Source organism: Hordeum vulgare, chromosome 2H, assembly GCF_904849725.1.
Source record: "Hordeum vulgare subsp. vulgare chromosome 2H, MorexV3_pseudomolecules_assembly, whole genome shotgun sequence".
Lineage (NCBI taxonomy): Eukaryota > Viridiplantae > Streptophyta > Magnoliopsida > Poales > Poaceae > Hordeum > Hordeum vulgare.
Genome location: NC_058519.1, coordinates 21,274,934 through 21,419,112, shown reverse-complemented (window position 1 = coordinate 21,419,112; position 144,179 = coordinate 21,274,934). Strand labels below are relative to the sequence as shown.

The 144,179-nt window shown below is 44.8% G+C and overlaps 2 protein-coding genes across 2 annotated transcripts; both read left to right on the top strand.

The window, feature by feature from the left end:
* Positions 1–19,692: 19,692 nt before the first annotated feature.
* LOC123424544 lies at positions 19,693–24,499 on the top strand. The gene is made up of 7 exons (XM_045108175.1): positions 19,693–20,005; positions 20,753–21,214; positions 21,396–22,543; positions 22,629–22,704; positions 22,796–23,148; positions 23,865–23,963; positions 24,050–24,499. The coding sequence occupies exons 2-7, from the start codon at positions 20,833–20,835 to the stop codon at positions 24,200–24,202; spliced, it is 2,211 nt and encodes a 736-aa protein (XP_044964110.1). The 5' UTR covers positions 19,693–20,005; positions 20,753–20,832; the 3' UTR covers positions 24,203–24,499.
* A 37,877-nt stretch (positions 24,500–62,376) lies between these two features.
* On the top strand, positions 62,377–128,653 carry LOC123425073. The gene is made up of 10 exons (XM_045108744.1): positions 62,377–62,719; positions 63,108–63,214; positions 69,734–69,897; positions 123,594–124,007; positions 125,009–125,562; positions 125,740–126,932; positions 127,013–127,088; positions 127,182–127,486; positions 128,030–128,128; positions 128,242–128,653. The coding sequence occupies exons 1-10, from the start codon at positions 62,377–62,379 to the stop codon at positions 128,392–128,394; spliced, it is 3,408 nt and encodes a 1,135-aa protein (XP_044964679.1). The 3' UTR covers positions 128,395–128,653.
* Positions 128,654–144,179: the final 15,526 nt, after the last annotated feature.

Here is a 144,179-nt window from a genome sequence, read left to right as displayed (position 1 = left end):
CCCTCATCGCAACGAGTAGCCCCGGCGAGTCGTCGGGGTCGCCGTCCTCGCGGAGGACGAACTGCTCCGGCGGCACCTCGTACTCTGCCGGGACTGCCGGGGCCGCCACCGGGGCCGCCGGAGGTGGGTGGGGGATCGTCGCCCGACGGCAACGCGGGACGCCCTCGCCACTGCCGCCTGCCGGCAACGCCTGATGATGTCGTTGTAGTTCTTGCCGTCCTAGAAGGCGTGCCGGCCGTGGGTGTTGTAGCGGCCGCCGGGGTGGACCCGAAGCTGCTCCGGCGTCGCGGGGTTGGTCAGCGTCGGGTAGCCGTCCTTGCAAATCCGCCAAGGTTTTGCAAGGCGGCAGCCCGGCGGGACGAGGAGGTCGAAGTTGAAAAGCTCCTGCGTCAGCGGCTTGTCGAGGCTTTGGGGCCAGTTGCTCTCCGGCGCGCCGCCGCTGTCGCCGCCGGAGCTGCTGCCGCCGGCATGGTCCATCGCCAGGTCGTCGAAGAACGGGGGAGGGAGGAAGACAGCTTCGGGGCGACGGGGATCTGCGGGGGAGAGAAGTAGAGCAGGGGAGCGACGGGTGTGCCGACGAGCCGCGGGACGACGGGTATATATAGCGCCGCGGCGGGAGGGGAGGCGACGGGGCAGCTGGTGGCCGACGTAACTCCCCCGGAGTGAATGCGCGTCGCCTCGGGAGCCGTCGAACCAACGGGCCAACGGCGAGGGCCTCGGGAACCGACGCGACTGGGTTCTGACGACGGGGCCGCCATTAATGGCGTCGCCTCGGGAGCCGTCGAACCAACGGGCTAACGGCGGCATCTGACGACGCTGACGCGGTGGTTAATGGCGGCGGCTTCGGGAACCGACGCGGACTGGCGACGCAGCGCGGGATTAATGGCGGCGGCGTCGGGAACCGACGTGAACTGACGACGCATCGCGGAATTAATGCCGTGGTCTCGGGAACCGACGGATTGACCGCGGTCAGACCGACGTGGCGACGCCACGTCACAGCGGGGTGGGACGCGTATACGGGGCTCCTGTACGTCGTTGTTTCGTCAGCTGGCGCCCGTCGGGCTGACGCGTGTACGTCGGGACGGGGGAAAAGACAATCCTGCCCTTTGTTACGAAGGGGTATCGTTTAGTCTCAGTTGTCCTTGTGTTTGGGGAGTTGTACCGAAGAAGAAGTGTTTGAAGTATTGGGCATCGACTCGAAGGCCTTATGGCTAAGCAATTCAAGCCCCTGGAATAAAATGCAAAATGAGACCTTAAATTTAAATGAACATCGTTTAAATAACGAGTTGCAGCTTCTAGTATGTTTATTTTTTCTTTATGCTTTTATTGTTACTCTTGAGTTCTTCGCTTTTTCCAGGAAAACTTTCGATCTATTGCAGTAAAACAAGATCTATAAATAATAAGGATTACATCCAGACTCGTAGACCATCTAGCGACGACTACAAACACTTAAGCGAGCTAAAGGTGCACCAGCATCATCACTCCTCCTCGTCACAGCCAGACAAAACTTGTTGTAGTAGACCGTTGAGAAGTCATCATGCTAACTGATAAGGCCCCATAGGACCAACACACCAGAACAATAACCGCCGTCAATGAAGAGAAGCGTAGATCAGAAGGATCCAACATGTAGACATACTGACGTAAACGAGTGAAGACCAGATCCATCAAAGAGAACCACCGACCAAATCATGTGAGATTCGGAAGACACACCTCCACACGCCCTCCGGAGGTGCTAGATGCACCACCGAGACAGGGCTAGACTGGGAGAATCTTATTCCATCTTGTCATCACTGCTTCGTCTTCTTGAACAAGACACAAGCTTAGCAGAACTCGAAGAAACATATAGAAATGGAGCCCTCACGCCAGCATGGGCAAAGGTCCACCGCACACCCATGGCTCTAAGGCCACAAGAGATAGAAACCCTAGCCGCATGATCGCTTGGAGGAGAGGCAAAGGGGTATGCCGCCTAGCTACTTCCGAGTTATGTATTGTAAGCTACAACTATGATTCATCAAGGAGTTGCAGATCTGGCTATGAATCGATGACGAATTTGAATTGTATTGCTATTGTAGTTGTTCCTTCCATCCATGCTCACAACTTACATAAATGGTCTAGCCAAGCATTTGTTCTTCCTCCCCGTCGCGACTGCAAAAACACTAACATGGCATTGATAGAGGATTGCAAGGCCCGATCGGTCGATTCATGGCCTGCAATCCATTTAGGACGTGAAGGCCAAACCAGTGGGCCTGGTTCTTGGCGCCTTATCCCCAAGCCAGAGAACGCGAAAACTTTTTCACACAGACTCAAAATCCAGCTTCAGGACCAACTTCGCTCCATTCGACAAGAACTTGAGCATCAGTATGATGATCCTATTGACAGACACGACGATGAAGAACCTTGATAGGAAAGTGCACATTAGCATGAAAGTGAAACACAAGGCTGAAAGAACGTGGATGTCGCGTAGAGGGGGGATGAATAGACGCTTTAAAATAATTAAGGTTTAGGCTTGAACAAATGCGGAATAAAACTAACGTTTAATATGTCAAGCACAAAACCCTCCAGCGGTACTACCGCTGGCTGCAGCGGTACTACCGCTGAGCCCATGGTAGCGCAAAGATACTACCGGGTCAACCACCGCCAAGAAAGTCTTCGCAAAAATGTCCGACGCAGTACAACCGTAAAGATTACGGTACTAAAAACTTGGAGTGGTACTACCGCTGGGACAGCGGTACTACCGCCAGCTCTAGCGGTATGTGACAGCCCGAGACCGACGCCCAGAAGATTCCTCCCTTTTATTTCCGTTTCCGTCGTGTGTTTAGTTTTATTCGTTGCATCGTCATGTAGTTTGCATCATCGCATCATGCATGACATCATGTCAACTATGTTTTGTCGGTGTTACTTGTTGCTCCATGTTGTTGCTTGTGAGTGCTTGTGAGTGTGGCGTTGTTCGTTGGCATGACAAGAGTGGGTGCAACAGAGCCGCTTCAAACCCTGTTGCACCGAGGATGTAAACCTTCTCTCCCCTCTCTTTTATTTGTTGTGCGGTTTGCTAAAGTTTCCGTTTTAACCCCGTCAAAAGATTCGTCTTCTTTTAAAACCCTTTTATTAAATGTGGGGGCAACCCTTAGGTTTTTATTTTATTTCTTCGTTCGTTTTATTTTAAAACCGTCCCATTTTATTTTCTCTTTTAAAAGGCTTTTATTTTATTCTTTAAATAAAGAGGTTTTATTTAATTCTTCAAAGGGGTTCGATTTTTCTTTTGTAAACGGGTTTTAATTTTATTTCTTCAAAAAGGTTTTATCTTATTTCTTTTAAAAATGCCCAACTATTTCTTATAGTTGGGAATATATCCTTTTTCAAAGAAATCAAAAGCTTTTATTTTATTTTATATCTTGTTAAAAGCCTTTTCATTTTGTTTGAGTCATCTGATTTTTTTTAAAAAGGGAAAAGAAAAACCCATTTAGAGGAGGCCCAGCCGGCCCAAGGCCAAACCAGGCCTCCAACCCTAGCGCCAGAAAGATCCAGGCTCGATCCCTCGTTCTCCTCCCGTCCAGCGCCGTCACCCCATCCTCCCCTCGTCCCAGCGCCTCCTCCCTCCCGTTCCCTAGCCCTCGCCCGATTCCCTCTCCTCCCTCTTCCTCGTCGTGCTCACTGCGTCCCGCCGGTGCTCGCCCGAGCCGCCAAGCTCCTCTCGCCGGAATCCCATGGCTCGCCTCCCGCCGCCGTGGCCACCTCCCTCGCCCTCTCTTCTCCCCTCTGCGCGCCGCCGCCCTCCTGCCCGAGCCGCCGTCCCCGCGCGCCTCCGGCAGCCCTGCGCTGCGCCCGCCGTGGACACCAGCCCCGGGCGCAGCAGCTCCCTGCGCTAGCTCGTCGCCGCGCCGCCTCCAGTCGCGCTCGACCCCGCCCGCGCGCCGCCCTGCACGCCGGTGGCCAGCCCCGCCGCGCGCAGCCCTGGTCGACGCCCTGGTTCCTAGCCGTCCGTCGTCGCGCCCGCCTCACCGCCTCCCCGGGGTGCCTCGCCATGCGCCGCCTGCAGGCCTCCGTCGGTGCCGCCATGGCCTGCTCCCCGACGGTCCCCGCCTCCCTGCTCCCCGATGGTCGTCGCGCCGGCCATTCCCTCCAGGACCCCGACCTCCTCCTCTCGGATCCTCCCGGCCGGCCCGAGGCCCCTGTGTCGCCATGTTGCTGTTGTTGCCTGCCTATAGCCGCTGTTGTTGCTAGCCATGTCCGTTGTTGTGCCCGTCGCCCTTGCTGTGCCGGTTGCATGTTGCTGCTGCTGTGTATGCTGCTGCTGCACCATGCTGTTTGCTGCTGCTATTTGCCGCTGCGATGCGTTTGCCGCCGTTGCCGAATTAGCTGCCGGTGCCAGTCGCTGTAGCTGCCTGAAGCTGATGCCGTTGTCGCTGCAGCTAGCTATTGAGGTTGCTATTGTGTTGCTATTGCTTGCTGCTGCCCTAGCCATTGTTGTTGCTCTTGCTGTCGTGGTTGTGCCTGCAGGTTGAAGTTGTCGTCGAGATGTTGAGGCTCACAGTAGCTTGATGTTGCCGCGATGTTGTTGCTGCGTTGCTTAGCCGCTGTAGGTTGTGTTGTTGTTGTTGGCCATAGCTGCTGCCGATGCTAGGTGTAGTTGTTGCTGCCTTGCTTGCTTTGCTAAAAGCTAGTTGATGTAGTTGCGGCAGGCTGGTGCTTGCCACTGATGCCGAGGTTGCCTGCATGCTGTGCTGCCTTGTTGTGCCTTGCATGCTGCTTGCTAGTGTGCTTGCTGTAGTTGCTTTGCTTTGCTGCTTGCTTGCTGCTAGTTGTAGTTGATAAGCTAGGTTGTTGGTTGCTTGTTGTAGATGCTTGATGTAGCTTGTGCTAGTTAGCTGCTAGCGCTGCTTGCTGATGGCCTGCACATTGTTGTCGTTGCTATGTTGCTTGCGTGTTGCCGTCGCCGACGTTCGATGCTTGTGCTGTCGCCTGCCGTCGCCGCGTGCACCAACCCCCCCTCCATGGAATCGACAAGATCGCCGTGCACAACCACGTCCTCGACGACCCCGGAAGCGAGTTCGACTTCCTAGACGTCGCCAAAGACCCGTATCGACTACCGTCGTCGAAGACCATGAACCGACGCTGAAGACCGTGTACCACGACGCCGAGCGAACGACTACCGTCAACGAGACCATGTACGACTACTTCCACGACCTCCACGACGTCCGCTTCGACCGAACCGCTCTGATGTGCACGCTCCGAAGGTATACCGATGAGACGTGTCGTGTAACGAATGTATGTGTTGTTTGAGTTGAATGCATGTATGCACCGTATGTATGCACCGTATGTTTGACCGTTGCACGTTGACCCTCTATGTTGTGCCCGACACATGGGAACCCGGTATACGGGATCAACCCATCTTAATTTACCGTTCCCGCACGCGCTCCCTATTCGTGGATTCAATATCTCGACAAGTTGTCGGGATAGGAACGTTGCCGTGGCATCGTTCCGTTTTGCCGCCATGATTTCCTCTCGCTCGCCATGGCGATGCATGCTTATTTTCCCTCCTTGTCGTGATGTGATGAACTTGCATGCATGAGGCATTCATGGCATATATATTCTTGTGTTGCATGTCACTTATGCCGTAGCTCCGATCTTTGTTTCGCGTGTACCCGACTAGGATGACACGTAGGATCAACACTTCACCCCTTGCCTTGTTAACAACATTTAATATTGCCGTGTAAATAATCGGGAATGAATTAAATAATTAAACGTGGGGTCTCGTCGATATGCAACCCGTTGCATATCGAGCTTCATTTAATGTGTAGTGTTTGCGTGTGGTGTTTTGCCATGCCATCCCTTGCATCATTGAACTGATCATGCATCATAGTAGGTTATGCATCATGTTGTGCGTCGTGTGGTGAATATTTCTGTTGATGTTTGTTTCCGGTTTGCCCGTCTCGATAGAGTTCCGCAAGCGTGTTGGAATGTGAGGACCCGTTCGACTACGTTGGTTCGCCGACTTCTCCGAGTTGTTCTTCTTCCAAGCGAGATCTCAGGCAAGATGACCATTTCCCGATATACCATTACTATCATTGTCATGCTAGTTATTTCGATGCTATCGATTATGTCTCGTTGCCTACCACATGTTAAATTCCAGCCTCTCAACAATGCCATGGTTACCTTCAACGTGTTCGACCTAGCAAACCACTGATTGGCTATGTTACTGCTTGCTTAACCTTGTTGTTAGCGTTGCTAGTTGCAGGTGCAGATGCTGCCATGTGATAACATGGGTTCCTTGTCATATCACCATACTTAAATGCTATTTAATTTAATGCACCTATATACTTGGTAAAAGGTGGAAGGCTTGGCCTTTCTAGCCTGGTGTTTTGTTCCACCTTTGCCCCTTAGTTTCGGCTACCGGTGTTATGTTCCATAAATGAGCGCTCCTAACACGATCGGGGTTGTTATGGGGACCCCTTGATAATTCGTTTTAGATTAAAGCTGGTCTGGCAAGGCCCAACTTTGGTACTACATTTGCCTAATAACTAATGAACTGCATAGGGAGTAATTAACCCGAGGATAATTTAATCAACCCCCGGGCCAGTGCTCCTCATGAGTGTTGGTCCCACCTGAGCGATGTCCGGCGCCCCTCTGGTCACCCGGAGGTTTAGCGATCCCGATGTCTAGCTCATCCGTCGTGTCCTGAGAACGAGGTACGCGACTCTTATCGGGATCGTCGACACGTCGGGCGGCCTTGCTGGATTAGTTTTACCTTTGACGAGATATCTTGTGCATCGAAATTCCGGTGACGTTTTGGGTAATCTCAGAGTTGAGGTTTTCCACTAGGGAATCCGACGAGATCGCGAGCTTAGTGATTGAGGATTTCTATGCGGCTTGTGGTAATTTGTGATGGACTAGTTGGAGCACCCCTGCAGGGTTAAATCTTTCGGAAAGCCGTGCCCGCGGTTATGTGGCAACGTGGAAGCTTTGTTTAACACTGGTTCTAGATAACTTGAAGTTAACTTAATTAAAATATGCCAACTGTGTGCGTAACCGTGACTGTCTCTGTCGTGAGTTCCTTCTCCGATCGAGGACACGCTGGGGTTATGTCTGACGTAGGTAGGTGTTCAGGGTCATTCATTTGATCATCAGTAGTTCACGTCCGTTATGCGTAGATCTTCCCCCTCTTATTTCTTGTACTCGTAAGTTTAGCCACCAAATATATGCTTAGCCGCTGCTGTAACCTGACCACCTAACCATGCCTCACCCATTAAGCTTTGCTAGTCTTGATACCTTTGGAAATGAGATTGATGAGTCCCTTGTGGCTCACAGATTACTACAACACCAGTTGCAGGTACAGGAAAAGGTTACTTGACGCGAGCGCGTTGATTGTTCATTTGGAGTTGCTTCTTCTTCTTCTTCATCAATCTAGGATGGGTTCCAGGCCGGCAGCCTGGGATAGCAAGGATGGACGTCGTTCTTATTTTTCTCGTTTGTTTTCGTCCGGTGTCGGACCCTGCTCTTACTCTTGATGTTTATGTAATGTACTGATGTGACTCTGATGTAGCTTGTGGCGAGTGTAAGCCAATTCTTTATATCTCTTCTTTTCAGTACATGTACTTGTAACGATATCCATTCTTGCAACATAATGAGATGCGCTTCTATCCTTGACGAGGCCCTCGTGCCAAATTGAGGATAGGGTCACATCTTGGGCGTGACAAGTTGGTATCACAGCAGTACAGACCTAGGAGTCCCCTTGATTGATCGAACTTGACCGAGTCAAGTCTAGTGAAAAACTACGTTGAGTCTAGTTATATATCGAAGGGTAGGATTCTTTTTTCTCCTCTTCTATGCTCTGGTGAGGAATCTTGACGTAATAATTTATTCTACTCCTCTTCCCACTCAAAAAAAAATTTAGGATCACGCGGATATTTTTGAGGTCTATATGATGCCGATGTGACGGAGTTCTGTCTTGGTGCCTCCTATCTACTCTAAGTCTCAGGGGAGTTGAGCTCTAGGGGATTCTCGAGCACATCGTTATCATTCAGATTGCTTAGTATCTAAGAACGAAGGATGTTCGCAATTGCTTCAATACTAGTAGTGGCAAGATAACCCCGATGTCCCCAGTACTGGTGCAGATTATTCGGGAGTACTGCCATACTTTGTATCGTTGTGATCACGAGGGTCTGTTGTAGATGAAGATCCGAGATTCTGGTCGTGTGTTGACGGATGTGATATAGGTGACGGGTTACTATAGGAGTTGTGTGATATTACTCCTTGTATCCGTGTACCAGATTGCATGACCAGAAATTTCGGGAATTCTTAGGTGGGAATTCAAGTAGTTACTTATAGGACATTCTTCCAACAAATGCATGATGTTAGGTTGGGGTTCGACATCTAGTGGATTCGTTTGTTGACGGTCGACTTACAGCGGTACACGTTGTGTCTTAAAGAGTCCTTGTAGCTTGCTACGACTCGGGGACGCTTTGTATGTCGGGTGCACTGCCTTGCACTTGATGGCTACTATAAAATCGAGCCAGTGCGATCCTGTCCATGAAAATATCGCACGAAATCTTTCTCATGAGTTTGTTCCGGCTTGTTTCATAAGCCTCATCCTTTGTTTTGTTGAATATGGTAATTCAAGTTGCTTCGATGTCAAGTGGCGATTTAAGATCTTTTCTAATCTGTGTTCTCATATTTTTATGTGAATGCAAATTCTTTGCTCAATCAGATCGTCTTATCAATTCTTTTCAACCGGAGTCGTCATGTTAATTCTTTTCCAACCGGTGTGTTTCTCTTCAAGTGAATTCCATCCTCTCCTATTTTGCAAGATCATTCTCTCATTTTATTACGGAGTTCATCTCATCTGTCCCAAGTTGTCTTGTTTTTCCCGCCCTCCCACCCTTTTTCTTCGGTGATTGGTTTTCATCCAAGTGCATTCATTTCATTGTGCTTCCGCTATCTGTTCTTTTCTCTCTTACCCGGTGATTCATTGTGAAGATTCTCAGGAGATTGTGTTCATACCTATTCAGTCGTGTTATCTTTTCCGGTGTATTCAATTCAGTTATCCGTGGTCATCATATCCTTTTCAACCATTAAATTCTTTCCGATGTTGGAAACTCTTTCAGCCTATCTTGTTTATTCATTCCTCTCTTTTCTATCCGGAGTGTTGAAGATATCTCGGAAGTTTCGTGTTTTCAATCCTTCAGTTACTTCGAGGTGCTAACCTCATCTAGTTTTCTTGTACCGGTGCAATATCTCTCGTTCTAGCAATCTTTTTAACGGTGGTTTCTTTGAGTGGGCCCATAACCCATAGGTTTTTCCCACGATCTTATATGTCTCTTCTAATTTTCTGGAGATCTCTAAATCTTTTCAACTATGACGTAAGTATGATTTTCATCAGTCATATCCCTTCTTCAAGATCTATTTCAATTAATTCATTCTTTGGTTCAACCTTTCATTCTTCATTATTCCGGAGTGTCTCATTATTCTTGGTGTTGTTCCTCGTCATCATTCTCAACTTGCAAATTCGAAGGAGTGTTTCTCTCAGTCTTGTTCCATTCTTGTGAAGATCGTCATTTCAGCTTCGTGGCATTATCTTATTTGCTCCAATCATGAGTAATCCCTTTCTTGCGATCCGGTGCATTTCTGAGTTGTTTTCATTCTCGATCCTCCGAAGGCCATCATCCAGAAGATTCTTCGTTCTCAGCTTTCAGCTTTCATCCTCAATTCTTCTCAATTGTTGTCTCTTCGTTCGTCTCTCGATTATCCGGTGCCTTGTTCAAGTTTTTTTTCTCTTGTGGCTTATGATCCCTTCATTCTCTTGTTTCTCCATTAATTCGTGGTGTTCCCTTTCAATTATGAATTCTTACCGGTGCTTCCTTCAATTATGCTTCAAATGGTGCTTATCTCTCTGTCTCTTCAAGATCATTTCAAGAAGAATAAGTTGTATGCTAAATCCGTTGATTGTCGTCAATTTAACTTGATGAAGGATTAGCTTAACATAATTCTTATTCTTGTTCTTCCTTCTTCCAAGAGATTTAAATTCTTCTTCCGGAGTGGCATGATATCAATTCCTTTTCTGAAGTGTTCTTATCTTTTCTTTTCCGGAGTTCCAAGTTTTATCAATTATCTCTTTGTGAAGCTTCATCTAAACCCTGGCAAGGTCATAATCTTATCCTTTCTACCTTGATATCTTTGCATCATTCATTCGTATACGGAGGTCCTTCTTGGTGGTTCATCAAGGTTTCAATCCATTCTTAAGTGTTCTTCAAGATTCTTGTTGAAGAACCTCAAGTATCCTTTCCCTTGCATTTATATGTGCAATTATTCTTCCTTTATCCTTTGAGGTGGTATTATAGCATTCTTGTTAGTGTAGGAGTTTTGAAAAGATTTCCTTTCAAGAATGAGATAATTAAACCCACCATTCTATGCTCATGAGATATTTTCAACCCATGATTTCTTCATTGAGCTATCTTGGTTTGGAATTCACCTAAAGCCTTGCCTAGGGATTGTGCTATCATGGTGCTTGTCATTAATCCAAGTTCTCGATGCATCCTCTTGGTGTAAGAAGTTTTGATATCTTCGCTTTCAACCATACTTGTTTCTTTTAGTGGGTGGTTGTCACCTCATAAATGTTGAGATGATTTTCGTAAGCCCACTAATATCTTGTTCTTTTTGTTGTTGGTTTTCCAACCACTACGTCAATTCTCTATCCGGAGGCTCTTCTATTCTATTGTGTTGATAGTTGGCATTCTTTCTTGATTCTCTTCTTCCGCTTGAGCTAGTTCCTATTCTATTGTTCTGGAGGCATCTCATTGTTGCTCTTTTGGGTCTATTATGTTGTTCTATCAAGATCATGGTGTTCACTTGCTCTATTTAGTTGTTTGATATGAATATTGTCTATTTTTCCCATCTTATCGAATTTTTTGTCCCATTTTCCTACCGAAGTGCTGCCGAAATTTTCCATGAATTCTTCCCTCTTTCTCATTTCATTCCTCATCGCCTTGCAACTTTCAAGGATCATTGGTTTCACTCGTTTGTCAAAGAAGCGACTAAGTTTTTACCTCTTGTTCTTCCTCATCCTCATCCCCTTTCATTCTTGGATCTCGGGGCGAGATCCTCTTGTAGTGTAGGAGAGTTGTGACAGCCCGAGACCGACGCCCAGAAGATTCCCCCCTTTTATTTCCGTTTCCGTCGTGTGTTTAGTTTTATTCGTTGCATCGTCATGTAGTTTGCATCATCGCATCATGCATGGCATCATGTCAACTGTGTTTTGTCGGTGTTACTTGTTGCTCCGTGTTGTTGCTTGTGAGTGCTTGTGAGTGTGGCGTTGTTCGTTGGCATGACAAGAGTGGGTGCAACAGAGCCGCTTCAAACCCTGTTGCACCGAGGATGTAAACCTTCTCTCCCCTCTCTTTTATTTGTTGTGCGGTTTGCTAAAGTTTCCGTTTTAACCCCGTTAAAAGATTCGTCTTCTTTTAAAACCCTTTTATTAAATGTGGGGGCAACCCTTAGGTTTTTATTTTATTTCTCCGTTCGTTTTATTTTAAAACCGTCCCATTTTATTTTCTCTTTTAAAAGACTTTTATTTTATTCTTTAAATAAAGAGGTTTTATTTAATTCTTCAAAGGGGTTCGATTTTTTTTTTGTAAACGGGTTTTAATTTTATTTCTTCAAAAAGGTTTTATCTTATTTCTTTTAAAAATGCCCAACTATTTCTTATAGTTGGGAATATATTCTTTTTCAAAGAAATCAAAAGCTTTTATTTTATTTTATATCTTGTTAAAAGCCTTTTCACTTTGTTTGAGTCATCTGATTTTTTTTAAAAAGGGAAAAGAAAAACCCATTTAGAGGAGGCCCAGCCGGCCCAAGGCCAAACCAGGCCTCCAACCCTAGCGCCAGGGAGAGCCAGGCTCGATCCCTCGTTCTCCTCCCGTCCAGCGCCGTCACCCCATCCTCCCCTCGTCCCAGCGCCTCCTCCCTCCCGTTCCCTAGCCCTCGCCCGATTCCCTCTCCTCCCTCTTCCTCGCCATGCTCACTGCGTCCCGCCGGTGCTCGCCCGAGCCGCCAAGCTCCTCTCGCCGGAGTCCCATGGCTCACCTCCCGCCGCCGTGGCCACCTCCCTCGCCCTCTCTTCTCCCCTCTGCGCGTTGCCGCCCTCCTGCCCGAGCCGCCGTCCCCGCGCGCCTTCGGCAGCCCTGCACTGCGCCCGCCGTGGACACCAGCCCCGAGCGCAGCAGCTCCCTGCCTAGCTCGTCGCCGCGCCGCCTCCAATCGCGCTCGACCCCGCCCGCGCGCCGCCCTGCACGCCGGTGGCCAGCCCCGCCGCGCACAGCCCCGGTCGACGCCCTAGTTCCTAGCCGTCCGTCGCCGCGCCCGCCTCGCCGCCTCCCCGGGGTGCCTCGCCATGCGCCGCCTGCAGGCCTCCGTCGGCGCTGCCATGGCCTGCTCCCCGACGGTCCCCGCCTCCCTGCTCCCCGGTGGTCTCCGCGCCAGCCATTCCCTCCAGGACCCCGGCCTCCTCCTCTCGGATCCTCCCGGGCGGCCCGAGGCCCCTGTGTCGCCATGTTGCTGTTGCTGCCTGCCTATAGCCGCTGCTGTTGCTAGCCATGTCCGTTGTTGTGCCCGTCGCCCTTGTTGTGCCGGTTGCATGCTGTTGCTGCTGTGTATGCTGCTGTTGCACCATGCTGTTTGCTGCTGTTGTTTGCCGCTGCGATGCGTTTGCCGCCGTTGCCGAATTAACTGCCGGTGCCGGTCGTTGTAGTTGCCTGAAGCTGATGCCGCTGTCGCTGCAGCTAGCTATTAAGGTTGCTGTTGTGTTGCTATTGCTTGCTGCTGCCCTAGCCACTGATGTTGCTCTTGCTGTCGTGGCTGTGCCTGCAGGTTGATCTTGTCGTCGAGATGTTGAGGCTCACAGTAGCTTGCTGTTGCCGCGATGTTGTTGCTGCGTTGCTTAGCCGCTGTAGGTTGTGTTGTTGTTGTGGGCCATAGCTGCTGCCGATGCTAGGTGTAGTTGCTGCTGCCGATGCTAGCTGTAGTTGCTGCTGCCTTGCTTGCTTTGCTAAAAGCTAGTTGATGTAGTTGCGGCAGGCTGGTGCTTGCCGCTGATGCCGAGGTTGCCTGCATGCTGTGCTGCCTTTCTGTGCCTTGCATGCTGCTTGCTAGTGTGCTTGATGTAGTTGCTTTGCTTTGCTGCTTGCTTGCTGCTAGCTGTAGTTGATAAGCTAGGTTGTTAGTTGCTTGTTGTAGATGCTTGATGTAGCTTGTGCTAGTTAGCTACTAGTGCTGCTTGCTGATGGCCTGCATATTGTTGTCGTTGCTATGTTGCTTGCATGTTGCCGTCGCCGACGTTCGATGCTTGTGCTGTCGCCTGCCGTCGCCGCGTGCACCAACCCCCCCTCCATGGAATCGACAAGATTGCCGTGCACAACCACGTCCTCGACGACCCCGGAAGCGAGTTCGACTTCCTCGACGTCGCCGAAGACCCGTGATCGACTACCGTCGCCGAAGACCATGAACCGACGCCGAAGACCGTGTACCACGACGTCGAGCGAACGACTAACGTCGACGAGACCGTGTACGACTACTTCCATGACCTCCACGACGTCCGCTTCGACCGAACCGCTCCGATGTGCACGCTCCGAAGGTATACCGATGAGACGTGTCGTGTAACGAATGTATGTGTTGTTTGAGTTGAATGCATGTATGCACCGTATGTTTGACCGTTGCACGTTGACCCTCTATGTTGTGCCCAACACATGGGAACCCGGTATACGGGATCACCCCATCTTAATTTACCGTTCCCGCACGCTCTCCCTATTCGTGGCTTCGATATCTCGACGAGTTGTCGGGATAGGAACGTTGACGTGGCATCGTTTCCGTTTTGCCGCCATGATTTCCTCTCGCTCGCCATGGCGATACATGCTTATTTTCCCTCCTTGTCTTGATGTGATGAACTTGCATGCATGAGGCATTCATGACATATATATTCTTGTGTTGCATGTCTCTTGTGCCGTAGCTCCGATCTTTGTTTCGCGTGTACCCGACTAGGATGACACGTAGGATCAACACTTCACCCCTTGCCTTGTTAACAACATTTAATATTGTCGTGTAAATAATCGGGAGTGAATTAAATAATTAAACGTGGAGTCTCGTCGATATGCAACCCGTTGCATATCGAGCTTCATTTAATGTGTAGTGTTTGCGTGAGGTGTTTTGCCATGCCATCCCTTGCATCATTGAACTGATCATGCATCATAGTAGGTTATGCATCATGTTGTGCATCGTGTGGTGAATATTTGTGTTGATGTTTGTTTCCGGTTTGCCCGTCTCGATAGAGTTCCGCAAGCGTGTCGGAATGTGAGGACCCGTTCGACTACGTTGGTTCGCCGACTTTTCCGAGTTGTTCTTCTTCCAAGCGGGATCTCAGGCAAGATGACCATTTCCCGAGATACCATTACTATCATTGCCATGCTAGTTATTTCGATGCTATCGATTATGTCTCGTTGCCTACCACATGTTAAATTCCAGCCTCTCAACAATGCCATGATTACCTTCAACCTGTTCGACCTAGCAAACCACTAATTGGCTATGTTACTGCTTGCTTAACCTTGTTGTTAGCGTTGCTAGTTGCAGGTGCAGATGCTGCCGTGTGATAACATGGGTTCCTTGTCATATCACCATACTTAAATTCTATTTAATTTAATGCACCTATATACTTGGTAAAAGGTGGAAGGCTCGGCCTTTCTATCCTGGTGTTTTGTTCCACCTTTGCCCCCTTAGTTTCGGCTACCGGTGTTATGTTCCATAAATGAGCGCTCCTAACACGACCGGGGTTGTTATGGGGATCCCCTTGATAATTCGTTTTAGATTAAAGCTGGTCTGGCAAGGCCCAACTTTGGTACTACATTTGCCTAATAACTAATGAACTGCATAGGGAGTAATTAACCCGAGGATAATTTGATCAACCCCCGGGCCAGTGCTCCTCATGAGTGTTGGTCCCACCTGAGCGATGTCCGGCGCCCCTCTGGTCACCCGGAGGTTTAGCGATCCCGACGTCTAGCTCATCCATCGTGTCCTGAGAACGAGGTACGCGACTCCTATCGGGATCGTCGACACGTCGGGCGGCCTTGCTGGATTAGTTTTACCTTTGACGGGATATCTTGTGCATCGGAATTCCGGTGACGTTTTGGGTAATCTCAGAGTTGAGGTTTTCCATTAGGGAATCCGACGAGATCGCGAGCTTCGTGATTGAGGATTTATATGCGGCTTGTGGTAATTTGTGATGGACTAGTTGGAGCACCCCTGTAGGGTTAAATCTTTCGGAAAGTCGTGCCCGCTGTTATGTGGCAACGTGGAAGCTTTGTTTAACACCGGTTCTAGATAACTTGAAGTTAACTTAATTAAAATATGCCAACTGTGTGCGTAACCGTGACTGTCTCTGTCGTGAGTTCCTTCTCCGATCGAGGACACGGTGGGGTTATGTCTGACGTAGGTAGGTGTTCAGGGTCATTCATTTGATCATCAGTAGTTCACGTCCGTTATGCGTAGATCTTCCCCCTCTTATTTCTTGTACTCGTAAGTTTAGCCACCAAATATATGCTTAGCCGCCGCTGTAACCTCACCACCTAACCATGCCTCACCCATTAAGCTTTGCTAGTCTTGATACCTTTGGAAATGAGATTGCTGAGTCCCCTGTGGCTCACAGATTACTACAACACCAGTTGCAGGTGCAGGAAAAGGTTACTTGACGCGAGCGCGTTGATTTTTCATTTGGAGTTGCTTCTTCTTCTTCTTCTTCATCAATCTAGGATGGGTTCCAGGCCGGCAGCCTGGGATAGCAAGGATGGACGTCGTTTTTATTTTTCTCGTTTGTTTTCGTCCGTAGTCGGACCCTGCTCTTACTCTTGATGTTTATGTAATGTACTGATGTGACTCTGATGTAGCTTGCGGCGAGTGTAAGCCAATTATTTATATCTCTTCTTTTCAGTACATGTACTTGTAACGATATCCATTCTTGCAACACAACGAGATGCGCTTCTATCCCTGACGAGGCCCTCGTGCCAAATTGAGGATAGGGTCGCATCTTGGGCGTGACACGGTACTACCGCTAGGGCCAGCGGTACTACCGCCAACTCTAGCGGTACTACCGCTAGGTCCAGCGGTACTACTTCTCGCCACTGAAACATCCATAACTTTCGCATACGAGCTCCGAATCGAGCAAACCCAAACTTGTTGGATTCAGGACGACAAGAGCTATCCAAACAGCGATATGAAAATGCCAATGATATAGAGATGCGAGTCCTCTATGAATGAAGAACCGGCAAAAACTCCAACATCGAAAACATCATAGTAGATGCATATGGCAGATATGAAAATGCCAATGATATAGAGATGTGAGTCATCTATGAATGAAGAACCGGCAAAAACTCCAACATCGAAAACATCATAGTAGATGCATATGGACTCCATTTTTTATGAACTCGAGCTTGTCACGAAGATGACCATAAGCTCTAAAACTCACAAAGAGAAACACCAAATAAGAACCAAGAAGTATGATGCAAGGATGCAAATGGTTTGAGCTCTCAACGAACAATACGATCAAGCTACTCACTTGAGAGCCCCCCTTGATAGTACAACAATCTATCCTAAACAGAAAACCTATCAAGGGCAAACCTATACCTTGCACCTCGTCCTCTTGAGCTAGATGATGATGATCTTGGCTTCCTCAAGATGGACCACCTTTCTTGATTGCGTTGGCTTGATGAAGACTAGTTGATTGCTCCCCCATACTCACTATGGGTGAGCCACTCTTCAGCATATCTTCACAAGACCATTGCCACCACAATGGACGACAAGCTTCAAGCATGATATCTTCGTGCTGATCCACTTGAATTTGCACATCGCAATCTTGATGACGATCACAGCTTGACGTCATACTTCATGGGTTGTATGAGATCTTCCCTTTGACGCAAGTCCATGGAAACACACCTAACCCCCACATAGAACTCTCACGAAGACCATGGGTTAGTACACAAACACGTAATGGACAATGCTTACCATACCATGGGATCACTTGATCCCTCTCGGTACATCTTGTACGCTTTGTGTGTTGATCATCTTGATTTACTCTTTGTCTGAGATCTTGATCAACCATGTGTCTCTATGACCATTTTTTGGATAATACCTTGGATACCATATTGGTCATCATATAAACTCCTTGAACCCAACAGATGGACTTCAAGAAGTGCCTATGGACAAATCCTATAAATGTAACTTAAGACAACCATTAGTCCATAGGAATTGTCATCAATTATCAAAACCACATATGGAGATATATGCTCTAACAAAGGCAACCTCGTAGTCACCTGATGTGGTTGAGGCACGAATTGGCTCAACTGAGGTACGTGAAACACCAGATGGATACAAACTGGAAACCCAAGCTCAAGCTTGTATGGGACCTAACCAATCTTTTGAAGAATATATAGGATTTGAACGCCAGCTTATGATGAGCACAATGAATAACCGAAGATTGAACAAATGCTTGTAGCTTTAAGAAAACCATATCCCCTTCTAGAAAACTATCTTCGTTCCCTTCTAGTTTGCATGAATAACCACCATGTCGTCCATCCATTGTTGTATATCAACATGTGCAACTGAATCTAAAGCCGAGAATTGTGAGATGCAAAAATATCTTATGACATGGCAATAAATAATTTTAGAAGGTGGTTTCCACATGAGAAAAAGCCATTAGCAAGAATAACTTCAGTTGAGTGGATTTTGACACTAACGATTTGGCTATACCATAGAAGACGGTACGCCTTGGAAATCGCTAAACCAATCTTTGATGGTTATTGATCTTGTCGCATGCACAAACATCCTGAACAACGAGGCAAGAGCTGTCATAGTGCACTTCGAATTGTTAATATGAATTAAGTAAAAGATAATGATGGGCTTTCCGAGAGAAGATTTGAACAATGCGATAGTTTTACACATCTCGTTGATGTGAATTATAGTAAAAGCTAAAGAAATTTCTGAACAAAAACCCATGTAAAGAAACTCACAAATGGTAGACAATATAGAGGCTTGGGACAAGCAGGTCCGTAGTAGTAAAAGGAAATAATCGATCTTAACTTTGTCGCCTGAGCTGGCCCATCCGATTTGACGCGTATGTTAATTTGGGTTCTCAGATATTGTATGATGTGCTTGTAAGATTTTTTTTCCCTGAGCTTCGCCTCTGCATCTCGTATCTTGATATGTTGCTTGTACAACTCTCTATTATTTTTGCATAAAATAAAAAATCTTGTTGTATTTCTTTTCTGAGCAACACAATAGTAATATATATATATATAAATAGAGATCACATGCAAAACTTAAGTGGACTTTGGTCACATCCAATGTGCCAATGCACGCATCATTCTCCCCTTTACCGAAAACAAAGCCACCCGATGTTGCTTCTGAAAAATAGGCCAGCCAAGAAGAGTACTCCCTTGCATTTAGATCACTAGGTGATCCAAACGTTTTTATATTAGCTTACGGAAGGAGTAGAAGACAATGTGTATGCATGGTATATGACTAGTAAAGGATTGACATGTGGAGTCGGTTTTCATACATAGGTGGCGGCGGTTCGGTCCCGCCTGAAATCACGTGTCGCTAATACTCGAAACTATATATGTGTGCGTTTATTAAAACTGCATATGCTAAAGTAATATTGGTCACACTAAATAATGGTTACCATTTTCAAATTAAAACATGTTCTTAGATTTAAAAAAGTCCATGGATTTTTGGAAAGTTTACAAAACTGAAAAATGTTCATATATTTGAATAAAAATCACAAATTGGAAAGTTTCACGAATTTTAAAATGTTCATGAATTTGATGATGTCCATAGATTTCCAAAAAATCACGGATTTGAAAAGGTTCAAGAATTTGAAAAACAAATATTGAACTTGAAAAAAGAAGATCACGAATTCGTTCACAACTTTTTTTTTAAAAACCATGAATTTGGGAAATGTTCACAAATTTTAGAAAAAAAGAGTTTGATAAAAAATCACGAATTTGAGAAAACACTTATTTTTAAAAACGTCAACAAGTTTGAAAAAATTTCATATATTTTCGGGAAAAGCTTCACTAATTATTTATCCTATGCAGAAAAGTATTTCCATAGTTTTAAGAAAGTGTTTTGTATGATACCGAAATATATTTCAACGTGTATATGAAGATGTTTTACAATTATACGATTTTTTAAAACTAGTATTTGAAAAAGGTATTTTAATATGTTAAACATATACAGTATACATTTATTTTTGATGTATATGAAAAATTACAAGGCGCATAAAAAAGTGGACATGGAAAGACGTATTTTAAAAGTATGAATCATGTATTTATAAAAAAATATTGAGCATGTATTGAAAAATGCGGATATATACAAACATTATGTACAATGCATATCTAAAATGTAGACATGTCTCGAAAAAAAAACAGGGAAAAAGAAAAACAAAACCGTATGAAAAAAAAGTGAAAAAAACCAATTAATTTAAAAGCTGAGAAAAAGTAAAGATAAAAGTAAAACCAATTAAGAAAAAAAAAAGAGAGAGAACCCGGGGCAAAACGAAATGCAAAACCGCTCCGTCCGTTAATGGGCCGGCCCACAAGCGGGCGCTCTCCTCGTCGTCTTCCTCTAGGTCTCGGTCGTGGACCATCTGTTCCGAAAAAAACCCAGTCGAAGCGCCGCCACAGAATTTTGCTCCCCCCTTCCTTCCCGCCAACCAACACCAAATTTTCCCTCGCTCCGCCTCCCTCCGCGCCAATCCAAAGCGATCTCCTCCTCCCGCGCACTGCAAATATCTTGAGCCGGGAAGCAGATTAGGGATCCTGTTCCGGTGCCGAGATCTCTGCTCGCCGCCGCCGCCGCTCCCTCCGTCCTTCTTCACTCCCTCCCTCCTCAAGGCCAGCGCCTCGCCGGACGGAGCGAGCGGTCGCCCTCTTCGAGTTCGACGCCGACCGTACGGCCGCGGGTTCTTCGGGTTCAGGTACCTGCCTGCAGGGTCCAGATCTGTGTTTATTTTTCGGATCCCAAGATGATGAAATGATTTGTAGCACCAGTAGATCTGTGTGTGGGTTGTGGTGAATCTGCCACTGCTGGGGCTCTGGTGAAGTTGCAGTTTTTCTGAGCTAGTACCATTCTAGGCCGGTGGGTGGGTTATAGACTAACACTAACTGCGGGCTCTGGAGGTGGCAGTTCTTAGCACAGAGCCAGGGCTTGTTGAGGAATTCGTGATTCTTTCCCACTACTTGTACAGTATAATACTCCATCTGTACCTAAATAATTGTAGAAGTACAATTATTTAGGTACAGAGGGAGTATAACAAATTCGAGGTCTTTCCCTCTTGACGACCGCAGGGGTGCGATTTTTGCCAGTAAAAGGCTGCAACTTTGTCCATCTCTATACAAATTTTCTGTTCGATGTTCTCAATTCATCTCCCCCACTGGAAGCACAGTTTATTAGTACGTACGTACAAGATTTTACCTGTATGTTCTGTCTTTTTTTATGTTGTGTCAAGTCCTTTTCTTCTTCTTCTTCTGCTCTCTTATGAAGAATACAAATGCTAATAGCGATGTTCTCAAACATCTTGTGATTATTCAGTTATAAAAGATGCTTGCACGGATATCATAACGTGGTGTCTGTTTCTGAAAGATGACTTCAGTTCTAGTGAAGATATTGATGCTTATATGCAACATTTACTTGATTATGACACCTGTTTTTTTAATGTCTACAGGGGTCCTTTTGACCTTCACTTCTCTAATTAGATTTTGCTACAAATAAGGCACTCTATCTGTAGACTGTCATTTAGCCACGATGTCTGTAGATTTCGCTCACATATTAGTTTCGAGTCTCAGAAGATCTGCAAGATGCAAGAACACCCATGTAATATACAATGATGATTATGAAGAAGATGATTACGAAGAAGATTTTGGGGATGAAAGATCAGATGAGGAAGTTGATCTTGATGAGCCTCTTATTGCTTTGAAACAGAAGAAAGAAAAGAAATCCCTTCGTAAAGCAAAAAGAAAGACAGGTGCATCATCTTCTCCACATGCTACAATCCTTGATACATCACCAAAGAGAGATGGAATCACTCCTGTACATACTTTCCAATTCGAGTCAACACTGCATCACTCAACGACAGAGAAGCTTGAAAGAAGAGCTGTAGATCAAGAGCATTCGAGAATTGCTATTGGTGAGTATTGTTAGCCAAACAAAATGCAATTCTTATATTCCAGTTCTTTGTTATCTCAATATTGAAGATCAATCTGCACGGCTTCTATCTTTCAGCTAATACTTTTTTCTTGAAGTAAACCTTTCTGGGGATTCTTTTTTCGTAAACATTGATAAATATTGGTTTTCTTCTGCACTTGCAGAACATGCTGAAGAAAGAGCTGGGGAGGACATCTGCTGTGCTGAAATGGAAAATGCAGTATTTCGCACCCGTGACCCTATATCTGTTGTGCTGCATCAGTTTCCCATAGAAGATAATGGATGTGGACAGCAGCCTGGTTTCATCACCCCACCAACTGAACCAGATGTTTCTGACGCCAAAGCGCATTTGCATTACAGTGTGGAACAAAAAAAGATGGATAACAATTTTTCTTCACTAGATCCCATTGATGAAGTGGGCAACCATCAGAAATATTTAGACGATACAATTAATTCAGATGTGAATAAGTCTTCTGTTGGGAATGAACTTTTGATGTCTTCTGTTAATCGTTCTCGTGATGATCATACAGATAACAACGCATTCAGGTATCCAGAAGTTATTGAAGCCAACACACCAGAAAGGATAAAAACTATGGAAGAGTCTTCTCATATTGATGATTTTAACACAGATATGAGGTGCACATCGGTGGTCATGCAACCTGATTCATGTGGAAGCACAGACAGGATTTACACTGAACATGAGGATGTTGGGAAGATGCCGGTGGAGGGTCAATTAGATTCACTAGCCTGCCATGGTGTGAAAACAAAGGATATATCACTGCATATGAATGTTGAGCAAGCAGCCCGAGGCTACAATTTTGCTTTTGATAAGTCTCTTGATTTGGCTCATACTGCCAATTTTGACACTCAAGATGGGCGGCTAGAAAATATAGTTTATGGTGCTCTGAATAATAATGTGCAGCGGAAGTGTTCTGCAACAAAAACTTCTGTTGGAGTTCCAGATACTATTGTGGTTCTGAGCTCACCAACTGCAGCAAATGTTTCACATGATGGTCAGTTAAGTGGTACAATGAATGTTGACATTTGTAGATCTGTTAATGATCAAGAATCCAGAGAAGCATATGTTGTTCAACAAGAGTTAGCCCAGGCTTGTGTTAACATGGGCAAAACTGGATGTGCAATATCAGATAGCTCCTCTAATCCTGAAGAAATACAAGAAATTTCTGCTGGATCTTCAATTTCAACTCCAACCTGCCTGGGAACTGATGGGCAAACTAGGGCGTCTGATTTTTTCATTGACGAAGGATCAATTTCAGATCATACTCCAAAAAAGCTGTTGTCCCAGAGAAAGGTCTGCAGAGCTCTTTCAATCAAGTATCAAAGAATAGTTGTGAACAAGTTTCTCATCTTTTAAACTATCCTTTTATTTTCTTCAGATTATGTCACCAACTTCTCAGGAGGAGTTTTGCAACGCTTTGGCTGGTATCGATTTGTGTGGAGTCCAAAGGCTTGGTAAGCAATCTATGGTATCTGTAGTGTTTTTAGCAGAGTACTTAATTATTATATTATTTCTTACTGTTCATGTTACCATTGCCGATTTCAGAGAGAAAGATTAATCTTGAAGATTGTGATGCAAGTAGTCAAGCATTACCACAGACAACAAACAAGCAAGGCCGATCTATTTTAATCACAGACAGGAAACTTAAGAGCAGAGCTTCTGTCTCCTTTGCAAGCAAAGGAGTTGCCAAGTCAACAGAATCCCCATCTCTTCAGCTGACAAGTTCGTCTGTTCTTTTGGACACTGAGAAAGCTGTTGAGTTTTCACAAAGGCAGATGCATGATATAGAGAGCATTGCAGCAAATCTTATCAGGAGCTTGAAGCACATGAGAAGTTTAGTGGACGAAAAATTGTCATCGGAAGCACATTCTTTGCTTCCCAATTTTAACACTGCTGAGGTAAGACATTATTAAATATTACAGATACCTGTGAACTCATTTGATTTTACTGCTGTGCAACCGATTGATGATACTACAAAATAACACAAAAATTGCTGTTTGATGAAGTTACACCATATATTGGCTTTGGAGAACAAAAAGATGTATTTAAGATTTGTCTTCTGCATTCCTCTGTTTTTTCCCTGTCAGCTGCTTCTATTTATAATACTCCCTCTGTCCCAAAATAACTGTCTCAACTTTGTACTAACTCTAGTACAAAATTGTACTAAGCGTAAGACACTTATTTTGGGACGGAGGGAGTAGTACATAATATAAGGCTAAAGCTCCTTCCGTTACTAATAATTTGATGCTATGATATGTACGAAGTTAGTTTCTTGTTGTACAGCAGAATTAATATTGATTTACATTTGTGGTTCTCATGTAAACCATCTGTTGGGACTGAAAAGATCACATGCCTTATCAATTATTGCTGTAGTTCTAGTTAATATCTGTTTTCTTCTGTCTGTGCATTAATTAGCGCAAGTCTACCTTTTTCCCTCTGAATTAGGTCGGACTTGTTTAGCTTCTCAGGGCTTAAGATATTGTAAGATCATGAATCACCTATGAATTAAGTACTATATGAACTGTTTGAAGTTCACAGCTGCTTGGCAAGTTGATGAGGCCCAACTTTAATCTTGTCAGATATTTGACTGATATCTTATGATTATCATTCACAGATGAGAGCAGCATCCGAGGATGCATTAAAGGTGGAGAGAACTACAAGGAAATGGTTGACAATAATGAACAAAGATTGCAACCGTTTTTGTAAAATATTGGTTGGTATCTCTGCTTTTAAGATTGTTTAATAGTATTGAAGTGTTTTCTTTACTCTCAGCTTACATTGTTAAAATCCTACTGACAGACACTAGAGGGAAAGAAGGCTGTTTCGCATCCAGAAGTGCCGAGGAAACGTAGGAAGATATCGTTCGCTGATGAAGCTGGAGGAACGCTCTGCTATGTTAATGTGTTTAGTGATGTACAGACCTCTCCTTCTACATGTGAGGGTGAGTTATAAACATTATTTGGGCTGATTGCATCAGGCAATTTGGTCATAATAAGTTGATTTTTGATAATGAAGAATCAAACAAGATGGCCCTGTTTTTTATTTATTTTTCAAAAGAGAGATAGATGGTCCTAGTCGGGAACTAAGTAACAGGGGAGTGCTTCCCTCATTGTGTATACTTTTTTTTTTCTCTCCTCATTGGAGTGCTAGAGCCTAGAGTCCATGTGAATTGGTTTCCGAAACTGTTCCATCAAAACTCCAGTTGTTGTACTTTGTGAACAAGAATCAACTTACTGTGATTTGATTGTACAATTGATTGTTTAGCCATGGCACTATGTTTTAGCCATGTTCTCTGTTTTAGCCATGACACTTGTTTGTGGATTCCTTTGTTTTTGATCAAGCAATTAGAGGGGAGAATGAAAAAGCTGTAGCTGGTGTGCAGTTCACTATTTGTTTGCTGTAACACAGTGGGTCAATTGTTCATCATTCAAAGAGTGGTTTCGCCGTTTTGGGCTGAAAGTAGAAATACCGGTTGCTTAGACCGTAACTTTGTTTCTTGTGTATTTTATTTCTAAGAGTATTGTCTTGGCTAGTTCGTCGAATTCAAAAGGCACTTTGTAGAGTTGTTGGTCCAAATTGTGACCGCTGGTGGTTAGAGGGAAAATATGAGTTATGGCTAATTAAATAGAGTTAATTAATTCTTAACAATATTGATGATGGTAACTAAGTGTGCAGGGGTACTATTCATCACCCATGTAAATGTAAAAGAAACCAGGCGAACCAAGTTATATTTCATATTTAATATAAAAACAATCACATGGGTGAATATGTGTAACAGTTTTCCTAATTCTGAGCCGATTGAGATTTTTGTGAAGTCCCAATCAACTTTGAAAATTGATACTTTAGTTTGGTAAAAAAGTGAAACTTCCTTTTTTTAGAAATGTACATGAAAAATTACAGGTTACAATGTTCACTGAATTGAAATTGGATTCTCTTTTCTGGGTTGATTTGAACTTAAGAAAACCATTATTCGCAAAAACTAGATGTAAGAAAACCACAATCAACCTCAACATAAACAAATTCTATGTGTAGCCGCTAGAGGAGACCCAACGAGAGGAGCAAACACACTATGGTTCCATCACCGTTGTCGCCTGCTCCGGCGATGGCAGGAGGGAGGGGAACCATGAAAGCTTGTTATCGAGTGTGCTAAATAGTCTAGGTATCTTAGTTAGAATCTGGTTGTTCATGACGTTAGCTCTGGTGGTGGCGAAGGCGGGACGAGAAAGTTTCCTAGGCGACGCGGTGAGGAAGGAAAACCATGAAAGCTTGTTTCCATGAGCGCTCAATAGTCTAGGTGTCTTGGTTGGAATTTTGGTTGTCCATGACTTCTGCTCTAGTGGTGGCGAAGGCAAGACGGAGAAGTTTCTTCCAAATCTCCCACTGAGCACTCATTCTCTTGGTTATCGGTGTTGGATCTGGCAGGTGGTGTGTGTTGTGTCGGGTCGTTCGGATCTGGGCAGGGGCTTCCCATGTCCTCGTGTTGGTATTGTGGTAATGTGGTCTTCTTCCTCCCTTTTGTGGTGGTGGTGCTGCACATAGCTATAGTGGCATCGGTGGCGGAAAGCCATCCCTTGGGGACTGGTGTTATGATCTCTGACCTTTTGCGGCAGTGACAAGCTTGTGGCTTCTTTTCCTCCTCATGGGTGTCCCCCTGTCGCAACGGCATTCTCTCTGCCATTGTTGCAAAGCTGGCGGAAGTTTTGTTCAAAAAATTGAAATGTTCAATTTTTTGCTCTTGTCCCTCTTTGGTGCAACGAGGGTTCTCTTTGCAGGTGTTGCAAACCTGAAGGAAGTTTTGCTGAGGAAATTTCAAAGTTCAAAATTCTCTTTTTGAATGTTTATAATTTCAAAGAATTTAAAAATCCCTTAAGTTTCCAGTCTTGAAACTAGGAAATGATTTTACGAGATTGGAAACTATAATGTGTGAAGTGCCAAAAATAGAAAGTTATGGAAAATCGGAAGTGCCAAAAATGAAAGTTTCTAAAGCAGAGCAAATCGGTCCTATGAGGGGCCAAAGGGCGCCCACTACTTCAATCAACGGTAGCTACAAGGTGGAAGGCAACGCTTCTCAATCAAAATATTTGGTCACATCTGATCCAGCTGCATGCTTAGATCAAATTAATCCATAAAGTTATATGAGACATATTGAATTGAGAGTAATGTGAAAGAGCTTGGCATTCTAAAGTAGCAAAAATCTCATGTAGAAAAATACTGGTGCTACTTTAAAGACCAACAATTGTAAACATAGTAGGTGAATGTTTGGCTATGCTAGTGCCAGTTAGCTTTCATACTGAAGACTATTGCTCCGACATGCACTTGATAAGAAATTGTTGTTATTCCTCGCTGGTTTTTATCCTAACAATCTTTCTAAGTTCCTTGACTTGACTAGTATTTACGGATATCTCATTTGTTTATATGTAAAATGGGTCAACACCTCTCACACCAGGACCTACATGCAAGACCAAATGATCTATGTACCTGTTACAGATGCATCGTCATCAACGAATTCAACGATAATATGCAACATAATATACTTGAGCAATACAAAGAGAAAGAGTTAGCAAATAGAAGGAAACAACATATAATAAACATAATTTTCAAAGTTCGTCGTACCCAAACTAACCAATTAACTTGCGCTGCTCAAGTTGATCAGGATAGTTTACATCACAAAGTTTCAAAGTTTTATCGATTACATCAAGTACAAATTCAAGAGACACATCATCATCGTCATCGTCAATCACGGGAAGTTCCATTCGTCTAGATCCGGGAGGATGCACCCTAGCTTCACGAAAGGTGTCATGTCTACACGTTGTAGGCCTATGCGAGCTCAGACGTTATCCCGCGATATAGGGCCGCTGTGGAACATCCCCTTCTCTTTGATGACGCCTTTCATGATGACCGTCACAATGCCCTGCTGGATGCGATAGAAGTCATTCCTCAGTTTATGATCTGGTTCGGCTCCTAAGGCTTCGGCCCGTTATCGAATATGAGCATTTGATTTAGAGTTCATGCAAAGTTCTTGGCAATCTCTTCCAAACTCCATCATGTGATGGATGCCCTAGAATCCATCGTTCTTACTTGTTGTCGGTTGCTGGACGCACCTGCCCTTCCTTTGTTTCTTGTTGTGGATGTAGCCACCCCTCATGCCGAAGTCATGGAGAGCATGATCCAGAACATCCATTATGTATGTGTAGTCTTTCTTCTGTGTGTTTTTGGACAAGTCCAAATACACAACATGGGAGAATCGCGGGAAAAGAACGATAACAACACGCCCCTTGATAACCCACAAGTGTAGGGGATCGTTTGTAACCTTTTTCTATAAGTAAGAGTGTCAAACCCAACGAGGAGCTAAAGATATAATTAATATTCTCTCAACTTCTATCGACCACCGATACAACTCTACGCACGGTAAAACATACTTTACCTAGAACAAGTATGAAACTACTTTGCGTGATGAAAACTAGAAGTACTTAGTAATTGTCATAGATAGTTTTGCAAGAAAATAAAGAACAACTAAATAAAAGTTAGGGATTGTTTAGATAAATATTAATTAAGTTAGTTGTTTAGTAGAAAGCTTTTTGTAACACAGGAGAAAGAATTGTCCTTAGGAAATCAATAACTACACCGGTAATCATTATTGCGGTTTTATATGAGAGAGATGCCACTCCTAGCATGTCATCCCTTACTTGGAATTATATGAACTTATGATTGGAACTATTAGCAAGCATCCACAACTACTAACATTCATCAAGTAAAACCTAACTATAGCATTAAGATATATTGGTCCCCTTTCTATCCCATATGAATCGATTTCTATGTTAGGAAGAAGCTTCTGTCACTCTCGCCCTCCAATGCATAGTCCTATCAACATACAGCTACACCTATGGTGTGGTCCAAGCGCGCTCTCATATGCTGGGCACCAAAGGACAACAAAAAAATAAAACATACAACTCAAACCAATCACGATCATCAATCAACCCATAGGACAAAAGAAATCTACTCAAACATCGTAGGATAGCCACACATCATTGGATAATAATATATAGCATTAAGCACCACGTTTATGTAGAGATTATAGCAGGGGGAAGAGGTTTTACACTATTGCATAGAGAGGGAGAGAGTTGGTGGTGACGGCAGCGAAGTTGTTGGTGTAGATCATCGTCACGATGGTTGTACCGGCGACATTCCGACGCCACCGGGAGAGAGGGGGGAGAGCGCCCTCCTTCTTCTTCTTCCTTGGTCTCCCCATGGTCCGTGGCCGCCATGGATCCGGGGGGGGGGCAGGAGCCCTCCGAGATTGGATCTCTCTCTGTGTGTGTGTGTGTGTGTGTGTGTTTCTCTTCTATTTTCGCGTCTGTTTTCTGGCTCTTCACCATTTATTAAGTAATTGGAGATCTCTAACTCCCATTCGGATGCAATTTGAAGAGGATTTTTATCCAAAAATTATCTTTCTTGCCGCGAATGAAGGGCCTCAAGCGACATATGGGGCAGTCCCAAACTATGAGGGTGCGGCCACCCCCCAGTCGCACGCTATTGGCTTGGTACCACCTCGGGCACCGTCTTGCCTTGATTCCGACTCTCAAAAATTACATATTTTCCAAAATAAATCTCCATAAATTTTATCGCATTTGGACTTCGTCTGATGTGGATATTTTGTGAAACAGAAAACATGCAATAAACAGGAATTGACATTGGGCACTCGATCAAGATGTTAGTCCCAAGAGTAATATAAAATTTAACCAAAAATATATGAAATTTGTAAAATATTGACATGAAAAAATCAAATATTATAGATACGATAACCGTTCCCTTGTCCTTATTCATTATCCTAAAGTCTTTGATGTACTGCTCCCAGATTCATGTTCCATGTTGCTAATGCTCAAGAAAAACTCATACATGTTGTAGGGATTCGCTACCGCGATGTGCGGGACTTGCTCTCTTCTCATGATGTAGATCATATGTAGGGCAAAAAGGCGGACGACCGTAAAACCGAGCCACCTCTAGAGAAACGTCTGAAAGATGTGATCAAACCAGAGAAGAACAGATTCGCGGGGCCTCTCTGCATGCATCAAAATCATACAAAAAATTGGCATGACCTTTCCTAAAAATAGGACATATCGAGTTTGTCTAAAATTTACCGAAATGGAAATAAATTGACATTTCGGCAAATTGTAGGCAACTCATGTCACATACATCTTGATAAATACACATAGGCAAGTTATGTCATGCAAAATTCGTTCATATCACACAATTTGGTTAAATCGCACACACACATATATTTCCATTCTTGAAAAATACTATTTTTTACTCACCTACCCATCTCGAGAGAGTGTGAGCATGGTGATGAGGTCGGTGTCGCTAGATAGGGATCGAGAGTGGACAAGATGGCTTACTTCATTAATTAGGGGAGGTAGATAGGTTACTTCACTAAATGATTAGGTCTACTTGGGGAGAAGATGACTCGAACTAGTGAGAGGGAGAGCGAGCAAGCTAGCTAGCGAGACAAAGTCAAGGGAGGAGAAGCAAGTGATGGAGAAGATATACGTATAGTAATATTTTTGATATTTTATAACTTTTATATACTTTTGATAATATTTTATATTATTTTTGGGGCTAACTTACTTATCAAGTGTCCACTGTCAGTTCATTTTTTTTTATGTTTTTTGTTTTGCAGAAAATCCATATCAAACAAGTTCAAACGCGATAAAAGTTTAGGAGATTTTTAAAAAAAAATTATGAATTTTGGGAATAAGAATCAACTCAATATGGTGCCCACAATCCAACATGGCGCGGCCAGGGGTGGTGGCCGCGCCCTGATAGCTTGTGGCCATCTTGTAAGTCACTTGAGGCCCTTCTTTTTCAGAAATAAAGATAATTTCCTTATGAAAATCCCCTCAAAAGTTCAGCCCAATCGGAGTTAAGGATCTCCGGATTTTTAAGAAACGGTGAAGGAGTCAGAAAACAGTCGCCAAAACAGAAAAGAAAGAGAGAGAGATCCAATCTCGGAGGGGTTGTTGCCCTTCGGTAGCCACCGCGGCCATGGACTAGAGGAGAAACTCTCCTCCCATCTAGGGGGAGATCAAGCAAAAAGAAGAAGGAGGGGGCTCTATCCCCCTCTCTCCCGGTGGCGCCGGAGTGTCGCCGGGGCAACCATCATGACGGCGATCGACAACAACAACTTCGCCGCGGTCCCCACCAATTCTCCCCCCTCTACGCAAGAGTGTAAAACCTCTATTCCCCACTGTAATATCTACTTAAACATGGTTCTTAATGCTAGATATTATTATCCAATGACGTGTGGCTATCCTATGATGTTTGAGTAGATCATTTTTGTCCTATGGGATGATTGATGATCGTGATTGGTTTGAGTTGTATGTTTTATATTGGTGTTGTCCTATGGTGCCTTCGTTGCCACCCACATGTGGGGGATTCCGATTGTAGGGTATTATAATATGTTTATGATTCGCTTATAGTGGGCGGCCAGAGTGACATAAGCTTACACCCGAGTAAGGGGGTTGCTTACGTATGTGAGTAAAGATGACTTGATGTGTTAATCCTATGGTTGGGCTTACCTTCATGATTTCTAGTAGTTGCGGATGCTTGCTAGAGGTCCAATCATAAGTGCATATGATCCAAGTACGGAAAGTATGTTAGTTCATGCCTCTCCCTCATATAAAACTATAATAATGATTACCAATCTAGTTATTGATTGCTTAGGGGCAAATATTTCTTGTGTGTTACAAACACTTTCTACTAAACAACTAACTTAATTAATATTTATCTAAAACAACACCTAACTTTTATTTACTTGTTCTCTATATTCTTGCAAAACTACCTACTAAGTACTTCTAGTTTCCTCCCCGCAAATAGTTTCATACTTCTTCTGGGTAAAGTAAGCGTTAGCGTGCGTATTGTTGGGGAACGTTGCATAGGAAACAAAAAAAATTCCTACGCACACATAAGATCTATCCATGGTGATGACCATCTACGAGAGGAGAGATCAGATCCACATACCCTTGTAGATCGCTAAGCGGGAAGCATTAAGAAATGCAGTTGATTTAGTCGAACGTCTTCATGATCCAATCACGACCCGTCCCAGGAACTCCATCCTGATATAGCGCCGAACGGACAACACCTCCACGTTCAGCACACGTACAGCTCAATGACGATCTCCACCTTCTTAATCTAGCAAGAGGGGCAGAGAGGTAGATGAGTTCTTCGGCAGCACGACAGCATGGTGGTGGTGGTAGTGGTGAACTAATCCAGCAGGGCTTCACCAAGCTATGCCAGACTAATCTAGACGAAGGACACGATCTATGGAGGAGAGGGCAGCACGTAGCTATTTTTTGGTGTAGTTGTTGGAAATATGCCCTAGAGACAATAATAAAATGGTTATTATCATATTTCCTTGTTCATGATAATAGTCTATTGTTCATGCTATAATTGTATTAACAGGAAACAGTAATACATGTGCAAATAAATAGATCACAATGTGTCCCTAGCAAGCCTCTAGTTGGCTAGCTCGTTAGTCAATAGATGATCATGGTTTCCTGGTCATGGACATTAGATGTCATTGATAACGGGATCACATCATTGGGAGAATGATGTGATGGACAAGACCCAATCCTAAGCATAGCACTAGATCGTATTGTTCGTATGCTAAAGCTTTTCTAATGTCAAGTGTCTTTTCCTTCGACCGTGAGATTGTGCAACTCCCGGATACCGTAGGAGTGCTTTGGGTGTATCAAACGTCACAACGTAACTAGGTGACTATAAAGGTGCACTACGGGTATCTCTAAAAGTGTCTGTTGGGTTGGTACGAATCGAGATCGGGATTTGTCACTCCGTGTGACGGAGAGGTATCTCTGGGCCCACTCGGTAGAACATCATCATGAGCTCAATGTGACTAAGGAGTTAGTCACACGATGACGTGCTACAAAACGAGTAAAGAGACTTACCGGTAACGAGATTGAACAAGGTATGGGTATACCGACGATCGAATCTCGGGCAAGTTCTATACCGACAGACAAAGGGAATCGTATACGGGATTGATTGAATCCTTGACATCGTGGTTCCTCCGATGAGATCATCGTGGAGCAAGTGGGAGCCACCATGGGTATCCAGACCCCGCTGATGGTTATTGGCCGGAGAGGTGTCTCGGTCATGTCTGCGTGTCTCCCGAACCCGTAGGGTCTACACACATAAGGTTCGATGACGCTAGGGTTATAGGGAATTGTTATACGAGGTTACCGAAAGTTGTTCGGAGTCCCGGATGAGATCCCGGACGTCACGAGGAGCTCCGGAATGGTCCGGAGGTAAATATTGATATATACGACGGATGGTTTCGGACACCGGAAGTGTTTCGGGCATCACCGGTAACGTACCGGGACCACCGGGACCACCGGAGGTGGCCCCGGGGGTCCACCAAAGGGGGGCAACAACCCCGGGAGGTAAGATGGGCCAAGTGGGGGAGGGAACCAGCCCCTAGGTGGGCTGGTGCGCCTCCCCACTCAGCCCAATGCGCAGGGGAGAGGGAAGGGGGGCAAACCCTAAGCCAGGTGGACCTAAGGCCCACCAGGGGTTTGCACCACCCCTCCTCCCTTCCCTGGCCGCCGCCCCCTCTCTCATCTGGGGCTGCCGCACCCCTTGGGGGTGGGAACCCTAAGGGCTGCGCCCCCTCCCCCTCCCCCTATATATAGTTGAGGTTTCGGGGCTGTTTTGCACACGGTTTCCTCTCTCTCGGCGCAGCCTTGCCCTTCTTCCTCCTCCTCTCTGTCGGTGCTTGGCGAAGCCCTGCCGGGACACGTCGTCTCTCCATCGACACCACGCCGTCGTGCTGCTGGAGTTCTTCCCCAACCTGTCCCTCCTCCTTGCTGGATCAAGGTGCGGGAGACGTCACCGGGCTGCACGTGTGTTGAACGCGGAGGTGCCGTAGTTCGGCACTAGATCGGAATCACACCGCGATCTGAATTGCCGCGAGTACGACTCCATCAACCGCGTTCTAGTAGCACTTCCACTTAGCGATCTTCAAAGGTATGAAGATGCTCTTACCCCTCTCTCGTTGCTGGTCTCTCCATAGGAAGATCTGAATATGCGTAGGAATTTTTTTGAATTTATGCTACATTACGTAACAGTGGCATCCGAGCCAGAGTTTCTATGCGTAGATTCTATGCACGAGTAGAACACAAAAGTTGTGGGCGATGATTTTTAAATTTGCTTGCCGCTACTAGTATTATTCTTTTCCGGCGGTATTGTGGGATGAAGCGGCCCGGACCGACTTTACACGTACGCTTACGTGAGACTGGTTCCACCGACAGACATGCACACCATGCATAAAGGTGGCTAGCGGGTGTCTGTCTCTCCTACTCTAGTCGGATTGGATTTGATGAAAATGGTCCTTATGAAGGGTAAATAGCTTTGGCATATCATCGTTGTGGCTGTCACGTAGGTAAGAAGGCGTTCTTGCTAGAAACCCAAATCAGCCACGTAAAACTTGCAACAACAATTAGAGGACGTCTAACTTGTTTTTGCAGGGTTTGACATATGATGTGATATGGCCAAAGTTGTGATGTTGCATGTATGATGTATGAGATGATCATGTTATTGTAATAGGTTTCACGACTTGCAAGTCAATGAGTATGACAACCGGCAGGAGCCATAGGAGTTGTCTTAGTTTATTGTATGAGATGCAACGCCATGTGCTTACTACTTTTACTTCATTGCTAACGGTTAGCGATAGTAGTAGTGATAGTAGTAGTTGGCGTGACGACTTGGAGACACGATGATGGAGATCATGGTGTCACGCTGGTGACGATGATGATCATGCGATGCCTGAAGATGGAGATCGAAAGGGCAAAGATGATAATGGCTATATCATGTCACTATATGATTGCATTGTGATGTTTATCATGTTTTTCATCTTATTGCTTAGAACGACGGTAGCATAATAAGATGATCCCTCTTAAAATTTCGAGAACGTATTCCCCTAAGTGTGCACCGTTGCGAAGGTTCGTTGTCTCGAAGCACCACGTGATGATCGGGTGTGATAGATTCTAACGTTCGCATACAACGGGTGTAAGCCAGATTTACACACGCGAAACACCTAGGTTGACTCGACGAGCTTAGCATGTACAGACATGACCTCAAATACAAGAGACCGAAAGGTCTAACATGAGTCGTATGGTTGAATACGATCAACATGAAGTTGCTCACCATGGTGACTAGTCCGTCTCACGTGATGATCGGACACAGGTTAGTCAACATGGATCATGTATCACTTAGATGACTAGAGGGATGTCGATTTAAGTGGGAGTTCATACTTAATATGATTAAATGAACTTAATTGTCATGAACTTAGTCTAAAAGGTTTTTCTTTATAAATATTGTAGATGGCCAACGTCAACCTCAATTTCAACGCATTCCTAGAGAAAAACAAGCTGAAAGATGATGGTAGCAACTATGCGGACTAGGTTCGCAACTTGAAGCTCATCCTTGAAGCAGCTAAAAAGGCTTATGTCCTTGATGCGCTGCTAGGTGACCCTCCCGCTCCCGCAGCAGCCCAAGACATTCTGAACGTTTGGCAAACGCGGAGTGATGACTACTCTCTGGTTAGGTGTGGCATGTTATTGTTGGAAATATGCCCTAGAGGCAATAATAATTAGTTATTATTATATTTCTTTGTTCATGATAATCATTTATTATCCGTGCTATAATTGTATTGATTGGAAACACAATACTTGTGTGGATACATAGACAAACCACTGTCCCTAGTAAGCCTCTAGTTGACTAGCTCGTTGATCAAAGATGGTCAAGGTTTCCTGGCCATAGGCAAGTGTTGTTACTTGATAACGGGATCACATCATTAGGAGAATCATGTGATGGACTAGACCCAAACTAATAGACATAACATGTTGATCGTGTCATTTTGTTGCTATTGTTTTCTGCGTGTCAAGTATTTATTCCTATGACCATGAGATCATATAACTCACTGACACCGAATGAATGCTTTGTGTGTATGAAATGTCGCAACGTAACTGGGTGACTATAAAGATGCTCTACAGGTATCTCCGAAGGTGTTCGTTGAGTTAGTATGGATCGAGACTGGGATTTGTCACTCTGTGTGACGGAGAGGTATCTCGGGACCCACTCGGTAATACAACATCACACACAAGTCTTGCAAGCAATGTGACTTAGTGTATAAACGAGATTGAAATAGGTATGCGGATACTGACGATCGAATCTCGGGCAAGTAACATACCGAAGGACAAAGGGAATGACATACGGGATTATATGAACCCTTGGCACTGAGGTTCAAACGATAAGATCTTTGTAGAATATGTAGGATCCAATATGGGCATCCAGGTCCCGCTATTGGATATTGACCGAGGAGTCACTCGGGTCATGTCTACATAGTTCTCGAACCCGCAGGGTGTGCACACTTAAGGTTCGTCGTTCTTTTATGCGTATTTGAGTTATATGGTTGGTTATCGAATGTTGTTCGGAGTCCCGGATGAGATCACGGACGTCACGAGGGTTTCCGGAATGGTCCGGAAACGAAGATTGATATATAGGATGACCTCATTTGATTACCGGAAGGTTTTCGGAGTTACCGGGAATGACGAATGGGTTCCGAATGTTCACCGGGGGGGGGGGGGGGGGGCAGCCCACCCCGGGGAAGCCCATAGGCCTTGGGGCTGGAGCACCAGCCCTTGGTGGGCTGGTGGGACAGCCCAAGAAGGCCCTATGCGCCATAGATAGAAAATCAAAGAGAAAAGAAAAAAAAGAGGTGGGAAGGGAGAGAAGGACTCCACCTTCCAATCCTAGTTGGACTAGGATTGGAGGAGGACTCCTCCTCCCCTTGGTGGCGCAGCCCTTGGGTCTCCTTGAGCCTCAAGGCAAGCCTCCCCACCCCTCCTCCTATATATATGGAGCTATTAGGGCTGATTTGAGACAACTTTTGCCACGGCAGCCCGACCACATACCTCCACGGTTTTCCTCTAGATCGCGTTTCTGCGGAGCTCGGGCGGAGCCCTGCTGAGATTAGATCCCCACCAACCTCCGGAGCGCCGTCACGCTGCCGGAGAACTCATCTACCTCTCCGTCTCTCTTGCTGGATCAAGAAGGCCGAGATCATCGTCGAGCTGTACGTGTGCTGAACGCGGAGGTGCCGTCCGTTCGGCACTAGATCGGAGCGGATCGTGGGACGGATCGCGGGACGGTTCGTGGGACGGTTCGCGGGGCGGATCGAGGGACGTGAGGACGTTCCACTACATCAACCGCATTTCTTAACGCTTCTGCTGTGCGATCTACAAGGGTACGTAGATCGGAAATCCCCTCTCGTAGATGGACATCACCATGATAGGTCTTCGTGCGCGTAGGAAATTTTTTGTTTCCCATGCGACGTTCCCCAACAGTGGCATCATGAGCTAGGTTCATGCGTAGATGTCTTCTCGAGTAGAACACAAAAGTTTTTTGTGGGCAGTGATGTGCGTTTTGCTGCCCTCCTTAGTCTTTTCTTGATTCCGCGGTATTGTTGGATCGAAGCGGCTTGGACCGACATTACTCGTACGCTTACGAGAGACGGGTTTCATCGCTACGAGTAACTCCGTTGCTCAAAGATGACCGGCGAGTGTCGGTTTCTCCAACTTTAGTTGAATCGGATTTGACCGAGGAGGTCCTTGGATGAGGTTAAATAGGAATTCATATATCTCCGTTGTGGTGTTTGCGTAAGTAAGATGCGATCCTACTAGATACCCATGGTCACCACGTAAAACATGCAACAACAATTAGAGGACGTCTAACTTGTTTTTGCAGGGTATGCTTGTGATGTGATATGGCCAACGATGTGATGTGATATATATTGGATGTATGAGATGATCATGTTGTAATAGTTAATATCGACTTGCACGTCGATGGTACGGCAACCGACAGGAGCCATAGGGTTGTCTTTAAACTAACGTTTGTGCTTGCAGATGCGTTTACTATATTGCTAGGACGTAGCTTTAGTAGTAATAGCATGAGTAGCATGAAAACCCCGATGGCGACACGTTGATGGAGATCATGGTGTGACGCCGGTGACAAGAAGATCGTGCCGGTGCTTTGGTGATGGAGATCAAGAAGCACATGATGATGGCCATATCATGTCACTTATGAATTGCATGTGATGTTAATCCTTTACGCACCTTATCTTGCTTAGAACGACGGTAGCATTATGAGGTGATCTCTCACTAAAAATTCAAGACAAAATTGTGTTCTCCCCGATTGTGCACCGTTGCGACAGTTCTTCGTTTCGAGCCACCACGTGATGATCGGGTGTGATAGACTCAATGTTCACATACAACGGGTGCAAAACAGTTGCACACGCGGAACACTCGGGTTAAGCTTGACGAGCCTAGCATGTGCAGACATGGCCTCGGAACACATGAGACCGAAATGTCGAGCATGAATCGTATAGTTGATATGATTAGCATAGAGATGCTTACCACTGAAACTATTCTCGACTCACGTGATGATCGGACTTGAGATAGTGGATTTGGATCATGTACCACTCAAATGACTGGAGAGATGTACTTTTTGAGTGGGAGTTCTTAAGTAATATGATTAATTGAACTAATTGTCATGAACATAGTCTAATGGTCTTTGCAAATTACGATGTAGCTTGCGCTATAGCTCTACTGTTTTTATATGTTCCTAGAGAAAATTTAGTTGAAAGTTGATAGTAGCAAACTTTGCAGACTGAGTCTGTAAAACCGAGGATTGTCCTCGTTGCTGCGCAGAAGGCTTATGTCCTTAATGCACCACTCGGTGTGCTGCACCTCGAGCGTCGTCTGTAGATGTTGTGAACATCCGACATACACGTTTCTGATGTCTACACGATAGTTCAGTACAAAATACTTAATGGCTTAGAAGCAAGGCGCCGAAGATGTTTTGAAACGTCACGGAACATAAGAGATGTTCTAAAGAGATGAAATTGTGATTTCATGCTTGTGCCCTTGTTAAGAGGTACGAGACCTCCGACAAGATTCTTTGTCCATGAAGTAAAGGAGAAAAACTCAATCGTTGAGCGTGTGCTCAGATTATCTGAGTACAACAATTGCTTGAATCAAGTGGGAGTTGATCTTCCAGATAAGATAGTGATGGTTCTCCAAAGTCACTGCAACCAAGCTGTGGGAGCTTCATGATGAACTATAACATATCAAGGATAGATACAATGATCCTTGAGCGATTCGCGATGTTTGACACTGCGAAAGTAGAAATCAAGAAGGAGCATCAATAGTTGATGGTTAGTAAAACCACTAAGTTTCGAGAAAGGCAAGGGCTAGAAGGGATACTTCGTGAAACGGCAAAGCAGTTGCTGCACTAATGAAGAGACCCCAGATTAAACCCAAGCCCGGGACTAAGTGCTTCTGTTATGAGGGGAACGGTCACTGAGGCGGAGCAACTCTAGATACTTGGTAGATGAGAAGGCTGGCAAAAATCGAAAGAAGTATATTTGATATACATAATGTTGATGTGTACTTTACTAGTACTCCTAGTAGCATGAGGGTATTGGATACCGGTTCGGTTGCTAAGTGATTAATAACACGAAATGAAAGCTACGGCATAAATGGAGACTAGCTAAAGGCGAGGTGACGATACGTGTTGGAAGTGTTTCCAAGGTTGATATGATCAAACGTCACACACTCCCTCTACCATCGGGATTGGTGTTAAACCTAAATAATTGTTATTTGGTGCTTGCGTTAAGCATGAACATGATTGGATCATGTTTATTGCAATACGATTGTTCATTTAAAGAGAATAATGGTTACTCTATTTGCTTGAATAATCACCTTCAATGGTTTATTGAATCTCGATCGTAGTGTTACACATGTTCATGATATTGGTGCCAAAAGATACGAGGTAATGATGATAGTACCACTTACTTGTGGCACTGCCGCTTGAGTCATGTTGGTATAAATTGCATGAAGAGGCTCCATGCTGATGGATCTTTATACTCACTTGATTTTGAATCACTAGTGACATGCAAATCATACCACATGAGCAAGGCCTTGTTTTCATTGAGATGAAACAAGATAGTAACTTGTTGGAAGTGATACATTTTGATGTATGCAGTCCAATGGGTGCGGAGGCACGCAGTGGATATCATTATGTTCTTACTTCAATGATGATTTGAGTAGATACAAGAGTATTTACTTAATGAATCACAAGTCTGAAATATTGAAAAGTTCAATTCTGTTTCGGAGTGAAGTTCGTCGTAACAAGAGGATAAACTGTTTATGATGTGATCATAGAAATGAATATCTGAGTTACGAGTTTTGGTACGCAGTTAAGACAATGTGGAAATTGTTTCACAGTTCATGCCACCTGGAACATCATAGTGTGATGATGTGTCTGAACGTCATAGCCGCGCACTATTTGGTATGGTGCATGCTATGATGTCTCTTATCGAATTACCACTATCGTTTATGGGTTATGCATTAGAGACAACCGCATTCACTTTAAATAGGGCACCCCGTATTTCCGTTGAGATGACACAGTATAGACTGAGGTTTAGAGAAATCTAAACTGTCGTTTCTTGAAAGTTTGGGGCTTCGACACTTATGTGAAAAAGTTTCAGTCTGATAAGCTCAAATCCAAAGCGGATAAATGCATCTTCATAGGATATCCAAAACAGTTGGGTACATCTCCTATCTCATATCCGAAAGCAAAGTGTTTGTTTCTAGAAACGGATCCTTTCTCGAGGAAAGGTTTCTCTCGAAAGAATTGAGTGGGAGGGTGGTAGAACTTGATGAGGTTATTGAACCATCACTTCAACCAGTGTGTAGCAGGGCGCAGGAAGTTGTTCCTGTGGCGCCTACACTAATTGAAGTGAAAGCTGATGATGGTGATCATCGAGCATCGGATCAAGTTACTACAAACCTCGTAGGTTGACAAGGTCGCGTACTACTGCAGAGTGGTACGGTAACCCTGTCTTGGAGGTCATGTTGTTGAGCAACAGTGAACCTACGAGTTATGGAAAAAGCAATGGTGGGCCCGGATTCCGACAAATGGCTGGAAGCCATGAAATCCGAGAGAGGATCCATGTATGAAAACAAAGTGTAGACTTTGGAAGAACTACTTGATGGTCATAGGACTATTGAGTAAAGATGGATCTTTAAAAGGAAGACAGACGATGATGGTGATAAGTCACTATTAAGAAAAGCTCGACTTGTCGCAAAGATGTTTCTGACAAGATCAAACAGTTGACTATGATGAGACTTTCTCACTCGTAGCGATGCTAAAAGTATGTTAGAATTATGTTAGTAGTTGCTGCATTATTTATGAAATATTGCACATAGGATGTCAAAACATTGTTTCCTCGACGGTTTCCTTGAGCAAACATTGTATGTGATACAACCAGGAGGTTTTGTCGATCCTAAAGATACTAGCAAGTATGCAAGCTCCAGCGATCCTTCAATGGACTGGTGCAAGCATCTTGGAGTTGGAATATACACTTTGATGAGATGATCAAAGATTTTGGGTTTGTACAAGGTTTATGAGAAACTTTTATTTCCAAAGAAGTGAGTGGGAGCACTATAGAATTTCTGATAAGTATATGTAGTTGAATATTGTGGATCAGAAGTAATGTAGAATTTCTGTAAAGCATACAAGGTTGTTTGAAAGGAGTTTTCGAAGGAATACCTGGATTGTGCTACTTGAACGTTGAGCATCAAAGATCTATGGAGATAGATCGAAAGCGCTTAATATAAGTTTCAACAAGATGCATGCCTTGACAAGTTTTTGAAGGAGTTCAAATAGATCAGCAAAGAAGGAGTTCTTGGTTGCGTTGTGAGGTGTGAATTTGAGTAAGACTCAAAACCCGACCCCGGCAGAATAAAGAGAATAGACGAAGGTCGTCTTCTATGCCTTGGCCGTAGAATCTGAAGTATGCCATGCTGGGTACCGCACCTGATGTGTGCCTTGACTCAAAGTCTGTTGAGAGGTACAGAGAGTATTTCCGACTAGCAGCGGTCAAAAATTATCCTTAGTAACTGATGGACTAAGGAATTTTTCTTGATTATGGAGGTGGTTAAAGAGTTCGTCGTAAAGGGTTACGTCGATGCAAGCTTTGACACTAATCCGAATAACTATGAGTAGTGAAACAGATTCGTATAGTAAAGTAGATATTTGGAGTATTTCCGAATAGCACATAGTAGCAGCATCTATAAGATGACATAAAGATTTGTAAAGAACACACGGATCTGAAAGTTTCAGAACCGTTGACTAAAACCTCTCTCACGAGCAAGACGTCATCAGACCCCAGAACTATATGGGTGTTGGATTCGTTCAAATCACATGGTGATGTGAACTAGAATATTGACTCTAGTGCAAGTGGGAGACTATTGGAAATATGCCCTAGAGGCAATAATAGTTAGTTATTATTATATTTCTTTGTTCATGACAATCGTTTATTATCCATGCTATAATTGTATTGATTGGAAACACAATACTTGTGTGGATACATAGACAAAACACTGTCCCTAGTAAGCCTCTAGTTGACTAGCTCGTTGATCAAAGATGGTCAAGGTTTCCTGGCCATAGGCAAGTGTTGTTACTTGATAACTGGATCACATCATTAGGAGAATCATGTGATGGACTAGACCCAAACTAATAGACGTAGCATGTTGATCGTGTCATTTTGTTGCTACTGTTTTCTGTGTGTCAAGTATTTATTCCTATGACCATGAGATCATATAACTCACTAACACCGGAGGAATGCTTTGTGTGTATGAAACATCGCAACATAACTGGGTGACTATAAATATGCTCTACAGGTATCTTCGAAGGTGTTCTTTGAGTTAGTATGGATCGAGACTGGGATTTGTCACTCCGTGTGACGGAGAGGTATCTCAGGGCCCACTCGGCAATACAACATCACACACAAGCCTTGCAAGCAATGTGACTTAGTGTAAGTTGCGGGATCTTGTATTACGAAATGAGTAAAGAGACTTGCCGGTAAACGAGATTGAAATAGGTATGCGGATACTGACGATCGAATCTCGGGCAAGTAACATACCGAAGGACAAAGGGAATGACATACAGGATTATATGAATCCTTGGCACTGAGGTTCAAACGATAAGATCTTCGTAGAATATGTAGGATCCAATATGGGCATCCAGGTCCCGCTATTGGATATTGACCGAGGAGTCACTCGGGTCATGTCTACATAGTTCTCGAACCCGCAGGGTGTGCACACTTAAGGTTCGACGTTCTTTTATGCGTATTTGAGTTATATGGTTGGTTACCGAATGTTGTTCGGAGTCCCGGATGAGATCACGGACGTCACGAGGGTTTCTGGAATGGTCCGGAAATGAAGATTGATATATAGGATGACCTCATTTGATTACCGGAAGGTTTTCGGAGTTACCGGGAATGTACCGGGAATGACGAATGGGTTCTGAATGTTCACCGGGGGGGGGGGGAAGCCCACCCCGGGGAAGCCCATAGGCCTTGGGGGTGGCGCACCAGCCCTTGGTGGGCTGGTGGGACAGCCCAAGAAGGCCCTATGCGCCATAGATAGAAAATCAAAGAGAAAAGAAAAAAAAGAAGTGGGAAGGGAGAGAAGGACTCCACCTTCCAATCCTAGTTGGACTAGGATTGGAGGAGGACTCCTCCTCCCCTTGGTGGCGCAGCCCTTGGGGCTCCTTGAACCTCAAGGCAAGCCTCCCCACCCCTCCTCCTATATATATGGAGCTATTAGGGCTGATTTGAGACAACTTTTGCCACGACAGCCCGACCACATACCTCCACGGTTTTCCTCTAGATCGCGTTTCTGCGGAGCTCGGGCGGAGCCCTGCTGAGATTAGACCCCCACCAACCTCCGGAGCGCCGTCACGCTGCCGGATAACTCATCTACCTCTCCGTCTCTCTTGCTGGATCAAGAAGGCCGAGATCATCGTCGAGCTGTACGTGTGCTGAACGCGGAGGTGCCGTCCGTTCGGCACTAGATCGGAGCGGATAGTGGGACGGATCGCGGGATGGTTCGTGGGACGGTTCGCGGGGTGGATCGAGGGACGTGAGGACGTTCCACTACATCAACCGCGTTCTCTAACGCTTCTGCTCTATAGTCTACAAGGGTACGTAGATCACTCATCCCCTCTCGTAGATGGACATCACCATGATAGGTCTTCGTGCGCGTAGGAAAATTTTTGTTTCCCATGCGACGTTCCCCAACAGTTATACAGTTTAGAAACGGGGCTCCAAAGGCGTTTTGAGCAACATGGAGCATATGAGATGTTCCAAGAGCTGAAGCTAGTTTTTCAAGCTCATGCCCGTGTCGACAGATATGAAGTCTCCGACAAGTTCTTTAGCTGTAACATGGAGGAGAACAGTTCTGTCAGAGAGCACATACTCAAAATGTCTGGGTTACACGGTTGTCTGACTTCACTTCGAGTCGAACTTCCGGATGATGCTATAATTGACAGAGTCCTCCAGTCTCTCCCACCAAGCTACAAAGGTTTTGTGCATAACTACAACATGCAAGGGATGGAGAAGACCATTCCCGAGTTGTACTCGATGCTCAAGTCTGCAGAAGCAGAAATCAAGAAAGAGCATCAAGTGTTGATGGTCAACAAGACTACTAGTTTCAAGAAGGGCAAGGGTAAGAAGAACTTCAAGAAAGACGGCAAAGCTGTTGCCGCGCCCGGTAAGCCAGATGCCGGGAAGAAGAAAAAGAATGGACCCAAGCCTGAGACTGAGTGCTTCTATTGCAAGGGAAAGGGTCACTGGAAGCGGAACTGCCCCAAATACTTAGCGGACAAGAAGGCCGACATCGTTAAAGGTATATGTGATATACATGTTATTGATGTGTACCTTACCAGTGCTCCTAGTAGCTCCTGGGTATTTGATACCGGTGCTGATGCTCACATTTGCAACTCAAAACAGGAACTGCGGAATAAGCGGAGACTGGCCAAGGACGAGGTGACGATGCGCGTCGGGAATGGTTCAAAGGTCGATGTGATTGCCATCGGCACGCTACCTCTACATCTACCGTCGGGATTAGTCTTAAACCTTAATAATTGTTATTTAGTACCAGCTTTAAGCATGAACTTTGTGTCAGGGTCTTTCTTAATGCGAGACGGCTACTCATTTAAGTCAGAGAATAATGGTTGTTCTATTTATATGAGTGATATGTTTTATGGTCATGCTCCGCTGGTGAATGGTTTATTCTTGATGAATCTCGATCGTGATGTTACACATATTCATAGTGTCAGTACCAAAAGATGTAAAGTTGATAATGATAGTCCCACATACTTGTGGCACTGCCGCCTTGGTCATATCGGCGTTAAGCGCATGAAGAAGCTCCATACTGATGGACTATTAGAGTCTCTTGACTTTGAATCATTTGACACATGCGAACCGTGCCTCATGGGCAAGATGACTAAGACTCCATTCTCAGGAATAATGGAAAGAGCAACGACTTATTGGAAATAATACATACTGATGTGTGTGGTCCAATGAACGTTGAAGCTCGCGGTGGCTATCGTTATGTTCTCACTCTCACCGATGATTTGAGTAGGTATGGGTATATCTACTTGATGAAGCACAAATCTGAGACATTTGAAAAGTTCAAGGAATTTCAGAGTGAGGTCGAGAATCAACGTGACAGAAAAATTAAGTGTCTAGGATCTGATCATGGAGGAGAATATTTGAGTCACGAGTTTGGCACACACCTAAGGAAGTGTGGAATCGTTTCACAACTGACGCCGCCTGGCACACCGCAACGCAACAGAGTGTCTGAACGTCGTAATCACACTTTATTAGATATGGTACGATCTATGATGTCTCTTACCGACCTACCGCTATCATTTTGGGGATACGCATTGGAAACTGCAGCATTCACTTTAAATAGGGCACCGTCTAAATCCGTTGAGACGACACCATATGAACTATGGTTTGGCAAGAAACCTAAGTTGTCGTTTCTTAAAGTTTGGGGCTGCGATGCTTATGTGAAGAAACTTCAACCAGAAAAGCTCGAACCCAAAGCGGAGAAATGCGTATTCATAGGATACCCTAAGGAAACTATTGGGTCTACCTTCTATCTTAGATCCGAAGGTAAAACCTTTGTTGCCATGAATGGATCCTTTCTAGAGAAAGAGCTTCTCTCGAAAGAAGTAAGTGGGAGGAAGGTAGAACTTGATGAGGTAATTACACCCCCTCTCGAACAGGATAGTAGCGCAGCGCGGGAAGTTGTTCCAGTGGCGCATGCACCAACTGAAGAGGAAGTTAATGATAATGATCATGAAGCTTCGGATCAAGTTACTACTGAACCGCGAAGGTCGACGAGGGCACGCTCCGCACCAGAGTGGTATGGCAACCCTGTGATGGAAATCATGTTGTTAGACAACGATGAACCTTCGAACTATGAAGAAGTGATGGCGGGCCGGGATTCCAACAAATGGCTTGAAGCTATGAAATCCGAGATAGGATCCATGTATGAGAACAAAGTATGGACTTTGGTGGACTTACCCGATGACCGGCGAGCCATAGAAAATAAATGGATCGTCAAGAAGTAGACTGATGCAGACGGTAATGTAACCGTTTATAAAGCTCGACTTGTCGCAAAGGGTTTTCGACAAATTCAAGGAGTTGACTACGAAGAGACTTTCTCTCCCGTAGCGAAGCTGAAATCAGTCCGAATCATGTTAGCAATTGCCGCCTTTTATGATTATGAAATTTGGCAAATGGACGTCAAAACAGCGTTCCTTAACGGGAACCTTAAGGAAGAGTTGTATATGATGCAACCAGAAGGTTTTGTCGACCCTAAGGGTGCTAACAAAGTATGCAAGCTCCAGCGCTCCATTTATGGGCTGGTGCAAGCATCTCGGAGTTGGAACATTCGCTTTAATGAGGTGATTAAAGCGTTTGGGTTCATACAGGTTTACGGAGAAGCCTGTCTGTACTAGAAAGTGAGTGGGAGCTCTGTAGCTTTCCTCATACTGTATGTGGATGACATATTATTGATGGGGAACAATACAGAAACGTTGGAGAGCATAAAGGCCTATTTGAACAAGAGTTTTTCAATGAAGGACCTTGGAGAAGCTGCATACATATTAGGCATCAAGATCTATAGAGATAGATCGAGACGCCTCATAGGTCTTTCGCAAAGCACATACCTTGACAAGATATTGAAGAAGTTCAATATGGAAAACTCAAAGAAAGGGTTCTTGCCAGTTTTGCAAGGTATGAGATTGAGTAAGACTCGGTCGCCGACCACGGCAGCAGATAGAGAGAAGATGAGTTTTGTCCCCTACGCTTGAGCCGTAGGCTCTCTTATGTATGCCATGCTGTGTACCAGACCTGATATAAACCTTGCCATAAGTTTGTTAGGGCGGTACCAAAGTGATCCCTTTATGGAACACTGGACAGCGGTCAAGAATATCCTTAAGTACCTAAAAAGGACTAAGGAAATGTTTCTCGTTTATGGAGGTGACTGTAGTGCCCCAGATGTAAACCTTGCCGTATTTGGAACCTATTGTATGTGGGTCCACCTTGTCAGTGATTTGATGTTTTCAATTGTGCCATGACTTCATGTGATGTCCTTTGTATCTTTCCCTTCCTTGCATGCATGCATGTCATATCATCTCTTCCATTCATCTTTAAGTCTTTGTGTTTGCAAAGGTGGTAGTGGTGATGTGGGTTCTTGTGAGTTCTTGTGATGTGCTTGCATTTGTGTTGTGGTGAGAGTGGAAGTGGTGTTGTGGTGTTGGAACTTTGCAAAATCCTTTGACTACAAACCCCTCTCTTTATTTATTTCCCTAGTAAAATATTTACTTGCCCCATCCCTGATTCAAAATGTCCATGATTTAGATTGTTTTGTGGTGGATGTGAAGAGGTGTTTTTGCTGTTTTGTAACTTAGTTTTAAAAGTGCAAATATTTACAAAACAGACCCAACAAATTCTATTTTGTAAATATTTAATTGCTCCAAATATTTCTTTTCTATTTTATTCAAATAGGTCATAATTCCTTATGACCAGGGGCATTTTTGTTTTGTTTTTAACCCCAACAGAATTGCCATTTGTTTTAAATCCTTTTCTGTGTTTGTTTAAATTAATAAAAAAACCTCAGGGCCCCCTCCTCTATCTGTCGCCAGTGGCACTGCCTTCCGCACGGCCCAGCCCATTTCCCCCCTCGCTCACACGCGCGACGCTTTTTCCTCCTCCCTTCCCAGCGAGGCAGGTGGCCCCACCTGTCATCCTCTCATTTCCCTCCCCTCTGCTCCACCGAGAGGAGCGAGAGCACATGGCCTACGGGACGCCCTCGCCTCCTCCTCTCACGCTATATAGTTCCTTGGCGTCCGTGCAGACACGCTAGGGTTCCTCCCCGCCGCCGCTCCGTCCAGATCTCGACCCCCCTCCCTCTCTCTCGTCGCAGCAAGGTGAGAGTCGCTCGGATCCGCCATGGTCGATGGGTGAAGGTCGTCGTCGCCGTCGTTCTGCTACCTCTACCTCCTCTTCAATGGCACCAACAGCTCGAGGACGCCTCCCGGAGCCTGTTCCCGGCGCTGGATCGACCTCCCCCGCGCTGCATCCACTAATTCCCGATGGCGCTTCCCCTCCGACGAGAAGCTTCGCCGACGGCCATCTTCCTCTACTTCCTCTACGAGCCGCCCCCTCCTCGACTCGTGCACGAGGTAGTGCACCTCCTCCCTCCTCCTTGTCCCAGACCGGGCATCGTTGCGGTGGAATCGAAGCGCGCATGGTCTCTGTCACCGGAGCCACCGCTCGCCGTCGTCACGCCGTTGTAGAGTCCCTCGGGAGTAGTTAGGGTGTGAAATGAGCTCGTGCGTGTGTGGGCTTCCTCCCCTCCATGAGCCGTTGGCCGATTTAGCTTGTGTCGCCGGCGTTGAGGCTCCCCTGTTCCGGCAAGTCGACGGCAACAGTGATAGCAGTAGGGTGTTTTTCTTCAGAGTTACAGCCCCTGTTAGTTCAGTAATCGTTTCGTAGCCTAGTGGTGTGGGGTGTTGTCGCCTGTGGTGAGAGCGCGGGTTTGATCCCCCTCGGCGCTATTTTTGTTTCCGTTTTCGTCGGCACAGTAGCAACAACAGAGGCAGCTTATCCTGGTTGGGTGTCCCTCTCTGTCAAGCGAACCCAGAGCAACGCAGTGGTGTTGGCCGTGGCAACACAGCAGGGGCACAGGGGTTCGATCCCCAGGGTGCCCCCTTTTTCTTTTATCTTCCTATTTTTTCCCTTTTGCTCTTTTTCTTGTTGGTTGTTTGTGCATTTAACTTTAGATGGCAGCTAGCATGTTGTTATTTTTTTCCCTTGCTGTTATAATTGTGCTAGGTGATGTGGTGTGTGTATGGGTGCTTGTGAGAGGTGTGTGTGTAAGTAGATGTGTGTGTGTGCTCTAGAGGGAGTGCATGTAGGTGCATATGCTGGTATAATCTTGAGCTTGCAAGCATAGCATTTTGTTGTGTGTGATGCACTAGAGTTTCATGTGAAAATGTATCTTATGAGGGTTATGATGTGTGTATGTTTGCCATGTGATGCAAGCTATGTTTAGCATGTGTAGGTATGTGTGTTGATCTAGAGCATGATGTGCTTGTGGGTGATGTGGAGTAGATGTGTGTGTGAGAAGCATTCCACCTTTGCAAGCAAGCTGTGCACCTTCACATGACCATATGTGAGAGGGCATGGTATGTTGTTTGTGTTGATAGCTTGGTAGTATAGGTTATGAAGTTGATGTGCATGACACAAACATGGGGTTCAAACCCCCATGTCACTTTGTCATTGTGCACATGAGCTCAACCATGTAGTTGTTGATATAGTGGAACTACATGAAATGGCCATCATCACGTGCTTCTTGATCTCCATCACCAAAGCACCGGCACGATTTTCTTGTCACCGGCGTCACACCATGATCTCCATCAACGTGTCACCATCGGGGTTGTCGTGCTACTCATGCTATTACTACTAAAGCTACGTCCTAGCAAAATAGTAAACGCATCTGCAAGCACAAACCTTAAGTGTGCAGACCCTGCGGGTTCGAGAACTATGTAGACATGACCCGAGAGACTCCTCGGTCAATATCCAATAGCGGGACCTGGATGCCCATATTGGATCCTACATATTCTACGAAGATCTTATCGTTTGAACCTCAGTGCCAAGGATTCATATAATCCCGTATGTCATTCCCTTTGTCCTTCGGTATGTTACTTGCCCGAGATTCGATCGTCAGTATCCGCATACCTATTTCAATCTCGTTTACCGGCAAGTCTCTTTACTCGTTCCGTAATACAAGATCCCGCAACTTACACTAAGTTACATTGCTTGCAAGACTTGTGTGTGATGTTGTATTACCGAGTAGGCCCCGAGATACCTCTCCGTCACACGGAGTGACAAATCCCAGTCTCTATCCATACTAACTCAACGAACACCTTCGGAGATACCTGTAGAGCATCTTTATAGTCACCCAGTTACGTTGCGACGTTTGATACACACAAAGCATTCCTCCGGTGTCCGTGAGTTATATGATCTCATGGTCATAGGAACAAATACTTGACACGCAGAAAACAGTAGCAACAAAATGACACGATCAACATGCTACGTCTATTAGTTTGGGTCTAGTCCATCACATGATTCTCCTAATGATGTGATCCCGTTATCAAGTGACAACACTTGCCTATGGCCAGGAAATCTTGACCATCTTTGATCAACGAGCTAGTCAACTAGAGGCTTACTAGGGACAGTGTTTTGTCTATGTATCCACACAAGTATTGTGTTTCCAATCAATACAATTATAGCACGGATAATAAACGATTATCATGAACTAAGAAATATAATAATAACTAATTTATTATTGCCTCTAGGGCATATTTCCAACAGTCTCCCACCTGCACTAGAGTCAATAATCTAGTTCACATCACCATGTGATTCAACCGAATCCAACACCCATATAGTTATGGGGTCTGATCACGTCTTGCTCGTGAGAGAGGTTTTAGTCAACGGTTCTGAAACTTTCAGATCCGTGCGTTCTTTACAAATCTTTATGTCATCTTGTAGATGCTGCTACTACGTGCTATTCGGAAATGCTCCAAATATCTACTCTACTATACGAATCCGTTTCACTACTCATAGTTATTCGGATTAGTGTCAAAGCTTGCATTGACATAACCCTTTACGACAAACTCTTTAACCACCTCCATAATCGAGAAAAATTCCTTAGTCCATTAGTTACTAAGGATAAATTTCGACCGCTGCTAGTGATTCAATCATGGATCACTCTCTGTACCTCTCAACATACTTTGAGTCAAGGCACACATCAGGTGCGGTACACATCATGGCATACTTTAGATTCTACGGCTAAGGCATAGAAGACGACCTTCGTCTATTCTCTTTATTCTGCCGTGGTCGGGTTTTGAGTCTTACTCAAATTCACACCTCACAACGCAACCAAGAACTCCTTCTTTGCTGATCTATTTTGAACTCTTTCAAAAACTTGTCAAGGCATGCATCTTGTTGAAACTTCTATTAAGCGCTTTCGATCCATCTCCATAGATCTTTGATGCTCAACGTTCAAGTAGCGTAATCCATGTACTCCTTTGAAAACTTCTTTCAAACAACCTTGTATGCTTTACAGAAATTCTACATTACTTCTGATCCACAATATGTCAACCACATATACCTATCAGAAATTCTATAGTGCTCCCACTCACTTCTTTGGAAATACAAGTTTCTCATAAACCTTGTACAAACCCAAAATGTTTGATCATCTCATCAAAGTGTATATTCCAACTCCGAGATGCTTGCACCAGTCCATTGAAGGATCACTGGAGCTTGCGTACTTGCTAGTATCTTTAGGATCGACAACACCTTCTGGTTGTATCACATACAATGTTTGCTCAAGGAAACCGTTGAGAAAACAATGTTTTGACATCCTACGTGCAATATTTCATAAATAATGCATCAACAACTAACATAATTCTAACAGACCTTTAGCATCGCTACGAGTGAGAAAGTCTCATCATAGTCAACTGTTTGATCTTGTCGAAAACATCTTTGCGACAAGTCGAGCTTTTCTTAATAGTGACTTATCACCATCATCGTCTGTCTTCTTTTAAAGATCCATTTTTACTCAATAGTCCTATGACCATCAAGTAGTTCTACCAAAGTCTACACTTTGTTTTCACACATGGATCCTCTCTCGGATTTCATGGCTTCCAGCCATTTGTCGGAATCTGGGCCCACCATCGCTTTCTCCATAACTCGTAGGTTCACTGTTGCTCAACAACATGACCTCCAAGACAGGGTTACCGTACTACTCTGCAGCAGTACGCGACCTTGTCAACCTACGAGGTTTGTAGTAACTTGATTCGAAGCTCAATGATCATCATCATCAGCTTCCACTTCAATTGCTGTAGGCGCCACATGAACAACTTCCTGCGCCCTGCTACACACTGGTTGAAGTGATGGTTCAATAACCTCATCAAGTTCTACTACCCTCCCACTCAATTCTTTCGAGAGAAACCTTTCCTCGAGAAAGGATCCGTTTCTAGAAACAAACACCTTGCTTTCGGATCTCAGATAGGAGATGTACCCAACTATTTTGGATACCCTATGAAGAAGCATTTATCCGCTTTGGGTTCGAGTTTATCAGACTGAAACTTTTTCACATAAGTGTCGAAACCCCAAACTTTCAAGAAACGACAGTTTAGATTTCTCTAAACCTTAGTCTATACTGTGTCATCTCAACGGAAATACGCGGTGCCCTATTTAAAGTGAGTGCGGTTGTCTTTAATGCATAACCCATAAACGATAGTGGTAATTCAATAAGAGACATCATAGTATGCACCATACCAAATAGTGCGTGGCTATGACATTCAGACACATCATCACACTATGATGTTCCAGGTGGCATGAACTGTGAAACAACTTCCACATTGTCTTAACTGCGTACCAAAACTCGTAACTCAGATATTCATTTCTATGATCATATCGTAGACAGTTTATCCTCTTGTTACGACGAACTCCACTCTGAAACGGATTTGAACTTTTCAACATTTCAGACTTGTGATTCATTAAGTAAATACTCCTGTATCTACTCAAATCGTCAGTGAAGTAAGAACATAATGATATCCACTGCGTGCCTCAGTACCCATTGGACTGCATACATCAAAATGTATCACCTCCAACAAGTTACTATCTTATTTCATCTCAATGAAAACAAGACCTTGCTCATGTGGTATGATTTGCATGTCACTAGTGATTCGAAATCAGGTGAGTACAAAGATCCATCAGCATGGAGCCTCTTCATGCAATTTATACTAACATGACTCAAGCGGCAGTGCCACAAGTAAGTGGTACTATCATCATTAACTCGTATCCTTTTGGCACCAATATTATGAACATGTGTAACACTACGATCGAGATTCAATAAACCATTGAAGGTGATTATTCAAGAAAATAGAGTAACCATTATTCTCTTTAAATGAATAATCGTATTGCAATAAACACGATCCAATCATGTTCATGCTTAACGCAAGCACCAAATAACAATTATTTAGGTTTAACACCAATCCCGATGGTAGAGGGAGCGTGCGACGTTTGATCATATCAACCTTGGAAATACTTCAAACACGTATCGTCACCTCGCCTTTAGCTAGTCTCCGTTTATGCCGTAGCTTTCATTTCGTGTTACTAATCACTTAGCAACCGAACCGGTATCCAATACCCTCATGCTACCAGGAGTACTAGTAAAGTACACATCAACATCATGTATATCTAATATACTTCTCTTGACTTTTGCCAGCCTTCTTATCTACCAAGTATCTAGAGTTGCTCCGCCTCAGTGACTGTTCCCCTCATTACAGAAGCACTTAGTCTCGGGTTTGGGTTTAATCTTGGGTCTCTTCATTAGTGCAGCAACTGTTTTGCCGTTTCACGAAGTATCCCTTCTAGCCCTTGCCTTTCTTGAAACTTAGTGGTTTTACAAACCATCAACTATTGATGCTCCTTCTTGATTTCTACTTTCGTAGTGTCAAACATCGCGAATCGCTCAAGGATCATTGTATGTATCCTTGATATGTTATAGTTCATCACGAAGCTCTCACAGCTTGGTGGCAGTGACTTTGGAGAACTATCACTATCTCATCTGGAAGATTAACTCCCACTTGATTCAAGCGATTGTCGTACTCAGACAATCTGAGCACACGCTCAACGATTGAGCCTTTCTCCTTTACTTTGTGGACAAAGAATCTTGTCGGAGGTCTCGTACCTCTTAACAAGGGCACAAGCATGAAATCACAATTTCATCTCTTTAGAACATCACTTATGTTCCGTGACGTTTTATAACGTTTTCGGCACCTTGCTTCTAAGCCATTAAGTATTTTGCACTGAACTATCGTGTAGTCATCAGAAACGTGTATGTCGGATGTTCATAGCATCCACAGACGACGCTCGAGGTGCAGCACACCGAATGGTGCATTAAGGACATAATCCTTCTGCGCAGCAACGAGGACAATCCTCGGTTTTATAGACCCAGTCTGCAAAGTTTTGCTACTATCAATTTTCAACTAAATTATCTCTAGGAACATATAAAAACAGTAGAGCTATAGCGCAAGCTACATCGTAATTCGCAAAGACCATTAGACTATGTTCATGATAATTAGTTCAATTAATCATATTACTTAAGAACTCCCACTCAAAAAGTACATCTCTCTAGTCATTTGAGTGGTACATGATCCAAATCCACTATCTCAAGTCCGATCATCACGTGAGTCGAGAATAGTTTCAGTGGTAAGCATATGTATGCTAATCATATCAACTATATGATTCATGCTCGACCTTTCGGTCTCATGTGTTCCGAGGCCATGTCTGCACATGCTAGGCTCGTCAAGCTTAACCCGAGTGTTCCGCGTGCGCAACTGTTTTGCACCCGTTGTATGTGAACGTTGAATCTATCACACCCGATCATCACGTGGTGTCTCGAAACGACGAACTGTAGCAACGATGCACAGTCGGGGAGAACACAATTTCGTCTTGAAATTTTAGTGAGAGATCACCTCATAATGCTACCGTCGTTCTAAGCAAAATAAGTTGCATAAAAGGATTAACATCACATGCAATTCATAAGTGACATGATATGGCCATCATCACGTGCTTCTTGATCTCCATCACCAAAGCACAGGCACGATTTTCTTGTCACCGGCATCACACCATGATCTCCATCATCATGATCTCCATCAACGTGTCGCCATCGGGGTTGTCGTGCTACTCATGCTATTACTACTAAAGCTACGTCCTAGCAAAATAGTAAACGCATCTGCAAGCACAAATGTTAGTTATAAAGACAACCCTATGGCTCCTGCCGGTTGCCGTACCATCGACGTGCAAGTCGATATTAACTATTACAACATGATCATCTCATACATCCAATATATCACATCACATCGTTGGCCATATCACATCACAAGCATACCCTGCAAAAACAAGTTAGAAGTCCTCTAATTTTGTTGTTTGCATGTTTTACGTGGTGACCAGGGGTATCTAGTAGGATCGCATCTTACTTACGCAAACACCACAACGGAGATATATGAGTTGCTATTTAACCTCATCCAAGTACCTCCTCGGTCAAATCCGATTCAACTAAAGTTGGAGAAACCGACACTTGCCAGTCATCTTTGAGCAACGGAGTTACTCGTAACGATGAAACCAGTCTCTCGTAAGCGTACGAGTAATGTCGGTCCAAGCCGCTTTAATCCAACAATACCGCGGAATCAAGAAAAGACTAAGGAGGGCAGAAAAACGCACATCACCGCCCACAAAAACTTTTGTGTTCTACTCGAGAAGACATCTACGCATGAACCTAGCTCATGATGCCACTATTGGGGAACGTCGCATGGGAAACAAAAAATTTCCTACGCGCACGAAGACCTATCATGGTGATGTCCATCTACGAGAGGGGATGAGTGATCTACGTACCCTTGTAGACCGTACAGCAGAAGCGTTAGAGAACGCGGTTGATGTAGTGGAACGTCCTCACGTCCCTCGATCCGCCCCGCGAACAATCCCGCGATCAGTCCCACGATCTAGTACCGAACGGACGGCACCTCCGCGTTCAGCACACGTACAGCTCGACGATGATCTCGGCCTTCTTGATCCAGCAAGAGAGACGGAGAGGTAGAAGAGTTCTCCGGCAGCGTGACAGCGCTCCGGAGGTTGGTGATGACCTTGTCTCAGCAGGGCTCCGCCCGAGCTCCGCAGAAACGCGATCTAGAGGAAAAACCGTGGAGGTATGTGGTCGGGCTGCCGTGGAAAAGTCGTCTCAAATCAGCCCTAAAACCTCCGTATATATAGGTGGGAGGGAGGGGACCTTGCCTTGGGGCTGAAGGAGCCCCAAGGGGGTCGGCCGAGTCCAAGGGGGGAGGACTCCCCCCCCAAACCGAGTTGGACTTGGTTTGGTGGGAGGGAGTCCCCCTTCCTTCCCACCTCCTCCTTTTTTTTCCTTTCCTCTTGATTTTCTTCTCCTTGGCGCATAGAGCCCTTTTGGGCTGTCCCACCAGCCCACTAAGGGCTGGTGTGCCACCCTCAAGGCCTATGGGCTTCCCCGGGGTGGTTTGCCCCCCCCCCCCCTGGTGAACTCCCGGAACCCATTCGTCATTCCCGGTACATTCCCGGTAACTCCGAAAACCTTCCGGTAATCAAATGAGGTCATCCTATATACCAATCTTCGTTTCCGGACTATTCCGGAAACCCTCGTGACGTCCGTGATCTCATCCGGAACTCCGAACAACATTCGGTAACCAACCATATAACTCAAATACGCATAAAACAACGTCGAACCTTAAGTGTGCAGACCCTGCGGGTTCGAGAACTATGTAGACATGACCCGAGAGACTCCTTGGTCAATATCCAATAGCGGGACCTGGATGCCCATATTGGATCCTACATATTCTACGAAGATCTTATCGTTTGAACCTCAGTGCCAAGGATTCATATAATCCCGTATGTCATTCCCTTTGTCCTTCGGTATGTTACTTGCCCGAGATTCGATCGTCAGTATCCGCATACCTATTTCAATCTCGTTTACCGGCAAGTCTCTTTACTCGTTCCGTAATACAAGATCCCACAACTTACACTAAGTTACATTGCTTGCAAGACTTGTGTGTGATGTTGTATTACCGAGTAGGCCCCGAGATACCTCTCCGTCACACGGAGTGACAAATCCCAGTCTCGATCCATACTAACTCAACGAACTTCGGAGATACCTGTAGAGCATCTTTATAGTCACCCAGTTACGTTGCGACGTTTGATACACACAAAGCATTCCTCCGGTGTCCGTGAGTTATATGATCTCATGGTCATAGGAACAAATACTTGACACGCAGAAAACAGTAGCAACAAAATGACACGATCAACATGCTACGTCTATTAGTTTGGGTCTAGTCCATCACATGATTCTCCTAATGATGTGATCCCGTTATCAAGTGACAACACTTGCCTATGGCCAGGAAATCTTGACCATCTTTGATCAACGAGCTAGTCAACTAGAGGCTTACTAGGGACAGTGTTTTGTCTATGTATCCACACAAGTATTGTGTTTCCAATCAATACAATTATAGCATGCATAATAAACGATTATCATGAACTAAGAAATATAATAATAACTAATTTATTATTGCCTCTAGGGCATATTTCCAACAGGAACTACATGAAATGATGCCCTATTCACTAGGCATGATTTGGAGTAGTTTCCTCTTCCTTAATTTGTGGTCACTTGTTCCAAGTAAGTGCCCACATATTATATATGATTTCGGGGTAGAATCTCCTAAGGAATCCAGTGGTGAAGTTAGTTTTGCCATTAGGATACTTTATGGAGTTGGCATATTCAGATTTTTTGCAAGTTTGCTCATTGTTTCCATGGAATAGGTGGAGCCCAAGGGCATGAGCTTTTGTGTGGTAGTAGTAGGGGTTTTGCTCTACACCATAGTGGTGTCATTTATCACTTGGTGTTACTTGTGTGCAAGCTATGCCTAGACAAAGTGGGCATGTGGCTGAAAATTCCAGCTTAGTGAAATCTGGAATTTCACCTAGTCTAGGAATCTGGAAACATTTTCTTCTCCTGTAGATGAGGTTATGCTGGTCATTGTGTTGTGATCTAGCCTTAGTTCAGTTCTAGGAATTTGGACATGATATGTTTGTGAAGCTCCCTGTCAAATTTCATCTCATTTGGAGTCCTGTAGGTTATGTTTTGCTTGCTGTGAAAAAGCTTCAGAACAAAGACAGAAAGTCAGGTGCATGAATTTTCACTAAGTCCCTGAGATCTGATGGTTTTGGGAAAGTTTGCAGCCTTGTGTCTTCTTGTGTTTAATTCCTTTTGGTGTGATTCTTGCTGGTGCTTGTAGTATTCTTGGTTGGCTACAGCCACATATATTATTTTTCATATTTGGAGGGCTGTAGCTATGTTGCATGTAGCTCACAAAGAGCTAAGATGCAGATTATGGCAGATTGTGTAGTATAGTCATTTTGATGATTGTGGGTGCTTAGTTGATGTTGTGGTGTTCTTCCTTGCTCCAATCCATTCATGTTAGGTTGTTATATGTCTTGGCAACCTGGGAATACCAGATTTGTGCCATTGGAATGTGTGGTGTTGTTTTTGACACGTAGGGCTTTATATCTTGTTTCGTTGATTCCCGTTGATCTGTAGCTCCGATTGTAATGTTCTTTATATGGTCTTGCATCGCTTTCACGAGACGCATATTATCATGTCATTCTCATGCATGTCAAAATAGCTTAGTGTACAGTTTTGTCCAGAAACTTGAAGTAGCTTCTCTTGCTCGTGCTAGTGATAGAAATAGTGATGCATGCTCATTTTTCATCTCATGCATCATGTGCTTGTTGCATCTTGAGGTGCTGTTGTTCATTGGATGTTATTCTTATGTTGGGTAGCACCGGGACCGGAGAACGAGTACGTGGATTCGGGAGAGTACGTGCAGGACGAACAAGAACCATTCCAAGCTGAGGATATCACACGCAGGATGATATGACCTTGATTCCATCTCTAGACTTGTTATGCTAGTTTGCGTTTCCATGTCATATTGCTCGCTGCCTACCACTGAATTAAATTGCCTCTTGATATGCCACGAACCCAAACACTGATCCCTTCCTAGCAAAACTTGTATGACTAAGTAGGCTTTGCTCAGCTACTAATGTTAGCGTTGCTAGATGCAGGTGCTTTGACTCATGTGAGAACATGAGCTTGATATCATTATCTTAAATGTTGTTATTTAATTAATGCACCTATATACTTGGTAAATGACGGAAGGCCTAGCCTTTTGCCGGGTGCTTTGTTCCGTTATTGCCGCCTTAGTTACCGGCTACTGGTGTTTGATTCCATAATAATCGCTCCTAACACGTTCGGGGTTGTTATGGGGACCCCCTCGATAAATCGCGTAGCGCTAAGGCTTGTCCGGCAGGACCCAACATTGGTTTTAATCTGCTAATCACATAATAATCTGCATAGGGAATAGCTACCCCGAGGAATTTAATCAACAACCCGGGTCAGTGCTCCTCATGAGTGTTGGTCCCACCTGAGCGATGTCCGGGGCCCCACTGGTCACCCAGAGGTTTAGCCATCCTGACGTCTAGCTCATCTGTCGTGTCTTGAGACTGAGATACGCGGCTCTTATAAGGGTCGTCGACACGACGGGAGGTCCTGCTAGCCTTGCCTTACCTTAGCGGTATATCTTGCGTATAGGAATCCCAGTGAAGCTTTGGTTTCCCCCAGAGTTGAGGTTTTCCTCTAAGGAATCAGACGAGATCACGAGATTCGTGAAAGAGGATGACTTTGCGGCCTGTGAACGTTTGTGATGGACTAGTTGGAGCACCCCTGCAGGGTATAATCTTTCAGAAAGCCGTGCCCGCGGTTATATGACAACTTGGAATATTTTGTTAACATCCGGTATTAGATAACTCAAACATAAGCTAATAAAATTTGCCAACTGTATGCGTAACCGTGACCGTCCCCTCGAAGATCTCTCTTTGATCGGGACACGGTGGGGTTATGAATGACGTAGGTAGGTGTTCTGGATCACTTAACGATCAAGTAATCACGACCGCTAGTGTAGTCCACCTTCATAAATGCTTTACGTAAGTTAGCCACTAAATCAAGCTTAGGATGCTGCAAGCTTAAACATTTCACCTTATCCTACCTAATAACTTGACTAGTTCTGGCACCAAGGTCTTAGATTGCCGAGTCCTCGTGGCTCACGGATTCCTCCAAAACTCCCAACAGGTACAGGTGCCCCAGAGACAGATGATCCCAACGACACTCAACTGGCGTGGCAGTACAACGAGGAGACAGACCGCCTTTACGTGAACTATCCAGAAGATTGAGGCGTGGTCGTGATCGTGGACCTGCAGGCAGGGTAGCATAGCATTTCTATGTTTTGCAGTCCGTAGCGGAACTATCTTGATTGTATATGTGATGTACTCTGAGATATTTATGAGAAGACAATTGAATCCCGAATTGTCTCCCTTTATTATTATTTGTGCTGTGTTACCTGTTTGCGAAACGCTTAGATGCGCTTCTTTCCTATTCGGGGCCTCGATTCCCAGATCGGAAAGGACCGCATCTTGGTCGTTACAAGTTGGTAATCAGAGCCTTACGACCATAGGAGCCTTTGTGTGATCGTACTTGGCCGAGTCGAGTCTAGAAAATGTTTTGAGTCTTAGTTATATCGGAGAGTAGGGTTCTTTTTTCTCCTCTACTATGCTATGGTGAGGTTCCTGTCTTAGGAAATCCTTAACTCTACTCCTTTTCTCGCTCAATTTTTTTAGGATCACGCGGGTATTTGTGAAATCTATATGATTTCGATGTGACAGAATCCTGTCCTGGTGCCTCCTATCTGCTCTAAGTATCAGGGGAGTTGAGCTCTGGGGGATTCTTGCGCACATCGCCATCATTCAGATTTCTGAGTATCTAAGAACGGAGGGTGTTCATTATTGCTTCAATACTGGTAGTGGTGAGATAACCCCGATGTCCCCAGTACTGGTGTAGATTGTTCGGGGGTATTACCACACTTGGTATCGTTGTGATCACGAGGATCTGTTGTAGATGAAGGTCTGAGATGCTGGTTGTGTGTTGAAGGATGTGATACAGGTGACGGGTTAGTTTAGGAGTTGTGTGAAATACTCCTTGTATCTGTCTACCAGATTGCATGACCAGTTATTTCGGGAATTCATAGGTGGGATATCTAGTAGTATCTTATAGGACTATCTTCCTACAGACGCTTGATTGAGGTTTGGGAAATCTCGGTCATATGTTTGTTCCGAGCAGTTCCAGCTCACACTTGTTTGCAGTGGTCCTTATCGGAATTTTGTCGTCCGTCACTTTGAGGATACATTCTTGCTATGTTGTTCGAGTGCAATGCTAAATTCTGTTCAGATATTCTGTCTTTTGATTCGGCAATATCTTCAATTATTCTGTGGACTAATATGTTGTCCGTCTTCAGGATGGCTCCACCGACTCGTCAGACCCCAGGGCGTGAGGATATGCCGCCCCCACCACCTCCTCCTCCTCCGCCGCCGTCGCCTCCTCCTGCAGAGGCCTGGCAGGCGATGATGGCAGCTACTAATGCAAACACTCAGATGATGTTACAGTTGATCCAGGAGAGAGCCAATCAACAGCAGGGCAATTTCCAGCAGGGTGGCAATCACTTCGCCAATCTGAGTCAGTTCCTGTCAAACCAGCCTAAGACGTTCACTTCTTGCGACCAGCCATTTGATGCAGAAGATTGGATCCGTGATATGAACAAACATTTCGAGTGTAGAAATGTGCGTCCGGAGGACTATGTCAAGTTTGCAACGTTTCAGTTGAAGGGACAGGCTTCTATATGGTGGCAGCAGCTCAAGGACTCCAGAGGCGACAGGGTGATGTCTTGGGACGAGTTTTGTCCTGACTTCAAGTCCCACTACATCCCTTCCAGTTTTGTAGAGGAGATGCGTGAGAAGTTCACGCGTTTGAAGCACGGCAGCAATTCTGTGTACAAGTACAATGTCGAGTTCCACGAGCTGGCCCGTTACGCGCTGCAGGATGTCCCAGATCAGAAGAGCAAGACCTATCAGTTCAGGGGTGGCTTGAAGGAAGACTCGCAGTTAGCTCTTGCATTGCACGATCCTAAGGAGTTTGACAAGTTCTACAACCTAGCTCTCAGAGCAGAGGCAGCCTTGCTCAGGGTGGAAAATTCCAAGAAGTGCTTCAGAGATTCCAGCTCTTCCTCGACTCAGGTGGTTCAGAAGCAACAAAGGTTTTGGGTTTCTCCTCCTCCTCCTCGGCACTCACAGCAGGTGAAGCACTGTGATAGCCCGAGACCGACGCCCCAGAATATTCCCCCTTTATTCCGTTTTCGACGTGTGGCTATTTTATTTTGTTGGTTGCATCATCATTTAGTTTGCATCGTCGCATCATGCATGGCATCTTGCATCGTCTGTCGCGTGTGGTATTTTGAGTGTGTGTGCTTCGAGTGCTCACCGAGTCTTAGTGCGATAGGAACTCCCCTCCTCTCCCTCTTATTTCGTTTTTGTGGTTTTGCTAAAGTCTTCGTTTAAACCCCTATTTAAAAGGGTTCGTCTTCTTTTTAATAAAAGGTCCATTTATTAAATGCGGGGGCAGCCCTTGGATTTTCTTTAATTTTCTCCTTTGGTTTTATTTTAAAACCGTCTCGTTTACTTTTCTCTTTTAAAGGGCTTTAATTTTATTCTTTAAATAAAAGAGGTTTTATTTTATTCTACAAAAGGGTTTTAATTTCTAATTCTTTAAAAGGTTTTAGTTTTTATTCGTTTAAAAATGCCAATCTATTTTTAACGTTGGGTATATTTCTTTAAAAGGAGTAAAAGGCATTTTCTTCATTTTGTTAAAACCCTATTTTTCTTCCTTTATGTTTCTTCTCTGTTTTTTTATTTAAAGGAAAAAACCCAAGAGAGGAGGAGCCTGCCAGGCCACTTGGCCCAAGTGCCCCCTCGGCCTTCCCAGGCCAAGGCCCAGCCAGTCCCCTTCCTGACCTAGCCCGAGCGCTGCGCCTCTTCCTCGTCTCCCTCGCGTCGTCAACTTCCTCGTCCTCCCCTCGTTCCCCTCCAGCGCCATGCCATGCGCGCCGCCTGCCTGCTGCGCCGCCTGCCTCGGCGCCTGCTCCACCCCATTGTGCTCCCGCGCCGGAGCCTCCCCTCGACCTCGCCCTTCCCCACGTCAGCGCATGTCAAGCTCGACCTCGCCTCGCTGCTCGCCGGCGCCGCCCCGCCGTGGTCGCCATCGCCCGTTCCTCGGCGCGTCCGCCTCCGCGTGTTCCCCGCGCGCCGCCTCTTCCCGCCGGCCGCCTCTTCTGCCCAGGTCTCCCCGTGCCCCTGCTGCAGCTCGCTAGCCGCTGCAGTTCCGGCCAGCACCCGCAGAACGTTGGAGCTCGTCGTCGTTGCCTGCTGCTACTGCCGCCTGTGTTGCTGCTGTCGCTTGCTTGTAGATGATGTTGCTGTTGTTGCCTTGCTGCTGCTAGCTAGCTAGCTGGAGCCGTTTTGCTACTGCCGAGGCATGCGTGTTGCTTCGCTTTGCTGTGCTTCCCTGCGTGGGATGCTGCTGCCATGCATGCTTGGCCGATGCATGCTGTTGCGTTGCCTTGCCGTTTTGCTGTTGCTGCGCGTGTTGTTGTTGTCGCGTCTTGCTGCCGGATGAAGTTGGTCGCTTAGCTGCTAGCCGCTGGATGCTGTTGATGTTAGTGCTAGATGTAGCTTGCCTAGCTGTGTTGCTGTTGCTGCTGCTAGACTGCTAGGTTGCTTGCTTGCCGTGCTTAGTGCGTTGCTGCTTGCTCTTGTTCCTGCTGCCTGTAGTCGCAGCTGCATGTGCCGAGCTCGCCTGCCGGCGTTTTGCTGTTGTGTTGAATGCCGGCGCCGCATGCTTCATCCCCGCCTGCCGAGAGTCATCGACAAATTCGCGAGTACATGACATCCTCGACGACCCCGGAAACGAGTTCGACTTCCTCGACGTCGCCGAAGACCCGTGTTCGACTACCGTCGCCGAAGACCATGAACCAACGCCGAAGACCCGAGAACCACGACGTCGAGCGAACGACTACCGTCAACGAGACCGGTACCACGACTTCCACGACGTCCACGACGACCGTTGTTCCCCTTCACTGCACCGATCCGCTTCGAATCGCACGCTTCGAAGGTATACCGATGAGACGTGTTGTGTATCGTGTACAAGTGATGTATGAATGTATGTATGTTTGCATCGTATGTTGCCTGTTGCACGTTGTTCCTCTTATGTTGTGCCCGACACATGGGAACCCGATAAACGGGATCACCCCATCTTTATTTAGCATTCCCGCACACGCTCCCTATACGTTGGCACGATATCTCGACGAGTTATCGGGATAGAAACGTTGCCGTGGCTTCGTTTCCGTCTTGCCGCCATGGTTCCCTCTCGCTCGCCGTGGCGACATATGCTTCTTTCTCTTCTTGCACGTGATGTTGAACTTGCATGCATGTCGCATTCATGGCATGTTATCTTGTGTTGCATGTTTCTTGTGACGTAGCTCCGATCTATGCTCCGCGTGTTAGCCGTCTAGGATGCCATGTAAAATCATCATTTCACCCCTTGCCATGTTAAACAACATTAAACATTAACGTGTTATTAATTGGGAGTGAATTAAATAATTAATCGTGTAGTTTCGTCGATATGTAACCCGTTGCATATCGAGCTTCACTTAATGTGTAGTGTTTGTGTGAGGTGAATTGCCATGCCATGGCTTGCATCTTTGAACTGATCATGCATCATAGTAGGTTGTGCGTCATGTTGTGCATCGTGTGGTGAATACCTGTGCTGATGTTTGTTTCTGGTTTGCTTCGTCTCCATAGAGTTCCGCAAACGTGTCGGAATGTGAGGACCCGTTCGACTACGTTGGTTCGCCGACTTCATGGAGTCATTCTTCTTCCAAGCGGGATCTCAGGCAAGATGACCATTTCCCCAGATACCATTACTATCATTGCCATGCTAGTTTTACCGCTTCTATCGTTTATGTCTCGTTGCCTAACACATGTTAAATATCAAGCTCTCAACAATGCCATGATTACCTTCAACCTGTTCGACCTAGCAAACCACTGATTCGCTAAGTTACCGCTTGCTTAACCATGTTGTTAGCGTTGCTAGTTGCAGGTGCAGATGCTTCCATGTGATAACATGGGTTCCTTGTCATATCACCCTATTAAAAGCTATTTAATTTAATGCACCTATATACTTGGTAAAAGGTGGAAGGCTCGGCCTTTCTAGCCTGGTGTTTTGTTCCACCTTTGCCCCCTTAGTTTCGGCTACCGGTGTTATGTTCCATAAACGAGCGCTCCTAACACGATCGGGGTTGTTATGGGGACCCCCTTGATAATTCGTTTTAGATTAAAGCTGGTCTGGCAGGGCCCAACTTTGGTACTACATTTGCCTAATAACTAATGAACTGCATGTGGAGTAATTAACCCGAGGAAATTTAATCAACCCCCGGGCCAGTGCTCCTCATGAGTGTTGGCCCCACCTGAGCGATGTCCGGCGCCCCTCTGGTCACCCGGAGGTTTAGCGATCCCGGCGTCTAGCTCATCCGTCGTGTCCTGAGAACGAGGTACGCGACTCCTATCGGGATCGTCGACACGTCGGGCGGCCTTGCTGGATTAGTTTTACCTTTGACGGAATATCTTGTGCATAGGGATTCCGGTGATGCTTTGGGTAATCTCAGAGTTGAGGTTTTCCACTAGGGAATCCGACGAGATTGCGAGCTTCATGATTGAGGATTTCTATGCGCCTTGTGGTAATTTGTGATGGACTAGTTGGAGCATCCCTGCAGGGTTAAATCTTTTTGGAAAGCCGTGCCCGTGGTTATGTGGCAATGTGGAAGCTTTGTTTAGCACTGGTTCTAGATAACTTGAAGTTAATTAATTAAAATATGCCAACTGTGTGCGTAACCGTGACTGTCTCTTTCGTGAGTTCCTTCTCCGATCGAGGACACGGTGGGGTTATGTCTGGCGTAGGTAGGTGTTGAGGATCATTCATTTGATCATCAGTAGTTCACGTCCGCTATGCGTAGATCTTCCCCCTCTTATTTCTTGTACTCGTAAGATTAGCCACCAAATATATGCTTAGCCACTGCTGCAACCTCACCACTTAACCATGCCTTACCTATTAAGCTTTGCTAGTCTTGATACCGGCAGCCAGCAGATGTCACTTGTCACAAATGTGGGCAGAAGGGTCACTATGCCAACAAATGTACTTCTCAGCTCCGTCTGCCGCCTCCTCCTCCAGGCAAGCCTCCAAGCAACGCTCTTGTCAAATTCAACCCCAGATCAGCTCGAGTCAACATGGTGAATGCAGCTGAAGCAGACAACTCCTGTGATGTGATCATGGGTAACCTCCTCATCAATGATATTCCTGCTAAAGTGTTATTTGATTCTGGTGCTTCACATTCGTTCCTCTCCATTCCATTTGCATCCAAGCATAATGTTCCTGTTGAAGAGCTTCCTAGTCCGTTGTCAGTAGTTTCTCCAGGCAAGTTCATGCATGCTAGTACTCGTGCTCCCGATGTTTCTATCAAGTTGGGCAATTATTCCTTTCTGGCATCTCCGTATGTCTTGGGCAAGTCCGACATTAACTTGATTCTTGGTATGGACTGGTTGGCCATGAACAAGGCGTCAATTGATTGTGAAGCCAAAGAAGTCAAGCTTACCTTCCGAGGATGTGAATATATTCGCGACGCGCGATGATACAATCCGTCTGTTCTCCTTGAATGAAAAGGGTGAGATCAAACCTATTGAGCAAGTCCCAGTAGTCTGCGAATATCAAGATGTGTTTCCTGAAGAGCTGCCAGGCATGCCTCTGCACCGTGAAGTTGAGTTTTTCATTGAGCTTGAGCCAGGCACAGAGCCAGTGTGCAAACGGCCGTACAAGCTGGGTCCAGAAGAATTGAAGGAACTTAAGAGGCAACTCGATGAGCAGGAGCGTTTGGGTTTGATCAGACCGAGCTCGTCTCCGTGGGGTTGTGGTGTTCTGTTTGTCAAGAAGAAGGATGGATCGGACCGGCTGTGTGTCGATTACCGCCCATTGAACAATAAGACAATCAAGAACAAATATCCACTTCCGAACATAACTGAGTTGTTCGAACAGTTGAAAGGTGCTAAAGTATTCTCCAAGCTTGATCTCAGAATGGGCTATCATCAAATTCGCATTCGCGAGGAAGACATTCTGAAGACGGCATTCAGGACTAGTTTTGGCTTGTATGAGTATACGGTCATGTCTTTTGGTCTGGCTAATGCTCCTCCGACATTTTGTCGATTGATGAACTATATTTTCTCCCCATACAAGAATGAATTTGTCTTGCTCTATCTCGACGACATTCTGGTCTTTTCTCAGAGTGAGGAAGAACACGAGAAACATCTCAGATTGGTGCTTGATAAACTGAGAGAGTACAAGTTGTATGCCAAGTTTTCCAAGTGCGAGTTCTGGCTGAAAGAAGTGGTTTATCTTGGGCATATTATCTCTGCCGAGGGCATTAAGGTTGATCCGTCCAAGGTTCAAGCCATTGTTGAATGGGAGCCTCCGCAGAATGTGAAGCAGCTTCGAAGCTTTCTCGGGCTTCCTGGATATTGCAGAAGGTTCGTTGAGAACTTCTCCAAGATCGCCAAGCCACTCTCTAGTCTTCTTCAGAAGGGTGTTAAGTATGTTTGGTCTCCAGAGTGTCAAGTGGCTTTCGATACACTCAAAGAGAAGCTTATCTCCACTCCGGTCTTGTCTCCTCCGGATGATTCCAAACCGTACTAGGTCTTTTGTGATGCTTCTCTCCAGGGTCTTGGTGCAGTCTTGATGCAAGATAGGAAGGTGGTTGCTTATACCTCTAGGCAGTTGAAGCCTGCGGAGAAGAACTATCATGTGCACGATCTCGAGCTAGCAGCTGTTGTACACGCCTTGATGACTTGGAGACATCTTTTGTTGGAACGTAAGGTTGAAGTTTTCACCGATCACAAGAGTCTCAAGTACATCTTCACTCAGCCTAACTTGAATCTTCGGCAAACACGTTGGGTGGAAATGCTCCAGGATTTTAATCCGAGTGTTGAGTACACGCCAGGCAAGGCAAATGTTGTGGCAGATGCATTGAGCAGGAAGGCATATTGCAACAGTCTGATTCTGCAACCTCTCCAGCCGGGTCTTTGTGAGTCTTTCCGGAAGCTCAATATTCAGCTAGTACCTCAGGGTTTTCTTGCGAACCTTCAGATCTCTCCTACCTTGGAAGATCAGGTCAGAGTAGCTCAGCTTCTTGATGCTATGGTGAAGAAGGTCAAGATTGGCGTGGGAAAGAGTCTCCCCAAGTATAAGTGCTTCACTGTTGATGCGAGGGACACATTGTTTTTCGAGGATCGCCTTGTCGTCCCGAAAGGTGATCTCAGGAAGGTGATCATGGAAGAAGCTCATAACTCTGTGCTCTCTATTCATCCTGGAAGCTCCAAAATGTACCATGACTTGAAGCAGACTTTCTGGTGGACTCGTATGAAACATGAGATTGCTCAATTCGTAAGCGAGTGTGATGTATGTCGAAGGGTGAAAGCAGAACATCAACGCCCAGCGGGTCTCTTGCAGCCTTTGCCGATTCTCGAGTGGAAGTTTGATCACATTGAGATGGATTTTGTCACCGGGTTTCCGAAGTCCAAGAAGGGCAATGATGCCATCTTCGTCGTCATCGACCAGTTGAGTAAAGTGGCTCATTTTCTTCCAGTCAAGGAGTCTATTTCAGTAGCTCAACTGGCAGAGTTGTACACCTCCAGGATTGTCTCTTTGCACGGCGTGCCTATGATGATCTCGTCAGATCGTGGAAGTATCTTCACTTCCAAGTTCTGGGACTCCTTCCAGTCTTCTATGGGCACGAAGATCCGCTTCAGCACAGCGTTCCATCCTCAGACTAGTGGTCAAGTGGAGAGAGTGAATCAAGTTCTTGAGGATATGCTGAGAGCCTGTGTTATCTCTTTTGGCATGAAGTGGGAAGATTGTCTGCCTTTCGCGGAGTTCTCGTATAACAACAGTTATCAAGCTAGTTCTGGCAAGGCTCCATTTGAAATTCTCTATGGCAAGAAGTGTCGTACTCCGCTCAACTGGTCCGAGACCGGCGAGCGTCAGATCCTTGGGAATGATATGATAGAAGAAGCTGAGGAGATGTGTCGGATCATTCGAGACAACCTCAGATCAGCTCAGTCCCGTCAGAAGAGCTACTACGATAGCAAGCACCGTGACATGTCTTATGAGCTTGATGACTTTGTCTATCTCAAGGTGTCGCCTATGAAGGGTATGCAGCGCTTTGGCATCAAAGGCAAGCTCGCGCCTCGATTCGTTGGTCCGTTCAGAGTGGTTGGCAAGAGGGGCGACCTTGCGTACCAGCTCGACCTTCCGTCAACCTTTGCAAATGTCCATGATGTGTTCCATGTTTCTCAGCTTCGGAGGTGTTTCAAGACCCTCGATCGCACTGTGCATCTTCAAGATATCGACCTTCAGCGTGACCTTTCTTATCGTGAGCATCCAGTTGCGGTTCTCGAGGTGACTGAGCGCAAGACCCGTAACAAGACTGTCAAATTTCTCAAAGTGCAGTGGTCTCACCATTCCGATAAAGAGGCTACATGGGAACGCGAGGATCACCTCCGTTCCGAATTTCCCGATTTCTTTCAGTCTTAGATCTCGAGGGCGTGATCTTCTTTGTAGTGTGGGAGAGTTTGTAGTGCCCCAGATGTAAACCTTGCCATATTTGGAACCTATTGCATGTGGGTCCACCTTGTCAGTGATTTGATGTTTTCAATTGTGCCATGACTTCATGTGATGTCCTTTGTATATTTCCCTTCCTAGCATGCATGCATGTCATATCATCTCTCCCATTCATCTTTAAGTCTTTATGTTTGCAAAGGTGGTAGTGGTGATGTGGGTTCTTGTGAGTTCTTGTGATGTGCTTGCATTTTTGTTTTATTTTTAACCCCAACAGAATTGCCATTTGTTTTAAATCCTTTTCTGTGTTTGTTTAAATTAATAAAAAACCCTCAGGGCCCCCTCCTCTATCTGTCGCCAGTGGCACTGCCTTCCGCACGGCCCAGCCCATTTCTCCCCTCGCTCACGCGTGCGGTGCTTCTTCCTCCTCCCTTTCCAGCGAGGCAGGTGGCCCCACCTGTCATCCTCTCATTTCCCTCCCCTCTGCTCCACCGAGAGGAGCGAGAGCACATGGCCGACGGCACGCCCTCGCCTCCTCCTCTCGCGCTATATAGTTCCTTGGCGTCCGTGCAGACACGCTAGGGTTCCTCCCCGCCGCCGCTCCGTCCAGATCTCGACCCCCCCCCTCCCTCTCTCTCGTCGCATCAAGGTGAGAGTCGCTCGGATCCGCCATGGCCAACGGGTGAAGGTCGTCGTCGCTGTCATTCTACTACCCCTACCTCCTCTTCGATGGCACCAGCAGCTCGAGGACGCCTCCAGGAGCATGTTCCCGACGCTGGATCGACCTCCCCCGCGTTGCATCCACTACTTCCCGGCGGCGCTTCCCCTCCGACGAGAAGCTTCGCCGACGGCCTTCTTCCACTACTTCCTCTACGAGACGCCCCTCCTCGACTCGTGCGCGAGGTAGTGCACCTCCTCGCTCCTCCCTGTCCCAGATCGGGCATCGTTGCGGTGGAATCGAAGCGCGCATGGTCTCTGTCACCGGAGCCGCCGCTCGCTGTCGTCACGCCGTTGTAGAGTCCCTCGGGAGTAGTTAGGGTGTGAAATGAGCTCGCGCGTGTGTGGGCTTCCTCCCCTCCATGAGCCGTTGGCCAATTTAGCTTGTGTCGCCGGCGTTGAGGCTCCCCTGTTCCGGCAAGTCGACGGCAACAGTGATAGCAGTAGGGTGTTTTTCTTCAGAGTTACAGCCCCTGTTAGTTCAGTAATCGTTTCGTAGCCTAGTGGTGTGGGGTGTTGTCGCCTGTGGTGAGGGCGCGGGTTTGATCCCCCCTCGGCGCTATTTTTGTTTCCGTTTTCGTCGGCACAGTAGCAACAGCAGAGGCAGCTTATCCTGGTTGGGTGTCCCTCTCTGTCAAGCGAACCCAGAGCAGCGCAGTGGTGTTGGCCGTGGCAACACAGCAGGGGCATAGGGGTTCGATCCCCAGGGTGCCCCCTTTTTCTTTTATCTTCCTATTTTTTTCCCTTTTGCTCTTTTTCTTGTTGGTTGTTTGTGCATTTAACTTTAGATGGCAGCTATCATGTTGTTATTTTTTTTTCCTTGCTGTTATAATTGTGCTAGGTGATGTGGTGTGTATGGGTGCTTGTGAGAGGTGTGTGTGTAAGTAGATGTGTGTGTGTGCTCTAGAGGGAGTGCATGTAGGTGCATATTCTAGTATAATCTTGAGCTTGCAAGCATAGCATTTTGTTGTGTGTGATGCACTAGAGTTTCATGTGAAAATGTATCTTATGAGGGTTATGATGTGTGTATGTTTGCCATGTGATGCAAGCTATGTTTAGCATGTGTAGGTATGTGTGTTGATCTAGAGCATGATGTGCTTGTGGGTGATGTGGAGTAGATGTGTGTGTGAGAAGCATTCCACCTTTGCAAGCAAGCTTTGCACCTTCACATGACCATATGTGAGAGGGCATGGTATGTTGTTTGTGTGAATAGCTTGGTAGTAGAGGTTATGAAGTTGATGTGCATGACACATACATGGGGTTCAAACCCCCATGTCACTTTGTCATTGTGCACATGAGCTCAACCATGTAGTTGTTGATATAGTGGAACTACATGAAATGATGCCCTATTCACTAGGCATGATTTGGAGTAGTTTCCTCTTCCTTAATTTGTGGTCACTTGTTCCAAGTAAGTGCCCACATATTATATATGATTTCGGGGTAGAATCTCCTAAGGAATCCAGTGGTGAAGTTAGTTTTTCCATTAGGATACTTTATGGAGTTGACATATTCAGATTTTTTGCAAGTTTGCTCTTTGTTTCCATGGAATAGGTGGAGCCCAAGGGCATGAGCTTTTGTATGGTAGTAGTAGGGGTTTTGCTCTACACCATAGTGGTTTCATTTATCACTTGGTGTTACTTGTGTGCAAGCTATGCCTAGACAAAGTGGGCATGTGGCTGAAAATTCCAGCTTAGTGAAATCTGGAATTTCACTAAGTCTAGGAATCTGGAAACATTTTCTTCTCCTCTAGATGAGGTTGTGCTGGTCATTGTGTTGTGATCTAGCCTTAGTTCAGTGATAGGAATTTGGACATGATATGTTTGTGAAGCTCCCTATCAAATTTCATCTCATTTGGAGTCCTGTAGGTTATGTTTTGCTTGCTGTGAAAAAGCTTCAGAACAAAGACAGAAAGTCAGGTGCATGAATTTTCACTAAGTCCCTGAGATCTGATGGTTTTGGGAAAGTTTGCAGCCTTGTGTCTTTTGTGTTTAATTCCTTTTGGTGTGATTCTTGCTGGTGCTTGTAGTATTCTTGGTTGGCTACAGCCACATATATTATTTGTCATATTTGGAGGGTTGTAGCTATGTTGCATGTAACTCACAAAGAGCTAAGATGCAGATTATGGCAGATTGTGTAGTATAGTCATTTTGATGATTGTGGGTGCTTAGTTGATGTTGTGGTGTTCTTCCTTGCTCCAATCCATTCATGTTAGGTTGTTATATGTCTTGGCAACCTGGGAATACCAGATTTGTGCCATTGGAGTGTGTGGTGTTGTTTTTGACACGTAGGGCTTCATATCTTGTTTCGTTGATTCCCGTTGATCTGTAGCTCCGACTGTAATGTTCTTTATATGGTCTTGCATCGTTTTCACGAGACCCATATTATCATGTCATTCTCATGCATGTCAAAATAGCTTAGTGTACAGTTCTGTCCAGAAACTTGAAGTAGCTTCTCTTGCTTGTGCTAGTGATAGAAATAGTGATGCATGCTCATTTTTCATCTCATGCATCATATGCTTGTTGCATCTTGAGGTGCGGTTGTTCATTGGATTTTATTCTTATGTTGGGTAGCACCGGGATCGGAGAATGAGTACGTGGATTCGGGAGAGTACGTGCAGGACGAACAAGAACCATTCCAAGCTGAGGATATCACACGCAAGATGATATGACCTTGATTCCATCTCTAGACTTGTTATGCTAGTTTGTGTTTCCATGTCATATTGCTCGCTGCCTACCACTGAATTAAATTGCCACTTGATATACCATGAACCCAAACACTGATCCCTTCCTAGCAAAACTTGTACGGCTAAGTAGGCTTTGCTCAGCCACTAATGTTAGCGTTGCTAGATGCAGGTGCTTTGACTCATGTCAGAACATGAGATTGATACCATTATCTTAAATGCTGTTATTTAATTAATGCACCTATATACTTGGTAAATGATGGAAGGCCTAGCCTTTTGCCGGGTGCTTTGTTCCGTTATTGCCGCCTTAGTTACCGGCTACCGGTGTTTGATTCCATAATGATCGCTCCTAACACGTTCGGGGTTGTTATGGGGACCCCCTCGATAAATCGCGTAGCGCTAAGGCTTGTCCGGCAGGACCCAACATTGGTTTTAATATGCTAATCACATAATAATCTGCATAGGGAATAGCTACCCCGAGGAATTTAATCAACAACCCGGGCCAGTGCTCCTCATGAGTGTTGGTCCCACCTGAGCGATGTCCGGGGCCCCACTGGTCACCCAGAGGTTTAGCCATCCCGACGTCTAGCTCATCCGTCGTGTCCTGAGAATGAGATACGTGGCTCTTATCAGGGTCGTCGACACGATGGGAGGTCCTTCTAGCCTTGCCTTACCTTAGCGGTATATCTTGCGTATAGGTATCCCAGTGAAGCTTTGGTTTCCCCCAGGGTTGAGTTTTTCTCTAAGGAATCCGACGATATCACGAGATTCGTGAAAGAGGATGACTTTGCGGCCTGTGAACGTTTGTGGTGGACTAGTTGGAGCACCCCTGCAGGGTTTAATCTTTCGGAAAGCCGTGCCCGGGGTTATGTGGCAACTTGGAATATTTTGTTAACATCCGGTATTAGATAACTCAAACATAAGCTAATAAAAATTTCCAACTGTGTGCGTAACCGTGACTGTCCCCTCGAAGATCTCTCTTCGATCGGGAACACGGTGGGGTTATGAATGTCGTAGGTAGGTGTTCTGGATCACTTAGTGATCAAGTAATCACGACTCCTAGTGTAGTCCACCTTCATAAATGCTTTGCGTAAGTTAGCCACTAAATCAAGCTTAGGATGTTGCAAGCTTAAACACTTCACCTTATCCTACCTAATAACTTGACTAGTTCTGGCACCAAGGTCTTAGATTGCTGAGTCCTCGTGGCTCACGGATTCCTCCAAAACTCCCAACAGGTACAGGTGCCCTAGAGACAGATGATCCCGACGGCACTCAGCTGGCGTGGCAGTACGATGAGGAGACAAACCGCCTTTATGTGAACTATCCAGAAGATTGAGGCGTGGTCGTGATCGTGGGCCTGCAGGCAGGGTAGCATAGCATTTCTATGTTTTGCAGTCCGTAGCGGAACTACCTTGATTGTATATGTGATGTACTCTGAGATATTTATGAGAAGACAATTGAATCCCGGATTGTCTCCCTTTATTATTATTTGTGTTGTGTTACCTGTTTGTGAAACGCTTAGATGCGCTTCTTTCCTATTCGGGGCCTCGATCCCCAGATCGGAAAGGACCGCATCTTGGTCGTTACAGTGACAAAGAGCTCGTCGTAAAGGGTTACGCTGATGCTAGCTTCGACACAGATCCGGATGACTCTAAGTCACAGACTGGATACGTATATGTGTTGAATGGTGGGGCAGTGAGCTGGTGCAGCAGCAAGCAAGAAGTCGTGGCAGCATCTACATGTGAAGCGGAGTACATAGCTGCTTCAGAAGCAGCTCATGAAGGAATTTGGATGAAGGAGCTCATCACCGACCTTGTAGTGGTTCCAAGCGCGTCGGGTCCAATGACACTCTTCTGCGATAACACTGGGGCCATTGCCATAGCCAAGGAGCCCAGGTTTCACGGGAAGACGAAGCACATCAAACCCCGCTACAACTCCATCCAGGACCATGTCCAGAGTGGAGTAATAGATATTTGTAAAGTACACACGGATCTGAATATTGCAGACCCGTTGACTAAACCTCCTCCACGAGCAAAACATGATCAACACCATAATGCTATGGGTGTTCGATACATCACAATGTAACTAGATTATTGACTCTAGTGCAAGTGGGAGACTGTTAGAAATATGCCCTAGAGGAAATAATAAAATGGTTATTATCATATTTCCTTGTTCATGATAATAGTCTATTGTTCATGCTATAATTGTATTAACAGGAAACAGTAATACATGTGTGAATAAATAGATCACAATGTGTCCCTAGCAAGCCTCTAGTTGGCTAGCTCGTTAGTCAATAGATGATCATGGTTTCCTGGTCATAGACATTAGATGTCATTGATAACGGGATCACATCATTGGGAGAATGATGTGATGGACAAGACCCAATCCTAAGCATAGCACTAGATCGTATTGTTCGTATGCTAAAGCTTTTCTAATGTCAAGTGTCTTTTCCTTCGACCGTGAGATTGTGCAACTCCTAGATACCGTAGGAGTGCTTTGGGTGTATCAAACATCACAACGTAACTGGGTGACTATAAAGGTGCACTACGGGTATCTCTGAAAGTGTCTGTTGGGTTGGTACGAATCAAGATCGGGATTTTTCACTCCGTGTGACGAAGAGGTATCTCTAGGCCCACTCGGTAGAACATCATCATGAGCTCAATCTGACTAAGGAGTTAGTCACACGATGACGTGCTATGGAACGAGTAAAGAGACTTACCGGTAACGAGATTGAACAAGGTATGGGTATACCGACGATCGAATCTCGGGCAAGTTCTATACCGACAGACAAAGGGAATTGTATAAGGGATTGATTGAATCCTTGACATCATGGTTCATCCGATGAGATCATCGTGGAGAAAGTGGGAGCCACCATGGGTATCCAGACCCCGCTGATGGTTATTGGCCGGAGAGGTGTCTCGGTCATGTCTGCCTGTCTCCCGAACCCGTAGAGTCTACACACTTAAGGTTCGATGACGCTAGGGTTATAAGGAATTGTTATACGAGGTTACTGAAAGTTGTTCGGAGTCCCGGATGAGATCCCGGACATCACGAGGAGCTCCGGAATGGTCCGGAGGTAAAGATTGATATATAGGACGGATGGTTTCGGACACCGGAAGTGTTTCGGGCATCACCGGTAATGTACCGGGACCACCGGAGGTGGCCTCGGGTGTTGGGGATATTAATTGTTAATCACCCACTCTAGTTGGGCCGAGTTATCAATCAGGCGATTCACCCAAACAATTATTTGGGCTTTGTCCTGGCCGGATCAAGGTCGTATCACGGTTTATGATTTCTGGATGGTCTCCAAGCTTTGAAGGACGGCGACTTGGAGACCACAGGGATCACGATTTGTAGGAAGGAAAGTATCCTTGTAAACCCTAGGGGTTCGACCTGTATATAAAGGCGAGTCCTAGGGGAGGAGAGGGCAGGTTAGAAACCATCGAGTGCTAGGTTCGGCGAGTTACGCCCTCCTTGTAATCGAAACCACATCAATACAAACCAAAGCAGGACGTCGGCTTTTACCTCCTCACGAGGGGCCGAACGTGGGTAAATCGCCGTGTGTCTCCCGCTTAACCCCTTTGAGTCGCCACCAAAGGTGCGATGGCTCCAGTACTAAGTCCTTTCACGAGGACATCTGCCGTGACAAAACCACGACAGTTGGCGCCCACCGTGGGGCCTACGCACGGTGGAGTTGAGTTCTCAAAGGGAGCCCTACCAGGGTTTGGGAGTTACGCAATGGGGCTCATGACTCGGAGCCGTCGCGGGAAAACCTACATCGACAACCAGCGATGGGGACCTGAAGCAGATTCGATTGAATCTGGTTACAGGGTCCCCTTCGGCAAGATCAACATCTTCATCGGCATGATCGGATCATCCGTGCCTGAGCCGGACATCTCCACCGACATAGTCGAGCCGGCCAGGTACGTCCGCCCAGTAATAACACCACATTTGACTCGCCCGGTCTTTGTGGGGTTCACGCAGGGATCGGAGGAGCCAGAGCGCTCGGCGACTCAGGAAACTACACCGTTCAACTCTGATGACGAATCATCCATGGGCGACTCAGATTCAATCCGGTCTGTGCATGGGGATTGTCTTGGGGGCTTGTCGCTGGCCATGGACCCCGAAGTCCTTGACCGAACCCGCCGCCAGATCGCCATCTACATGGCAGGGGCGACTCAACCCACACAAAACCCTACCGGAGGCGATGGAACCGGCGAGACGTCCAGGAGCCCGGCCGCAGTCCTGGTGGATTTAGCGGCGGAGATCACAAGGTTGATGGCGACTCCCCTCACACCAGAAAACCAGGAGGAGATAAACACAGAACTGGCAAAACTCAGAGAGGCAGTGGCGAAGGCTCATCGGGATGCCGAGATAGAGTCCGCCAGGATCGAGACTCGGCAAGCTCGAATTACAGCCGAAAGGATGCGTTTAAGCATTGACAACTGGCGGCTCGAGAGACAGCAGCGCGCATCTGACGTCGTCCATCAGCGAAGACACCAGGGCCGCCCGCCCCATGATCTCAACCCGACCCGCCTGTTCGACACTCCACGAACCCCTGGGGCGGGAGCTGCCCCGGGGGGAGGACCGGGCCACCCGCCTAACCCGCCGGCTCAGCCAGCCGAGGATCGCATTCCCTGATTCCGGATGCCTCAAGGCCACTTTTCCAACCCGGTGGACAACGTTCTTGCCGCAACTCGCCATCTGGAGTCTCTTCCGATTCACGGCAACACCCCTGCCGAGATAGAAGCAAGGAACGCCATCGAGATGTTGAAGACGGCGGTGGTTCAAAACGCCCAGTTCTCACATAGCCTCGAAAGGTTGCATTCCACCCCCCAGGCAAGTTACACCAGGAGCCGGCCAGAGGACCAGCCAGCCGTAAACAGCGGGCCGCGACACGTCCCACAGGACAACCCGCCTGAACAGAACCCGTCGGGTCGGGATCTCCCGAACACCCAAAACGCCCCGGCCCCCCTCGTCGGGGGCGGAGGGCGAGTAGGAGTACCATGCTTGGCCCTCGCCCTTTGTAACGAAAGGATTCCCAAAGACTTTAAGGGACCAAGAAAGGTGCCTAATTACACCCCGGACCTTGAGCCGGCGTCGTGGATCGAGAGTTATGAAATGGCCATGGACATGCTCGATGTGAACGGCGGTTTGTGCCAGATACTTCACGATGATGCTCGAGGGGTCATCACGTACTTGGTTGAAAAACTTACCTCCCAACTCCATCCAGACCTGTGCCGAGTTAAAAGAGTGTTTCATCAAAAACTTCCGAGGAACTTGCAAACGTCCGATGACGATCGTCGATCTACAGCACTGTGTTCAGTGCCCGGATGAGTCGGCTCACCATTGGTCACGGCGGGTTGCAGAAATTATCCATTCGTCAGATGGCATTACGGCGGCTCAAGTTGTGCTGATCCTTGAGCAAAATTGCCATTACGAACCCTTGGTGCAAAAACTGGGGCGACTCAAGCGAAAGATCCAAGACATGGGAGAGCTGCTGGACAACCTCACTAGGTACGCTGAGGCTGATGACACCAAAGATCCTGGTGAGGACGGTAAGGCTAATTCGCCCAAGAAGGGCGAGTCATCCAAAAATCATACCCGGTTCCAGGGACGTAACCGCCATAATCAAGGGACCAATGGCAAGCGAAGACCGCAAGAAGAGCCCTCGGACTTAGTCGCCAATACCAACGCCAACAACGGCAAGAAGAAAAATAGGGGGTTTAGCGGGAAGAGGCCGCGTAACTATGAAGAGCTACTCAAAGGCCCTTGCCCGCACCATGCCACGGCAGACGGTTCGGCGACTCACTCCTGGGAAAACTGCTTCGTAATGCGGGAGTTTCGGGCGGAAGCGATCAAGAAGAGTCAAAACGATGACCCGGACCAGCGCCAGGAGCAATTCGCCGCACCCAACCAACGACAGAACCCTTTCGGCGGCTTTCCCGAACAGGGGGCTCAGGGAGGCCCACAGCCAGGCAGTGGCCAATACCCGGTGCACCACCAGCGGCGGTATTACCCGCCAGGAGCCTTTCAGCAGCCACCCCCACAGGGGGCTCCGCAGGGTTAGGACGATAATGGAGGCTTCCGCAGCAACCCCAAACAGTTAAGTAATGGGCAGTATCATGTTTTCACCACCAATGCTTGCAGGCGCGATAAGAAGGTGAGTCACCGAGCGTACAGTGTATCTGAACCGGCGCTTCCCAGATACCTCCATTGGTCTGAGCAAACCATAACATGGAGCAGGGAGGATCACCCGCCGAGAGTTGACAACCCAGGCGATTTGGCGTTGGTCGTGGCTCCCCAAGTTGGGGGTTACACCCTATCCAAAGTGCTAATGGATGGTGGCAGCAGCATCAATATCTTAAATTTTGACACTTTCCAAAGGATGAACCTATTGGAAAGGACCTGATGCCTTCAACCACGGTTTTCCACAGAATCGTCCGCGGCAAGTCGGCTTATCCCATAGGCCGGGTCAGGCTCACAGTGGCGTTTGGAACTGCGCAAAATTACAGGTCGAAGTCACTGATTTTCGAAGTGGTCAAATTAAAAAGCCCCTACCATGCGTTGTTTGGGCGGCCGGCTTACGCCCGCTTCATGGCTCGCCCGTGCTATGTTTACCTCAAGCTCAAAATGCCTGGTCCCAAAGGACCTATCACGGTTGATGGAGATAGAAGGATTGCAAAGGAATGTGAAGAAGGGGACGCGGCTTATGCGGAAGTCGCCTGTGCTGCGGAAGAGCTCAAACACCATCGAGCCAATGTTGACCCGGCGGACATGTCACCCCTAAAGAAGCCAACTACAGATTCTGAGTCACCCCTCAAGTTCAAGCCAACGGACGACACTAAGACAATCGATTTCGTGCCTGGCGATTCATCCAAACAGTTCACCATCGGGACGGGTCTGGACCCCAAATAGGAAAGCGCGCTCATCGAATTCATCCGTGAGAATCGGGACATCTTCGCATGGAAACCTTTTGACATGTCTGGTGTGCCGAGAGAATTCGTTTAGCACCATCTTAATGTTGACCCTAAGAGCAAACCCATCCAGCAGTACCTTCGCAGATTTAACGAGGAGCGACGCAAGGCGATTGGGGAAGAGGTTGCCCGTCTTTTAGCCGCCAGATTCATCGTGGAAGTTTTTCACCCCAAATGGCTGGCTAACCCAGTTTTGGTACTCAAGAAGAATGGTACTTTTCGTATGTGCATTGACTACACAGACCTCAACAGAGCTTGTCCAAAATATCCCTTCGCTCTTCCCCGCATCGACCAGATCATTGACTCAGTGGCGGGATGCGAACGATTGTGCTTTTTGGACGCCTACTCAGGATATCACCAAATCAAGATGGCCGTGGAGGATCAAGAGAAAACAGCCTTTATAACCCCCTTCAGGGCTTTCTGTTATGTGTCCATGCCCTTTGGACTTAAGAGTGCGGGGGCGACTTACCAACGCTGCATCCAGAATTGCCTCCGCAACCAAATCGGTCGCAACGTCCATGCCTATGTCGACGATATTGTGATCAAAACCCGCCAGGGGGAGACGCTACTGGAGGATCTCAAGGAAACGTTCGATAATCTACGGGTATATCAGATGAAGCTAAATCCCACCAAGTGTGTTTTTGGCGTGCCTGCAGGGAAATTGCTGGGTTTCCTGGTATCGGAGCGCGGCATTGAAGCTAACCCGGACAAGATCGAAGCAGTTACATCCCTTGGAAAGCCGGCGAACGTTAATCAAGTTCAACGACTGGCGGGTCACATTGCGGCCCTAAGTCGTTTTGTGAGTCGCCTGGGTGAGAAGGCGATCCCTCTTTATCAGTTATTAAGGAAATCCGATCGGTTTGTTTGGACGAATGAGGCAGACGAGGCGCTCAAAGCCCTGAAACGCCAATTGGCTAACCCGCCGGTCCTGGCCGCCCCGACTGAAAAAGGGCCCATGCTTCTGTATATCGCGGCAAATTCCAAAGCAGTAAGTGTGGCAGTGGTCGTTGAGAGAAAGGAGGAAGGGAAGGAATACCCAGTGCAACGCCCGGTATATTTTATCAGCGAGGTGTTAACTCTTTCCAAGCAGCGGTACCCACACTGGCAGAAGTTGGTATATGGGGTGTTTATGGCGAGTCGAAAACTTAAGCATTATTTCCAAGAACACCCTATCACAATGGTTAGCTCTGCCCCCCTTGGGGACATCATCCAGAATCGGGAGGCAACAGGGCGGATCGCCAAGTGGGCAATAGAACTTGGGCCCCATCACATACAATATACCCCCCGCACAGCCATCAAGTCTCGGGCCTTAGTTGATTTCATCAACGACTGGACGGAGTTACAGGCTCCGGAAGACCGGCCTGATCTCACTTACTGGACTATTTACTTTGATGGACTTAGGCAGCTGGAAGGCTCGGGGGCTGGTGTGGTGTTGGTATCCCCTCAAGGAGATAAATTCTGTTACGTTCTCCGACTCATGTTTCCGTGCACTAACAATGCGGCGGAATACGAAGCTTTGCTTCATAGCTTGCGACTCACCAAGGAGATGAATCTAACACGAGTCAGATGCTTTGGCGACTCTGATTTGGTGGCACAGCAAGTTTCAGGTACCTGGGATTCTTGGGACCCCATGATGGCGGCTTACAGAAGAGCTGTGTCTGATGTGGCGGGTCATTTTCATGGTTATCAGGTGGACCACATTGATCGGCGCCTCAACGAGGCAGCTGACGCCCTCTCACGACTTGGTTCCTAGAGAAAGCCAGTTCCTCCCAATGTTTTTCTGGATATCTTGCATAAACCATCCGTGATTCTACCATCGGAGGAGGAATTGGCAATACCAGATCCCGAGTCTCAGCTCGTGGCGGCTCTCCATGTCACGCCGGATTGGGTTCTTCCTTATCTGGCTTATCTCACTCGGGGCGAGTTACCAGCAGACGAAGTTTTGGCTCGTCAAATCGTTCGGCGCAGGAAATCCATGGTCATCATCAATTGCGAGCTATATAAGCGGAGCGCCTCTGGAGTTTTTCAGTGATGCGTTTCCTCCAAAGAAGGATGCATAATCTTAAAGGACATTCATTCCGGAGACTGTGGGCATCATGCCGGGTCACGCTCTTTGGTGTCAAAGGCGTTCCGTCATGGTTTCTTTTGGCTGACGGCTCATGCAGATGCAGAAGATATAGTTCGTCGGTGCGAAGGATGCCAGCGTTATGGGCGGCAGGCTCATGTGCCGGCTCAAGAATTAAGAATGATCCCCATCACTTGGCCTTTTGCAGTCTGGGGGCTGGACATGGCCGGCCCCTTTAAAATGTCCTCTAACAAGAAGACCCATCTGCTGGTGGCGGTTGATAAGTTCACCAAGTGGGTTGAGGCGGAACCTATTGGAGCTTGCGATGCGGAAACAGCGGTCGAATTCTTGAAAAAGTTGATTTTCCGGTTTGGATATCCGCACAGTATCATTACTGATAATGGTACTAACTTGTCCCAAGGGGCGATACAGGAGTTTTGTCGTCGAGAACATATCTGGCTTGATGTTTCTGCAGTCGCTCACCCACAATCTAATGGGCAGGCAGAGCGGGCGAATCAGGAGGTTTTGCGAGGGATTAAGCCCCGACTCATGGTTCCCCTGGAAAAAACCCCAGGGTGTTGGGTTGAAGAATTACCTTCAGTACTGTGGAGTATTCGAACCACCCCGAACCGGTCCACGGGTTTCACCCCTTTCTTTCTGGTCTACGGAGCAGAGACTGTTATTCCTACTGATATAAGGCATGACTCACCTAGAGTCGCCGCATATGTGGAACAAGACAATGAGTTGGTGCGTCAAGACTCTTTGGACGCCTTAGAGGAGGCACGTGACCTGGCTGCGGCCCGTTCAGCTATCTACCAGCAGGGTCTACGGCGTTATCACAACCGCCGGGTTAAAAGTCGGACCTTTCAGGAAGGCGGCTTGGTTCTTCGGTTGATACAAGATCGTGCAGGCATGCATAAGTTGTCACCACCTTGGGAAGGACCGTTCTTCGTCAGCAAGAATCTCCGCAATGGCTCTTATTATTTGGTGGATCTCCGGCCTAACCGGCCAACCACGGAGGCTGAGTCAACTCGCCCCTGGAATATTGCCCACCTGCGGCCTTATTACACTTGAGCTCTTAAGCTCTACATTTTGTAAGTTCTTCAGTTTCATTATGAAGTAATAAAGTTGAAAATACTCCCTGACTTGGGGGCTTCTTCATTAAAGAACAATTTTTGTCATCCTGTTGCGACCTTATGAGCCTACAGAATCATCATCTTAGGGTGGTGCTTGAGCTTTCTGACTCGCCCCATCCTGTCGCGACCTTATGAGCCGACGAAATCATCATCATTTTAGGGTGTGTGCTCGAGCTTTCTGGCTCGCCTCATCCTGTCGCGACCTTATGAGCCGACGAAACCTGCATTTTAGGGTGGCGCTTGAGCTTTCTGACTCGCCGCATCCTGTCGCGACCTTATGAGCCGACGAAATCATCAGCATTTTAGGGTGTGTGCTCGAGCTTTCTGACTCGCCTCATCCTGTCGCAACCTTATGAGCCGACGAAATCATCAACATTTTAGGGTGTGTGCTCGAGCTTTCTGACTCGCCTCATCCTGTCGCGACCTTATGAGCCGACGAAGCCTGCATTTTAGGGTGTATGCTCGAGCTTTCTGACTCGCCTCATCGTGTCGCGACCTTATGAGCCGACGAAACCTGCATTTTAGGGTGTGTGCTCGAGCTTTCTGACTCGCCTCATCCTGTCGCGACCTTATGAGCCGACGAAACCTGCATTTTAGGGTGTATGCTCGAGCTTTCTGACTCGCCTCATCCTGTCGCGACCTTATGAGCCGACGAAACCTGCATTTTAGGGTGTGTGCTCGAGCTTTCTTACTCGCCTCATCCTGTCGCGACCTTATGAGCCGACGAAAACCTGCATTTTAGGGTGTGTGCTCAACCTTTCTGACATGCCTCATCCTATCGCGACCTTATGAGCCGACGAAACTATCATTTTGGGTGTGTGCTCGAGCTTTCTGACTCACCCCATCCTGTCGTGACCTTATGAGCCGACGAAATTGTTGTTTTTATTTTTCTTCGTGGCATAGCCTCGAGGGTTTTAAACCCTTCTTTCTGATTCCTCTTGAAAATATTTGTTATCATTTATTTGGTTTCACATATGTTGTTTTCAAAGCCTAAATCTGGTTGATGATCAGAATTACTTCGTCCATGGCGGATTAAGCATCATAAAGGATTCTCAAATGGCAGGTCAAATATTTCAAATCGCCTTAAGGGCGATATAAAGATTCTTTCGAGAGTATCACAAAAACAGTATTGACTTATGAAAAAGACCTATTACATGGCTCTCAGGCCAAATCGATGAGGTTTATTCTGTTGTTGCCTTGGGATCATTTTGCTGCGAGCTTTGGCCGACCTCAATTTGCAAGTCGCCCAGTACCCAGTTACACTTGGCCAGAGCTGCGAAGTCATCTTCATCAGTCAGGATTGATGCCAGGTCTGCTTCCAAGTCAAAAGGGTTCTTGGGTCGCCGAGGAGTTAAACTGGTCGTCACAAAGGTTGACGGGTTGACCTTCTTGTTTTTGCTGTCATAAGCCGCCTGATACTTTGATAAATCCAGACTTGCTGCGAGTTGGGTTGCTGCCAGCCGGGAGTCCTTGACAACACGTTGATAGTCCTCTTCAACGAATTCTGACCTATCGTCTTTGAGTTGAGGAAAGCCTGCCGCTACCTCTTCCGGGTTGATCTCTGGAGCATACGCCAAACAGCGACTCAAGGCAGTCAAAACCCCCTTTCAGGCGGCTGACCGAGTTAGCTCACCAATCTGAGGGGGAAGTGTGGATAGGCAGCCAAGCACCTTCTTTATGGAAGTTATAGGCTCTTTGGCACCCATCACAGCTTTAACAGTTAAGACACTGTTGGTGTACAGTTGCTCTGTCAGCGTGTAAATCGCCTTTAGCATCAGCATGCAATCTTCCTGAAGGTTGGCGGCTCTCGGACCTGAGTAAGGGGTCATGATAATCAGCGACTTACGATAAGAGTTATTTATAAAAAAAGGGGGGAGAAAAGACCAAAAGTTTGAGTAAGTTTACCAAAGACGGCTTGCGTCATGTTTGAGATATGACGCTTCAAGCCGGACAATTCTTGTTGCACAGTAGCTAGCCTGGCTTCAGCCTTCTCTGCTCTTTTTGTGGCAGCATCTTGGTCAGCTTGAGCTCTTTTCAAATTGGCTTTGAGTTTTTCCAACTCATCCAAGACCAATTGATACTTCTCCTCCGACTTAGCTCGGGCATCTTGCTGACCAGATAAGTTTTTCTTTAATTCGCCGAGCGCCGATTCAGTCTGAGCAAGAGTTTCTGTTGAAAGTACAAAAAAAAGGGGCAAGTCTTAGAACTATTGCAAGCAATATCCCTGACACTTGGGGGCTAATGTATAATTTTTTTTCTTTTCAGATGAAATTATACAATATCAAGACCCGGCTCCTCTTTTTACTCATGACCCGGCCCTTGGGGCTTACTGGTCGCAAGTTTTTTTTTCTAAATTTATCAAGACCCGGCTCATCTTTTTACTGATGACCCGGCCCTTGGGGGTTACTGATCGCAAGTTTTTTCTAAATTTATCAAGACCCGGCTCATCTTTTTACTGATGACCCGGCCCTTGGGGATTAATGGGAGTAATACAATATAACAAAACTTACCTCATGTTTGTTTTTTAACATCCGCAGCAGGCTTTTCTCCATCTCACAACTCGCCTCCAGGCGACTTGCAAAACCAGAGCAGAGTTCCTTGAACTCCAGATTTTCATATTCAGAAAGCTTAGCCTTGGAGAGTCCAGATTCAGGAATGGCTTGAGAGGAGGATGTTACATGCCTTGACAAAACCGTTGCCGCCGGTTTAGAGAAACCGGTACCAGTAATAATTACAGCATCCGGTTCTTCTGTTGTCATCAATGGACTTGGCGGCTTAGGGGCATCTATTGTTTCCTTGGGTGAGTTTGGAAGATCCATTTGATTTTCAGGCTCGCCTTGATCCGGGTTGTCCTGGATCGGCACTGACTCTTTGATGGGCTCTGAAGTTGTGACAGGAGTTGGTCCGCTGGTTTTCTTTTTCTTGGCCTGTGCCCTAAAAGAAGGGAGAAGCGCATTAAGGAACTGAAAGTTTATTACCCTCAGGATTCAAAGTAAGACTATCAAAAGACTTACCCAGGAACTCGAATCATTAGCGGAATTGTCGACATCACTGAGTCGCCAGATGTAGGAGGAGAGTTCTGCAAGAATTATACGTCAACAATATAGGCGGGTTACAGACGTGATCCAAAGAAACATGAAGAATTGTTATTCATAAGTACCTCATTTGGTTTCCTCTTGTTCGTTGCTGGTAAGCCGGACACCAGATCACCGGAATGGCTTCAGGTCTTCCGATTTGAAGTATGTTGTGCTTTCTTCAGTAGGAAATTTGGGTCCAAACAAGCATTTGGGTGTGAGAAGGGAACTTTCCCACAAATTCGCCTGGCCGGCTTAGGTGGAGAAGGAGATGAATCGGAGGAAACAGAAATTACCTCAACAGAGTCCTCCTGGCTTTCGTTGTCTTCATTCTATTTCAAGAGAGGCAGAGATATAAATACAAAGATTAACAGTAGTGGATGGCGAGTGAAAAGAGGATGGATTTTTACCTCCGAAAGTGCATCGCCGACTTGAGACTCATTGACTTCGGATGGCTCAGCCGCAGCACCTTTGCCCTTGCCCTTGGTTTTCTTTAAGGGCGGCTTAACATTTTTCATGGCTGGCCTTTTGGGTTTCCTGGACCAAAATTTATCGCCTTTCTGAAATAGCATATGTTACAAAAACCACAATACAAGTGAAACATAAGAAGTAAAGACCAAAGGCGGGTTAGATTTGCTCACCTTGGGCGCCGGATTAATTTTGCGGAAAGGCTTGAGGCCGATTTGGCCGCATTTTCCCGCAAGCTCACCAGTCAGCTTCTTGATGATGGTGACAATATCCTTTTCTGTTAAAGCCGTATGGAAATAACATTGAGGATGATCTAGGGTGCCATCAAATTCGCACATTAGCCCGTCCCGACGACTCAGAGGGAGGATGCGTCATTCGACCCAGCAGCGGATTACGTCAACCCCAGTAAGGCCGTTGTTTGTCAAGGATCTTAACTCGGACAATACTGGGATGAATTCTGATTCCTCCTCCTCGGTGAGCTTGTCTGGAAGCTTGAAGTTCGTTGGAAGGCGATCTTTCCTGTAGCCCGGAAGCTTGTTTTCGCCTGCAGGAGAGGTCTCTTGACAGTAGAACCAAGACTCGTCCCAACCTTTGGGATGGCTGGGCATGGCGAGTGAGGGAAACGGGCTATCCCTGCGGCGCTGGACATTGACACCACCGAGTTCCAGGCTGGGGCCATTGTGAAATTCCGTTTGGCGATTCAGATGGAAAAAGTGCCAGAATAAGGGGACAGAGGGTTCAATCCGCAGATAAGCCTCACAGAACACTTGGAATTGGCATCAGTTACTTATGGAGTTAGGTCCCAGATCCTGGAGGCGGACGTTCATGAAAGCCATGGCGTCTCTAAGAAACTTCGATCCGGGCGGCTTAAAACCTCGCTCCAGGTGTTCAACGAAAACGACTATCTCCCCTTCTTTGGGGTTGGGGAGATCTTCTCCGAACCCGGTACGCGAGCCGATAACATTTTGAGGGTCCAAGTTGCCCGTTTTCACATAGTCTGCTAGTATGGTGTCATTGACTTTGGTAGGAAGCCAGTCACTTTTGAAGACGGCGCCCATGCTACAAAGAAGTAAAGTATGAATTTACACGCCTCGAACATCTACTGTAAGGGGTGAAATAAGTTCATTTAACTCGCCAAGTAATTTGTCCACGGACTGAGGGAAAAACTTGACCCGCCATACCAAGAGCCGAGTTAGGTTGCTATGGCGACTTACGAAGTTTGGCTATTCACGAGAGCTGCGTTCTAAAGATGATGGAGACGTTCGTTCAAAACATCAAAGTGTGAAGACTACAAACAGCTTTTTGCAAACAATAGGTAAATTATGGATCTACTGGACAGATGAAAAAACATGAGAAAAGTGGCTGGATGCAGCAATTTATTACCAGGGCAAGGTGATGCCCTTCGCTTGATGAAACATTATTCTAAGTTCGCAAGTAAGAGCGGATAAATGAAGGTATTCAAAGCATTGGCTATCTCGTCGACATTTGTGCTAATCAGTTCAGGATAGGCAACGCATGCTCGCGAAGAACATCAAGAACATGGCAGTGCTCGAGCTTCAAACGAAGGTTGGATCTATTCTTAAATGGGCAGTGGCCTAACCTGATGCTTTCGATCGAAAAAGGCCGACGGTGACGGAGGTTGTTGGAGAAGCACGGAGGTCTCGTCGAGCAAAGAGATCTTCGACGGCGGCGGAGTTCGTGGCGAGCGACGAGATGGTCGACGACGATGCGGTGGTCAATGGCGGCGGACGGATCGGCCGCGGTGCGAAGCTTGACGACGGCGAAGACCTATGGGCGGCGCCGAAGCTTCTCGGACGAAGACGGAAAGTACGGTCAGCGGCGGAGCCCTCGGGAGGCGATGAGACTTCCTCGCTGTGATAATGGGGAGGAGATTGACGAAACTGGTAGGTGGGAAGCACCAGTCCTGTCCCCCCCCCATCTATTTATCAGGGCGGGCGCTGGAATCGAGGCGCTGTGAGCGGGAACCGCCGGGGAATAAAAAGATTCACCATAATAGCGTTCCAAAGATTTTGGGATAACGATGCACTAAGATCCGTTGGGATTATGTCAGTCTTCCCGAAAATCGAGGGATAAGAAGATGCCAACAAGAAATGGTTTGGCGACTTAAAGATTTTTCGGTGCCAGATGGCGGGTTACAAATTCTGACGTATGGAGAAAAATGAGGAATGAATCGCCTTCAACTGAGCGGAAGTATTGGCGTGAAAAAACTTCAAGTCAATCTGGGGCCTAATGTTGGGGATATTACCTGTTAATGACCCGCCCTAGTTGGGCCGAGTTACCAATCAGGCGATTCACCCAAACAATTATTTGGGCTTTGTCCTGGCCGGATCAAGGTCGTATGACGGTTTATGATTTCTGGAAGGTCTCCAAGCTTTGAAGGACGGCGACTTAGAGACCACAGGGGTCACGATTTGTAGGAAGGAAAGTATCCTTGTAAACCTTAGGGGTTCGACCTGTATATAAACGTGAATCCCAGGGGAGGAGAGGGCAGGTTAGAAACCATCGAGTGCTAGGTTCGGCGAGTTACGCCCTCCTTGTAATCGAAACCACATCAATACAAACCAAAGCAGGACGTAGGCTTTTACCTCCTCACGAGGGGCCGAACCTAGGTAAATCGCCGTGTCTCTCCCGCTTAACCCCTTTGAGTCGCCACCAAGGTGCGATGGCTCCAGTACTAAGTCCTTTCACGAGGACATCTGCCGTGACAAAACCACGACACCGGGGGTCCACCGAAGGGGGCAACGACCCCGGGAGGTAAGATGGGACAAGTGGGGGAGGGAACCAGCCCCTAGGTGGGCTGGTGCGCCTCCCCACTCAGCCCAATGCGCAGGGGAGAGGGAAGGGGGGCAAACCCTAAGCCAGGTGGGCCTAAGGCCCACCAGGGGTGCGCACCACCCCTCCTCCCTGCCCTGGCCGCCGCCCCCTCTCCCATCTGGGGCTGCCGCATCCCTTGGGGGTGGGAACCCTAAGGGTTGCACCCCCTCCCCCTCCCCCTATATATAGTTGAGGTTTCGGGGCTGTTTTGCACACGGTTTCCTCTCTCTCTCGGCGCAGCCCTGCCCTTTTTCCTCCCCCTCTCTGCTGGTGCTTGGCGAAGCCCTGCCGGAGACCTCGTCTCTTCATCGACACCACGCCGTCGTGCTGCTGGAGTTCTTCCCCAACCTCTCCCTCCTCCTTGCTGGATCAAGGTGCGGGAGACGTCACCGGGCTGCACTTGTGTTGAACGCGGAGGTGCCGTAGTTCGGCACTAGATCGGAATCACACCACGATCTGAATCGCCGCGAGTACGACTCCATAAACCGCGTTCTAGTAACGCTTCCGCTTAGCGATCTTCAAAGGTATGAAGATGCTCTTACCCCTCTCTCGTTACTGGTCTCTCCATAGGAAGATCTGAATATGCGTAGGAATTTTTTTGAATTTATGCAACGTTACCCAACAGTAGTTTGCCCTCAAAACCTCTACTATATATAGTAGGAATAGGAGGGAGGTATGCCTTGCCTCCTCCTCCAAGGAGGAGAGCTTTGGTCGAGCTAGGGAGGAGAGTCCTCCTCCAATTTGGTTTGGTGAAGGACTCCCTTCCTAGTTGGTTTCCTCCTTCCCTTTTTTCCTTTTTTCTTTATTTTTGCACTTGGCCGAAATAGGCCTTATTGGGTTGTCCACACCAGCCCACTAGGGGTTGGTGCGCCACCTTTAGGCCTACTAGGCCACCTCCTGGTGAAACCCCGGAACCCATTCGTCACTCTCGGTACTTTATCGGTAATGCCCGAAATCTTCCCGGAACCCAAATGCAACTTTCCTATATATCAATATTTACCTCTGTACCATTCTGGGGCTCCTCGTGACGTCCGGGATCTCATCTGGGACTCTGTACTTCCGATCACCAACATACATAACTCAATAATACCGAAACGTCACCGAACCTTAAGTGTGCGGACCGTGCGAGTTCAAGAACTATGCAGACATGACCTGAGACACTCTCTAGTCAATAACCAATAGCGGGACCTGGGTGTCCATATTGTCTCCTACATACTATACAAAGATCTTTATCGGTTTAACCTCTGTGTCAAGGATTCAGTTAATATCGTATAACATTCTCTTTGTCCTTCGGTATGTTACTTGCCCGAGATTCGATCGTCGGTATCTCTATACCTATTTGAATATCGTTACCGGCAAGTCTCTTTAATCATTCCGTAATACAAAATCCCGTGGCTAACTCTTTAGTCACATTGCTTGCAAGGCTTGTTGTGATGTTGTATTACCGAGCGGGCCCCGAGATACCTCTCCGTCATACGGAGTGACAAATCCTAGTCTTGATCCACTCTAACTCAACAGACACCTTCGGAGATACGTGTAGAGTACCTTTATAGTCGCCCAGTTACGTTGCAACATTTGATACACACAAGGTATTTTTCCGGTGTCAATGAGTTACATGATCTCATGGTCATAGGAACATATACTTGACATGCAGAAAAACAGTAGCAATAAAACAACACGATCACATGCTACGTTCATAGTTTGGGTCTTGTCCATCACATCATTCTCCCAATGATGTGATCCCGTTATCAAGTGACAACCATTGTCTATGGCTAGGAAACCTTGACCATCTTTGATCAACGAGCTAGTCTACTAGAGGCTTACTAGGGACAGTGTGTTGTCTATGTATCCACACATGTATTTCAGTTTCCATTCAATACAATTCTAGCATGGATAATAAATGATTATATTAAACAAGGAAATATAATAATAACTATTTTATTATTGTCTCCCACTTGCACTAGAGTCAATAATCTAGCTCACATCACTATGTGATTTACAGTGTAACGAATCTAACAGCCATACAGTTCTGGTGTTGATCATGTTTTGCTCGTGGAAGAGGCTTAGTCAACGGGTCTGCAACATTCAGATCCATGTGCACTTTGCAAATATTTATGTCCTCCTCTTTGATGTAATTGCGGATTTATTGAAGCGTCACTTTATGTGTCTGGTCCTCTTGTGAAATCTTGGTTCCTTGGCTAGAGCAATGGCACCGGTGTTGTCACAGAACAAAGTCATTGGATCTAGTGCACTGGGCACAACTCCAAGATCTGTCATGAACTGCTTCATCGAGACACCTTCTTTAGCCGCCTCCGAGGCAGCTATGTACTCTGCTTCGCATGTAGAATCAGCTACCACGCTTGCTTGGAACTGCACCAGCTTACCGCACCCCCATTAAGGATAAATACGTATCCAGTTTGTGATTTAGAGTCATCTGGATCAGTGTCAAAGCTTGCATCGAAGAAACCCTTTATGAAGAGCTCTTTGTAACCTCCATAAACGAGAAACATTTCCTTAGTCCTTTTCAGGTACTTTAGAATATTCTTGACCGTTATTAGTGCTCCATTCCTAGATTACTTTGAAACCTTCCCGCCATACTTATGGCAAGGCTGACATCTGGTCTAGTGCACATAATTGCATACATGATAGAGCCTATGGCTGAAGCATAGGGGCGACACTCATCTTTTCTCTATGTTCTATAGTTACTAGGCATTGAGTCTTACTCAACTTCACACTTTGTAGCACTGACAAGAACCCTTTCTTGGACTGTTCCATTTTGAACTTCTTCAAAACTTTGTCAAGGTATGTGCTCTGTGAAAGTCCTATTAAGCGTCTTGATCTATCTCTATAGATCTTGATGCCTAATATGTAAGCAGCTTCTCTTAGGACCTTCATTGAAAAACTTTTATTCAAATAATCTGTTACGCTTCCAAGAAATCTATATTGTTTCCAATCCGCAATATGTCATCCACATATAATATTAGAAACGCTATAGAGCTCCCACACACTTTCTTGTAAATACAAGCTTCTCCACAAACTTGTATAAACTCGAATGCCTTGATCACTGATACGTCTCCAACGTATCTATAATTTTTTATGGTTTCATGCTATTATCTTGTCAAACTTTGGATGTTTTGTATGCCTTTTATATCTTTTTTGGGACTAACTTATTAACTCAGTGTCAAGTGTCAGTTCCTATTTTTTCCGTGTTTTTGACCCTTTTCAGAGGAGAATTTTGAACGAAGTCCAAACGGAATAAAACTTCCGAAAAGATTTTTTCCGAAACAGAAGACGATCGGGAGACTTGAGAACCAAGGCAGAGGGTCACCAGGGACCCCACAAGCCCTCATGGCGCGGCCAGGGGGCCCGCGCCTCCTAGGCTTGTGGGCTCCTTGGGCCTCCTCTGCCCTAGGTCTTTCGCCTATATATTCCCTAAAATCCCAGAAAAAATCAGGAGATCAACGAAAACACTTTTCCGCCGCCGCAAGCTTCTGTCTCCGCAAGATCCCATGTGGGGCATGTTCTGGTGCCCTGCCGGAGGGGGGGCTTCTTCATCAACACCATGACCTCTCCGATGATGCGTGAGTAGTTCACCATAGACCTATGGGTCCATAGCTAGTAGCTAGATGGCTTCTTCTCTCTCTTGGATCTTCAATACAAAGTTCTCCATGATCTTCATGGAGATCTATCCGATGTAATCTTCTTTTGCGGTGTGTTTTTCGAGATCCGATGAATTGTGGATTTATGATCAGATTATCTATGATATATATTTGAGTCTTTGCTGATTTCTTATATGCATGATTTGATATCCTTGTAAGTCTCTCCGAGTCTTGGGTTTTGTTTGGCCCACTAGATCTATGATTCTTGCAATGGGAGAAGTGCTTGGTTTTGGGTTCATACCGTGTGGTGACCTTTCCTAGTGACAGAAGGGGCAGCAAGGCACGCATCATGTTGTTGCCATCAAGGGTAACAAGATGGGCTTTTATCATAGATATGAGATTGTCCATCTACATCATGTCATCTTGCTTAAGGCGTTACTCTGTTCTCGTGAACTTAATACACTAGATGCATGCTGGATAGCGGTCGACGTGTGGAGTAATAGTAGTAGATGCAGAAAGTATCGGTCTAATTGTTTTGGACGTGATGCCTATAGATATAATCATTGCCTTAGATAACGTCACGACTTTGCGCGGTTCTATCAATTGCTCGACAGTAATTCGTTCACCCACCGTCTACTTGCTTTCATGAGAGAAGCCACTAGTGAACACTACGGCCCACGGGTCTATTCATACCTATCGTTTCCACTTTCACTTTTACTTTGCTTTGTTTCTTTTTGCTTTCAGTTCTCACTTGGCAAACAATCTATAAGGGATTGACAACCCCTTCATAGCGTTGGGTGCAAGCTCTTTGTGTTTGTGCAGGTACTTGTGACAATCCTTCACTGGATCGATACCTTGGTTCTCAAAATTGAGGGAAATACTTATCGTCGCTGTGCTACATCACCCTTTCCGCTTCGAGGGAACACCAACGCAAGGCTCCAAGGCCACGGGGGAATCCTTTGCATATTTGCCAAGGAAGTCCCTAAAGGCGTAGCCGTAGCATAAATATTCCTGGTGCCGTTGCTGAGGAGTATCAAGACAAGAATAGTCTCCCGTCAGCACGCTTGTTTCTGGCGCCGTTGGAAGGTCTTTTGTTGCAGTAGCAGAAGTATTTCTGGCACCGTTGCCGGGGAAGGAGAGATCAAGTCATCTATCCAAGTAGGTGTCACAAACTCATCTCTTGCATTTACCTTTTTTGCCAGTTGCCTCTCGTTTTCCTCTCCCCCACTTCACCAATTTGCCTTTTTTGTTTGCCTTTTTTTTGTTTGCCTTTTTTGTTTGCCCTTTTCTTTCGCATGCCTTTCCTTTTCTTGTGTGCTATGTGCCTTCAATATGCATGCATCTTCGCTTGCTGAAAATCTAGTGATATGGATCCTCATCCACTTGCTAATCTCTTTAAGAGATCCAATTATGTTGATCCAATTGCTAGTGAGTTGAGGGCACTTGACTATCTTTATGAAGTTTTGCTTGAGATGCGTGAATCTGAAAATCGTGATGAAATTTATGAAGTGATTAACGAGGGCTCCTTGGATGAAAATCATGATTGCAATGGTTTCACTATAAATTCTATTAGTGACAATCGTGCTAAAAATATGCAAAACCCTAAGCTTGGGGATGCTAGTTTTGCTATGTCCACTACTTGTTGCAATGATCATGAGTGGGGCGATGATTTATCTTATGATCTTGAAAATTTGTTTAAGCCTCATGATGAATATGATATTTGCAACAATATTGAAAGTGGGATTGGAGAACTCATGACTTTAGTTGATGACAATCCCACTATTTTTGAAGAGCGTCAACTTTGCATGCATGTCGATCATGAAAATAATATCCTTTGTGATAGCTATTTTGTTGAATTTGACTATGATCCCACGTGTAATTGCTATGAGAGGGGGAAATATAAAAATTAGATAGTCTCTCTTTTAAGGTAGACAACATAGCTCATGATGTAGAGATGCTTAAAATTAGAACTTCCCCCCTTGAGGAAAGGAAAACCACACCCTTGAATGCTATCCAAGTCCAAATTAATGATAACATAAGAATGCTAGCCAAACTTAAGGATAGATGGGCTAGAGAAAAGGAAGAGGAAGATAGGATTAAGGTCCTTCCTACACACACTACCCTTGCTACTATACAAGTTGTTGAGGATCTCAAAACTATTAGCACCCATCACATCCCTAGTCCCAATGGACCTATTAATGGTGATGCTAATACCTCAACTTTAGGACAAGAAGGTCCTTTGACTTAGAGACTACCAAAAGAATGAACTTAGATGACATCACCACCACTTTAATTAATGGTAGTAATCTTGATTTTGATAATTGTAGTCTTTCCAAAGTTACCACTTTTTTTTGCAAAGAATGGCTAAAGACCCCCACACTAGTACACTCAATATTTCCTTCACCGAGCATATTACCAATGCTCTTATCAAAGCTAGGGAGGAGAAGCTCAAGCTAGAGACTTATATTCCTTGAAAACTAGAAGATGGTTGGGATCCTATGGTCAAGATTAAATTGAATAATATCTCTTGATTTGCTTTATGTGATGTTGGAGCTAGTGCCTCTATTATACCCAAAAGAATGTATGTTATGATTGATTTAAAACTTTATGACCAATGTTCTTTTGGTGTTCATCTTGTTGATTCTTCCATAAAGGAACCTTTAGGGATGATTGATGATGTTCTCATTGTTGTCAATGATAATTATGTTCCTGTTGATTTTCTTATTATGGACATTGAGTGTGATCCCTCATGTCCACTTATTTTGGGACGTCCTTTTCTCCGCACCGCTGGTGCTATCATTGACATGAAAGAAGGGACCATTAGATTCCAATTTCCCCTTAAAAAGGGAATGGAACACTTCCCTCGAAAGAAGATTAAGTTACCTTATGAGTCTGTTACTCGGGCAAGTTATTCTTTTGGAATTGATAATACTTGATCTTTTTTGCATCATGCCTAGCTCAAAGGCATAAAAGAAAGCGCGTATTGGGAGGCAATCCAATTTGTTTTTACTTTCAGTTTTAGTGGTATTTATGCTTGTTACTACTGTAGCAACATCATTGCATCTTTATTTTCAAGCTTTGTGCCAAGTTTTAGCCTCCGATTGCAAGAAAGTTCAAAAGTTGTGACATGCTGTCCAGAAATAGATTCTGTCTGCTTGACGGAACAATTCGCCAAAAATCACCGGATCATCTTTTTGATCTGAATTTTTTTATAGTATGATCTATATAATTGTCTTTCTGACATCTGTTCTGAGTTTTTTGATTTGAGTTGCAGAAGTGCACCGAAAAAATTATTTACTACCTGCTGGTCTATTTTTCACAGATTCTGCCACGTTTTGCGTTTTCATCGTTTTGCAAACCTTAAGCTTGCTTTTTCTTTGCAAAAACCTTTTGGCAATCTTGAGAAATAGTAGCTATTCATGAAAATATTTATTTCCAGTAGAGAATAAATTATTTTATTATGGGCACTAACCACTCTAATCAGCTTATGATGGGTTTCGTATGAAGGGAGTTTTTAAGTATGCGATGTAAGATGATGAAAGAAGATCCAGGAGTGTCAAGCGCTCAAGCTTGGGGATGCCCACATGCACCCCCAAGAAATATTCAAGGAGACTCAAGCGTCTAAGCTTGGGGATGCCCCCGTGCATCCCCTTCTCCATCAACAATCATCAGTTCGTCCTTCTCCATGCTATATTTTATCACTTCATATGTTATGTGCTATGCTTGGAGCATCCCGCTCTTTACTTTTTCGTTTGTTTTAGTTTTGTTTGCTGTTCATAACAAGTTGGAACCTAGACTTCTTTGTTTGGGATAGAAACACGCTCCACTCCACCCTATAACACAACATAGGTTTTCATGCTTATCTTTTTTGTGTGTGCTTTATCTTTTAATAGATGATGTCATGCTTAGCTCTTAGTTTTCATGCTTTATATTTTTCAGAGATTTTATTTATGTTGCTTTTGGAACTCTCTTGAGTTATCATGCTTATCTTGTTTAGAGAGTTGGCTTGTTGCACTGAGTTGTGTGTCTTGCATGAGTAGGTAATTGAGGTTGCTATTTAAGTGTAGTAGTAACTTGCAATAGTTTTGAGGTATTGATTTGAGTAATGTTTGGACAATTGGTGCCAAGATATTGGGCCTATTAGTTATAGGTGTCGTATTTTGGGAAATCCGTGTGTTTTTTCAAAACTAAAAAAATTAGTTGAGAACAATAGCTACTAGATGGATCACTAACCTCTCGAGGGGTTGGAATATATAGAGTACCCTCACGTTGTCATGGGTCGAGGATGTGCAAGGATAACCAAACCCCCAAACACTCCTCCTCGGGTACTTGTCTCTTTGTGAATATCCTAACTAGATAAAGAGTTGCTGATAATAAGTGAATGAGTTCTTCGGACTAATGCGAGTATTCGATTGTTGGCACTTCCACCATCCATATTTTGCTAGCCTCTTCGGTACTGTGCATTGCCCTTTCTCATCTTGAGAGTTGGTGCAAACTTCGCCGGTGCATCCAAACCCTTGGCATGATACGTTGTGCCATCATAAGGCTCATTATATCTTTCCTCAAAACAGCCACCATACCTACCTATTAAGGCATTTCCATAGCCTTTCCGAGAAACATTGCCATGCAACATCAACCATCTGATGACTTGATCTTCATGTCATACATGCTTTTGCTTGATCGAGGAGCCGCATGCTAGTTGGGCCTTGCCCTTATTATTGCTACATGATGCGCCGGTATCATTGCATATCCTGCTACACTGGCAGAGGCATACATTTGCATACATCATGATAGTTTTCATTTGTATTTATGTTGAGTACTTCTTATAAAGTGTGAAGATCTTCTTTTTAGTCTTGTAAAACATAGAGTGTTGCCCTTAAGTGAGGAAAAGATCCCAAAGAGGACAAATTGAAAGATCACAAAAGAGGACACATGAAAAGATCCCAAAGAGGACAAATGAGAGATAAATAGAAAGAGCCAAAGAGGCCACAAAAATAAAAATAAAAGAAATAAAAAGAGAGAACTCAACCTACTAAAACTTCACACTTGGTCTCTGATGGAATCTTATTTTGACTCATCCCCAGACCACTAGTCAGGCACAAGTCAAAATGATCCTCTCCCTTTCGACTTTGAGCACTCATGCAATGGATGAGCGCAAGCAAGATATGTTGGCACTTAGGTTGGCAAATAGAATAATGATGGGGAAGGAAGACAAAAAGGTGTGAAAGGCTCACATCAATGAGGACAACCATAGGCGAGAGAAAGCCAAATGATAGATATGATGTGAGGAGTAGGGATTGCCATGCAACGGATGCACATATGAGCTAAGATAAGCTCTCCAATGGAACTAGTGGGGGTGCATCCAACTTGCTTGCTCATGAAGACCTAGAGCTCATTTGAGAAGGCTCATCATTGGAATATGCAAGCCAAGTTTTATAGTGTAAGGATCCCCACATAGTTATGCATGAATTATAATCTCTATGTAGTACAAATATAGCAATGGAGTACGAGTGTGGATCTTTCAACAGGAATAGTAGTGTTGCCCCCTTCTCTCTTTTTATTTCTTTTTTTCTTTTTTCCTTTTTTGTGGCCTCTTTGGCTCTTTCTTTTTTCTCTCATTGTCCTCTTTGGGATCTTTGTAGGAATTATGCCCTAGAGGCAATAATAAATGTATAGTTATTATTATAATTCCTGTATCAAGATAATAGTTTATTATCCATGCTATAATTGTATTGAATGAAGACTCATTTACATGTGTGGATACATAGACAAAACACCGTCCCTAGCATGCCTCTAGTTGGCTAGCCAGTTGATCAATGATAGTCAGTGTCTTCTGATTATGAACAAGGTGTTGTTGCTTGATAACTGGATCACGTCATTGGGAGAATCACGTGATGGACTAGACCCAAACTAATAGACGTAGCATGTTGATCGTGTCATTTTGTTGCTACTGTTTTCTGCGTGTCAAGTATTTATTCCTATGACCATGAGATCATATAACTCACTGACACCGGAGGAATGCTTTGTGTGTGTCAAACGTCGCAACGTAACTGGGTGACTATAAAGATGCTCTACAGGTATCTCCGAAGGTGTTAGTTGAGTTAGTATGGGTCAAGACTGGGATTTGTCACTCCGTATGACGGAGAGGTATCTCGGGGCCCACTCGGTAATACAACATCACACACAAGCCTTGCAAGCAATGTAACTTAGTGTAAGTTGCGGGATCTTGTATTACGGAACGAGTAAAGAGACTTGCCGGTAAACGAGATTGAAATAGGTATTCGGATACTGACGATCGAATCTCGGGCAAGTAACATACCGAAGGACAAAGGGAATGACATACGGGATTATACGAATCCTTGGCACTGAGGTTCAAACGATAAGATCTTCGTAGAATATGTAGGATCCAATATGGGCATCCAGGTCCCGCTATTGGATATTGACCGAGGAGTCTCTCGGGTCATGTCTACATAGTTCTCGAACCCGCAGGGTCTGCACACTTAAGGTTCGACGTTGTTTTATGCGTATTTGAGTTATATGGTTGGTTACCGAATGTTGTTCGGAGTCCTGGATGAGATCACGGATGTCACGAGGGTTTCCGGAATGGTCCGGAAACGAAGATTGATATATAGGATGGCCTCATTTGATTACCGGAAGGTTTTTGGAGTTACCGGGAATGTACCGGGAATGACGAATGGGTTCCGGGAGTTCACCGGGGGGGGCAACCCACCCCGGGGAAGCCCATAGGCCATGAGGGTGGCGCACCAGCCCTTAGTGGGCTGGTGGGACAGCCCAAAAGGGGCCTATGCGCCAAGGATAAGAAATCAAAGGAAAAAGAAAAAAAAAGGGGAGGAGGTGGGAAGGGAGGGGGACTCCCTCCCACCAAACCTAGTCCAACTCGGTTTGGGGGGGGAGAGTCCTCCCCCTTGGCTCGGCCGACTCCTTGAGGGTCCTTGGACCCCAAGGCAAGGCCCCCCTCCCTCCCACCTATATTGCGGAGGTTTTAGGGCTGATTCGAGACGACTTTTCCACGGCAGCCCGACCACATACCTCCACGGTTTTTCCTCTAGATCGCGTTTCTGCGGAGCTCGGGCGGAGCCCTGCTGAGACAAGGTCATCACCAACCTCCGAGCGCCGTCACGCTGCCGGAGAACTCTTCTACCTCTCCGTCTCTCTTGCTGGATCAAGAAGGCCGAGATCATCGTCGAGCTGTACGTGTGCTGAACGCGGAGGTGCCGTCCGTTCGGTACTAGATCGTGGGACTGATCGCGGGATTGTTCGCGGGGCGGATCGAGGGACGTGAGGACGTTCCACTACATCAACCGCGTTCTCTAACGTTTCTGCTGTACGATCTACAAGGGTACGTAGATCATCCATCCCCTCTCGTAGATGGACATCACCATGATAGGTCTTCGTGCGCGTAGGAAAATTTTTGTTTCCCATGCGACGTTCCCCAACAGTGGTATCAGAGCTAGGTTCATGCGTAGATGTCTTCTCGAGTAGAACACAAAAGTTTTTATGGGCGGTGATGTGCGTTTTTCTGCCCTCCTTGGTCTTTTCTTGATTCCGCGGTATTGTTGGATTGAAGCGGCTTGGACCGACATTACTCGTACGCTTACGAGAGACTGGTTTCATCGTTACGAGTAACCCCCTTTGCTCAAAGATGACTGGCAAGTGACGGTTTCTCCAACTTTAGTTGAATCGGATTTGACCGAGGAGGTCCTTGGATGAGGTTAAATAGCAACTCATATATCTCCGTTGTGGTGTTTGCGTAAGTAAGATGCGATCCTACTAGATACCCTTGGTCACCACGTAAAACATGCAACAACAAAATTAGAGGACGTCTAACTTGTTTTTGCAGGGTATGATTGTGATGTGATATGGCCAACGATGTGATGTGATATATTGGATGTATGAGATGATCATGTTGTAATAGAAATATCGACTTGCACGTCGATGGTACGGCAACCGGCAGGAGCCATAGGGTTGTCTTTATACTAACGTTTGTGCTTGCAGATGCGTTTACTATTTTGCTAGGATGTAGCTTTGGTAGTAATAGCATAAGTAGCACGACAACCCCGATGGCAACACGTTGATGGATGATCATGGTGTGGCGCCGGTGACAAGAAGATCGTGCCGGTGCTTTGGTGATGGAGATCAAGAAGCACGTGATGATGGCCATATCATATCACTTATAAATTGCATGTGATGTTAATCCTTTTATGCACCTTGTTTTGCTTAGAACGACGGTAGCATTATGAGGTGATCTCTCACTAAAATTTCAAGACGAAATTGTGTTCTCCCCGACTGTGCACCGTTGCTACAGTTCGTCGTTTTGAGACACCACGTGATGATCGGGTGTGATAGACTCAACATTCACATACAACGGGTGCAAAACAGTTGCGCACGCGGAACACTCGGGTTAAGCTTGACGAGCCTAGCATGTGCAGACATGGCCTCGGAACACATGAGACCAAAAGGTCGATCATGAATCATATAGTTGATATGATTAGCATAGGGATGCTTACCACTGAAACTATACTCAACTCACGTGATGATCGGACTTGGGATAGTGTAAGTGGATCATGAACCACTCAAATGACTAGAGAGATGTACTTTTTGAGTGGGAGTTTAGCATATAATTTGATTAAGTTGAACTCTAAATTATCTTGGACATAGTCTAAGTCCACTTTGAATATATTTATGTTGTAGATCATGGCTCACGCGACAGTCATCCTGAATTTTAATACGTTCCTAGAGAAAGCTAAGTTGAAAGATGATGGAAGCAACTTTGTAAACTGGGCTCGTAATCTTAAGCTAATCTTACAAGCTGGGAAGAAGGATTATGTCCTTAATGCTGCGCTAGGAGATGAACCACCCGCTATGGCTGATCAGGATGTTAAGAACGCTTGGTTAGCACGTAAGGAGGACTACTCAATAGTTCAATGTGCAGTCTTGTATGGCTTAGAACCGGGACTTCAACGTCGCTTTGAGCGTCATGGAGCATTTGAGATGTTCCAGGAGTTGAAGTTTATCTTTCAGAAGAATGCCCGGATCGAGAGGTATGAGACCTCCGATAAATTCTATGCTTGCAAGATGGAGGAAAACTCGTCTGTCAGTGAACATGTGCTCAAAATGTCTGGGTACTCAAACCGTCTAGCTGAGCTGGGGATTGAACTCCCGCAAGAAGCTATCACTGACAGAATCCTTCAATCACTGCCGCCAAGCTATAAGGGCTTTGTGTTGAACTACAACATGCAAGGGATGAACAAGTCTCCCGGCGAGTTGTTTGCGATGCTGAAAGTCGCAGACTCTGAACTCCGTAAAGAGCATCAAGTGTTGATGGTGAGCAAGACCACTAGTTTCAAGAGAAACGGCAAAGGCAAGAAGGGCAATTCGAAGAAGAGCGGCAAGCCTGTTGCCAATCCGCCGAAGAAACCCAAGGCTGGACCTAATCCTGAAACAGAGTGCTTCTATTGCAAGGGTATGGGTCACTGGAAGCGCAATTGCCCCAAGTATCTGGCAGATAAGAAGGCGGGCAAAGAAAAATCAGGTATATTTGATATACATGTTATTGATGTGTACTTAACCGGCTCTCGTAGTAGTGCCTGGGTATTCGATACCGGTTCTGTTGCTCACATTTGCAACTCGAAGCAGGAACTGCGGAATAGACGAAGGCTGGCGAAAGACGAAGTGACGATGCGCGTAGGAAACGGTTCCAAGGTTGATGCAATCGCCGTCGGCACAGTGTCACTTCACCTACCATCGGGATTAGTGATGAACTTAAATCATTGTTATTTAGTGCCTGCGTTGAGCATGAACATTATATCTGGATCTTGTTTATTGCGAGACGGTTACTCTTTTAAGTCTGAGAATAATGGTTGTTCTATTTCTATGAGTAACATATTTTATGGTCATGCACCGAATGTGAGAGGATTGTTCATATTGAATCTTGATAGAGATACGCATATACATAACATTGAGACCAAAAGAGTTAGAGTAAACAATGATAGCGCCATATTTTTGTGGCACTGCCGCTTGGGTCATATTGGTGTAAAGCGCATGAAGAAACTCCATGCTAGTGGACTTTTGGAGTCACTTGACTTTGATTCACTTGACACGTGCGAACCATGCCTCATGGGCAAGATGACTAAGACTCCGTTCTCCGGAACGATGGAGCGTGCAAGTGACTTGTTGGAAATCATACATACCGATGTGTGTGGTCCAATGAGCGTGGAGGCACGCGGCGGATATCGTTATTTTCTCACCTTCACTGACGATCTAAGTAGATATGGTTATGTCTACTTGATGAAGCACAAGTCTGAAACATTTGAAAAGTTCAAGCAATTTCAGAGTGAAGTGGAAAATCATCGTAACAAGAAGATCAAGTTCCTACGGTCTGATCGTGGGGGTGAATATCTGAGTTTCGAGTTTGGTACTCACTTAAGACAATGTGGAATTGTTTCGCAGTTAACACCGCCTGGAACGCCACAGCGTAATGGTGTGTCCGAACGTCGTAATCGTACTTTATTAGAAATGGTGCAATCTATGATGTCTCTTACTGATTTGCCGTTATCGTTTTGGGGTTATGCATTAGAAACAGCTGCATTCACTTTAAATAGGGCACCATCGAAATCCGTTGAGACGACACCATACGAACTGTGGTATGGCAAAAGGCCAAAGTTGTCGTTTCTTAAAGTTTGGGGATGTGATGCTTATGTCAAAAAGCTTCAGCCTGAAAAGCTGGAACCCAAAGCGGAAAAGTGCGTCTTCATAGGTTACCCAAAAGAGACAGTTGGGTACACCTTCTATCTCAAATCCGAGGGCAAAGTGTTTGTTGCTAAGAACGGAACTTTTCTCGAGAAGGAGTTTCTCTCGAGAGAATTGAGTGGGAGGAAGATAGAACTTGACGAGGTTGTCGAACCTCTCATTCCTCTGGATGGTGGCGCAGGGCAAGGGGAAACCTCTGTCATTGCGACGCCGGTTGAGGAGGAAATTAATGATGATGATCATGAAACTCCAGTTCAAGTTTCTGTTGAACCACGCAGGTCGACGAGATCACGCGCTGCTCCAGAGTGGTACGGTAATCCCGTCTTATCAATCATGTTGTTAGACAACAATGAACCTGCAAATTATGAAGAAGCAATGGTGGGCCCAGATTCCAACAAATGGCTAGAAGCCATGAAATCCGAGATAGGATCCATGTATGAGAACAAAGTGTGGACTTTGGAGATGCTGCCTGAGGGCCGCAAGGCTATTCAGAACAAATGGATCTTTAAGAAGAAGACGGACGCTGACGGTAATGTGACCGTTTATAAAGCTCGACTTGTGGCAAAGGGTTTTTCACAAGTTCCAGGAATTGACTACGATGAGACTTTCTCTCCCGTAGCGATGCTTAAGTCCGTCAGAATCATGTTAGCAATAGCTGCATTTTTCGACTATGAAATTTGGCAGATGGATGTCAAAACAGCGTTCCTTAACGGTTTCCTTAAGGAAGAGTTGTATATGATACAACCCGAAGGTTTTGTCGATCCTGAAAATGCTGACAAGGTGTGCAAGCTCCAGCGATCCATTTATGGACTGGTGCAAGCATCTCGGAGTTGGAACAAACGCTTTGATGTGGTGATCAAAGCATTTGGGTTTATACAAGTGGTTGGAGAATCTTGTATTTACAAGAAAGTGAGTGGGAGCTCTGTGGCGTTTCTTATATTATATGTGGATGACATATTACTGATTGGAAACAGCGTAGAGCTTTTGGAGAGCATAAAAGGTTACTTGAATAAAAGTTTCTCTATGAAGGACCTAGGAGAAGCTGCTTACATACTAGGCATTAAGATCTATAGGGATAGATCAAAACGCCTGATAGGACTTTCACAAAGCACATACCTTGATAAAGTTTTGAAGAGGTTCAAAATGGAACAGTCCAAGAAAGGGTTCTTGCCAGTGTTACAAGGTACGAGATTGAGTAAGACTCAGTGCCCAGCAACTGATGAAGATAGAGAGCATATGCGCTCCGTCCCCTATGCTTCAGCCATAGGCTCTATCATGTATGCAATGCTGTGCACTAGACCGGATGTTAGCCTGGCCATAAGTATGGCAGGTAGGTTCCAGAGTAATCCAGGAGTGGATCACTGGACGCCGGTCAAGAATATCCTGAAGTACCTGAAAAGGACTAAGGAGATGTTTCTCGTGTATGGAGGTGACGAAGAGCTCGCCGTAAAAGGTTACGTCGATGCAAGCTTTGACACAGATCCGGACGACTCTAAGTCGCAAACCGGATACGTATTTATTCTTAATGGGGGTGCAGTAAGCTGGTGCAGTTCCAAGCAAAGCGTCGTAGCAGATTCTACATGTGAAGCGGAGTACATGGCTGCCTCGGAGGCGGCTAAGGAGGGTGTCTGGATGAAGCAGTTCATGACGGATCTTGGAGTGGTGCCAAGCGCACTGGATCCAATAACCTTGTTCTGTGACAACACTGGTGCCATTGCCTTAGCAAAGGAACCACGTTTTCACAAGAAGACCAGACACATCAAACGACGCTTCAACCTCATCCGCGACTACGTCGAGGAAGAGGACGCAAATATATGCACAGTGCACACGGATCTGAATGTAGCAGACCCGCTGACTAAACCTCTTCCACGGCAAAAACATGATCGACACCAGAACTGTATGGGTGTTAGATTTATTACAATGTAATTCACATGGTGATGTGAGGGCTAGATTATTGACTCTAGTGCAAGTGGGAGACTGTTGGAATTATGCCCTGGAGGCAATAATAAATGTATAGTTATTATTATAATTCCTGTATCAAGATAATAGTTTATTATCCATGCTATAATTGTATTGAATGAAGACTCATTTACATGTGTGGATACATATACAAAACACCATCCCTACCATGCCTCTAGTTGGCTAGCCAGTTGATCAATGATAGTCAGTGTCTTCTGATTATGAACAAGGTGTTGTTGCTTGATAACTGGATCACGTCATTGGGAGAATCACGTGATGGACTAGACCCAAACTAATAGACGTAGCATGTTGATCATGTCATTTTGTTGCTACTGTTTTCTGCGTGTCAAGTATTTATTCCTATGACCATGAGATCATATAACTCAGTGACACCGGAGGAATGCTTTGCGTGTATCAAACGTCGCAACGTAACTGGGTGACTATAAAGATGCTCTACAGGTATCTCCGAAGGTGTTAGTTGAGTTAGTATGGGTCAAGACTGGGATTTGTCACTCCGTATGACGGAGAGGTATCTCGGGGCCCACTCGGTAATACAACATCACACACAAGCCTTGCAAGCAATGTAACTTAGTGTAAGTTGCGGGATCTTGTATTACGGAACGAGTAAAGAGACTTGCCGGTAAACGATATTGAAATAGGTATGCGGATACTGACGATCGAATCTCGGGCAAGTAACATACCGAAGGACAAAGGGAATGACATACGGGATTATACGAATCCTTGGCACTGAGGTTCAAACGATAAGGTCTTCGTAGAATATGTAGGATCCAATATGGGCATCCAGGTCCCGCTATTGGATATTGACCGAGGAGTCTCTCGGGTCATGTCTACATAGTTCTCGAACCCGCAGGGTCTGCACACTTAAGGTTCGACGTTGTTTTATGCGTATTTGAGTTATATGGTTGGTTACCGAATGTTGTTCGGAGTCCCGGATGAGATCACGGACGTCACGAGGGTTTCCGGAATGGTCCGGAAACGAAGATTGATATATAGGATGGCCTCATTTGATTACCGGAAGGTTTTCGGAGTTACCGGGAATGTACCGGGAATGACGAATGGGTTCCGGGAGTTCACCGGGGGGGGGGGGCAACCCACCCCGGGGAAGCCCATAGGCCATGAGGGTGGCGCACTATCCCTTAGTGGGCTGGTGGGACAGCCCAAAAGGGGCCTATGCGCCAAGGATAAGAAATAAAAGGAAAAAGAAAAAAAAAGGGGGGAGGAGGTGGGAAGGGAGGGGGACTCCCTCCCACCAAACCTAGTCCAACTCGGTTTGGGGGGGAGAGTCCTCCCCCTTGGCTCGGCCGACTCCTTGAGGGTCCTTGGACCCAAGGCAAGGCCCCCTCCCTCCCACCTATATATACGGAGGTTTTAGGGCTGATTTGAGACGACTTTTCCACGGCAGCCCGACCACATACCTCCACGGTTTTTCCTCTAGATCGCGTTTCTGCGGAGCTCGGGCGGAGCCCTGCTGAGACAAGGTCATCACCAACCTCCGGAGCGCCGTCACGCTGCCGGAGAACTCTTCTACCTCTCTGTCTCTCTTGCTGGATCAAGAAGGCCGAGATCATCGTCGAGCTGTACGTGTGCTGAACGCGGAGGTGTCGTCCGTTCGGTACTAGATCGTGGGACTGATCGCGGGATTGTTTGCGGGGCGGATCGAGGGACGTGAGGACGTTCCACTACATCAACCGCGTTCTCTAACGCTTCTGCTGTACGATCTACAATGGTACGTAGATCATTCATCCCCTCTCGTAGATGGACATCACCATGATAGGTCTTCGTGCGCGTAGGAAAATTTTTGTTTCCCATGCGACGTTCCCCAACAATCTTTTCATTTGTCCTCTTTGGGATCTTTCCTCACTTAAGGGCAACACTCTATGTTTTACAAGAATAAAAAGAAGATCATCACACTTTATAAGAAGTACTCACATAAAGACAAGTGAAAACTATCATGATGTATGCAAATTTATGCCTCTGCTAGTGTAGCAGGATATGCAATGATACTAGCGCGTCATGTAGCAATAATAAGGGCAAGGCCCAACTAGCATGCGGCTCCTCGATCAAGCAAAAGCATGTACGACATGAAGATCAAGTCATGAGATGGTGGATGTTGCATGGCAATGTATCTCAGAAAGGCACTGGAAATGCCTTAATAGGTAGGTATGGTGGCTGTTTTGAGGAAAGATATAATGAGGATTATGATGACAGAGCGTATCATGCCAAGGGTTTGGATGCACCGGCTTAGTTTGCACCAACTCTCAAGGTGAGAAAGGGAAATGCACGGTATCGAAGAGGCTAGCAAAATATGGATGGTGGAAGTGCCAACAATCGAATAATCACATCATTCCGAAGAACTCATACACTTATTATCGGTAACTCTCTATCTAGTTAGGAAATTCACAAAGATACAAGTACCCCGAGGAGGAGTGTTTGGGGGTTTGATTATCCTTGCGCATCCTCGACCCATGGTAACGTGAGCGTACTCTATGTATTCCAACCCCTCTAGAGGTTAGCGATCAATCTAGTAGCTAGAGTTCTCAACTAATTTTTAGTTTTTGAAAAACACACGGATTTCCCAAAATATAACACCTATCACTAATAGGCTCAAGCTCTTGGCACCAACAGTCCAAACATTACTCAAATAAATACTTCAAAACTATTGCAAGTTACTACTATACTTAAATAGCAACCTCATTTACCTACTCATGCAAGACACACAACTCAGTGCAACGAGTCAACTCTCTAAACAAGATAAGCATGGCAACTCAAGAGAGTTCCAAAAGCAACCTAAATAAAAGCTCTTAAAAAGATATAGCATGAAAAGTAAGAGCTAAGCATGACAGTAGGTATGAAAAGATAAAGAACACACAAAAAAGATAAGCATGAAAACATATGTTGTGTTCTAGAGTGGAATGGAGCGTGTTTCTCTCCCAAACAAGGTAGGCTAGGTTCCGACTTGTTATGAACAGCAAACAAAACTAAACAAACTAAAAAGTAAAGAGTGGGACGCTCCAAGCATAGCACATAACATATCAAGTGATAAAAATATAGCATGGAAATGGACAAACTGATGATTGTTGATAGAGAAGGAGATGCACGGGGGCATCCCCAAGCTTAGATGCTTGAGTATCCTTGAATATTTCTTGAGGGTGCATGGGGGCATCCCCAATATTGAGCGCTTGACACTCCTGGATCTTCTTTCATCATGTTCCATGGCATACTTGAAAACTCCCTTCATACGGAACTCATCATAAGCTGATTAGAGTGGTTAGTACCCATGATAAAATAATTCATTACCTACTGGAAATAAAGATTTTCATGAAAAGCTATTGTTTCTCATGATTTGAAAAAGGCTTTTGCAAAGGAAAAGCAAGCTTAAGATTTGCAAAATGATGAAAACGCAAAACGTGGCAGAATCTGTGAAAAACAGAACAACAGGTAGTAAATAATTGTTTAGGCGCACTTATGCAACTCAAATCAAAAAACTCAGAACAGATGCCAGAAAGACAATTATATAGAGAATTCTGTAAAAAAATTCAGATCAAAAATATGATCTGGCGATGTTTGGCAAATTTTTCCGTCAAGCACACAAAATCTGTTTCTGGACAGCATGTCACAACTTTTGAACTTTCTTGCAATCAGAGGCTAAAACTTGGCACAAAGCTTGAAAATAAAGATACAATGATGTTGCTACTGTAGTAACAAGCATCAAGACCACTAAAACTGAAAGTAAAAACAAACTGGATTGCCTCCCAACAAGCGCTTTCTTTTATGCATTTGAGCTAGGCCTGATGCAAAAAGATCAAGTTGTATCAATTGAACCATCACAAAGATCATCGAAAAGCTCTTCAATAGTACAACTAGTCTTAAGAGGACTCTCAAAGAGAGGCTTAGTGGCAACACTTCTAGGAACAAAAGCAAAGGTAGTAAGACCAATTGGAATTTCATTTCTAATTCTATTTAAGAGAGGTATCTCTTCCAAGGTCTTCACAGTTTCAACACCCCTAGCAATAGGTATACTCGTTTTGGGTTGAGGAACCTTGGGTATGTTAACGAACCTAGGTTCTTAGTCTTGATGGAAGATAAAGTAGTTCCTAAAGTTACAATAATATCCTCGATCTTATCAATCCTAGAAGGATCCATATCATGGGATTTAAGGGTCTCCAAAATTTTGTAAATTTTGTGCATGGAGATATCAAGTCTATTTAAGTTCCCTTGAATCCTATGATCTACTTCATTTATTTTACACATGCTTGGCATCTCTAGCTCTATCTTCTCGAGTTTACTCATAATGTGAGCTAAAGTGATATCATCCTTTATGTCAACAATAGGTGGGATTCCGACAAGATTTTCCATAATGTTAAGAGCCTCCCCAATGGGAGCTTCCAAGAAATTCCCTCCTATTGTTGTGTCTAGAACAAACCTATGCCAAGAAGTAATACCAACATAAAAATTTCTAAGAAAAATAGTGGTGGGTTGCTTCTTGGTGGCTCTATCTTGAGAATTTTTAATTCTATACCAAGCATCTTTCAAACTTTCTCCAACCCTTTGTTTGAAGGTGAGAATATCTCCTTCGGGTGCAACACTAGAGGCAAAGGATTTCGGCATACTGACTAAACAAAGCAAAGTAACTGATTTATTTATTTTTTGGTTTTTTGGTATAAGACTTTAAAGCAAAAACTAGAAAGCAAACTAACAAGACTAAAAAGCAAAAGTAAAAGATAGCGTGCAACTCCCCTATCTTGAAGACTGGAGTCCCCGGCAACGGCGCCAGAAACTTGCTTGATGACGAGTTGATGAATGTACTTCTCTCCCCTCGTTGGTTACCCCAAGTGGAAGGTGGAGATATAGTCAGCAACAAGTTTCCCTTACACGGAGACTATAAGGTTTATCGAACCAGGAGGACTCCGAGGATCAACAAGTAGGTGTCTGCTGCCCTGGCGCAAGCAAAAGACGTGGACCTGCACACACACAAATAACTTTGCTCCCAATGAGTACAAAGAGGTTGTCAATCTCTCCGACCGTGTAGTTTGCAAATGATCAAAACACAAGCGGGAATAGTGATAGTGATTGCAACGGAAAAGTAAATGAAAGCAGTATGATGGAGGTGTAAACAATGGTGATGATATGGACCGAAGTCACATGATGTTCGCTAGTGATGTCTCTCTCCCAAAAGACGATAAACAACTATGCTTGGGTAAGCAAATTACAGCTGGGCAATTGACGGAATTATAAACGCACCGCGATGCTAATTATGCTACTTGAAAGTTAGAGGCTCAATAGTAACGGGCAGTATGCCAAGACAAGTAGACCGTTTATTCATCTGCATCTACTTACTAATCATCCACCTTGAGATATCTATCCAGAACATCTCGCTGGTATTAAGTTGCGAGCCCCACCCAAAGTGTAAACTCAAAGCAACGGACAACTGCATTAACGAACTATGCGTAAGGTAAACAATCCTTGCAACCATGGTCACAAGCACCGTTGTTTTCTCCCTCATGGCAACAGCACATCCCCTAGTCTCATGTTTCTGTCACTCAAGCTAGACATCAAGGGGCATGAACCCACAATCATGCATAACGCTCCCTCTTGGAGTTACAATCTACTACTCGGGCAAAGCAATAAAGAGCAACGGAGAACATGCATGAATCACTAAAGAACATAATATAAAAGGATAATCAAATATATAACTCATAACAATCTGAACATAATCTCATAATCCATCGGATCCCAACAAACCGAGCATAGCAATAGCAGGAAAATTACATAGATGCCTTGATCATGTAGGGGAGCTCACAAGGGCTAATCATGGAAGCACAAGATTGCAAAGAAGACATCACATAACTACTGGCCATGGACTCATGGTCCAAGGAGGACTACTCACGGCACGTCCGGGAAGCGTCCATGGCGGTGGAGAAGCTCCCGGAGGTCAATCTCCCCCCGGCACGGTGCCGGGAAGAGGTCTCCTGACGCTCCCGATCTCAAAAGAGCTGCGGCGGCGGAACGATGGACAAATTCGTGATTCTGGATGTGATGGACGGGTTTCCTCTCGGAGGAGTAAATATAGGCCAAAGGAGGGCGTCATAGGAGGAGGGCCCCACCCAGGCAGCATGTGGGCGCGGCCAGGGGCCAGGTCACGTCGGGTAGTCGCCTGGTCAGCCCCTGGCCCCCCTCTGGCCCATCTTTGGTGATCTGGAAGCTTCCGTTACGTTGATTTTCATATATTTTTCTCAGGATTTTTGGGCCTCCGGAAATTTGGGTAAAAGCCCAAACAAAAAATACATCAGCAGATAGAAACTGGCATTGGGTGCACTGAGTTAGTAGGTTAGTCCAAATATGTGTAAAAAGATATAAAAGTATAGCAAAACATATAACAATGTCACCCAAAAGATCATGGAGCAAGCAGAAATTATAGATACGTTTGGGACGTATCACGTGCCGGAAGGGTTCCAGGGGTCCATCGGAAGGGGCCACCAGCCCGAAGGGTCCACATGGGCTTTGAGGGATGCGCACCATCCCCTGGTGGGCTGGGCACACCTCCCCACCCAAGGCCCATGCGACTGGGCTGGTGGAGGGCCAACCCTAGGAGGTGGCGCCACCCTAACTTGGGTGGCAAGCCACCCCATGGGCCGCCGCCCCTCCCTCTCTTGGACGCCACCCCTTCTAGGGGGGAAACCCTAGGGAGCAACCTCCTATCCCTTCCCCCTATATATACGGATGGGGAGAGAGGGCTAGAACACACCTTTGCCACGACGCAACCCTATCTCTCCCATAGATCAGTTTTCTCCACTAGATAGATTTCAGTATTGATTGGCGAAGCCGTGCCGGAACAGCTCCACCACCACCGATGTCATGCCATCGTGCTTACGAAGAACTCATCTACCTCTCCACCCTTGCTTGCTGGATCAAGGAGGTGGAGAACGTCATCGAGCTATACGTGTGTTGAACGCAGAGATGTTGTCCGTTCAGCACTAGATCGGGACGGATCATGATGGGATTGCGGGACGGATCGTGATGAGATCGCGGGACGGATCGTGATTGAATTGCGAAGACGTTCAACTAAATCAACCGCGTTATATATGCTGACGCTTAGCGATCTAGAAGGGTATGTAGATGCACTCCCCCCTCTCGTAGATGTTAGTCTCCATAGATTGATCTTGGTAAGCGTAGGAAATTTTTTGTTTCCCATGCGACGTTCCCCAACAGGACCATAGGGGAAACCCTCCTCCCATCTAGGGGGAGGTCGGACAAAAAGAAGAAGGAGGGGGGCTCTCTCCCCTCATCTATCTACAACGGTCCACTCTCTCGCAACCCGCTATACCCCCTACTTGAATATGGTGCTTTATGCTTCATATTATTGTCAAATGATGTCTTGACATCCTATGGTGTTTGAGTAGATTCCTTTTGTCCTATGGGTTGATCGATGATCTTGATTGCTTTGATTTGTGTGTTTTGTTTTGGTGTTTTCCTATGGCGCCTTCCGTGTCGTGCACACTTGGGGGTTTCCCGTTGTAGGGTGTTGCAATACAATCATGATTTACTTATAGTGGGTAGCAAAAATGACATAAGCTTATACCCGAGTAAGGGGTTGTTCCATATGGGAGTAAAGGAGACTTGCTACTTAATGCTATGGTTGGGTTTTACCTTAGTGATATTTAGTAGTTGTGGGTGGTTGCTAGAGTTCCAATCATAAGTTCATATGATCTAAGTACGGAAAGCATGTTATCTCATGCCTTTCCCTCATATAAAATTGCAATAAGGATTATCGATCTTGTTATCAATTGCCTAGGAGAATCTCACAAATCCTACCTCTACTTTTCCACATCTCTCTAGAGTAACCTAATTGTTCTTTTACTAAAACAACACCTAACTTTATTTCCATGTTCTTTATTATCTTGCAAAACTAGCATACTACACCTACAAAGTACTTCTAGTTTTATTCATGCTCTTGTACTAGGTAAAGTGAACATTCTTGTGCTTGGAGTTGTATTGGTGGTCGATAGAACTTGAGAGAATATTAATTCTACCTTTAGCTTCTCGTTGGGTTCGACACTCTTACTTATCGAAAAAGCTTATGAAATATCCCATGTACTTATGAGTTATCAAGACCTTTTCCTGGCACCGTTGCCGGGGAGCTCTAGCGTGGGGTTGGTGTTCTCGTGTATGCTTGTTTGGTTTATCTCTAAGTAGATTTTATTTTCCGTTCTAAGTTGTTTTATATCTTTAATTGTGGACATGGAACCCAAAACACCCAAAAAATAGTTGTACTTGCTACTCATGGATATGGGGAACCTCCTAAAACCCTCGATGTTGGATATGTGAAAACATTAAATACTACTTTGATAATTTTGATAGATCTCCATTCAACTTGATAATGAGAGATACTTTGGATCACTCACAATACGTTAGGGATTATCACTTGACTAAAAAAGGAAAACATTTATGGGATCAAATTAAAATGTTGCATTGGTATGCTTGGGATGTGATTATGCTTGTTGCTCTAAGATGGAGGCTCCACACCTTCACTTTTCAATGTGAATTTAATGATAATAAAAGCCTTGGCTTCTTATGCTAATGGTGTAAGTGATTACTATGATGTGGAACAAATAGAAGAATTTGTTGCTTTTAAGGGTGCTTATGAAATTGAATCTTTGTTTGATAAGTGTGAAGATTGTGATGATGCTCTTTATAGATCTGAAAATTATGCTATACTTAAATATTTCTATGAGAATTATGAATACAATGCATATTTTGATAAATTTATTGAGAAAGTCTCCGCTGCCCAAGAAGAGACTAATATTTTCAGGAATCTATGGAAGAAGAAATTGTTGAAACTTTGAGATCATTAGATGAAAAAGATGAGGAGGAGAGGGGAGACCAAAAGGAGGAGGAGTGTATTGATCACCCGTGCCCACCTTCTGATGACAGTAACTCTTTATCTCATACATTGTTTAATTTCCCTTCATGCTTACCAAAGGAAGATTGCTATGATCCCTTAGATTCGTTTGAAGTGTCCCTTTTGATGAACTTGATGCTTGTTATCCGTGTGGCCATGATGCCAATATGCTTATGGAGATGAACTTGATGTAGTTCCTTATGACAAGTATGAAATTGATGCTATTGCACCCACACACGATAGTCCTATTATTTTTTGAATTCTCCCAACTACACTATATTGGAGAAGTTTGCATTTACTAAGGATTATATTGATGAGTTGTATTTTACCATTACACATGACGATTTTGATGGATATAATATGCATGTGCTTGCTTCTCCTACTAGCAATTATCATGATAGAGGAACCAAATCTTCACCTCTCTATGTTCCCAATACGATAAAATTGAAACAAATTGTATACTATGTGTTGGCCTTTACTTGCATAATTTATTTTGATGTTGTTATATGGTGCCTTTCGTTCCGCGCACGCATGCGAAATTCCCATTGTAGGATGTTGCAACACGTTCATGATTCGCTTAAAGTGGATAGCGAGAGTGACAGAAGCTTATACCCGAGTAAGGGGGTGTTGCGTATGGGACTAAAGGGGACTTGTTACTCAATGCTATGGTTGGGTTTTATCTTAGGGATAATTAGATTTATGCCCTTAGTTGTGTCCCACTCGGCTGTTTTACCCCTAATTTCCAAAAGTCACTGGTTCTGTCCAAGTCACTTCGCTCTTATTATGCTTTTGCCCTTTGACCATTTGACCGTCAATTTGAAAACTTCATAACTAATTCATACTAAAACATAAAAATACAAATAAGATACCAAAATGTTCGGAAAACATCACCTATATGTCAGTGTCATTTGCATTCATGACAAAGGTGTTGTAAAGTGCCCATCCGAGTTTTAGCTCTTATGATACCACCATCAATAGTAAAATATAAAAAAATTGAATAATTTCAAAAACAATTGGTGGCAAAGAATGACAAATTGTTTAAGTGTTTGCCAAGTTTCATCATGGAACAAGATTCGTGAAAGTCGTGGCAAAAAAACAATGAGCACTCCAAAATAGATTGTTTTTTTTGCCATGACTTCCACGAATGTCGTTCCCTAATGAAACTTGGCAAGCACTTAAAACATTTGTCATTCTTTGCCACCAAATATTTTCTAGATTTTTTTGTTTTTTTTAATATTTTAACTATTCATGGTGGTACCATAAGAGTTAAAACTCAGATGGGCACTTTCCAACACCTTTGTCATGAATGCAAATGACACTGACATATAGGTGATGTTTTTCCAAACATTTTGATATCTTATTTGCATTTTTCTGATTTAGTATGAATTAGTTATGAAGTTTTCAAACTAACGGTCAAACGGTCAAAGGGCAAAAGCATAAGAGGAGCAAAGTGACTTGGACAGAACCGGTGACTTTTGAAAATTAGGGGTAAAACAGCGGAGTGGAAGACAACTAGGGGCATAAATCTAATTATCCCTTTATCTTAATGAACCTTAGTAGTTATGGAAGCTTGCTAGAGTTACAACCATAAGTTCATACGATCCAAGTATGAAAAGTATGTTAGCTCATGCCTCTTTCTCATAGAAAAATATAGGGCCATTTGCATTTCTGTCCCTAACTCGAACCACCTACTCAAATTTTCCCCTAATTTTCGGCTATGATCAAATTTGCCCCTCTACCGTCAAGTCACCTTATAGAAATGCCTTCTATGTCGTGACCGTCTTGTGAACAGTAACTTGGTGAACATTAAATCCGACAAAAAATAGAAAAAAAATAAAAAAAACTGAAATTTTGTGGGATTGAAGACACTTGGGTGCGTAAGGTGCTTGCAAGTTTTCATGCTATTTGGACATTCCACGAGCTCGTAACAAAGGAACAAAATTAAATATGTATGTCTGTGAACAGTAAATTCGAAAAAAAAACAGCAAAATAATTCAACCAAATATAAAAAAAATTGGCATCAAAGAGGCATGGGTGCGCAAGGTGGTTGCAAGTTTTTGTGATCAAATGACAAGCAAGGAGCTCTAGCAAAAAATAACAAAATAGTGCATTTTTTCAAAGTTTCTTCCTAGCTAAATTTTATTTTATTTTCTCCACGAACTCCTACAAGGTCTAAACACTACAAAAAATTGTACGCACCCAAGCACCTTGGACGCCAAAAAATTCAGATTTTTTTGAATTTATTTGCAATTGTTTTCAACAAATGTGCTCACATGCATGTAGTTTAATTTTTTTCCTTTGGTACAAGCCCCTAGAATGTCGAAATAGCACAAAAAATTGCACGCATCTTGCGCACCCAAGTACCTTCGATCCCACAAAAATTCAGATTTTTTTAAAGTTTGTTGCTATTTTTTAAATTTACTATTCATCAAGTTACTGTTCACCATACGGTCAAAGCCCATTGACTGGATGGTAACGTCACGAAAGGTCATTTCTGTAAGGGGAACTAACGAAAGAGCAGAAAATTTGAGCACACTTCAAAATTAGGGGTAAATATGAGTAGTGGATTCGAGTTAGGGACACAGATGTAAAAGACCCAAAATTATAATAATGATTACCAATCTTGTTATCAATTACCTAGGACAATCTCACAAATTCAACCACCACTTTTCCACACTCGCTAAAATAACCTAATTGTTCTTTTATTAAAACATCACCTAAAATTTATTTCACGTTCTTCATTATCTTGTAAAACTATCATATTACACCTACAAAGTACTTCTAGTTTTATTCCCGCGAAGTAGTTTATTTCTTGTATTAGTTAAAGTGAACATTGTTGCACACAGAGTTGTATCGGTGGTCGATAGAACTTGAGATAATATTAATTCTACCCTTAGATCCTCGTTGGATTCGACGCTCTTACTTAACGAAAAAGGCTACGAATAATCCCCTATAATTGTGGGTTATGAGACATTCACATGACACCACTAAGAGAAGAGCAACATACATATCATCAAAATATCAAACGGATGCCAGCATCACATGATTACTTATAACAAGACTTCTCCCATGTCCTCAATAACAGAAGTAATTACTCACAAATTATATTCATGTTCAATATCAAAGGTGTATTGAATATGCTTAACGACCTAAACATATATTCTTCCACTAAATAAACCAACTAGCATTAACTACGAGATGCAATCAACACTACTAGCAACATGAGGTACCAATCTGAGATTTTGAGGCAAAAATTGAATACAAAAGATGAACTAAGGTTTGAGATGAGATGGTGATGGTGAATATATTGATGAATATTGGTCCTCCCGCGAAGGAGGGAACATTGGTGATGATGATGGCTTCGATTTCCCCCTCACAAGGGAAGTTTCCCTAGCAGAATCGCTCCGCCATAGAGAAAAAGTGCTCATGTCTGAGTTACGCCTTGAGACGGGCGGTGCTTCATCCCAAAAATCTTCTTTTGATTTTTTTTCTAGGGAAAATAACATCTTATAGGAGAATAGCCCCCCCCCCCCGGGCGGCCAGGTGGGGCACGAGCGTGCATGGCGCGCCCCGAGGGAGGAGGCGCCATGTGGGCTAGTGACTCTGTGGTGTGCCCCCGATGGTAATTCCTTCGCTAGTGTTTTTTATATATTTCAAAACAATTATCTGTAAATTTCTGGTCATTTGGAGTTCCAGAGAATATCCAACTCTTCTATAGTCTTTTCCGGTCGAGAATTCCACCTACCGAAAATCTCCCTTTTTGTATGAAACTTGCAAAATAAGAGAGGAAAGGCATTAGGATTGCATCATAAAGTGAAATAATGATCCAAAACATGCTGCAAAATGGACGTATCACCCACATAGACATAACAAATACATATCATGGGTCAGTTCACAAAACACAATTCACAATTACTTACCTTACCACTATATCACTTGATCCCATGCGGTACATTGTTTGCGCTTGTGTGTTTACCATCTAGATGCAATCTTTGAGCTTCACCTTGGTCAACCAACATCTTTACTTCGAGCTCTATATTGGTTTCTTAAAATCCATAATGAACTCTTCATTTTACCTCATTGCTTCAAGAATAGATCACCAAAGACTCATCATGACCATATTAAGATTCATCATGAACACGATATTGGTCATCACTTGCTCTTTTAAATGCCCCATCACAAAATCTTGAGAGGTGCAATGAATTCTTCACTCTAGTTTATTGCTTCAAGACATGATCAACCAAAACCCAACACATGAGCTCATCATGATCTTCGGTTGATCATACCATAGCTTGAGTTCTTCTCTTTAATATAATTATGCTCTCAAGACATTGATTCTTATAAGCCTAAATGCGTCAACCTTTGATATCCTCCAATGAACTCCACCTTGAACATACTTGGTTAGACATTGAAATCAATCTTGATGGCTCTGTTAGATACATCCAAGGACCAACTGGTGTCCTCACTTAGGAAAGAGACAATGAGAGTCAAATCCTAGTCCCCATGTGCATGGGGGTCACATACCCCGTGCCCACGGGGTGTCTAGAGTGTTTTATCCCTCGACCCTTGTGCACGGGGGTCAAGAAGCTCGTGCGTGCGGGGTGTCTAGAGAGATTTCCCCTCACCCCATGGGCACGACTCCCGGACACCGTGCACGCGAGGTAAGCAGAGAGGATACCATGAGGACTTCTTTGATAGGTTTTGATGGAACTCTTCCCACATATATTCAACATGCTCCATGCGTCATTATGGATCATTTCTTCATATAAGATACAATACCCTTGATGCTCCAAAGGAATTGTTTATGGCAATCATCCTTAACGATCCACATACGTAATATCCCTTCAAACATGTCTTAGTGAAAGCATTAGTGCATAAAGAATGTCATTAATTACCAAAACCACACTTAGGGGCTAGATGCCCTTTTAACATGAAACATACATTTTTGTCCTTTTGAGAGACGGTCCTTTTAGCTTCGATGTATATATATATGTATATATATATATGTATATATATATATGTATGTATGTATGTATATATATATGTATGTATGTATGTATGTATGTATGTATGTATGTAGTTGGGTTTTGAGTACAAATCTGGATTCGGTTAATTTCTGTAGAACTTTGTGTCATGTCCGATCATATCACTTACTTTTGCACCATTGACTATCCAATGATATATCATGCCACTAGTTGTTGTGATGTATTGTGGAAATTGCTATCTGATCGTCCTCGTCTTTTCTAGGGGTGTCCAATCCACACAGTTTGGTCACCTTTGTTCATTCGCTACCTGTGAGGTTGTAGGGTGCTTTGATAATGGGACTTCATATTTAGTTATTTTTTCGTTTCCATTCCTAACGTTTATTGCATTCGACATAACTGGGGGGGGGGGGGTAAAAATGTCGACCGACAAAGTCATTGGGCTTGTAGGTCCAAATTTAGTTCTCCCCTTTATTCATTTTCTTTCCTGTTACAAAATCATATGTTGATTATTCTCTCCCCTTTGTTATAAATCAGATGCAAGTAGCTCACTATTTTATATGGCAATGCATAATTGCTTTTGAGACAAAATAATCCATAGTTTGAGTTTACATACGAACCTCATGGTCCATTAAGATTGTCAAACACCATTTTGTGTGTGGTCATTGATAGAGTGCTTGGTTGATTTGACAATGAATGATGGCTCCAATGCCTATGTTGCTTCTTTGCTTCAAACTATAGCATCTGTTTTAAGTTTCACTGATTTTGCACTATGAAAGTCTATGACCAACAAACGGAAAGATGGTTATGTTTAAAGAGTTGGAACAACCAGTAGTGGCAACTTAGAAGACAACCGTATCACTGCTTCTAAGGTGCCGCTACTTGTTGTATAAAAAACATGGTTTGCAACCAATGATTGTGGTGTTTTACTAAGAGATTAAATGTAACGACTTTAGTGAGTGATTAAATATGCAACCTCCTGATCTTTTTGCACAATCTATTATTTTAAATATGTCATCATTTTGGGTGCTGGACCAAGAGAATGGACAAGGCAACATGCGCCAAGGCACACTCCATGTCTAGTTGATTAGAGAGAGGGAGGGAGGGGGAGGGAGGGATGGAGGGAGAGAGAGAGACCGCTAACTAGCACGCTCCACAACCAATTCAAGGGACGTTTGATAACACCATTTATCCTTGCCACGTCACACGACCTAGTTGTTATAATCGGATCTTAAATGTGTTCATCGCTCAGTCAATGTTTTATATGAAAAATTAATGTTGTGTGCAACATTTTTTGTTCAAAAAATGGTTGTATGTTGCTAATGATGTCGCAAGAGTGGTGGTTATATGATTTTTACTCCCTCTCCACAAGGCTGTTAGCTACTACTCTCTCCGTCCCGGATTGCTTGTCGGAAAAATGAATAAAAATAGATGTATTTAAAACTAAAATACATCTAGATAATTCCTTCCTTCGACAAGTATTTACGGACGAAGGGAGTACTATTCTCGTTTTTCTTCAAGTTGGGAGCTCGAATTGGTTGTGATTTTGATCGGTCAACAATCATATCCGGAGAATCAATCCCCCCAAGTGAATTTCAAGAAAAGTCAAACAATTTCCAACCCGATGAACCACGCAAACAGGTGACCCTCTTTGTGCGTGCCGCCACCGACCCCGTCTATGGACGGTCCTCGTTCCAAATGGGATGGGGACCATGATATGCGGTGGATGTCGTAGTTGGCTTTCTTAGGGCTAGAGTTTGGTTTCCTGGTGATGACATTGGTGTGATGCGGATTAAGAATAAGGTTTTCTTGGTAGACACGTAGAGGAGGGTATGTGATTATTTGGTCACTACTTTTCTGGAGGATATGGGATGTCAAAGTCTTTTTGTGCCTCTTTCTCCTTTTTTGATTGATTATGTTCGATCAGCTTTCTGCATCACCAAGGAGCTCGTGAGATTAGGTCTCGCTAAAGACGTCACAGTGATGGCACGGGCAAATCCAGCCCGACATGTCGCCTTCGTATACGATAGCAACTGCTCTAGTATTTTGCTACAAAATATAAAGGATTTGGGCCTCATGCCCCGTGCATGGCCGTTGGAAGCATCGGTCCTAGATCCGTCAGTGGGTGGTCGTCCAATCGTTTTTGTCACATTTCTTCTTCTGAATGACGATTTGTTTTCCACATCGCCGTTGTCGACGTCTTCAGGTTTCAACCGACGACTTTTCCACTCGTTGTGTCAACAACATTTCCCTTACTGCGAAGGTGTTTCGAAGGTTCATAGGCGTCAGAGCATTTCGGTCACCGCACGCCGCCGACCAGCGTAGGATGAAGACGTGGTCGATTACTCCAGTGACCTATGTGTAAGCATTTTCTTTCTTCCATAAGGGTGTTTTTATAAAGTTGATCGGCTTTAACACACGGTCATTTTGTGCATGCCACGTCTCTCCTCGACCTATTGGCATCCCGAATCCAAAGTCGAGTCCAAAGTCCAAACCCTCTCCAAGCGGCGCGGGCTGCTGCCGGTCGCTACAGATTTTCGGTCCCCTTCCCGCCAAATCCTGGCGCCAACTTTCCATCGCTCTCCCTCCTCCGCGCCAAAGCCGCCTCCCCTCCAACCTCCTCATACATACGGGCAATACCCAGAGTCGCGAAGCAGAGCAGGGTTCCAGTTCTGGCACCGAGATCTCTTCTCACCGCCGTCGCCACCGCCGGAGCTCCTTCCGTCCCTCCCTCCTCAAGGTCAGCGCGTCCCCGGACGGAGCGGGCGGTCGCCTCTTCGGGCCGTACCCCCGCGACTTTTCCTCGATTTACCCAGGGTCGTCTAAGATGTCACTATCTATCACAACCGTTTCTTGCTTTCTTCCTTGTCAAAGAGAGCACGACCATTTCTAATTCTAGTGAAAATGGTTGTGTATATCAGTTGGTATATATATGCTCTGCATTTTTGCTGGGCAAGTGTACTAACTACATTAGTTGATTACACCTACGTTCAAGGAAGTTCTGTTCGTAGTTTCTTCACCATACTAATAATCATGTATTCAACGTTGGTCTTCATTAGTTGATTATTTCATCCAATCGATGCTGACTTGTTAGCAAGAGTGTTTGTCAGAATGTTTATGAGATGCATGGATGTACTTTTGGGCACAGGGTAACAGGAACATGTAGTATACTGAATACATGCTAGTTTATTACTTACTGAACCAGCTAGCTTTCTGAATTTCGCATATAGTTTTCTTTCATACTGTTTTCCAGTCAAATGTTTAGTGTAGATATTCGAAGTTCTTGACCTGACGCTGTTCTTGGACTCAACTATTTTTTTATTATGACTTCTTGTTGTTCATGGGTCCGTCAATGTCAAAACAGTAGCTGTTGCTCGATGCTCTGTTTGCCATATGTTTGATATGTTTAGTGTTTCTTTAGCATCTAACCCTTGGACCAATTCATCTGTTTTTATAGGGACCTGGTCTCGCGGAAGCATGGGCAACCACGCTTTGCCATCATAAGTCTCCTCCACACTTTGCCGCCCGCAAACACGTCTCGGAGCATTCACCAGTCAAACATGTGTTTATGTTGTGATTAATCGTTGACGAACATCTTGAATTTTTCATTTGAACCGTTGATAGTACTTGTAAGAGATTATATGAGGTTGTTTGTTGTTTTGCGCACTCTAGTTGCACCTTTATTACAAGTACATTTCTTCTATGAACTTTTGAAGTTGTAAAAGTTATATTTTTAATTATAGTATAGTAATTTTACAAACCCTATGTATCAACCCATGTGTACCAAATAGTAGGGGTATGTGAGGGTTTGGGGGGATTTGAGAGGATTGGGTGAAAGAAGGAATTCATTAAATCCTCCCAAATCCCCTCCTCCTAGAACCCATCCAAACCTCTCATACCAAACGAGGTCTTAGGCCTTGTTCGGTTTTTTTAGAATTGAAGGGGTTTGAAGGGGATTGGGAGGGATTAAATCCTTTACAAGTCAAATTTCACTTCAATCCCCTTCAGGCCTCGTTTGGTTAAGGGGGATTGGGGAGGTTTTGAGAGGAAAATCCCCGGGAGGGACAGAAGCCCCACAGATCCTCGGGCGCCCATTTGGTAGGAGGGGTTTGCTTAGCCCAATCCCCTCCGTTCCACTTCAATCCCTTCCTATCCATGTGTTTCAAAACTCTCCTCGGAGGACTAGTGGAAGCAAAACACCGGGGATTTGAGAGGATTGGGTGGAACAAAGGGATTCACCCAATCCCATGAAAACCCTTCCTCTCAAAACCTCCCCAATCCCCCTTAACCAAACGAGGCCTTAATCCTCTTCAATTCCCTCTTTGATGGGATTAACCGAACAAGGCCTTAACCAAACGAGGTCTAAGGGTGTTTTTACAAAGTTGATCGACTTTAATACACGGTCATTTTGTCCAAGCCACGTCTCTCCTCGACCTATTGGCGTCCCGAATCCAAAGTCGAGTCCAAACCCTCTCCAAGCGGCGCGGGCTGCTGCCGGCCGCTACAGATTTTCTGTCCCCTTCCCGCCAAATCCTGGCGCCAACTTTCCATCGCTCTCCCTCCTCCGCGCCAAAGCCGCCTCCCCCTCCAACCTCCTCATACATACGGGCAATATCCAGAGTCGGGAAGCAGAGCAGGGTTCCAGTTCCGGCGCCGAGATCTCTTATCGCCGCCGCCGCCGGAGCTCCTTCCGTCCTCCTTCAGTCCCTCCCTCCTCAAGGTCAGCGCGTCCCCGGACGGAGCGGGCGGTCGCCCTCTTCGGGTTCGACACCGACCGTACTCCCGCGGCTTTTCCTCGATTCACCCGGGGCCGTGGGTTCTTCAGGCTCAGGTACCCGCAGGCACGCAGAGTCTAGATCTGTGTTTATTTTCGCATCTCAAGCCGACGAAATGATTTGCAGGACTAGTAGATCTGTGTGCGGGTTGTGTTAGAATCTGCCATGGCTGGGACTCTTGTAAAGCTGCAATTTTTGCGAGCTAGTAGCATTCTAGGCCGGTCGGTGGGTTATACGCGAACAGTAACAGCAGGCTCTGTGTGCGGGTTGTGTTAGAATCTGCCATGGCTGGGACTCTTGTAAAGCTGCAATTTTTGCGAGCTAGTAGCATTCTAGGCCGGTCGGTGGGTTATACGCGAACAGTAACAGCAGGCTCAGAGCTAGGGCTTGTTGAGGGATTCGTGATTATTGATGGCTCATCCGTAGTTGAAGATTGATAACAAATTTGAGGGCTTTCCCTCTTGACGACCACATGGATGTGGTTTTTGTCAGTAAAAGGCTGCAATTTTGTCCATCCCTAATTCCCTATACAATTTGTCTGTTCAATTTTGTCCATCCCTAATTCCCTATATACAAATTGTCTGTTCAATGCCCTTCACCCCCCCCCCCCTCTGGAAGCAGAGCTGTTTATTACTCCCTCCGTCCCAAAATAAGTCTCTTAAGCTTAGTACAACTTTGTACTAGCTCTAGTATAAAGTTGAGACACTTATTTTGGAAGAGAGGGAGTACAAGATTTTACTTGATGCTCTGTTTTTTTACTGTTATGTTAATCTCTTTTCTTCTTCTTCTGCTCTATTATGAAGAATAGATGAGCTAATCGCAATGTTCTCAAACAGATTGTGATTCTTTGAAGATGCTTTCATGAATATCATAATATGGTGTCTGTTTTTGAAAGATTGACTTCATTTGTGGTGATGACATTGATGCTTATCTGCAACATTTACTTGATTATACCGCCTGTTTTTTCTCTACAGGGATCCTTTTATTACTTCCCTGAATAGATTTTGCCACTTATAATGGACTGTCATTTAGCCACAACGTCTTGCATGGTTCACAGAATAGATTCGACCCTCAGAAGACCCGCAAAGTTCAAGAAGACCCGTGTAATAAGTGATATATACAGCGACAGTTATGAATTAGATCTCACCACTTTAAAGCCTGTCAAGACTGAGATGATTGATTCTGAACAAGTTGCCTCTCCTTCACCCAATCTTGGTGAACAGGATGTTCACAATGCCTCTCTCATGGATCTAAAAGCTCGGTGCAAAGCTAAGAACAAGAAGGCTCCAAAAACCATTTCTGAAGAATCTGGTACTAAGAATCGGTCTCAATGTGGGGATTTTGGGGATGAAAGATTGAAGGAGGAAGTTGATCTTGATGAGCCTCTTATTGCTTTGAAACAGAAGAAGGAAAAGATACCACCTCGTAAAGCAAAAGGCAAGATGGATGCATCATCTTCTCCACATGCTACAAAACCAGTTGATACATCACCAAAGAGAGATGAAATCAGTCATGTACAGCATTTCCTATTTGAGTCAACACTCCATGACCCAATGACGGAGAAGCTTGAAACAAGAACTGTAGATCAAGAGCACTGCAGAATTGCTATTGGTGGGTATTGTTATCCAAGCAAACATAAAAGTCTTATATTCCAGTTCTTTGTTATCTTGATATTGAAGATCAATCTACAGGACTTCTGTCTTTCAGCCATTACTTTTTTGCTTGAAGCAAAACCTTTTTGTGGATCCTTTTCGAATCAACACTGATATTTTTTTTCTGTACTTGCAGAACATAATGAAGAAGTAGTTGGGGAGGACATCTGCTGTGCTGAAATGGAAAATGCAGTATTTCACACCCGTGACCATTTATCTGTTGTGCTGCATCAGTTTCCCATAGAAGATAATGGATGTGGACAGCAGCCTGGCTTCATCACCCAACCAATTGAACAGGATGTTTCTGACGCCAAAGCGCATTTGCATGACAATGTGGAACAAAAAGTGATGGATCACAGGTTTTCTTCACTAGATCCCATTGATCAAGTGTGCAACCATCAAAGATCATTGGATGATACAAGTATTTCAGATGTGAATAAGTCTTCTGTTGGGAATGAACTTCCGTTGTCTTCTGTTAGTCGTTCTTGTGATGATCATACAGATAACAATGAATACAAGTATCCAGAAATTGTTCAAGTCAATACATCAGAAAGCATAAAGCCCGTGGAAGAGTCTTCTCCAATTGATGAGCTTACTGCAGATGTGAGGTGCACATTGGTGGTCATGCAACCTGATTCATGTGGAAGCACGGACAAGATTTGCACTTCATTTGAGGAGGTTGTGCAGATGCCGGTGGAGGTTCAACCAGATTCACTGGTCTGCCATGATGTGAAAACAAAGGATATATTACTGCATATGAATGTTGAACAAGCAGCCATAGGCTACAGTTTCTCTTATGACAAGACTCTTGATTTGGCTCATACTGCCAATTTTGGCGCTCAAGATGGGCAGCTAGAAAATGTAGTTTATGATGCTCTGAATAATCATGTGCAGCAGGAGTGTTCTGAAACAAAAACTTCTGTTGGAGTTCCAGATACTGTTGTGATTCTGAGCCCACCAACTGTAGCAAATGTTTCACATGATGGTCACCTCTTACTTGCCAACATGGATGAGTCATCAAAGGATATGAATCAGCAAAGTGGTAGAATGAATGTTGACATTTGTAGATCTGTTGATGATCAAGAACCAAGAGAAGCATATGTTGTTCAACACAAGTCATTCCAGGCCTGCGTTAACATGGACAAAACTGGATGTGCAATATCAGATAGCTTCTCTAATCCTGAAGAAACACAGAAAATTTCTGCTGAAGCTTCAAGTTCAACTCCAACTTGCCTGGGAACTGATGGGCAAACTAGGGCGTCTGAATTTATCATTGATGAAGGATCAATTGAAGTTCATACTCCAAAAAAACTGTTGTCCAAGAGAAAGGTCGGCATAGCTCATTTAATCAAGTTTCAAAGTATAGTTGTGAACGTGTTTCTCATCTTTTATACTATCTTTTTTTGCAGACTATGTCACCAACTTGTCAGGAGAAGTTTTGCAATGCTTGGACTGGTATCGATTTGTATGGAGTCCAAAGGCCGAGTAAGCAATCTATGCTATCGGTAGTGTTTTTTTAGCAGAGTAGTTAACTATTATAGCATTTCTTATGGTTCATGTTACCATTTCTTATTTCAGAGACAAAGATCAATCTTGAAGACCGATCTATGTTAACCACAGACAGGAAACTTAAGAACAGAACTTCTAGCTCCTTTACAAGCAAAGGAGTTGTCAAGTCAACAGAATCCCAATCTCCTCAGCTGGGAAGTTCATCTGTTCTTTTGGACACGGAGAAAGTTGTTGACTTTTCACAAAGGCAGATGCATGATATAGAGAACATTGCTGCAAATCTTATCAGCAGCTTGAAGCACATGAGAAGTTTAGTGAACGAAACTTTGTCATCGGAAGCACATTCTTTGCTTCCCAGTTTTAACACTGCCGAGGTGAGACATTATTACATGTTTAGATACTTGTGAACTCATTTGATTTTATACAACATAATAAGTAAATAAGAATTGTTGATGATGAAGTTACATTATATATTGGCCTTGGAGCACAAAAAGATTATTTGACATTTGTCTTTCTGCATTTCTCTATTATTTTTTCTGTTAACTGCTTCTATTTCTAACACATAACATAAAGCTAAAGCTCCTTTTATTTGTACAAAGTTAGTTTCTTGTTGTACAGCAGAATTACTATCGATTTACATTTGCAGTTCTCATGTAAACCATCTGTTGGAACTGAAAACATCACACACATTGTCAGTTAGTATTGATGTACTTAATATGTGTTTTGTCCTGTCTGTGCATTAACTAGCACAACTATATTTTTTTCCCTCTGGGATTTGCTTAGGCTTACCAGAGCTTAAGATATTGTAAGATCATGATTTACCTGTGATACTATAGGAACTGTTTGAAGTTCACAGCCGCTTCCCAATTCTAATCTGGCCTGATACTTGACTGATATCTTTTGATTCTCATTCACAGATGAGAGCAGCATCTGAGAATGTGATAGATGTGGAGAGAACTACAAGGAAATGGTTGACGATAATGAACAAAGATTGCAACCGCTTCTGTAAAATACTGGTTGGTACCTCTGCTTCTAATATTGTTTAATTTAATAGTACTGTGTTTTCTGAACTCAGCTTTGCATTCATGGCACCACTCACCACTCATCACTATTAAAATCCTAATAACAGACACTAGATGGAAAGAAGGCTGTTCCGCATCCACAAGTGCCGAGGAAACGTAGGAAGATAACGTTTGCGGATGAAGCTGGAGGAACACTCTGCTACGTGAAGGTGTTTAGTGATGGACAGACCTCTCCTTCTGCATGCCAGGGCGAGTTATAAGCATCACTTGTGCTGATAGCTTTGGGCATCATGTGAAGTAGCTTTCGAAACCGTTCCATCGAAATGCCAATTGTTGTAATGATGTTGCTGTTGAGTTGATTGTACAACTGGTTGTTTCTCAATGGGGGCCTGTGGGTTCCTCTGTTTTGGCCATGACTAAATCTGCTCTGCTGTATCTAGCTACATGAGTCAGTGTAGTCGCCAATGACATGACAGTTCGATCAGTTTATGAATTACTCCCTCCCTCCTTTTCATGGCAGAATTTGTCAGGTGTTGCATATGTGTATAGCCATAGTCCAAGGGCTGTGCAGACTGCCAGTTGGACTAAACTGTTGTGTCTACTGTGATTGGCAGGGAGCAAAGCAATATCTGCCAAAGTTTGCTGATTCCACTATGTGCACACTAGCCGCTGAGTTTGTACGGGCGAAACGCCTAAATATGATTTGTAATAAAACCTTTCTTTAAGATTAAAAAAAAACTAGTTTTGCCTCTCATCCCACCCTCAACCCCAGTGCTACACTTAAAAATCTACTCGTAAAAGTAGAATTTGCTACAAAACTACAAAACCCATACACAAGACCCTGCATTTGGCAAAAACTACTTTCAAAAGATTCCTAGGATGATTAAGGCGTTAAAACCCAGCAGTAAGTACAAGGTTTAAATTCCATGATCTTAAGATGCTAAGGAGGACAACTGGTTCAGTTGGTGTGTGTAACTTGGGTAATCGCTTTCACTCTGCCTTCATTTTGCACTCTTGGGAGCGAGCACTAGTTGACCTTTTAAAATGTTCAAACAGAGTTCGCGTCAGCGGCCGGCGGGGCGATGGATATCTGTGCTGAGTGGGATATTGACTAGTTGCACTATACGGTGATGAGAAAAAGAATATGTTCGACACTATAACGGTGACTTTATTATTCACTCAGGGTTGACCTTTTGCTTCTTCGAATGCCCCTTGTTTTTCTAGGCGTCACGCACTCGCTTCAGACCCTTTAGGCCTTGTTCGGTTTCTCGAAATTTAAAGGGGTTTGAAGGGGATTGAAAGGGATTAAATCCCCTATAAATCAAAATTTACCTTAATCCTCTTCAATCCACTTCAATTCCCTTGTGGGAGGGATTAACCAAACAAGCCCTTACGTCGCTTGTTAAGGTCAATATTGAAACCTTCATTAAAAAACATGAAGAGGATTAGTATACCAATTTTTTTACACATGCCTAAATTTTCTCAGTACACGAAGTACATTTTCAACATGCACATGAAATATTTTTTATGCACTTTCGAGATTTTTCAAATATATCATGTACATTTTTAAAAAATACATGTTTTCAACTTTATTTTGAATACACAGTAACGTTTTGCTAAATGCTGTTTAACATTTTCAAATATATTTAACATTTTGCCAAATACATATTTAAAAACTTTTAATACACATTTCTTCAGGTTGTAAAACTTTTAAAATTTTCACAAACTGTTTTGACTTTAAAATTTTCATCAGTTTTCGAAATTTGTCCCCATTGACTGAAAAATGTTCATATTGATGGTTAAACTTCAGGCCTCTCATTAAATCACTAAAAATCATTTGTTCTAGTGGCTTGTGCCAGGACTTCAGTAGCAGCTGTTTGCAAGTTCGGCTCTCCGAATTGTCTATTTTCTTTATATTTTTAAGTCGCACATTATGAAAAAAAGGAAAAACAAAACTCGCTTCAAACGTGGTAGGCTGGCCAGTCACGTTTCAGTCAATAATTGTCGATTGTTTTTTATATTTTTACGGTCACATAGTACAAAAAGGAAAAGGGACAACAGAACAAACGAAAACAAAAACAAACATTTCACTTTGCGCCTGTAACATTTTCGTAATAAAAGTTTTTGACACTTTTTGAATAAATGGTGACATCTTTTGAAATAGACGCTGTACATTTTCTTCATGACAATAAAACATATTTCAAACTTCCCTACAAAACTTTCTGAAAAAATCCCTAAAAAACATATTCTTGAATACACAGTTACATATTTTAAACTTCCCTCAGAAAGTTCTTAATAAAACATCCCTAAAACACATGGTACACTTTTTAAAACTTCCTCCAAATTGTCAAAACATTTTTGCGTTTTCCAAGACACAAACAATTTACGAAATTCTAATTTTTTTATTTGAAGAATGTGACACAATTTGTGAAAATACGAAATATTTTTCATAGCATGTGAAAAACTGTTGGAATTCTGAATATCTTTTCACAAATGTGAATTCTGAACATTTTAAAACTTTGAATATAATTTCAAAATTCCAGTCATTTAAAAAAATACAAAGGGAAATAAAATTCGGGCCAAAAATAGAAAATATAAACATTTCTTAACTTCTAAATAATTTTAGAAATGTGCGAACATTTTTTAAACTACACGAGTTCTTGTTATGGTATAGCGGGATGTCCCAAATTATCGTGAGAGTAGTAGGTTATCCCGGTCGGGATTATAGTAATCCCAGTGTGTCAAACAGGTCTAGTGTCCAAAATAAACCGGGATTTACAAGTCAGAGTGCCAATTTTCAGGATTCAAAATTCAGGGTTTGATTTAGCTTTTGTTTATAATTTTAAGGTTTGTTTTGTTCTTTTTTCGAAGGCTAGCCAGGGGAAGAAGAAGTGGAGCACGTCGGGGTCCGAAAGCCACCGGCGGCGGCGGCGCGTCACAGGAGAAGATACCGCATGCCCCTCCGGTGGAATCATGGACTAAAACCTTTCTTTCTGGAGCGGGATGTGTCATTTGTTTGTTTTAGACTATTCAGAATGAATAATAACATAGTAAATGCATATGTTAGTAGTTTATAAGTTATTATCTTCACCGTGGACAGTAACATAAGAGTAGTAACATTGAACCTTCCATTTATTAGCATATGTACTCATCTTGTCTTGGCGTATGTGATGTTACTTATAGTATGAGTAACTAGCTATGTTACCCATTTTTTTCTTTTCTCATTAATTAACTGTCATATTATATATTTTTATTTAGGCGACATATATGTTACTATCTATATTAATTTTACTGTGGATAATCTTAGGGGGAGGGATGTGTCAAATAGACAACGCGAAAACGGCAAGGTCCGAGCGGGCAGACCTATTTTTAGCCTTTTCTCTGTTTTGTTGGTTTATACTCTGGAGCAACTATCTAAGGTTTCAAGGATCACTTTCAGCCGTCGTCATTTGGCGCGTTCTCAACCGTCGACATATGTCACATTCAATACGTTTTCTCCAGATTTTATTTTTATTTTTTATTTTTTTGCACATGTTTTCTGCTTTTAAAATACTTTTTCCTTTTTTATGTTTCAGTTTTGCAAGGGTCTTTCTTAGCTTTCGGACGCAAATAAATTCAAGAAAATATGGCATGATTTTTCTTTCGCGATCATGTCTCTTAAAAATAAAAAATATGTTTATTTTCTTTCGTGAGAGCCACAGATTTGCTTTCATTACCGTGTTTCTCAGAACGAAAAGGACATGTTTTTTATTTTATTTCTTTCTCAAAAGGTTCGATTTTGCTTCTGTGAGAAGCATATGACCGTGTCACTCGAAAATGTAAAAGAACCGCGACAAGTAACACTGCATCAATGATGCCCAAGTAAAAAAGGTCCCCTCTCCTCTCCCTCACCCTGCTCTGCTCAATCCTTTGTAATAACATAGTAGCAACGTAATTAGCTGAGATTTACTACTGCTTTCAAGTTTGGTCATCAACCACCATGTCACACAAGTGTGCATGTAGTACGAGAAGCAAGCGACATCTCTGGTCGATGATATAAATACAGAAAGATTTTAGACTCATGCTTGTTTCGTGGCCCTTTTCTTCTAGTTGCACTTGTGGAAAAGTCATGATGAACCCATTATGGAATACCCATTTCTAATTGCTCAAAAAATTCTGAAATAAGTTTCATGCATACATCTTTACATTTTATGTGCACACATAAAATTTTATAGAAAAATAACTTTTTGTTTGGCCTGTGCATTTTTTTTTACTATATCTCATAAAACACTATTTAGGAGCACTAAAATTTGTCTTTTTTGCGGAGGCAAAATAAAAGGAGATTCTTTCACAGAACTTTGTGCCGTCCATACATGTTGCGAAGATGTAAAACGGGTTCATATGCCGCATTGGTTCAATACGTCCACACTCCAGTTCTTGTGCACAAGAAAGAACCTTGTTTCTCAATTCCTGGTTGCACTTCTTTCCCTTTTTTAAAAAAAAGACAAAAGATTTGCCTCATATATTGATTAAGAGAGGAGAATTGTTTGTTACAAACGGTGCATTCATACACGGCGGTGGAGCGCCCTTGTGACGGAAGACCCGAGCATTTCTCACATTCCACACCGTCCATGAGACAAGCATGACGAGAAGCCATCACCTTCCTATTGGGGATCTCTAAGCCGGTCCTGCCAACCCACCAGTTCGGCACTGAATCCTCGAGATGCCAAGTCGTGGTGTCAAGGTGATGGAGCCCATATTTCTCCCTGATCCCTCCAAAGCCGGAGCGTGTAACACCATTTGAAGAATAGATGTGGTCCACTTTCTTGCTCATGCTTGCAAAGGGTGCAGAGTCCACAACTCGATCAACCCCTTTTCTCCAAGAGTATCCTTCCGAGCTCCATGGGTTAGTCACTTATTGTTTGCTGACGATTGTCTTATCTTCATTAGTGCAACTCATGAAACTGTTGACAGGCTGAATGCTATTTTACTTATTTATGTGATGTGCTCCCGACAGTCTGTCAACAGAGATAAGAGTGCAGTTTTTTTTTCGCCCAATACTCCTACCGATCGGAGACAAGCTCTGAAACTGATCCTGGATATCCAGGTCGAGGCGTTGAGTGACAAATATCTTGGTTTGCCAACCGCGGTAGGACAGATTACGAGTGATACTTTTGATCACATTGGAGAGAAATCCAGGAGCAAGATGTACGGCTGGGCTGAGAGACTGTTGGCTTGTGCAGGGAGAGAAAAACTGATTAAATCAGTTATTCACGCAATTCCAACATTCAACATGACTTGCTTCAAGTTAACAAAGAAAGTTTGCAAGAGTCTTACTACCAGTATGACGAAGTTCTCGTGGAGCGGTTCCCTTGATCGTCGAGCGATGCATTGGTTATCATGGGAAAAGCTAGCATCGTCTAAGGCCGGCAGTGGCATGGGGTTTCGTGACCTCGAACTATTTAACCTGGCGCTGTTAGGCAAACATGGATGGAGGTTTATCACTAATCCAAATTTGTTGTGTGCTAGGGTAATGAAGGGGCGTTATTTCCCCGAGTGTGATTTCATGGCAGCTACCGTCCCGCGGTCCTCCTCTGCGATCCGACGAGCTATCATTGCGGGCAGGGAGGCGCTCAAGGAAGGTTTGATCAAGCGGGTGGGAGATGGAAGATCTATCTCCATCTGGGAGGATCGATGGATCCCTGGACTGTCCACCCTGTCGCCCTCGGTCATACCGAGGGAGGGGGGGCACTACCCTTAGTACAGTCGATCAACTCACTGGTTCTGAAAATTGGACATGGCGGCAAGATGTTGTTCGACATTTCTTATTCTGCCTGAAGGAGTGAAGGTGAAGCTATTTTGAATATCCCACCGCGCGCTGGTGGTGGTGATGATTTCCTTGCCTGGGCTTTTGAAAGGAGTGGCCTCTATTCTGTTAAATCCGTGTACCGTGCTCTTGTGACTTGGAAAGAGCATTTTACTCTAGAGGAAAGGACGGTTACAAACACCTCATAAACTGACGAACAGATGTGGAAGATGCTCTGGAAGCTTAAGTTTTTACCAAAGGTGCGTGTTTTCTGATGGAGAGTTGTTCGTGGTATTCTTCTAGATGAGTGCACCCTTCGACGCCATCATATCAAAGTCATCAGTAGATGCAATGTATGCTTTGCGATGGATGAGGATTTGATGCACACCCTAGTGCATTGCTCTCATGCTACTTTGTTCTCAGAATAGGCGCATGCACTATTCGGCATTCAAAGGCCCCGCCTACACCCAGATACATGGTCTCGAGATATCCTATGCGATGGACAATTTTCTGACGTACATAGGGCTCAGATGATCTCGGTCATGTGATCTATTTGGCACTCGAGAAATAGGGTTACACATGATAATGAGCAGCTCGACCCGTTTACTTCAGTCAAGCACATGCGAGAGGATCTGGCATTATTGGATATACCCCAATCTCATGCCTCCATTCTCCCGTGACATGGATGGGAACCACCCGCTATAGGGGTGATCGAGATCAATACAGACGCGGCTGTAAGTATGGATTCTGGTAAAGTTGGAGCGGGTGGCGTCGCGCGTTCCTGCAATGCTTTGCTAGGAGCATGGAGTAAACCCCACTATGGGGTCTCTGATCCATTCATTGGTGAGACTATGGCACTGCGACATGGGGTGATCTTTTCAAAACTGCGTGGATTCTCACATGTGATCATGGAAACCAACTGCTTGAAGATTGTAAATCTCTAAAAAACTCGCCACTATAGCTTATCTGTGGTGGCACCTTTACTATTAGAGAAGAGAGAACTAGTTTTTTTTTTCATATTCAACATGTAGATCGTCCAATGTACCGGTCTATCTTTGTGCTAAGTTTGCTTGCACTGACGGTCACCGAAAGTTGGACGGACATGAGGCCCTCTTTCCTGCTCACTAGCCTTTTGGCTGATGATGCCAGGAGTTTTTTTTGTTAAATAAAGCTCTCTGATTGTAACAAAAAAAAGGAGTAAAAGAAAACTAATCTTTTTTCTTGCAAATACGTACCTCACACTTTTGAGCCTCAGAGTGGAAAAACAGCATCCCCAACCTCCCCCGCACCTCGTCCAGGAACCAGCTATCAGACGACACATCCGGTAAGGACTTGACGAACGTGAGACGCTAGCTCGCTGTCGAGGTCGAACGACACGAGCTTCTTGCAGCTCTACCCAGCCCAGTGCACGGCGCCGTCAACGGCCACGATGCCGGCGCCGTAATCGCATCTCAGGCACCTTCACCTGAGGGTCCCCGTACCTGCCGTAGGCCGCCACATGCACGACCTTGTGGCGCCCAGTCGATCGTGGGGTACGTCGATCGTAAGCGAAGCCATACTTCTTGTGCGGGCTTGCGGCATATATGTCCCTCGCCATGCCCACGGCAGCGACGGGAGAGACATGTTGATATTTGATCTAAGCCCTAACGGGCTGTAGAGAAAAGAAAGAAAGAAAGAAAAAAAAGACCAAAGGATAAACACAAAGTAACGTAAAAGAGAGGGCCACGATTCAACGAACGTTCCCTCGTCACAACAAAAGCGCCCTGAGCGGGGGCACCCTAACCAACGTGGTTTTGGTCCCCTGTCGCCAGCGCACATAAAAGGGTGGGGAGCAGCCGACACCTGCGTGCGAGATCTAATTCGTGTACAGTCTACTACCGCTCCCTACATCCCTAAAACCCTATCCGATCTGGGGGAGCGCTGCACGACGGAAAGACCATCACCAAGCTCTGCCCCTGTTCGAGGGCAGTGCCGGCGGCGCCCGGAGGGACGCCGCTTCCCGTCACGACCGTCTACCCCGAGCCTGCATCACGCCTGCATCGAGCAGGCATGGGACATCGCATCGCCTACACCAATGGCCTCAACCATTGGTGGTAAGAATCAATCTCTCTCTCACTTCCATTGTTTAGGTGGTCTAATTGCTAGGCATAAGATCCAGTCATATGAATCCTACGAGATTATTTCTCACAATGGTATCTTGAGCCGTTAAGCCTAGATTAGATCCCTAAGATTGATCTGGTTCATGATTATTGGTGTTTTAATGCCACGGGACAGTGCTAATTATCCCAAGAACGGATAAATCACGTCTATTAATGTGTTTATGCCACGCTTTCGCTTTAAGTTTTGCACTTTAGCCACTGTTTCCGAATCATGATTAAGAAAATAGAAGGAGGGGAGTCAAATGTGTCAAAGAAATCAAGCAATTTCCCCATTTTCTGAAACCCTAGATTTTTCCCCATTTCTTTGTTCATGCCAAAATCCCAAATCAGAGGAAAAAAGGTTCGGGGCTCACCTCTTAACGCCGGCCCTCGAATCCGCGCGGCCGTCGCTGTGCGTGCATCCATGGCCGAAATGCAGCTGTCCTTCGGGACGGCGTGCGGGAAGATGCAGCCGCCCCGCTGCGCTCACGGACGCGTGCGTCACATGGCCCTGCGCTTTGCACGTCACCATCGCCGATGAAACACGTCACCGGAGCCACGCTCGACGGAGGAGCGCGCGAGACGAAGTCTCTCTGCACGCTGCCCCGCCGAGCGCAGCTGCCGCGTCGCCCTCTCAGGCGTGCTTGCCGTCGCCGCCGTGTTGGGGTCTTGCCGTTGCCGTCGCGGACGAGCAACCGCTCGGGAGTGAGGAAGATCGGGGAAGGAAGGGGAAGGAGGGTTTTCGTCGCCGTCGAGGGAAAGAGACAGATCGGGGAAAGGGATTTGGGGCTAGTGTCCCCCCCCCCACTGCCCCGGTTTTCTCTCCCCCACGGTAGATCAGCGTCGTTCGCTCGATCGGACGGACCGGCTGGAGCGATGCTTCGAGCTGGGCCCTTTTCGGCCTATTAAGAGGCCTGGGTTTCGAGCCTAATGGGTTGTTGAATGTTTCAAAAGGAGCTGCGCATTTTCTATTTTTGTTCAATGCATTTTCTCAAGTTATTCTAAAAAAGTTTTTTGCACTGTTATAAATAGAAAATTGATAGAAGAATAATGTTGAAAAATTATGTTTTAGTTTTTTGAATAAAATGGAACCAACGAGAAATTTTATTTGGAAAACTTTTTATGAAAATAATGTTTATGTCATTTATGGCATATTAACGTGATGTTTTCTTTTTGTAATACAACCAACGTTGTTTTACAATTCCGATTCATATATATTTTATTTTATGCTATTTCCTTATTATTTTCTGCCCAACGGTGATATAATTTGGAATTAAATTTTGCATGAAAATTGATCAACCAACGTAGGTTAATTTTTCTGCAATTTAATTTAGTTATGATGTTCTTTCCCTTTACTTATGATATCTTGAAATTATGACAGCTTCCGGTCCTCGTGGTTTCGAAAACATCGAGCCACTAACAGGAAACAACTTCCAAACATGGAAGGACTCGTTGCTATTGCACTTGGGTTGGCATGAGGTTGACCTCGCGCTTAGAGAAAGTAAACCAGAGGAACCTCCAAAGGGTGCCACTGGGTATGCTGAGCTTAAGAAAGCCTATGACACTAAAGTTGAGCAGTGGGAGAGGTCGAACAGAATGGCACTCCTAATTATGAACTTCTCCATCTCAAGTGAGATTAAAGGGGCTATTCCCACTAAAGAAAATGCCGCTGAATATTTGAAATCGGTGGAAGAACAATTTAAGGGCTCAGAGAAAGTGTATGGTGATGAGCTTTTACACAAGCTGCTTGCAAAATATGATGGGCAAACAAGTGTGAGGGAACACATAGTAAGTATGAGCAATGCCGCAGCAAAGCTTAAAACCATGAAGTGTGACTTGAACGAAGAGCTTCTTGTGCTCCTTGTTTTTAGGTCACTACCCTCACAGTTCAATCCATTTAAGATAAATTATAACTCCCTTAAAACTAAATGGAAACTACCTGAGCTCATTGCACATTGTGTTCAGGAGGAAGAGAGAATGAAAAGTGAACAAAAGGATCAAGTTTTTCATGTTAACTCTGGAAAAAGGAAGCAGGAGAACAATGCTCCTGGCAATAATGTGCCCAACAAAAGGCAGTTTTTCAAAAAGACTCCTCCAAAACCTAAGCAATGCAATGAGGCAAGCTATTCACGTCCCGCTCCTCCAGCGGCTGCTCCACTCAATCTCAAAAATGCCGCTGGAGAAATGATTTGCAACTTTTGCAAAGAGCCAGGTCATGTCAAGGCAGACTGTCCTGGTTTTCTCAAGTGGCTGAATAAAAAAGGTAAAGATGATATCACTCTCGTAGATGAATCTCTATATGTTGATTTTTCTGAATCTACATGGTGGATTGACTCAGGAGCGACTGTGCATGTCGCTAATTCCTTGCAGGGATTCCATACAAGCCATACCCTAAGAAGTGGTTCAAGAAGACTTAATGTCGCAAATGAAAAGGAGGCTGAAGTTGAAGCTGTGAGCTCCCTCACCTTGAAGTTGCACACCGGTTTCCTACTTCATCTCAAGGACGTACTTTATGTACCTACATTAAGTAGGAATTTGATTTCAGTTTCATGTTTAGATGATTATGGTTTTCATTGCTCTTTCGGGAAGAAACAATGTTTTTTAAAATATTGTAATAAGGATGTTGGTCTCGCCGTTCGACGAGGCAAACTTTATATGTTGAATCTTTTCGAATATCCTATATGTATGAATCTCTGTGAGCTAAATATGAATGTATGCAATCATGAAAAAAATGGGAGAAGTACCAATCCTTCTTCGAAATTGTGGCACCGTCGCTTAGGCCACATTTCGAAGGGGAGAATGGAACGATTGATTAAAGTAGAAATACTTCCTCCACTAGATTTCTCTGACATAGGCAATTGCATTGACTGCATTAAGAGAAAGTATGTAAAAACAATTAAGAAAGGAGCAGTAAGAGCCACAAGGGTCCTTGAACTTATACATACTGATATATGTGGACCTTTTAACATAAAATCTGTGGATGGTTTTGATTCTTTCATTACCTTCACGGATGATTTCTCTCGCTATGGCTATATTTACCCTATACGTGATCGGTCCGAAGACTTGGACAAATTTAAGATTTATAAATTAGCAGAGGTTGAAAACCAACTCGATCTAAAGATCAAGGTAGTACGATCTGATCGCGGGGAGAATATTATGGCAGGCATGCTCCTTATGGGCAAATTCCAGGACCTTTTGCTAAACATCTTGCTGAAAATGGAATTATTGCCCAATATTCAATGCCCGGTGAACCTCAGCAAAATGGTGTAGCTGAGCGTCGCAACCGCACTCTGATGGATATGGTATGAAGCATGCTTAGTCATGCAAGCTTACCAGTAAACCTTTGGACGGAGGCATTGAAAACAGCTGCACACATCCTGAATCTTGCTCCAACTAAGTCAGCACCGAGCACACCTTATGAGATGTGGACGGGAAAGAAACCGAGCATGAATTACTTGCGTGTGTGGGGCTGCCCAGCTGAAGCTAAAGTACTCAATCCACAAATTAAGAAGTTGGACCCAAAGACAATTAGTTGTTTTTTTCATTGGGTACCCTCATAGAGGAAAAGGATACCGTTTTTATTGCCCGGGTCACACCACCAAGTTTATGGAAACCAGGCAAGCGGTATTTTTTGAGGATAATGAAGTCATTGAGGTTAGGGCAATTGATCTTGAGGAGAAGCGGGTGTATGTCCCATCCCCGACTATCCGAGAGAGCTTTATCCCTATGACTATCACGCACGAGACACCGACTGGTGATCCCGAACCTGAAGTGGATCCTCAATCTGACGAGGAGCCTCAGCATAATGAAGATCCTCCTCAGGACGAGGACTCCCAACCAAATGATGATCCTCAACCTAATCCTCAACCTTCTCGGGCAAGAAGAAACACACATACTAATGAGCCCGTGAGAAGATCGCAACGAGATAAGAAAAAGGCCATCCCAAATGATTATGTCACTTTCATGTGTGAGGATGAAAATGACATCGGGAAGGCACAAGATCCGACCTCATATAAATAAGCCACTAAAAGTGAAGACGCGTCCAAATGGATGGTTGCCATGGAAGATGAATTGAAATCTATGAGCTCGAATGATGTTTGGGACTTAACAGAAGTTCCCAATGGAGCCAAAAGGGTAGGCTGCAAATGGGTCTACAAAACCAAATATGACTCCAAAGGGAACGTTGAAAGGTTCAAAGCGAGACTTGTAGCAAAGGGTTTTACACAGAGAGAAGGGATCGACTATAAGGAAACCTTCTCACCTGTGTCGGCAAAGGACTCCTTCAGAATAGTCATGGCACTTGTAGCTCATTATGATTTAGAGCTGCATCAAATGGATGTCAAGGCGACATTTTTGAATGGTGACTTAAAAGAAGAAGTCTACATGACTCAACCTGAAGGTTTTGTCATGGAAGGAGAAGAACATATGGCATGTCGTTTAAAGAAATCCATATATGGCTTGAAGCAGGCTTCAAGACAGTGGTACCTAAAGTTCGACAAGGTTATTAGAACTTTTGGTTTTAAAGAAAATGAAGTGGACAACTGCATATACGTTAAGTTCAAAGGCAGTAGGTTCACAATTTTAGTCCTATATGTGGATAACATTCTGTTGGCTTGCAGTGATAAGGATATGCTGCAAGAGACCAAGAGATTTTTGTCCTCGAATTTTGACATGAAGGATCTCGGTGAAGCTTCGTATGTCCTTGGCATTGAGATTCATCGAGATAGGTCCAACGAAACAATAGGACTATCACAGAAGGCATACCTTCAGAAAGTACTAAAGAAATACAATATGCATAAGTGCTCTTCTACACCTGCCCCATAGTCAAGGGTGATAAGTTTGGGATATTCCAATGTTCAAGGAACCAAAATGAAACTGATCAGATGAAGTCGGTTCCCTATGCTTCGGCTGTCGAAAGCATCATGTATGCTCAAGTGTGTACACGCCCTGACTTAGCTTTCGTAACCGGGATGCTTGGCAGATTCCAATCTAATTCAGGACAGGACCACTGGAAGGCCACAAAGAAAGTCTTGCGTTGTATGCAAGGTACTAAAGATTTCATGCTTACATATAAGAAGTCCGATAACCTGGAAGTTATTGGTTACTCAGACTCTGATCTTGCCGGGTGTGTGGATAGCAAGAAATCCACGTTAGGTTATATATTCACACTCGTCGGTGGAGCCATATCGTGGAAAAGCTCCAAGCAAACGATAGTTGCCTCATCTACGATGCAGGCAGAGTTTATAGCATGTTTTGAGGCCACTGAGCAGGCTGTATGGCTAAAAAAAATTCTTCCCGGACTTAAGGTGGTTGACAGCATTTCCAAACCACTCACATTGTACTGCGATAATGAACCCGCAGTTTTCTATGTCAATAACAACAAGTCAAGTGTTGCTGCCAGGCACATTGACCTAAAGTATCGTGTTGTTCAACATAGAATCTAGGATCAAACTATTAATGTTAAGCATATCAGTACGACACGTATGCTTGCGGATCCACTCACTAAAGGCTTACCACCCAATATATTTCGTGAGCATGTAGCCGACATGGGATTATTGGAAGCCTCTTCATTCTGGAATAATGGGACCACTAATATAACCACTCCCCATTAAGTAATATGTATTCCGTTTCGAGATAGGATGAGTGCTATGAGTATGGCGGTTCAATGTCATTTCATTTGTCGTTGTAACACCTTGCTCTGGTATATCATTCCTATGGAGAATGGACAAAAGTTAATGAGCCTAACGATCAAGGGGGAGAATGTTGGTATTTGATCTAAGGCCCAACGGGCTGTAGAGAAAAGAAAGAAAGAAAGAAAGAAAAGGCCAAAGGATAAACACAAAGTAACGTAAAAGATAGGGCCACGATCCAACCGACGTTCCCTCGTCACAACAAAAGCGCCCTGATCGGGGGCACCCTAACCAACGTGGTTTTGGTCCCCTGTCGCCAGCGCACATAAAAGGGTGGGGAGCAACCGGCACCTGCGTGCGAGATCTAATTCGCGTACGGTCTACTACTGCTCCCTACATCCCTAAAACCCTATCCGATCTGGGGGAGCGCTGCACGACGGGAAGACCATCACCAAGCTCTGCCCCTGTTCCAGCGCAGTGCCGGTGGCGCCCGAAGGGACGCCGCTTCCCGCCACGACCGTCTACCCCGAGCATGCATCACGCCTGCATCGAGCAGGCACGGGACATCGCATCGCCTACACCAATGGCCTCAACCATTGGTGGTAAGAATCAATCTCTCTCTCACTTCCATTGTTTAGGTGGTCTAATTGCTAGGCATAAGATCCAGTCATATGAATCCTACGGGATTATTTCTAACAAGGCAGCCTCTCGCCGGTGACCGGGTTGATCTGGGTGACAGCGCCGTCGGGCTTTGGCCGGTTGTCGCACAGGCAGATCAGGCCGCTGTAGGTGCCGACGACCACCGTGCCTCGGTTGAGGAGCGCGTCGGTTTTCCAAAAGTATCTGTGGCTCCCTGTTGATAGATCGTCCACGATGTACGCGCGCGGAGCCCTCGGCGGCGGCGACGAGAGGCTTGGCGGGCGCGGCTCTGCATCTCCGCCGTGCGCGTGTCCACGAGGTCCCGCCATAGCCGGCAGACGAGGCGGGTCAGCCGGGAGCTCGATCGGGGGCAGCCCGCAGCAGGATGCCCACGAAGACGTCCGCGGGCATGTCCATGGGTGTCTCGCCTGTGCTAGCTAGCCAGATGCGAGTTCGACTCTTGGCTCTTGCGATCTCGATCGATCGATCGGCAGTCATATCCGGAGTATACTGGAGTAGTAATTGCCAAGCGCAGACCTAGGGTTACTTCATCAATCGTCCCATCTCAACCAACGAATTTTTTTTACCGTGTTACAGTAAAATAGCGCGGACTTTTTCTTTGAAGACAGTAGAGATGGAAGCGATCGTACCTTTATAAACGCGTGCATGCATACCCTATCTCTATAAGCACCTTCGAAAGTCTGAGCCGGCATATCATTTCAAGATTTATGAAGTCATCATAAATGAAAACATCTTCTTTCATTAAATACGCATCACCAAATTTTTTTAAATAAATTTAAAAATAAACACGAACATCAAAATTTAAACCCTGCAATAAGGGGGAACTCGCCAGCATGAACCATAACGGCCCAACAGTCACTCCTTGACGGGCCTCCTGCCCAAAAGCATCGCTACTTGCAAAAAGAAAAAAAAACACCCAAAGAAACACAATGGAGAAACAGCAGCTGATTTGATGTACGTTTGAAACAGAAAGTTCACATACCTACAAAATGCCATAGATTTTTTTTTAAATGACATGCAATACAAACTAAAATCAATTTTTGCGGGAATCAAATACAATACAAACTAAATCTGACGTGTCTTAGAAAAACAAAGAGAAATTGGAATGCTACAATAAAAGGGAATTTCACATGGTGAAAAACAGGATAAAATTTTCCATGGTTAAAATTAAATTTTGAATAATTTGTCCGTAAATAAAAAATTGCCACGGTCACGAAAAGAGCCTTGGCCCATACACTAATTTTGACATGATGCATAAAGTAAACATGACATGATACATAAACTAACTTTGGCATGGTCCCGTAAAAGGTAATTTTGTTGTTTTCCTAAACTTAGCTGCACAAAAAGTGCAAAGTTTAAGAAAAATAATTATCCCTAATTTCCAACATGTCGCATATGACCATTAAAAATAACTAGACATCATGTCCACCTGAATTTGCCATTCAGAAAAAATGAGAAAAATTGGGCATACCTGTGAAACGAAAAATTGCCATTCAGTTTGATTTTTATTTGGCAAAAGCTATGCTAGTTTGCTGAAAAGCGGAAAAACTCATCCTGCCTGGTTAGTTATTAATACTGAAATGAAAGAGTGGGATGCATCTTCACACCTGGCGAAATCTGCTAAGGTTGTGTCTGGTTTATTTATTTTTCAAATTTCTGCTTTAAAAAGCTAAAATCTAACAAAAAGGTAAATGTTTAAAGTAGATTTTAAGAATCTGTGTCTTCTTCTTAGTATAAATTTTAAAGCCGGGTACCCTAACTTTTCAGCTTTCATGTTTCCTACAGTATTTTTGTTAGAATATGCAGCTCAACCGAACACAACATAAGTATTA

Bases quoted from the DNA above. Each gene is read 5' to 3' on its own strand.
- LOC123424544 (XM_045108175.1), top strand. From the start codon at position 20,833: ATGTCTGTAGATTTCGCTCACATATTAGTTTCGAGTCTCAGAAGATCT. The intron at 21,215-21,395 runs GTGAGTATTGTT...CTGCACTTGCAG, and splicing joins GCATTCGAGAATTGCTATTG to AACATGCTGAAGAAAGAGCT. The intron at 23,149-23,864 runs GTAAGACATTAT...TATCATTCACAG, and splicing joins CCAATTTTAACACTGCTGAG to ATGAGAGCAGCATCCGAGGA.
- LOC123425073 (XM_045108744.1), top strand. From the start codon at position 62,377: ATGCGCGCCGCCTGCCTGCTGCGCCGCCTGCCTCGGCGCCTGCTCCAC. The intron at 127,089-127,181 runs GTAAGCAATCTA...TTCTTATTTCAG, and splicing joins GTATGGAGTCCAAAGGCCGA to AGACAAAGATCAATCTTGAA. The intron at 127,487-128,029 runs GTGAGACATTAT...TCTCATTCACAG, and splicing joins CCAGTTTTAACACTGCCGAG to ATGAGAGCAGCATCTGAGAA.